Source organism: Lepidochelys olivacea (assembly GCF_965140295.1).
Source record: "Lepidochelys olivacea isolate rLepOli2 genome assembly, chromosome: 10".
NCBI classification, from domain to species: Eukaryota; Metazoa; Chordata; order Testudines; family Cheloniidae; genus Lepidochelys; species Lepidochelys olivacea.
Genome location: NC_140420.1, coordinates 913,690 through 1,057,868, shown reverse-complemented (window position 1 = coordinate 1,057,868; position 144,179 = coordinate 913,690).

Sequence of the window (144,179 nt, the reverse complement as noted above, 5' to 3'; positions counted from 1 at the left end):
ATGTGCATGATAATCAAGGTGGGCCATTTCCAGCACAAAGCCAGGTTTTCTCACCCCCCACCCCTACCCCCATACACACACAAACTCACTCTCCTGCTGGTAATAGCTTATCTAAAGTGATCATCAAGTTGGGCCATTTCCAGCACAAATCCAGGTTTTCTCACCCTCCGCCCCCCCACAGACAAACTCACTCTCCTGCTGGTAATAGCCCATCCAAAGTGACCACTCTCTGCACAATGACAGGTTTCAGAGTAACAGCCGTGTTAGTCTGTATTTGAGCTGTAGCTCACGAAAGCTCATGCTCAAATAAATTGGTTAGTCTCTAAGGCGCCACTAGTCCTCCTTTTCTCTTCACAATAAGAAAAGGAGTACTTGTGGCACCTTAGAGACTAACCAATTTATTAGAGCATGAGCTTTAGTGAGCTACAGCTCACTTCCTCAGATGCATATCGTGGAAACTGCAGCAGACTTTATATATACACAGAGAATATGAACCAATACCTCCTCCCACCCCACTGTCCTGCTGGTAATAGCTTATCTAAAGTGATCATCAGGTGGGCCATTTCCAGCACAAATCCAGGTTTTCTCACCCTCCACCCCCCCACACAAATTCACTCTCCTGCTGGTGATAGCCCATCCAAAGTGACAACTCTTTACACAATGTGCATGACAATCAAGTTGGGCTATTTCCTGCACAAATCCAGGTTTTCTCACATCCCCCCACCCCCATACACACACAAACTCACTCTCCTGCTGGTAATAGCTCATCCAAACTGACCACTCTCCAAGTTTAAATCCAAGTTAAACCAGAACATCTGGGGGGGGGAGGGTAGGAAAAAACAAGAGGAAACAGGCTACCTTGCATAATGACTTAGCCACTCCCAGTCTCTATTTAAGCCTAAATTAATAGTATCCAATTTGCAAATGAATTCCAATTCAGCAGTTTCTCGCTGGAGTCTGGATTTGAAGTTTTTTTGTTGTAAGATAGCGACCTTCATGTCTGTGATTGCGTGACCAGAGAGATTGAAGTGTTCTCCGACTGGTTTATGAATGTTATAATTCTTGACATCTGATTTGTGTCCATTTATTCTTTTACGCAGAGACTGTCCAGTTTGCCCATTGTACATGGCAGAGGGGCATTGCTGGCACATGATGGCATATATCACATTGGTGGATGTGCAGGTGAACGAGCCTCTGATAGTGTGGCTGATGTGATTAGGCCCTGTGATGGTGTCCCCTGAATAGATATGTGGACACAGTTGGCAATGGGCTTTGTTGCAAGGATAGGTTCCTGGGTTAGTGGTTCTGTTGTGTGGTATGTGGTTGTTGGTGAGTATTTGCTTCAGGTTGCGGGGCTGTCTGTAGGCAAGGACTGGCCTGTCTCCCAAGATTTGTGAGAGTGTTGGGTCATCCTTCAGGATAGGTTGTAGATCCTTAATAATACGTTGGAGGGGTTTTAGTTGGGGGTTGAAGGTGACGGCTAGTAGCGTTCTGTTATTTTCTTTGTTAGGCCTGTCCTGTAGTAGGTGACTTCTGGGAACTCTTCTGGCTCTATCAATCTGTTTCTTCACTTCTGCAGGTGGGTATTGTAGTTGTAAGAAAGCTTGACAGAGATCTTGTAGGTGTTTGTCTCTGTCTGAGGGGTTGGAAATGGCCCAACTTGATGATCACTTTAGATAAGCTATTACCAGCAGGACCCTGGGGTAGGAGGAGGTATTGTTTCATGGTCTCTGTGTGTATATAATGTCTTCTGCAGTTTCCACGATATGCATCCGATGAAGTGAGCTGTAGCTCACGAAAGCTCATGCTCAAATAAATTGGTTAGTCTCTAAGGTGCCACAAGTCCTCCTTTTCTTTATACTCCATACATTCTTTGACTGTACATAAGCATTTCACATTATTTAGGCCTTACATTAGGAGATTACAAAAGTTTTTGTTAGTTTTCCTTGTACATAATCGTTGTATTCTAGAAATAATAGGCATTGTCTGACAGACGGAAGAAGCAATGCTGAAAGATATAAACAAGGGTATAATTCTGGAATATTAAGAGAAATTGCTTATAAGGGGGGATCCCAACTGATAGTAGGGGCTAATAATGAAACGTAATCCTTGAAATTAATCAAATATACAAAGCTTATGCTTATCAGAGTAAGAAAAGGATTGAAGAAACCTCTTAAATAAAAACATTATCTATTGGGTACCGATAGAGAAACAGAGGGTTTGTCTACATTGCAATTAAAAACCCGCAGCTGGCCTGTGCCAGTGTAGACATTTGGGCTGTAGGATCCGCAAGATGGGAGGGTCCCAGAGCTCAGGCTGCAACCCAAGCCCAAACATCTATACCACAATTAAACAGCCCCACAAGCCCAAGTCAACTGGCACGGGCCAGCTGCAGGTATACATATCCAGAGAGAGCTGACATCTGAGCATTCACTTGGCATGTGTCCAGTAGAAATCAGAGGGTGGCCCCTTCCAACTATCCCTAAAATTAGGATATATAAAATGGAAGTCAGCATGTGGAAGTAAAGAGTTGACTGAACCCAACAAGAAGGTGCAGAATCCTAAGTGTGACCAATGCCCAGACCAGCTGTGTGGAAAGGACTTTCCCCCATCCCAGGGTTAAAAGGATTAGAAGAAGTGGTGAGATTGCAATTCAAAGACTGCATTGCTTCTTCCATTCTCTAACATCAATAACAGCAGGCTACCTTGGTACATCTATGCTCTCTAGTGAGATATCAAGAAACCATATTTTGGATTTTAACTCCTTTATAAATCCAAGCAAATTAGCCTACAGGAGAGACTGAAAATAAGATGTAGCTTTTGACATTCTAAACTAGTCCCTTTTGGACTAATCCATTCAAACCACAGTAACCACACTCGTCAAGTGCCGTAAAGTCCGGGGTATCCTTGGAGGTGAGAGAAATGCGCTAGGTACTTCAGAATTCAGAGCTGGCAATCACAGGCCAACGTAATAAGAAATCTTGGTCATTTGCATCATTCCTTGGTACAACTGTGGAGCTTCAGCTCTTGCATGTGTCCACGACTGCGTTGTGTGCAAGAAAGCAGGTGTGTAGCACACCCATGGAACACTGGTTGTGTCTACACTTGAGGGGTGGTTGTATACTGCTCCGTGTGTACTAATGTGGTTCTGGATGAATTAATAAATGGTGGTTGGTTAAGACAAGCAAGTGTCCTGATCTGAGAAGTCCTGATCTGAGAAATCCTGTTCAAGTTACAAGTTGACCTGAAAAGAACCAAGCTCTATATTAGTTCACTAATGCTCCCTGGACTCACTATTAGGTTCCATTCTTTAGTGGCTAGAACACTTATCCACTGGCAAACCTAGTTTGCTGGATTTCAACTTTAAAATCTAACTGGCCTCTTGGCAAATTCATAAAGATGGACCCTCTTCCAGGCTTGCAGCACGGCCGGCAGCCTGGCCCCGACGTGCAATCTCCCCATCCCACAGGCTGGACAAGCAGAACTGATCAGCCAGCCACTCTCTGGCTGTAGCCACACTGATCCTGCCTGGAGAGCCACAGCACACCACAGCCAGTCCGAGCTGTGAGGGGTTAACCTGGCTCAGGACTATCTCCATAGTCCATTTTTTTTTTTTTTTTGATTAGGCTTTATCATCCCTAGCTAGCAGGGCCAATTTGTACTGAAAATGGTGCTTCCCAGGATAGTGCGCGTGAATGTATCTGTGCTGATGGCAGGTGATACCTGGCTACCCCCATCCTGCTTCAAGGAGCCAAAATGTATTCACAGGGCCTGAACAAAAGAGCCTTTTCCTTTGTACATAGAGAAGCTGGCTATGGGCTTGCAGCAGAATCAGATGGCGGGGACACAAAAGCTATAGAGAGCTGCCCATTTACTGGCCCTATTTGTGAGCTAAGTGGGAGTGGAAGGTTTTCCTTCTTCACTTGGCCCCCTTCCTCACGAGCCACACAGATACGGTAGCACATCATCTGGCTGGGCAATTACACACTAGTGACTGGGGACCATGTCCTGAAAACAGCATTGCTGGCTCTCAGGTTTCCTAGGCTTTAATCTCACTACAGCCATGTCCCATGCAGGAGCAACAGAGAACGTGATGCAGGAGACATGCAGCGTGATACAGTTTAATTGTGTACAGCGTGTCCCAGAATGCTGGCCAGAGCTAGTGTCAATACACACCCGGGGTTCCAGAGGGAGAGAGGAATGTTCCTCAGATGGAATTGGGAAAGGACTGAGGGAAGCTGATCCATATGGCAGGTGCTGGAGAGGAGGAGGTCTGGCACCAACAGCAGCCGGTTTGTGTGGGGTGACCAGCTGGCCAGCTGATCAAGCTAATGACTGATGAGCATGGAGAGCGGGATTGAGAGAGAAGCAAGGTCTCTGAGGTCAGCTGGGCCAAATCCCTGTTCAAAGCAAGGAGGCCAGTTTTGAGCTGGACCCTGAACTGAATGGGGAGTCAGGGGAGACGGCTGAGAATGGAACATTGTCTGCATTATGTGCACTCAGGCCAGGCGGGCTGGCATGTGGAGACATAGTGGGCAAGGAGGGGAAGGCCTGGGTGAGATTAGCACAGAGGTGGAGTCCTTTCCACAGGGTAGTGAGGTGGAGGTTACAAAAAGCCTTCAAGCTCCATATGTAAAATCTGGGGCAAAATCGTTCTAGGTAACTCACTGTGTGGTGAGGGAAGGGAGACCCAAGGCACCTACGAAAGTGGGGAATGATTCCTTTCCCAGTTCCTCTCCCTGCCGAGAGGGTGCCCAGTGGGATGGAGGCCAAAAATGCGGAAGGATCTTTCTGCTCAGATACGCGGCCCAGCAAAACACTGCAGCGCTGGCTGGGAAAGGTGCTCAGTGGAAACAATGGGGCAGCAGCACCTCTGGGGTCCCTAGCTCTGTCCACACAGCTTGCACCAGTGAGCCGGCTCAGCAGACTTCGGCTAGCAGGGCTCGCACTAAGTGCTCTGGCAATAGTCCTGCAGGCAGAGCTTGGAAGTGCCATGAGACCGAGTACAGTTCCCAGGGAAACCAGCAGCTGAGCTGGGATATGCCCCAGGACCCTTGGGAAGTCAGCACTTCCAGCTCCCTCTGAGAAGGCTGCTCTCACAAACGGGCCATCTCCAGTGTGCCAGCATAATCAACAGCCCACCTTTAATTCCTGGGAAACAAAAGGATGCCCAGAGAGACACTTAGCACACAGAACCACACAGCAATTAAAAGTTATGTTCATAATAGGGTCATTAGTGCCGATTCTTAGACATTTTACATAGGAGCGGCATGTAATAATTGTTTCCAATTAAATTATGCTTCTCTAGGGTGCATTAACTGGTTTTACCCATCTGATTAATTGGACACATCTCTACTGTGCGGAGCAGAGCTACACAGCTCCGGAGGGGAGGCAGACAGTTAATCAAACGTGCTATTGAGGAACCCATGCAGGGGGACTCTGCTTTCCAAACACCCCCCGCACACTCACCTACAAACACAGGCAGGCAGGCAGGTGTCTATACGCGAGTAGGGCTGCATGTGTTTCTATACATAAAGAAAGCCTGTGTGTGCACATGCATGCACACTTACACACATACCCACGTGCACAGAGTGACGCACACACCTGCCCACGCTCAGATGCTCTTTAGACCAAAGCATCCAAATCCACCCCCATCATCAATCTCCTCCCCACCTCTCGCACTAAACCAGCAGGTGTGCAGGTGCCTCCTTTCCCTTGCACGGCTCCAGCTTCCATGTCAGCGCAGGTAGCCCACCCCTGGGGTTTGCTGCCTGCCTGGAAGCTTGGCTGGAGGTGAAGTCTTCTTGGCAGGAAATTGCAGTGGCCCCAATTTGTGCAGAAAGGAGTGAGCTGCTGCCGGGACCTGGGGGCAATGTTTTATTTCCTTGAAAAGGAAAGAACCTTCCCCTGCAAATTCCACAGATTCCTCCAACTCTTTTATTCTCCCCAAATAAGCAGTCGTGTCTCATTTGGGCTGGACGTGAGGGCAGTGCTGGACGCTCCCAGAGCCAGTGAAGAAAAGGAGCAACTGCAGGGCTGGTTATATGTAAAATACACTAATCCCCCAGACCTCAGAAAGAAAGGAAGGGGCAGGATGTGTGATCCGCTGCACACAGGCAGGGGACAGCAAGGTGCACATTGGGCAGGGGAAATGCACACACAGACACAGCACTGGAGTGTGCAAGCTGTACAGCTGGATAGGGTTTTCCAGGGTTGCATTCCCAGCCAGAAATAAACAGAGACCTCGAAACTGGCTGCTGACATCAAGGTGCTGTAAATATGCCTACGTGGGCTGCATGAGCCCTATAATTTTGCCACTAATCAAATTACTTTGGGCACTAAAATAAAATGCAAGTCTTTAGACAAGGCTGACCTGACACCTCTTGGAGACTGGGTTCACCCCCAAGGGTAGGGTAACAGTAATGCACGCGCAGACACTGCCCAGGTGCACCAAGCAGACGGCAAACCAAACCAGTGTCTCAAGAAACAGTAACACTCTAATGATAAAAAGAAAAGGAGGACTTGTGGCACCTTAGAGACTAACCAATTTATTTGAGCATAAGCTTTCGTGAGCTACAGCTCACTTCATCGGATGCCTTTTCTTTTTGCAAATACAGACTAACACGGCTGTCACTCTGAACTCTAATGATACTTTGCAATTCTACAGCACCCTCTGGCCACAGAGCTCCATGCACTTGTGAAGCATGAATGATTTCAGCCTCCCAAGCTCCTGTCAGGTAACCTCTGTGCAGAAAAGGAAACCAGTGCACAGAGGTTAGGTCAGGCAGTGAGTCCGTGTCAGAGCTGCAAACAGACTCCACGCCCCCGGACTCCAAGTCCTGCACTTTAATCACAAACCCATCATCCTGCCTCCCTGCATGCCCAGAACCCACACAGGCAGAGACCCGTTGTCAGGGACTATAATGCTACAAGGCTCATTGCTATCATCTTCTAGTCTGACCTCCTACTTAGCACAGGCCACAGGACTTCCCTGAGGTAAATCCTGGCTGATCCAGAGCAGATCTTTTCCAAAAACCTCCAATTCTGATTTAAAGATTTCAAGTGATGGAGAAAGCACCACCCTTGGCAAGTTGTTCCAATGATTAATCATCATCACTGGGAAACATTTGCTCTTTATTTAGTCCAAATTTGTTGAGCTTCAGCTATTGTCTAGAGCAATTATGTTTAAATAGTCAAGTACTTAAGTTAAACGACCTCTGTTGCTGGGATTTCAGTCTGACATGGAGGCAAACGGACAAAAGAGAAGGCAAAGGGACTGCACATTCAAAATGGAGTTTGCAGCTTGGTAAAGCTACATACAGAGAATTCATAAATTGTACAGACAGATTCCCCAACTCAGACCTGTCCTCTTCATTATTTACCACTTCCGCCGTCCTTGTGTTGCCTGCACACGTTATCAGCAAGGACTTATATTTTCTTCCTTTTCATTGGTAAAAACTTTACATAGTGTAGGGCCAAGACCCATTCCCTGCGAGACCCAATTAGAAACACACCCGCGCAATGATGACCCTCCAGTTGCAATTACAGTCCTATCAATTAGCCATGGCAGGAATGCATACACGGATCACACCCAGACAGACAGGCAGCAGAGTGCATGAACATCCACGCTGCAGGAAGTGAAGAGGGCAATGGAAGGCCGGTGAGTTGGGGAGGCAGAGAGTCCATGCACATGTCCAATGGAGCCTTTGCAGCTGCAGAGAAGCAGCCACTGTACGTTGGGGCCCAGTAGGATGACCAGACAGCAAGTGTGAAAAATTGGGACAGGAGGTGTGCGGTAATAGGTGCCTATATAATAAAAAGCCCCCAAATTTGGGACTCTCCCTATAAAATCGGGACATCTGGTCACCCTAGAGCCCAGTAATCTAACAGTACTGTGTGTGGAAGTTTCATGGGAACACACGAGAGCGGTTCATTCATAGACACCAGCAAGGGAGTCCTGAAGGCCCTCAGTGTGTGAAGGAGGCTATGCAGCTGAAATTAGCAGAAGATTCATTAGCAGGAAAGGCAAGGTGCTGGACCAACAGGCAGCCATGGGCCCACTGTAAAGAAAGACGAGCTGAACAAATAATTTACCCCCAGTATTTCATCCTGAGAAATGGCAGGATTCCTGTGAGCAGGACCCAGTCCCTGCACATGTTCTAGTGATTGCAATTTGGTTAACACTATTCACAGACAACAAATATGCCACCAGTCAGGATAAGACTGTAACCTCTCATTTGAATCAGCTTCTGCACCAGAGGACTGGAGAATAGCTAATGTGACGCCAATTGTTAAAAAGGGCTCCAGAGGTGATCCTGGCAATTAGAGGCCGGTAAGCCTGACTTCAGTACAGGGCAAAATGGTTGAAACTATAATAAAGAACAATATCGTCAGACATATAGATGAACATAATCTGCTGAGGAAGAGTCAACATGGTTTTAGTAAAGGGAAGTCATGCCTCACGAAAATACTAGAATTCTTTGAGGGGGTCAACAAGCATGTGGACCAAGGGGATCCAGTGGATACAGTGTACTTAGATTTTCAGAAAGCCTTTGACAAGGTCCCTCACCAAGGCTCTTACGCAAAGTAAGCTGTCTTGGGATAAGAGGGAAGGTCCTCTCATGGATTGGTAACTGGTTAAAAGATAGGAAACAAAGGGTAGATATAAATGGTCAGTTTTCAGAATGGAGAGAGGTAAATAGAGAGTGGTGTCCCCCACAGGTCTGTTCTGGGACCAATCCTATTCAACATATTCATAAATGATCTGGAAAAAGGCGTAAACAGTGAGGTGGCAAAATTTGCAGATGATACAAAATTACTCAAGATAGTTAAGACTCAGGCAGACTGCGAAGAGTTACAAAAGGATCTCTCAAAACTGGGTGACTGGGCAACAAAATGGCAGATGAAATTTAATGTTGATAAATGCAAAGTAATGCACATTGGAAAGCATAATCCTAACTATACATATAAAATGATGGGGTCTAAATTGGCTGTTAGCACTCAAGAGAGAGATCTTGGAGTCACTGTGGATAGTTCCACTCAATTTGCAGCAGCAGTCAAAAAAGCAAACAGAATGCTGGGAATCATTAAGAAAGGGATCAATAATAGGACAGAAAATATCATGTTGCCTATATAAATCCATAGTACTCCTACATCTTGAATACTGTGTGCAGATGTGGTCACCCCATCTCAAAAAAGATACATTGGAATTCGAAAAGGTTCAGAAAAGGGCAACAAAAATTATAAGGGGTATGGAACAGCTTCCGTATGAGGAGAGATTAATAAGACTGGGACTTTTCAGCTTGGAAAAGAGATGGCTAAGGGGAGATATGATTGAGGTCTATAAAATCATGACCGGTGTAGAGAAAGAAGATAAGGAAGTGTTATTTACTACTTCTCATAACACAAGAACTAGGGGTCACCAAATGAAATTAATAGGCAGCATGTTTAACACAAACAAAAGGAAATATTTCTTCACACAACGCACTGTCAGTCTGTGGAACTCTTTGCTAGAGGATGTTGTGAAGGCCAAGACCAAGGGTTTAAAAAAGAACTAGATATATTCATGGAGGATAGGTCCATCAATGGCTATTAGCCAGGATGGGCAGGAATGGTGTCCCTAGCCTCTGTTTGTCAGAAGCTGGGAATGGGCGACAGGGGAGGGATCACTGGATGATTCCCTGTTCTGTTCATTCCCTCTGGGGCACCTGGCACTGGTCACTGTCGGCAGACAGGACACTGGGCTGGATGGACCTTTGCTCTGACCCAGTAGGGCCGTTCCTATCTTCATCTCAGGGCCCTGTCCAGCCCAGTACCCAGCTGGCCAGTACCAGTGCCGCCGCCCGCCACCCCCCGTTTCATACCCAAGCCGGGCTCCAGCTTGCTCTATGTGTTCGCGGCTGGGCATGCAGGAAGCGAGCGTTGGCCCTTGAAGACAGGTGTGCAGTGCTGTGTGTGTGTGCAAGAGTCACACAACCCCTCCGTTGAGCTGTCAATCAGCCGGCGGCTTCTTTGAGTCAACAGGCCGTGGCTGGAGCTCCTCTGCCTTGCTCGCACACACTGCTCTGCGTGGGACACTCCATGCCAGGCCTTTCCCGGCCAAAGCCTTGGGCTTGCATTACCCCAGGCTGGTACTTCACGAAACTTTCCTGGGGTTGTGGGGAGGGCAGGATTGCTGATCCCTGGATCCTGCAGCTTCTTCATCCTCCAGGCTGCGAATTGCAACCTTCCCTTCATCCCCAAAAGGGTTTGATCTAATGCTCCCAGACTCCTCTCTGCCCATTGGATCTGTCAGCGTGGGTGAGTTCATCATATTGCTGAGCAGTTTTCTAACCTTTCACAGTTGCGGTATATTTTGCTGTCTGCCACGCAGTCACTAGCCACCGGCGCTTCCCCTGACGCGATGCAGCACTATGGCTAGAATGCCTAGGACAGTGGCCTAAGGAATGGAAAGGAAAACACTCAGTGAGGGTAAATGATGCTCAGCAGCCAGACAGTGGGGTAGTTCTGAATTATCCGGGGGGGCTCTTTTCAGAGTTCCTCTGCTTGTAGGGTCAGCTCGTGTTCCAGCAGCAAGAGCTGCCTCCAGAAGCCCCTTCAGTAGGGGATGGTGCTAACTTGGGGTGTACATGTTTAAGGCTCTAGCCCCCGGTTCCACTTTATATCTAGGTACCTACCCCATTGTAAAATGGCTTGCTGTCCCCCCGCCCCAGTGAAAGGGTTCTGTGGTGGATGAGCTCCATACAGATGGACCTTTTACCATAGTTAATTCGTGGTAATTGGTCCTACACAAAGGGCTACTGGAAGGCAATGCTTGTTCCAGTCTCTACAGAAGTTTTACAAAGAAACCTCATCAAGTAAGTTCTGGGAACTAGGCACATTTTAAAACCTATGGTAAGTTGTGCGAAATGAATTCTTCGGTATAGTGAACTGCTTCAGGACGGGTTTTACCAGAGAATTTACCAGAGTCCATAGCTACCTATAGAACAGTTCCCAACAGACATTGCAACTAACAAACACAAAGGGCAAATTCTGCTCTCCTTAGCACAGCTGGAAAGCTGGAGTGAGCACATGGGTTTCAAGCAGTATTCTGCCGCCTGCCCCCCTCTGAGCTGGCACCTGCCCAGCCGTGATGCCCCATCTGCCCGGGATCCTGTCCATTAGCTCTCCTGGGTCACTCTCACTTCCTGCTACAAACCTTCTGTTTCCCTCTGGTCCCAGCTGGTTCCCCTGGTGAACAATTTGCTGTGCGCTGGGAAGGCTACATAAGGACACAAGCCGTGCTGAGTGAGGGGCTGGCTTAGCCTCACTGGAGATGGGAACCAATCACAACTGGTCACAGCTCTGTGGACATCGGTGCTGGAACTAGGGGTGCTGGGGGGGGCTGCACCCCCTGGCTCGACCTGGTTTCCATTATAAATAGTGTTTACAGTTTGGATTCGACATGCACAACGTGGCAGGTTTCTGAGTTTTCTATCGCTCAGAATGACTCTTATAAAAGCAGCCAGCCCATCTCTCATTTTTCTCAGGTACGGGCTCTCTCCTGGAGCCAACACCGGAAGCTCTCTGGGCATTCTTCTGATGTAGATTTTTGGTTGTTGTGGATAAGAAATCTTTGGCTGCTCAAGAAAACCCTTATGAACAACACCACAGACTTAGCAATAGATGCAGGGGAAGGGGGCCATATTCTGGGCCTCCAATGCTCAACAGGCTTTTCAGCCTCTCGTTTGGTAAAATTGCAGAGATTTAGGTACAAAAAAAGAAAAGAAAAAGAAAATGAATCTAAGCAGGGGGTGGAAAATCCAGAGCACCCGCCATGGAGGGAAATGGCTCATGCTGGGGACTGTGTGAATGGAGAGAATGGCTGGGGGTGGGTGCTGCGGAGGGGAGAGCATGTGCAGCTCTGGGTTTGTATGTCTACGTTTGTGTGTGTGTGTGTGTACTCACGTGGTAGGGTGAGAAATGCATCTCTCTCTCTCCTGTCTCTGGGTATGCCCATGACTGATGTACCCTCAGGAAAATACAGTTATCAATTCTTATAAATTGCTACCCGTATCATGCAGTAATTTGCTAGTACATTACAGCAGAGGTTCTGTGACGTGACATTAGGGGAACACATGTGAGAAACGACGCTTTCCCGAATCCCTCTCGACCGTCGGGGCTGAGATGCTCGTTCCTTTTGTCAGATCCTCCTGTTCAATTAACAATTGATCATTTCCCACAAGAGCGCTGCGGTTCACCAGGCGGCATTCTATGTCCCTGATTCCCTTCTTGGAAACATTGACTGCTTGGGGTGTAATTCCCGAACCCTTACTAGAGTAAACTGCTGCTAATGACTCAGTTTCCCTAACCAGGGGACTGTGCTCACTCTTCATTGCTACTCCTTTCTGCCTTAATTATGGCATATTTTAAGGCTTCCCAACATGCGGGCAGAGCCAAACAGGTCTTCACTGATTCATTGCAATCAAAAGTTGCATTCCAGGAATTCTGCAACCTAGGAAATAATCCTCTTTGCAGTCTGTAATTTTTGTAATGATAATGTTGTAATGATAATGCTGAACATTGTAGCAGTTTTGCAGACACTAACCGTGAGTTCTGCTTTAATGTGTCTAATTGTGATAATGACTCTAATGCCAGGTATTCCTGCAGCCTGGCACATTTACTGTAATAAGCGGGTGTTACTCTTCATGGCAGGATAAGTCATTACGGTTCCACAGGGGTCGAAGAACTGGTTCACGCCGTGTTGTACCTGCAGTAGAGTGGTGAATCTTGGTCTGGTTGCAAGCCCTGTAGTGAGCCAGTGTCTGCGGTGTCCTGCTGTACGTTTCCAGGGAGAAGGGGAGGTTTAACTCAGTGCAGATGGACAGCCCCAGCCTTAGTTGCCACATAAACTTTTGTCCATGTCAGTTTGTTAGAAGCTCAGGATTTGCCCGTTTACTAAATGGAGCGGCTGGAAGTGCACTGTCTGGGAGCCTTCGCCCCTCACACTCAGGTCCTCCGATGGGACCCGAACCCACCTGCTCCTTCAGCCTGGGCTGGGCCAAGCAATATTTTGTCCTCATCCCTAGTGAGAGACCCACCAACCTGGGCGCAGAAGCTCTGGCATCTGCCATACAGGTGACGTGACACACACCTATAGGAAGGGCCCAGTTTCTGCCCATTTCCCAATGCTAGATACAAGCCGTTCCCTGTGGGAGCTGGAACTGTCTGAACTTTGGGAAACACCTGTTGAACCATACGTGGGTTCAAACTAGCCCTCAGCCGGAGGCAGCCACAAAATAGCCGGTTTGTGGGGGACCAGCACAGGAGACCCGGCACTCTGGTTTATGGGACTACTGTGTGTAGTTCCCAGGCCATTGGATCTGAGTTTTCGTTGAAGGCCCTTTCTCATGGATGACTGTAGTGGGGCTGCGGCATAGCACGCAATGAGAACAGGCACTGCAGGCTGCAGTTAGAACACCACTTGCCCTGCAGGGTTGGGGGTTCTCTCAGGGGTACTGGTTTAACCCAAACTGACACCAAGTCAGCAAATGTCTCCAGTTGCATGTTTCTGCCAGGCAGCAAACAGGAAAACACAACTCCCCGGCCACCTCCTCGGCTCCCCTCACGTTCCCTGCCCCAGCGGGCAGTCAGCACCGCCCACTGCCTTGCCCCCTGCTTTCAGGATAGTGCGTCTAGACTCGGCTACACTTGCTGAGCTCCCAGCTGGCGGTGCCTCCCAGGGCTGCCTCGCACCCGCAGCTGGGAATTAGCCCCAGGCCCTGGGTTGTTGTCTGACTTGGCTCAGTACATCTGGATCCCCTGCCATGGTTGATAAAACCTGCAGCCTCAGACACACAGACCAGCCTCTTTTGTTTCATTAAGGCAGGTTCTCCTGCCCGTGGGCCTCAGCGAAAGCCATGGCACATAGCCATGAGATCCAGCCAGTGGAACTGTTAGCAGCCTAGTACTTTCTGGCAGTTTAGGGGAGGAGGCAGATCCATGTCTGCTCAGCTCATGCCTGGAGAATTATAGCTGTTATGTTGTTTTTGTGGGAAGCAAAGGGATAGTTCTCCTAACATATGTTTAATTTCTGCAAATAAATCCCCCTGCACCGAAACCTCCCACTTCCTTTACGTGCTCAGATATTTCCTCATGATTTGCAGGTAGAACCTATACCCTGGCTTGCACACAAAAGCACATGCTGAAGCAACGTGCCCTGGTAATATAAACATTTTCCCTGGAGCCATGGCCTTTCCTGCAGGGAAGACAGCAGGATGCAGTGTCTCACACACATCAGGTATGGATGTCTTTTCAAATGTATATTTCAGGACACAAATAAACACAGAACCATCTGAGGTGCTATTCCCTGGGATTTCTGTCCAGCAGCTGCTATGGCAAGCACAGTTCCCAGAAAACAATCCAAACTCGCATGCAACTATATTTACAAACAGCTTATTAAAAAGTGCTTAAAATAGTAAGTACTTGGGGACTAGCTAGCTCCCTGGAGACTTGTGTGCTGTCAGTCACAAGAGGAACTATACTCTCTGGTCTCATTCTCATTTGGACATGGAAAGTCATCTAGCTACAAGGGCAGGGGGTGCTGCAGTGCAAAGAGGCTGAGCTGTGCGGAGAGGTGGAGGACTGGAATTATGGGGCTGCCCTACATCAAGAGAATTGAGGTGCACTGGCAGAGATGGGAAGAGAAGCCCACATTCACTATCCCTTGCTCTGCCCTGGGTCTTTGGGATCTCTCAGACTGTCTCAAATACTTTAACAATGAGATTCCTTCTGTTGTCTGACAAAGTGGGCAGGTTCTCTGCAGAGGGCCAGGGCTCTCCAGGTTCACCAGTCAGCACTCAATTTGCCATAAAACCCACTGTCAGGGAGCTCTGTGGGATCATGGATATGAATTGCTTTGACCCTCACTTATGTTGATAAGGTGGAGTATTAAATCTCTATTTTGGAAGCATTAAGTCTGTGTAATAGAGTGATGCCATGAGCAGTTTGCAATAAGCTGGAGGAATATTACTGTCCTGGGAGACAGACAATCCAACCACAGCCTCAAATTGATAACAGACATGGTAGCTGCAGCTCAGCCTGCCTATTAATTAGGATTATATTGTACATGTAAGAAGATGCTCAGTTACACCGGCAGCTACTTGTTGCTTTCCTCTCCCCATTGTAAACAACGTGCCTGGAGCCAGAGCACAGACAGGTACGCAGCTTTAACTCACTAAGCCTCGACCACATGGTTATATGCTTGAATCTTTGCTATAGAAAATTAATTTTGGTAGTCCTTAGTACAGCAGATGCAGGGCCTTTATTCTGCTCTTACATAAACAAGCAGGAATTGCTGGGGTCACCTGCATGCATGGACCAGGGATTGCTGGGGTCACCTGCATGCGTGGACCCACGAGGGATGAAGGCGTGAACCTTCCTCTCTCCCAGGCAAGGCATTCAGAGACCGTGCCGCTGCCATTGCTCTGAATGGCCACGGCCGAAGCGCGAAGAGCTAATGTGTCAGTATCCCGAACGAGCAGCGAAATAGCCGATCCCTGTGTGAGGCTCAGCACCTGCCTGGCGCACTGATGTCACCAGCTCCTTCTCCAGCTGGTTCCATCTCGCAGGACAAGAAACTTGAAAATGCAGTTTTAGCTTCAATTTATGTTTCCTCCTCCCTCTGCTCAGCGTCTGAGAGCAGCCACTGGCCAGGTGCGGGATCCGTCTTGCTCTGCCGCCACCGCCCGGCCCTCGCACACAGCCGCTTTCACACCTTGCAGCAGGCGTGGTGCTCACTCCGACTCGTGGGCACTCACTGATTTAGTCTGACTGCAGAGCCTCACTTGGTATCTAAATTACGGGTGTCAGTACTCTAATTTAGCACCTTTTGTTCCTCTCCCTGGGATTTATTGGCAAGTCTGCAACAGGCCAGGGAGGCCAAACTCCATGCGGATGCTAAGGGCTCATCAAGGCCTCTGCATTGCTCAGAAAACAGCTGATTTCTTTCAGGTTTCATGACAAAGTCCCTGCTGGAGAGGACCTGCCGTTTCATAGCACAAACAGCACTCGTCCCCCGGGAAAGCTCCGGGACACGCACAATCCTGAGCCCTGCGAAACTTCACAAATGGCAAAACAAGCGTCTGGCTTGTGTCAAGCTGCGACATTTCTTCCTGCAGCAATGCTAACATTCTGCCTTTCGCTGGAGTCTTTCATCCCAGCGGCGCCCACGGGGCCTTCCAAACTGTACTGAGCACTGGCAGTAACAGCCTCAAATGCACTACAGTGTTAAATAATACGGGTCAGCAGACAGAACAGGGTATAAATGACAGAGAGAAAGGCATAAAAGTATTGTATGATAAATAAATTAAAGCATCCGCTCCTGAAGACAGGAGCCAATGGAGAAGAACTCAGGCAGAGATAAATCAATGGGACAAGCTGGGGAAAGAGAGAGATTTTTTCCAGTTGAAATCTGAAAACAGATGGGGAGTCGATGTGGTTGGGAGAAAGAAGGAGGCTGCTCCAGATGGCAGGAGGTGCAGCAAAGGCAGCTTCTGGCTCCGTCCAGAGGGAGCAGCACAGAGGCCAGCGCAAGATGGACAGAGGGAGCGGGAAGCGATGCAGGAGAGAGAAGGCCGAGGAAGAGGAGGGAGCAGTTCCCAGGGCGACCCTTGAACAGGATGTGCTGATGAATGGGCAGCAAGTGGAGATGGGTGAGGCTGACGTGTTCACGTTCCCCGCCATGTGCGTGAAAGGGGCAGGGCCTGTCTGCCCGGGCTGGAGTCTGGAGAGCAGGCATGCGAGGAGGCCCCAGAGGAGGGAATTGGGATAGTCAGGGTGTGTGATGGGCTCAGCTGGGGCATACTGATTAGACTGCCCCTGCCATCAGCCCCAGGCCCTGCTTTGACGGTTTCAGCCTACATAGCCGCCAGTCCAAAAGCAAGATGACAAGCCCCTTCCACAAAATATATGGAAGGAACCAGCTGAGACACAAGCCCCTCTCTGCAGCTCTCAATGGTCCTCACAATCCATGGGGACCGGTCTGGGTACAACCGATGCACTGGGATGTCGAACGCACTAACTCACACCCTCAGTGTGTTGCAAACCCGCTCCGGGCAGACCAGGGCCTGTCATGTGTCCCTCAAGCCTGTCGGGGAGAAGCTGCAGAACAAACCAAGGAAGGGTTCACGTTTACTGACTGTCCCAGGCAGGACAATGAGTATGCTAAGGAGGTGTGGAAGTAAAAAAAGGGATAAAGGGAATTTGGACGCAGACATCTTTGTTTTCTTAGGAATAGAGCAAGAGTCAGGCTAACCCTAACTCTAATAATGCGAGACTTTAAGGCAGGGCCTGGGCGAGTGGGAAGAGAGTGAGAAAAACTGTAAGAGCTGCTGTTTTGACCTTTCGTTAGACAAGAATGGAACACAGACTGTAGCAGGAACTGCTGAGAAAAGTGAGATATCAGGAAGGAACACGTATAAACAAGGCACAGCTGTTGATCATTATTGTATGCAACAAAAGGTATAAATGCTGGCCCTAATTGTTTATCTGGCGAAGATCTGCCTAAGGACGGGGGACTCCCTGTCTGACCGCAGTCTTCCCTTGCAATTGCTCATAATAAAGCGCCTCTGATTTGTTGTTGACAAACGCGGAGTGAGGACTTGTTTTCTCCCACAGAGGGCACCTGAGCAGGAAGAATCCAGTTATTCCAGGTTATCTGCAGGGGAGAAGGGGGAGAAGTGGAAACCCCCCCGAAAGGGAACAAACACCCCCAGGTGTTAAAAACTGAGCTGCTGAGAGGAAGAGAAACACCCAAGGGGGCTGCTCCCTGCGTGAGAGGGAACCGTTTGGCTGATGGACCAGCCAAAGCAGAAGGGACTGGCTGCAGGAGTCAGAGGGAGTCTCCATGATCTGGAGGAAAAGCCTGAGCTGGAGGAGTCTGGGCCCAAGGAATCAGCCTGGCAGCCAAAGAAAGCAGCAGCACCTGGAGCCCACTCAGACCCAGGGGCGCTTAAAGCACCTGGGCCTGGCATGTGGGTCCAAGCACAGAGCCTGGTACGTGTCCCAGGGGAGCTCGGCCGTGGCTGTGACAATGGCCTTGCAGTGTGCTCTGCACACCTGTACCCGGGGGCCCCTTCTGCGCTGAGGGCCCCCTTGGGGAACACCTGGCCCCAGCCCTGCTCTGCTGTTTGCTCAAGCCATTTGCTGGTCACAACTGCAGCAACATGCTCAGGTCTCCCAAAAAGGCCTGTCCCCAGTCACTGTGGGCTTTTTAGATCAAACCAAACTGCTAATGCCTGCCTGGAGATTAAGAGGCAGCCAGGACAAGCGACAGAGCGCGAGGGTAACATGCAGTCAGCATCGAGCATGATTTACTCAGGGCCAGCCATGCCCCAGGCTCAGCGAGAGGAGGAAGGAGAGGGTTCAGGGTCAAGGGGAATGCAAAGCACTCCAGGAGGGACCTGGTGGCACAGGGATGGAGGAAGCTCCCTGTAGCCACAGTGGAGCAGTTGTGTCTTTGAAACATGTAGTTGGAGGAATTCAGGCAGACACGTGGGAGTGAGCCGAGAAAACCACAGCCAGGGGATGGCAGCAGAGAGCTGGGGAGTTCAGAACAAGTGGAGTTGCTGACAATCATAGAATATCAGGGTTGGAAGGAACCTCAGGAGGTCATCTAGTCCAACCCCCTGCTTGAAGCAGGACCAATCCCCAGCTAAATCATCCCAGCCAGGGCTTTGTCAAGCCTGACCTTAAAAACTTCTAAGGAAGGAGATTCCACCACCTCCCTAGGTAACGCATTCCAGTGTTTCACCACCCTCCTAGTGAAAAAGTTTTTCCTAATATCCAACCTAAACCTCCCCCACTGCAACTTGAGACCATTACTCCTTGTCCTGTCATCTGCTACCACAGAGAACAGTCTAGATCCATCCTCTTTGGAACCCCCCTTCTGGTAGTTGAAAGCAGCTATCAAATCCCCCTTCATTCTTCTTCAATGGTCCTGATCCAATAAAGCATACCTAAGCGGGAGCTTTGCTGAACAGGGATGGACTCCAGCACATGCTGCAAAGCTGAGCAGAGGTCTGTGTGGGGGTCAGGACTAAGGGGGGTCTGAAGGAGCCAGGAGCTGTCAAGGGTGGCAAGGGGATGGGAGAGAAGGACAGGAAAGCAGGTGAGTGTCGAGGTGGAAGAAAGAAGGGGAGGGGCAAATCCGGGTGGAGGGGACAATAAGGCCGAACAGGGCAAACCAAGACTGAACTCACCGTCCCATTTGCGCGCTATAGCTACAGCACTTCCATCTCTGTATTGAAATCCCACGGCCGCTCATTGAAGTCAAGATCCATACAGTTCCCTGGCACAGAGTGGATTCAGCATTTCAGCCTGTCTGCTGCAGCTCCACTGTGTGTGTGATCTTGGATGAGGAATTTCTCTTTATACCAAACTGTCTATTCAAGTAATAAAAATAGGCTTTTTTCCTCCTGTAAGTGCAACACTTTTCATATTTTTACTTCCAGCTGTCTAGATAGTATTTCACTTTTTTCATTTCTAGTGCTCACTTGCTGCTATCTAATGTGAATTCCTAGGGCATGGTGCCCTTAGCAGACATCAGAGCAATATAACACAAGAAATCAGATCTATACAATTTTAGGAGAAGGCAGGAACAAAAAGACAAACTAGGCTCTTAATACATATGGTGCTTTTGATTCATGGAATATAGAAAATTGTATTTGATTATATCTGTAATGGATCCTCATAACTTTAGATTAGGGTTATGCTGATGGCCCAGCTAATGGGCAGTTTATTGCAGGAATAGATTTCATCCTATCATATTTTTTTCCTGGTATCAATTACTTTGAATGTTTAAATGTCTCATTTCTCTGGATGTTTATTGCTCAATTTTCTTTACAAAAAACACATGAAAGCCCTGGTATTCCTCAGCTAACGTTGTAAGGAGCTAAAGTTTGTATATTCCTGGAATTCAGAAGCAGCTGTCATCTAGTGGGTGCATAGGTTAGAATAAGATTCATATTTGTGGCTTACAAATACTGAAATCCTTCCAAGATACATGTCGTGGGGGTATTAGAGTCTAAGCTCCCTTAGCAGACATTTGGATGCAACTGGGGAAAAAATAGTTTAAAAGACATGTTTAATTAACCTGTGTAAAAGGAAAAAGAGAAATCATGGGATTGCTGCGTGTGAGATTAACTGCAAATCTAATGATACAAGAGATGGAAGGAAGGATGGTTTGCGGGGGAAGGGGAAGCATCTCCTTTTCAGTCAACTTAGATTAGTAAATCTCCAAAGAATAAAGTTGTTAAATTATTACTCTGTTGCACTGCAGAAAGCACTTGAGGGAGGTGTCCTTATGGCGCTAGAGCGTAAGGAGGTGCCAGATCTGTTGCTTACTGGTTGGAGGAGTATGCTACCTCCAAGTTATTCAGGCTGGTTTTCACGATATCTGAAGAAACAAGATACCTGGAGGTAAGAATGCTGCCATTTTAATTCCCTAAGTCAGGGGTTGTCAATTATTTTTTGTCAAGGTCCAAATTTCTTGGTCCAGGTAGAGTCAAGGGCCACTCTCCAGAGAAAATAATAAATAATAATAACAACAATAATGATAATAAGTAAGTAAAAAGATTTCAGGGTCCATTCAAAAGCATCTGGCAGTCTAGATTTGGCCTGTGGTCCACCTATTGACTACCACTGCCCTAAGTACTAGCCAAGTAGCTCCACAGGATTGACTTCAGAATGATCTCTGCTGTTTACATTATACAAAGATGCTTTGCCTGGCTCCAGAACTGACACCTGTCAGTTAAGAAATGTCATAGTGCAGATTTCCCTGAAGAGCTACAGTCCCCAATTAGGTGAAGATGCCTGCCTGTCCAGGGGCATTTGTAAAGGGCCCACTGGCTGACGGGCGTCAGTGCAGGAGCAGTCCAGGCAGAGCATTTAGAATGCAAGTGAGGGGAAATATTGCTACGAGATCGATTTAGAAGGGGTGCCTGGACCCTTTTGGGACTACAGAACCAAACAATATGGAGTGGTAGCATTTCATAGAATCATAGAATCATAGAATATCAGGGTTGGAAGGGACCTCAGGAGGTCATCTAGTCCAACCCCCTGCTTGAAGCAGGACCAATCCCCAACTAAATCATCCCAGCCAGGGCTTTGTCAAGCCGGACCTTAAAAACTTCTAAGGAAGGAGATTCCACCACCTCCCTAGGTAACGCATTCCAGTGTTTCACCACCCTCCTAATGAAAAAGTTTTTCCTAATATCCAACCTAAACCTCCCCCACTGCAACTTGAGACCATTACTCCTCGTTCTGTCATCTGCTACCACAGAGAACAGTCTAGATCCATCCTCTTTGGAACCCCCTTTCAGGTAGTTGAAAGCAGCTATCAAATCCCCCCTCATTCTTCTCTTCTGCAGACTAAACAATCCCAGTTCCCTCAGCCTCTCCTCATAAATCATGTGTTCCAGTCCCCTAATCATTTTTGTTGCCCTCCGCTGGACGTTTTCCAATTTTTTCACATCCTTCTTGTTGTGTGGGGTCCAACACTGGACACAGTACTCCAGATGAGGCCACACCAATGTCGAATAGAGGGTAATGATCACGCCCCTCGATCTGCTGGCTATGCCCCTACTTATACATCCCAAAATGCCATTGGCCTTCTTCGCAACAATGGCACACTGTTGACTCATATCCAGCTTCTCATCCACTGTCACCCCGAGGTCCTTTTCTGCAGAACTGCTGCCTAGTCATTCTGTCCCTAGTCTGTAGAGGTGCATGGGATTCTTCCATCCTAAGTGCAGGACCCTGCACTTGTCCTTCTTGAACCTCATCAGATTTCTTTTGGCCCAATCCTCTAATTTGTCTAGGGCCCTCTCTATCCTAGCCCTACCCTCCAGCGTATCTACCTCTCCTCCCAGTTTAGTGTCATCTGCAAACTTGCTGAGGGTGCAGTCCACGCCATCCCCCAGATCATTAATGAAGATATTGAACAAAACCGGCCCGAGGACCAACCCTTGGGGCACTCCACTTGATACCGGCTGCCAACTAGACATGGAGCCATTGATCACTACCCATTGAGCCCGACAATCTAGCCAGCTTTCTATCCACCTTATAGTACATTCATCCAGCCCATACTTCCTTAACTTGCTGACAAGAATACTGTGGGAGACCGTGTCAAAAGCTTTGCTAAAGTCAAGGAACAACACGTCCACTGCTTTCCCCTCATCCACAGAACCAGTTATCTCGTCACAGAAGGCAATTAGATTAGTCAGGCATGACTTGCCCTTGGTGAATCCATGCTGATTGTTCCTGATCACTTTCCTCTCCTCTAAGTGCTTCAGAATTGATTCCTTGAGGACCTGCTCTATGATATTTCCAGGGACTGAGGTGAGGCTGACTGGCCCATAGTTCCCTGGATCCTCCTTCTTCCCTTTTTTAAAGATGTTCACTACATTAGCCTTTTTCCAGTCATCCGGGACTTCCCCGGATCACCATGAGTTTTCAGAGATAATGGCCAATGGCTCTGCAATCACATCCGCCAACTTCTTTAGCACTCTCGGATGCAGCGCATCCAGCCCCATGGACTTGTGCTCGTCCAGCTTTTCTACATAGTCCCGAACCACTTCTTTCTTCACAGAGGGCTGGTCACCTCCTCTCCATGCTGTGCTGCCCAGTGCAGCAGTCTGGGAGCTGACCTTGTTCGTGAAGACAGGGGCAAAAAAAGCATTGAGTACAGTAGCTTTTTCCACATCCTCTGTCACTAGGTTGCCTCCCTCATTCAGTAAGGGGCCCACACTTTCCTGGACTTTCTTCTTGTTGCTAACATACCTGAAGAAACCCTTCTTGTTACTCTTAACATCTCTTGCTAGCTGCAACTCCAGGTGTGATTTAGCCTTCCTGATTTCACTCCTGTATGCCCGAGCAATATTATTATACTCTTCCCTGATCATTTGTCCAATCTTCCACTTCTTGTAAGCTTCTTTTTTGTGTTTAAGATCAGCAAGGATTTCACTGTTAAGCCAAGCTGGTCGCCTGCCATATTTACTATTCTTTCTACACATCGGGATGGTTTGTCCCTGTAACCTCAATAAGGATTCTTTAAAATACAGCCAGCTCTCCTGGACTCCTTTCCCCCTCATGTTATTCTCCCAAGGGATCCTGCCCATCAGTTCCCTGAGGGAGTCAAAGTCTGCTTTTCTGAAGTCCAGGGTCCGTATTCTGCTGCTCTCCTTTCTTCCCTGTGTCAGGATCCTGAACTCGACCATCTCATGGTCTCTGCCTCCCAGGTTCCCATCCACTTTAGCTTCCCCTACTAATTCTTCCCGGTTTGTGAGCAGCAGGTCAAGAAGAGCTCTGCCCCTAGTCGGTTCCTCCAGCACTTGCACCAGGAAATTGTCCCCTACCCTTTCCAAAAACTTCCTGGATTGTCTGTGCACCGCTGTATTGCTCTCCCAGCAGATATTTCCCGGCAGTGAGGCGGTTGGATGGACTCCTCTGTACCAGCTTCACAATACAAGAGCCAGAAAAGTCCTGCTTCTTCACAATAGACTTGTTAGTACTGATTTTCCCCCAGCAGTAGCAATCATTACATTCTCAGCATCAATTTCCAAGTCTCCAATCCATCAGTATTGTTGAAAATAAACAGTTTTTTGCACAGAGCTGGTGCTGCTGCATTTCTTCTCATCAGGTGGTGACTATGTGGACACAGAGAGGGGGATTCTGGAGAATGGAACAATGACTGTAACATTCATATTCCCTGAGTAGCAAAGCAGGGCAGGTTTCTCAGGTGCTCACTCTCTGAGGTGTGGCATAATTAGTCAGCGTGGATACGATGCATTCTCTGTGGGACCAACAACAACTAACGCAAAGGAAAAGAGCGGTTGTAACAGGATTGGTGCAGTTACACTGGAGAACTTCTGATGCAATGGCGTAGAGTCGAGGGAATGCTGAGCAGGTCTGCAGCTCAGGTGACTTCTCTCCTCATTTTATTTCAATCGCTCTCCAATCCAAACTTTGAATGGTGAGACTTGATTGACACACAAACAGCAGTCGCTGTTGGCAAGGGACGCTGTGACAGGATCCCTCTCCGGGAACACACAAGGAGAGAAACCGTGCTGAGCAGCACACTGGGGCACTTCCATGTCCCCTTCTTCACCGGGCTGGTCTCTGATAAGAGAAGTCTGGGAGCTGAGAGTGTCCCATGGCTGGAATCTGCCATCTGTCCCCTTGAAATGCTGCCACTGTGATCCTGGGCCAGTTTGGATGTAAAGGGCAACCAAGTGCTGGGGTAGGTGTGAGCTGCAGAGCGGCAGTGGTTTGGCACATTGTAATCAGCCACTAACATTATCATCAGGCACATGCCAGCACATGGTTGGTGCTTTACAAAACGTGACCTAGACAGCAACAGGGACTCCCAGCCTGGATCCGTAAGACTGTTGTGCCAAACCTGTGCCAGGCCCCGTGCTGTCCCTGGGAGACCTGAAGGCAGAGCGGCCTGAAAGAGCAGTCAGACAGCATTCTGCAATGTGAGCCAAAGCAGAAGGAAATGGTCATTGATATCAAAAGCTGTGGAAAGGCGAAGGGTGTAAGGACAGGGCCTAGCAATGGAGAGCTAGCTAGAGACTGTGGTGAGAGCAACTCCAGCAGAGCACTCAGGGTGGAAGCCTGCCTGGAAATAGACAATAAGAGGCAAGGCCATCACTGCAAATGGCCTGTTTAAAGAGTTGGACGCAGAAGGAGGAGGCAGTTGGCATGGGAGCTGGTGACATCGCTGCTGGAATGGGACTCTGGCAGGGACTGATTTACCTTTTCCAGCGTTGTGCAGGTGAAAGGCCCCATTCTGGGTTGTTCTCAGGATTGTGCGAATGACAAATCAACCCCCAGCTCAGCTCAGGATGCCATGCAGAGGTGACTCCATCTGAGATGCCAGGAGACCGCAGCGTCGCCGACGCTGGAGGGGGCAGGGCCTTTGAGGGTCCAGCCACTCCCTATCTGAACAAAGAACAACCTTCTTTGAGACACTCATGTGCAAATACCTTCTGGGTGCTGCTCGGGGCAGCGGCCCCACAGTGGAGCAGGAGGGTGTGGACAGAGTCCGTGTGTGCGGAAGCAGAGCAAGGGGCCGCTGTGCCTGGCTGTGCGCCAGTGGGCGGGGCTTTGTAGCATAATGTCGAATTGTCGTTGTTTTGGTGCACTTGCAGGCTCCTCGCCCAAAGGGGTGTGGTGCATTGCAGCCCTTGTCTGTGGGCTGCTAATGGTTCCTGCTCTCTCCTGCTTTCTCCTAGGCTCCCAAGCCCAACCCCAAGGGTAAAGTCCTTGGCTGTTGATGCTTTGAGGTGGCCTGATCACTCTGCTGTGTGACGTCCCTGCATGCACCTCGTTCCCGCGCCCGCAGATTGAGGAGAGAGCACAGAAGTGAGACCAGAACAGGGCCGGTGGGGTCCCCCAGCTCACGCTCTCTCACTGCGCTCGGAAAGCACTACACGTAGCCCTTCCCCCAGGACACAAACTCCCAGAGCTCATGGAGCCCAGCGCTGGCTCGCTCACTGCCCAGCCGCATCCGTTCACACAGGGGCTGCGTGATACTGGCTCACCAGGAAGGGAAGTGGATCTACTTCTCATTTTCATTAAAATGCAAATTAATTTAATAAAAAGTAGAACTGTAAATTAAAGAACCACTTACAAATTCTATATAGTACAAGTCTAATACTTACACTCCAGAATTTCCTCTAGTTAATAACACGACTAACTCTCAGGAGTGGGGCTGGCCTGACAGGTCCACCAGGCTAAATAAATCCGTTTGCTCGGGGATGAGTCGCTGTTGTTGCATGAGAACATTTTCTTTTTACTGCTGGCTGATTGTGGGGTGGTCAGAGAGTCGTTCTTCTCCCTAGAGGGGCCACATGTCAGCCACTTTGCAAGGTGGGCTAACACCTGTAAGTGTTTGCGTACCCCCCTGCTGGTGCACTAAGGAACATGGTCTGTGATACGGACAGGCCATGGGCCAGCTCCTGCCAGGGTCCCCAAGTCTCAGTTGGACACTGACAGCTACACAGCTGGAATCAGGCTGACTCATGTGTGTTAATATTGTTAAAACAGATGTTAGGATTATATAAGGACGAGTTTAGTGCTTAGACCTTATTGAATGCCTGTGAGTTGCTGTCGGCATTAATTTCACATGCAGCATTTGTATCCCACACTGTAAGGTTATATTTAAGCATTCATACTGTGACCCTCTGTGACTGTAAATCACCAGACCGGAGAGAGACATTAGCTAGTATAAACTGCTGGTCTCCAGGCGCAGGTGTTACGTCCTGGCCAACAAGGGCGGCCCATCGACTCAGATAGACTATTGTGGAACATTAAAGAGAACAAAAGACTTTGTAGTTCTGCTTCCATCCCACCCACATGAAGAGGAGTCTTGCAAGTGGATTCCTCCCTTCAGCTGAGTTCGCAGCTCAGGGCACATGGGGGGAAGGGAATAAAAACTCCTGATGAGAAGGATCTGTATCTCTGTGCTGTCTGGGCTCTGCAGGGCAAGGTTTCTAGGCATAAACAAGGGATCTCCAGCTGCCTCGGCTAGGTTAGCCCTAAAGGACATTTAGAGCTTGCTTATTATGAAGCGTCTATTACCTTTTGAAACTTAAGACTATAACTCGTTTGTGTGTATCTATGTTTACCTTTTTAACCTTCTAAATAACTCTCTTGTTTCCTTTTCCTATACAATAAATCTGTAGATAGTTTATTATAGGATTGGCTACAAGTGCTGTCTTTGGTGTGGCATCTAAAGTGCAACTGACCTGGGGTAAGTGACTGTTCCTTTGGGACTGGCAGGAACCTGAATATTGCTGTGATTCTTAGTGTAAGGACCCAGCTATCACAAAGCTAGGCTTACCTGGGTGGTGTGACAGACTGGAGTGCCCAAGGGGACTGTCTGTGACTCCGTGTTAAGGCCATTTAGTGCCTGAGGGGTTTACACTTGGTAGTTGGTTGGTGAAATCTAAGTATAGAACTCACAGCCAGTTTGGGGTTGATGCCCCGGTTTGTAACAGTCTGCCCTGAGGTTGGTATTCTCGCTCCTAAGCCACACAGGACAGCTTGACCCTGTCATTTTCTCTTCCCCTAAAATAGTCCTGGAGCCCTATATTCTATTTCACAGTACTCGTTCACACCTAGGGGAGACAGGACTGGTGCCCTGAACTGGGAGCTTCAGGGATGGGGAAACCTCCCACGAGTGTTACCGGTAATAACACTAGTAAGAGGTGTCAAAGACTCATCTAGTCTTTGGACATACCAGAGTTCAGAGATTTTGGCCCATGGAGAACATTTCAGCCACGAAAAATCAAGACGTTTCCTCTCTCTTGTGACATGGGGAAGCCGGTCCCACTGGGCGGCCAGCCACAACCCTCCATCAGCAATCGGTTCTCTGATGGACGCAGCTATCCACTTGCAGTGCCCCTGTCCTGTGCTCACGCAGCTGAGCCCCCACCACCGTATGACATCACTGGAGGGAATGGCAGAGTAGATGGTGGCAGTGAGGTGGAGGAACCAGCCCTGCTGCCCGCTCCCACGGGTTGTTGGGTTTTCTCCCACCTGGCTGTGTAGCAGGGATACAGTTTGCGACACTGGGGCCTGCTGTTCATTCCAACCTTAATCACCCACACAGCCAATTATTGTCTCCATTGCCTGGAACATTCTCCCTTGAATAATGCTGTTAGGATATCAATATTTAGGCCTGTTTGTAAAGGTGAATTGGGATTCAAAAATAAGGAAAAAGGAACTTGAATTTAAGCTTGCTGGAAGGTCACCCCAATAAACATTGAATTGTTTGCACGTTTGAACTTCGGGTATTGTTGCTCTCTGTTCATGCGAGAAGGACCAGGGAAATGAGAGGGTGAAGGAATAAGCCCCTTAACAAGTGCCTGCCCAGCTCCTCCTGTGTGGTGGCAGTCATTCTTTGCTGTGTGGTCTCAGGTGAAGAGAGCAAGGAATGGCTGTGACAGTGGGCGATTGCCGTTTACTTGTTAACTCCACTGGGCAGAGCACCTGTGACTGGAATATTCTCTGTAGCCCCGTTAGCAGCAAGAACAAACTGAGGCTAAATTCAAAGGCTGAAATCTATAGAGAGAAAACAAAAACCCATCAGGTTTTTAAGGCCCTGCTTGACAAAGCTCTGGCTGGGATTATTTAGTTGGGGATTGGTCCTGCTTTGAGCAGGGGGTTGGACTGGATGACCTCCTGAGGTCCCTTCCAACCGTGATATTCTATGATTCAATGATTCTATGATCACTAAAGTTCTCTTCAGTGGCTAGTGTGCATAATTCAGCCAAGCCCCATCCCATGTAACCGCCTTGCGGTGGGCCGATCCACGCAGCCACGGCAAGCCCTAATTTGCTACGAGAGAGAGAGAGAAGCTGCAGAGGAGCCTCTCACCACTTGAATGAAATCCCACGTCAGAACCCTTCCAGGCAGGGTCCCAGCAGGACAGCCTAGGTCCACTGAACCAAGTGTAGGTAATTCCAGCCCCCCTGCATCCTCTCCCCTCCACACACTGCTCAGGGTCGTTGTCACTGCCCCAGCAACCAGCCCTCCTCATCCCTGGGCCCTGAATTAACTGCAGCGTTTGAAAGTCTCTGGGCTGAGGTTTACTGGTCTGTGTCTTTTGCATTCGCACAGAAAAGACGAAAAGTTGTTTTTAAAGCCCAATCAATATTTACACACAATGGACAAAATTAGTCCAGATGCATCGTAAAGGAGACTTGCTAGAGATTGTCTTTACCCCAGAAAGGCTGAATTACCGGCTCACCATAACGTGACAATAACAAGACTGTGTCAGTTCGATGCTTCATAGCAGGACGTGATTTCTGAGTTCACTGCTAACAAAGCGAATGGCAGCTGCTGGGCAGAGTGGCAGGACCCAGGCTCGATTATTAGGGACTGGCTGAGCTGTGTGACTTGTGTAACACATGCTCTGGGGTGTTCACTGGCTCTCATGGGCAAGGGAAGCTGCTTAAGCTGCTTAGGGGTCAAGAGCGGGATAGAGGACCGGGGTTACCGGGCACTTTAATGGCTCCCCTCTGGGCAGTAGCTAAGAGCTGCATAGAGGAATTCAGACTTGCCCACCTCTACTAGCTGTGCAGGCTCTGGAGATGCTCACTGCTCCTTGGAGGACTACAGGGCACCCCCTGGGTTGAAAAGCGTGCTCCCTCTCTGAGCCAGCGTCTGTCTCACCCTGTGCGGGGTGGGTGGGCGTGCAGTGCAATGCAGTGGGGCCAGGCGCTGTGGGAAGCCTCCTTCCCTTGTACAGTCAAGCCCAGGCAAAACAGCAGCTCCTGCGCTCTAGGAGCAGAGCGGTTATCACTCCCTTCCCCACAGCATGCTCCAGAGGGGCCAGGGAAGCAGGACTCCAGCTTTGCCCACACCCCTGCTAGGCATCAGCAGGGAGTAACCTGCGCCCCTGTGAAGGGACCTGCAGGACGCTCCAGGAGCCATCTCCAGAGGCAGATTGCCTCCCGTGCCCATCTGGGTTGGTGCAGCGCCATGCTGCAGCGGAGATTGGTCCTGACAGAGCTGATGCTAGGGGCACAGAAAGTGCAGTCATTGACTCTGACGGTCTGCGAAAGGAGCAGCCAAGGAATCTGTGAACATTATCATAAACCGCAGACGGGCCACTCGGCATGAGAACAACCAGAGAGAAGCACAGCACAGCCCTGGTGCCCTCGCAGGGGCCGCTGGGCAAGGAGACACGCCGAATCAGCACTGCTGGGGCTGGTTGGGGTGACCAGGGCAGCAGAGCTGGGCCTGGAGTGGTTGGGGCAGCCATCCCAGGAGAGGGGTGTCTGGGGCAGCAGACATAATGAGATGACAGGCTATTCCACCCGCCACTCCCTTTTTGGGGTCCTTAAAAAGAGACTTTAGTAGAAAAATTGGCGACTGGAGCAAGTTTCATGGTTCCCCTCCGCCCTCCCGCCCATCTCCTGGGACCCCGGGCTGTCCTCATCCTGATCCTGAGAGATGTCCTGACCAGACCTGGCAGGACAGAGGGACCCAGATGACATCACCACCTCCAATGGCTCCAGCTAAATCCGAAACACCACCTGGGATTTTTGTCACACACACAAACACACACACCTCAGTGTCCTTTTCTCTTCCCACATTATTTCTTCTCGTTCCTCTCTCTCTCCTTTCTATCTCTGTCTCATAAAAGACCAGCAGGCCTGTATGTTTTTGACAGTGCTATGAGCCTGTGACCAAAAAGTAGCAGCTGAGCGCTGTTCCCTAAGCAGCCCGACACTGCACAGGTGTACTGCTAACACACACACGGCGCACACTGCACAGACATGCTAGCATGGGGCCTTTAATTATTAACAATGAGGCCTGTGCATAAGAGATTAGCAAAGCAAACCCTGCCCATTATAACAGCGTGCCGTGTTGTCGTAGCTGCGAGAGAGGAGAAAACCGCAAGAAGATCTGTGTGTAGTTCAAAAGCTTGTCTCTCTCACCAGCAGCCGTTGGTCCAGTAAAAGCTATCACCTCCCCCTCCGTCTCTCTCCCTATAACGGTGGCAGCACAGGGGGAGTGCTCCGCATGGCGCTACCCTCCCGCTGCAAATCTCCAGGGTGCATCCAGCTGAGAATTACGGTAGCAGCTAAATTCAGCGGTGGGAACTTCAGCATCCGCCCTAATGAATTACCCTCTCGACCAGCTTCTGTCTCACGTGCCATCTTAGAATTCAGAATCCGTACGATTGGCTTTGACACTCTTACATTAATCACCAGGAGCTGTGATGAGGGACTGAATTCCCTAATTCTCTTAGTATCTGCACCCGACAGTGAAGCTGTCTGCTGCAGCACTACGCAATTCACTGTGCTCCTTCCGCGGTTTAAAAGCACGTGTCTAGATGACAATATATAAATTCTTTATTGCCCTCTGCTAGTGTCTGAACTTTGATTAGGGGCTGAATGACCTCAATTTCACAAGCATCAGTCATGTACTAGCAAACAGCCCTTGTTCAACACAAACAGATGTTAATCTGCAGTGGGTTCACAGAGGCTTGCAACAAGTTTTCTATAAAGGTGGCTGTGGGTTTTTTTTAAACACAAGAGTTAGTAAATAAAATGCAGACAAGCTATTTTGCAGCAGGCGCCTTTGAATCATTAGAAATTATTATGAATGCCAATTTTTCTTCCCACCTTATGGCAGGATGAAGATACCCACTCAATTTTCATCAAAAGCACATAAAAGCAATCAAGGTTCCTGTAGTTTCTATGGAAATAAGGGATGCAAATTGGGATTGTGTGGTATCTTTTTTCTTGAATTTATCCATAAAAATGCAAATTCCCTTCAAACCGATACTAAAATATTTTTCTTGTACAAAGTGAGGCAACATATTTAGGTAAGAAGCTTTTGTCCATTGACATTTGTGGCAAGCAGACCCGACAGCTCACACAGAATGAGCCTGTCACAGCTCAAAGATGTCATGCTGGAATATAGAGTCCAAGGGATTGTGACTCGCTCCGTTGAGCCCCCACATTCTTGGGTGCCCCTTCAAAGCGCCCACTGTGAGGCAGTGGCCTAAGGGGCACATGCAGTCCTGGGAGGCACGAACAGGGGAATCTCAAGTAGGATACCTCTGTATCTGACACTGGTGCAACCGCTGCTGGAGTCCTGTGTCTAGTTCTGGTGCCCACAGATCACGAAGGATGTTGATAAATTGGAGAGGGCTCAGAGAAGAGCCACGAGAATGATTAAAGGATTAGAAAACCTGCCTCGTAGTGACAGACTCATGGAGCTCAATCAACTTAGCTTCACAAAGTAAAATTAAGGGGTGACTTGATCCCAGTCTGTAAGTACCTACATGGGAATTTATTGAATATTTAATAATAGGCTCTTCACTCTAGCAGAGAAAGGAATAGCATGAGCTAATGGCCACAAGTTGAAGCTAGACAAATTCTGACTGGAAATAAGGTGTTAATTATTGACTTGAGGGTGTTAAGCCTTGGAACAATATACCAAGGGTTGTGGTGGATTCTCCATCACTGATGATTTTTCGATCAAGATTAGAATTCTTCTAACAGATCTGCTCTAGGAGTTACGGTGGGGAAGTTCTATGGCCTGTGTTGTATAGGAGGTCCACGTGGTGGCACCTTTCTCTGCAAACAGTCACCCTGAATCTACTGCAGCCAGTGTGGCTGTACGCTCTGTGCAATGTGAGCTCAGGCAGCAGAACTGGCTCCGAGTGGATTTGGGTCCAGTCTGAAATGCCATTTCTCTGGGCCCTGCAAAAGCTCTACTCTTTCTAAGTCCCTGGTCCTGGGGTTGCACCCTTCATCGCTGGCCTGTCCTAGGTCATTTGCTCTGTTTATTGAGCTGAGGGGAGGAGGCAGTGCTTGGTGTGGGCATCTCCTCTCTGTCTGTCTGAATGTGTCATGGGATATTGGGACACACTCCCCAAACCAGCTTAGAAACAAGCCTGTGATCAATTCTGGTCCAGCTGGGGACATGCTCTAGGAGAAAGGCCTCTTAGCTCCTGTGCCAGGACTCCACCCACAATTAACCCAATTACTCTCCCCTCTAGCCTCAGTGGGAGCTAGCCCCTTATTTTATTACTAAGGAAGCCTCCGTGTTCTCCTCTTTCCACCTCACTTTGCCCCATCAGCCCTCCAAAGACAGAGCATGTACTAGTTCTTTGTCTCCGGACACTAGGAAGTTCCTTCCTTCCATGGTTACTGGTCTGTTCACATCATTGGCAGTTAATTCCCATAGCTCCTTGTCATTTCCTGCATGGTGGCCTGTCTCTTCCCATGTACTGCCCCATCCCCTCCCTCACCAGTCACCTTGCTCACTCATCCTGTCATGGGCTGGATCTCGACTGAAGACTTTACTTTTCATGCAGTAAATTCCTCTTGCCTCCAGGCCACTTTACACACTAAACTGTGGAACTTCGGAGCTTTTTTGTAAAACTTGCTGAAATCGACAAGCTGCAGAGTCAGAACCAGTGTGGGCGCCTGATAGAGTGGCCAGTGCCAGATGGTTCGGAGGAAGGTGTATAGACCCTGCAGCAGCAGATGTGGGATAATCTTCCTCCCACACTGGGTCTTGTCCTGCTCACCAAGAGCTAGAGATCAGCTCAGGCCCTGACACAGGAGGTTTAGTGGCCCTTCCATAATCATTAACTATTCTAACTCAGGATAGTCCTAGTTCTGGCTGTTCTTGGCTTTTCCACCAAGCATTCTCCCAAAGCAACCTCTCATCTCTGTGTCTGTCTTTCACTGTGAGCTTTACCATGTGCCTGGTACAGCACAGAGCGTAGAGTTGGCACTTAAGAAATTCATGATAGAATAGCTCTGGGAAATACTGATCCACAGCTGGCTCTGCTACCCCCCATTGGGGCGCCTGGTGTCTCAGCAGAGCCGCACATCTGTCATTGGGAACCCCGGCAGGAAGCTGTGACTAGTCACTAGGCTGTGCCATGGGCTCATGGGGCAACTGCTCTGTCAAGTGCATGGGGATGGGATTCCTGGTAGTTATTATTGACTGGTATTAACCACGCACCCTTGGAACTGTGAAGAGAGTAAAATTCCAGGAGTGAAACAGAGAAAGCTATGGCTGCATGATTATAAACTAGCAATTAATGGATGGAGCTGTCACTGCATCCACCTGAGAACAACAGCGAGATCAAAGAACTGAACTGAGATCAAACTGATTAGTAGATCACTTTACTTTCAGTTGAAAGTGCCAATTAGACACAGCAGAGAAATAGTCAGGATTAGTTACTTCCATTAACAGCTCAGGAAGGGAAAACTCTCACTCAGTGAGCGTAGAAATGGTGCATAAACCCCCACTGCTGACTCCCTGGGTGGAAACAGAGGTCACCAGTGCCTATGCAGGGGTTTCCCCCTTTCAGCAACCACATGCTGAATATTACATATTAATCACATAAAGATGCATTTGGGAAACTTGAAGCTTGCACATGTGTGATTTCCCAGGAGGAAAGGCCTCCTGAAACGGTGACTGCAAGTCACATGATGACCCAGGATCAGAGCTCTCCTGAAGACACACAACATACTTTTCAGATTTAAGCAAGTGTAATCAATTGCATGTATGTGAGTGCATCTGCACAAGTTATGTGTACAGCTACCTAGTGAGCATCCATGAACAGTGTATTTGTGCATGCAGCTAGCCAATTAGACTCCTGATGTGCCATGTGTGCATTCAAGTACCCAAGTCACCCACAAATGTGTAACTGAGGTGTGTGCCAAGACCTGCACCTGCATTTTAAAAATTGAGCCCTACCACCATTTGTTAACCCTTTCACAAACACCATGTCACTCCACTTTTTTTGCACAGAATAACTTCTAACGTATTTTGGCATATTTTGCAAACTGCTCTGAGGAAGCTCATAGTAGGAAGGTGATATGGAAGGGGGGGGTTCAGCTGTTGTGACCTGCACTGGATGTGCCATGTTTGTCTTTCTTCCACAGGACAGAAGCGACTTTGTCTGTACAAAGTGCAAGCTGGTCTCCATATTGGAAGAGAAGATTGAAGGTCTGGAGCAACAGATAACGACCCTGCGTTGCATACGAGAAACTGAGGATTTTCTGGACAAAACTCAGGATAGGCTTCTAGGGGCACAAAGCTCTACAGATATAGAGCAGGTTGCACAGAGGAGCCAAGAGGCCAGTGAAGAAGCTTGGCAACATGTTACGTCCAGAAGAGGTAAGCGGAATGTCCGGGTTCCAGTAACACAGACACAGGTAACTAACCGCTTTCATGTTCTCTCCACAGGTACCATTGCGGAGAGTGGACCAGATGATATGTCTGGGGCGAGAAAGCAGAAGGAGACTCCGCTGGTTGGAAGGCATGAGATGCGATGTCCTGAGGTTGGGGGTTCCACGACCACCACTCCCAAGAGGAGAAGGCGGGTGGTGGTGGTCGGGGACTCTCTCCTCCGGGGGACTGAGTCATCTATCTGCCGCCCTGACCGGGAAAACCGAGAAGTCTGCTGCTTGCCGGGGGCTAAGATTCGCGATGTGACGGAGAGACTGCCGAGACTCATCAAGCCCTCGGATCGCTACCCCTTCCTGCTTCTCCACGTGGGCACCAATGATACTGCCAAGAATGACCTTGAGCGGATCACTGCGGACTATGTGGCTCTAGGAAGAAGGATAAAGGAGTTGGAGGCGCAAGTGGTGTTCTCGTCCATCCTCCCCGTGGAAGGAAAAGGCCTAGGTAGGGAGCGTCGAATCGTGGAAGTCAACGAATGGCTACGCAGGTGGTGTCGGAGAGAAGGCTTTGGTTTCTTTGACCATGGGATGGTGTTCCATGAAGGAGGAGTGCTGGGCAGAGACGGGCTCCATCTTACGAAGAGAGGGAAGAGCATCTTTGCCAGCAGGCTGGCTAACCTAGTGAGGAGGGCTTTAAACTAGGTTCACCGGGGGAAGGAGACCAAAGCCCTGAGGTAAGTGGGAAAGCGGGATACCGGGAGGAAGCACAGGCAGGAATGTCTGTGAGGGGAGGGCTCCTGCCTCATACTGGGAATGAGGGGCGATCAACAGGTTATCTCAAGTGCTTATATACAAATGCACAAAGCCTTGGAAACAAGCAGGGAGAACTGGAGGTCCTGGTGATGTCAAGGAACTATGACGTGATTGGAATAACAGAAACTTGGTGGGATAACTCACATGACTGGAGTACTGTCATGGATGGTTATAAACTGTTCAGGAAGGACAGGCAGGGCAGAAAAGGTGGAGGAGTAGCACTGTATGTAAGGGAGAAGTATGACTGCTCAGAGCTCCGGTACGAAACTGTAGAAAAACCTGAGTGTCTCTGGATTAAGTTTAGAAGTGTGTGCAACAAGAGTGATGTAGTGGTGGGAGTCTGCTATAGACCACCGGACCAGGGGGATGAGGTAGATGAGGCTTTCTTCCGGCAGCTCACGGAAGCTACTAGATCGCATGCCCTGATTCTCATGGGTGACTTTAATTTTCCTGATATCTGCTGGGAGAGCAATACAGAGGTGCATAGACAATCCAGGAAGTTTTTGGAAAGCGTAGGGGACAATTTCCTGGTGCAAGTGCTAGAGGAGCCAACTAGGGCGCGCGCTTTTCTTGACCTGCTGCTCACAAACTGGGAAGAATTAGTGGGGGAAGCAAAAGTGGACGGGAATCTGGGAGGCAGTGACCATGAGTTGGTTGAGTTCAGGATCCTGACGCAGGGAAGAAAGGTAAGCAGCAGGATACGGACCCTGGACTTCAGGAAAGCAGACTTCGACTCCCTCAGGGAACGGATGGCCAGGATCCCCTGGGGGACCAGGAGAGCTGGCTGTATTTCAAGGAATCCCTGTTGAGGTTACAGGGACAAACCGTCCCAATGAGTCGAAAGAATAGTAAATATGGCAGGCGACCAGCTTGGCTTAATGGTGAAATCCTAGCGGATCTTAAACATAAAAAAGAAGCTTACAAGAAGTGTAAGTTTGGACATATGACCAGGGAAGAGTATAAAAATATTGCTCAGGCATGTAGGAATCATATCAGGAGGGCCAAATCGCACCTGGAGCTGCAGCTAGCCAGAGATGTCAAGAGTAACAAGAAGGGTTTCTTCAGGTATGTTGGCAACAAGAAGAAAGCCAAGGAAAGTGTGGGCCCCTTACTGAATGAGGGAGGCAACCTAGTGACAGAGGATGTGGAAAAAGCTAATGTACTCAATGCTTTTTTTGCCTCTGTTTTCACTAACAAGGTCAGCTCCCAGACTGCTGCGCTGGGCATCACAAAATGGGGACGAGATGGCCAGCCCTCTGTGGAGATAGAGGTGGTTAGGGACTATTTAGAAAAGCTGGACGTGCACAAGTCCATGGGGCCGGACGAGTTGCATCCGAGAGTGCTGAAGGAATTGGCGGCTGTGATTGCAGAGCCATTGGCCATTATCTTTGAAAACTCGTGGCGAACCGGGGAAGTCCCGGATGACTGGAAAAAGGCTAATGTAGTGCCAATCTTTAAAAAAGGGAAGAAGGAGGATCCTGGGAACTACAGGCCAGTCAGCCTCACCTCAGTCCCTGGAAAAATCATGGAGCAGGTCCTCAAAGAATCAATCCTGAAGCACTTGCATGAGAGGAAAGTGATCAGGAACAGCCAGCATGGATTCACCAAGGGAAGGTCATGCCTGACTAATCTAATCGCCTTTTATGATGAGATTACTGGTTCTGTGGATGAAGGGAAAGCAGTGGATGTATTGTTTCTTGACTTTAGCAAAGCTTTTGACACGGTCTCCCACAGTATTCTTGTCAGCAAGTTAAGGAAGTATGGGCTGGATGAATGCACTATAAGGTGGGTAGAAAGCTGGCTAGATTGTCGGGCTCAACGGGTAGTGATCAATGGCTCCATGTCTAGTTGGCAGCCGGTATCAAGTGGAGTGCCCCAAGGGTCGGTCCTGGGGCCGGTTTTGTTCAATATCTTCATAAATGATCTGGAGGATGGTGTGGATTGCACTCTCAGCAAATTTGCGGATGATACTAAACTGGGAGGAGTGGTAGATACGCTGGAGGGGAGGGATAGGATACAGAAGGACCTAGACAAATTGGAGGATTGGGCCAAAAGAAATCTGATGAGGTTCAATAAGGATAAGTGCAGGGTCCTGCACTTAGGATGGAAGAATCCAATGCACCGCTACAGACTAGGGACCGAATGGCTAGGCAGCAGTTCTGCGGAAAAGGACCTAGGAGTGACAGTGGACGAGAAGCTGGATATGAGTCAGCAGTGTGCCATTGTTGCCAAGAAGGCCAATGGCATTTTGGGATGTATAAGTAGGGGCATAGCGAGCAGATCGAGGGATGTGATCGTTCCCCTCTATTCGACATTGGTGAGGCCTCATCTGGAGTACTGTGTCCAGTTTTGGGCCCCACACTACAAGAAGGATGTGGATAAATTGGAGAGAGTCCAGCGAAGGGCAACAAAAATGATTAGGGGTCTAGAACACATGATTTATGAGGAGAGGCTGAGGGAGCTGGGATTGTTTAGCCTGCAGAAGAGAAGAATGAGGGGGGATTTGATAGCTGCTTTCAACTACCTGAAAGGGGGTTCCAAAGAGGATGGCTCTAGACTGTTCTCAATGGTAGCAGATGACAGAACGAGGAGTAATGGTCTCAAGTTGCAGTGGGGGAGGTTTAGATTGGATATTAGGAAAAACTTTTTCACTAAAAGGGTGGTGAAACACTGGAATGCGTTACCTAGGGAGGTGGTAGAATCTCCTTCCTTAGAGGTTTTTAAGGTCAGGCTTGACAAAGCCCTGGCTGGGATGATTTAACTGGGAATTGGTCCTGCTTCGAGCAGGGGGTTGGACTAGATGACCTTCTGGGGTCCCTTCCAACCCTGATATTCTATGATTCTATGATTCTATGATATTACGGGAGTGTCTGCATCAACTGCACTGTGGGACTTTATATGCTCTTCAAAGTTCACCTCAGACACTTAGAAGAAAAGATCACAAATGTGGACAAAACCATTTCAAGTCCACTCCACCTGTGGTTCTCAACCTTTTCCATTCCCAGACTGCCCTCCTGCCCAGTGCGGATCGCTCTCCCACTTGGCAGCATTGGAAGAGCAGGAAGGGATGGTGTGGATTCTCTACCACTTGAAGTCAGTATTAGCCATCTTTCCAAGAGATCTGCTCTAACTCAGCCACAAATCATGGCTGGACACTGGAACCACTTGGTGAAATTCTCTGGCCTGTGCTATGCAGGAGGCCAGACTAGAGGATCATAACGGGCCCTTCTGGCCTTAAAATCCATGAAGGGCAGCCATGATGCTCTAGTCTCTCAAGCTTCTTCAGCTAATCTCTCCGGAGTCCAGACTGTTCACCAAGGGTAAGTCCCTCTCTGAGATTCCAGTAGGCAGACCATTGTCTGTGGTCACATGGCAGCCAGGTGCTGTTTGACCATAGCACAAGCACAAGAACAGCCGCTATGGGGCAGGGCAAAGGTCTCTCAAAGAATGATGTGTTCTGAGTAATTTAGTAGCCATCAGTCTCAGTGCTAAGATTATGCACATAGTCCATGGTCTTGGATCAAGCCTGGTGGTTGGTCAGTAGATGCCAGCTGCTATTCATGTAGTCGGTTACCTTCTTAGAGATGTAAGTCAGCATCCAACTTTGCCTTGTTCGTCTGCTGTCTGCCAGACTTTGGGATTTTTCTCTGTTGGGGTGGCTCAGACAGAGGAGCTGCTGGCAATAAGAACAAAAGAACAGCCATACTGGGTCAGGCCAAAGGTCCATCCAGCCCAATATCCTGTCTGCCAACAGTGGCCAATGCCAGGTGCCACAGAGGGAGTGAACCTAACAGGTAATGATCTAGTGATCTCTCTCCTGCCATCCATCTCCACCCTCTGACAAACAGAAGCTAGGGACACCATTCCTTACCCATCCTGGATAATAGCTATTAATGGACTCAACCTCCATGAATTTATCCAGTTCTCTTTTAAACCCTGTTATAGTCCTAGCCTTCACAACCTCCTCAGGCAAGGAGTTCCACAGGTTGACTGTGCGCTGAGTGAAGAAGAACTTCCTTTTATTTGTTTTAAACCTGCTACCCATTAATTTCATTTGGTGGCCCACAGTTCTTATATTATGGGAACAAGTAAATAACTTTTCCTTATTCACTTTCTCCACACCACTCATGATTTTATAGACCTCTAACCTATCCCCCCTTAATCGCCTCTTTTCCCAGCTGAAAAGTCCTAGCATCTTTAATCTCTCCTCAGATGGGACCCGTTCCAAACCCCTAATCATTTTAGTTGCCTTTTTCTGAACCTTTTCTAATGCCAGTATATCTTTTCTGAGATGAGGGGACCACATCTGTATGCAGTATTCAAAATGTGGGCGTACCATGGATTTATATAAGGGCAATAAGATATTCTCCATCTTATTCTCTATCCCTTTTTTAATGATTCCTAACATCCCCTTTGCTTTTTTGACTGTGGCTGTCTTCAGAGATCTATCCACGATGACTCCAAGATCTTTCTCCTGATTAGTTGTAGCTAAATTAGCCCCCATCATATTGTATGTATAGTTGGGGTTATTTTTTCCAATGTGCATTACTTTACATTTATCCACATTAAATTTCATTTGCCATTTTGTTGCCCAATCACTTAGTTTTGTGAGATCTTTTTAAAGTTCTTCACAGTCTGCTTTGGTCTTAACTATACTGAGCAGTTTAGTATCATCTGCAAACTTTGCCACCTCACTGTTTACCCCTTTCTCCAGATCATTTATGAATAAGTTGAATAGGATTGGTCATAGGACTGACCCTTGGGGAACACCACTTTTACCCCTCTCCATTCTGAAAATTTACCATTTATTCCTACCCTTTGTTCCCTGTCTTTTAATCAGTTATCAATCCATGAAAGGATCTTACCTCTTATCCTATGACAACTTAATTTACATAAGAGCCTTTGGTGAGGGACCTTACCAAAGGCTTTCTGGAAATCTAAGTATACTATGTCCACATGTTTGTTGACCCCCTCAAAGATCTCTAATAGATTAGTAAGACATGATCTCCCTATACAGAAACCATGTTGACTTTTGCGCAACAATTTATGTTCTTCTATGTGTCTGACAATTTTATTCTTTACTATTGTTTCAACTAATTTGCCCGGTACTGATGTTAGACTTACCTGTCTGTAATTGCCGGGATCACCTCTAGAGCCCTTCTTAAATATTGGCCTTACATTAGCTATCTTCCAGTCATTGGGTGCAGTAGCTCATTTAAAGGACAGGTTACAAACCATAGTTAATAGTTCTGCAATTTCATATTTGAGTTCTTTCAGAACTCTTGGGTGAATGCCATCTGGTCCTGGTGACTTGTTCCTGTTAAGTTTCTCAATTAATTCCAAAACCTCCTCTAGTGACACTTCAATCTGTGACAATTCCTCAGATTTGTCACCTACAAAAGACGGCTCATGTTTGGGAATCTCCCTAACATCTTCAGCTGTGAAGACTGAAGCAAAGAATTCATTAAGTTTCTCTGCAATGACTTTATCGTCTTTAAGTGCTCCTTTTGTATCTCGATTGTCCAGGGGCGCCACTGGTTGTTTAGCAGGCTTCCTGCTTCTGATGTACTTAAAAAACATTTTGTTATTACCTTTTGAGTTTTTGGCTAGCTGTTCTTCAAACTCCTTTTTGGCTTTTCTTATTACATTTTTACATTTAATTTGTCAGTGTTTATGCTCCTTTCTATTTACCTCACTAGGATTTGACTTCCACTTTTTAAGAGATGCCTTTTTATCTCTCACTGCTTCTTTTACATGGTTGTTAAGCCACGGTGTCTCTTTTTTAGTTCTTTTACTCTGTTTTTTAATTTGGGGTATACATTTAAGTTGAGCCTCTATTACAGTGTCTTTGAAAAGGGTCCATGCAGCTTGCAGGGATTTCACTCTAGTCACTGTACCTTTTAATTTCTGTTTAACTAACCTCCTCATTTTTGCATAGTTCCCCTTTCTGAAATTAAATGCCACAGTGTTGGGCTGTTGAGGTGTTCTTCCCACCACAGGAATGTTAAATATTGTTATATTATGGTCACCATTTCCACGCGGTCCTGTTATAGTTACCTCTTGAACCAGTTTCTGCGCCCCACTCAGGACTAGATCGAGAGTTGCCTCTCCCCTGGTGGGTTCCTGTACCAGCTGCTCCAAGAAGCCGTCATTTAAAGTATCCAGAGATTTTGTCTCTGCATTTCATCCTGAAGTGACATGTACCCAGTCAATATGGGGATAATTGAAATCCCCCACTATTATTGAGTTCTTTATTTTGATAGCCTCTCTAATTTCCCTGAGCATTTCATCATCACTATCACTGTCCTGGTCAGGTGGCCGATAATAGATCCCTACTGTTATATTCTTATTAGAGCTTGGAATTACTATCCATAGAGACTCTATGGAGCATATGGATTCATTTAAGACTTTTATTTCATTTGATTCTACATTTTCTTTCACATATAGTGCCCCCCACCCCCCCACCCCCCGCCCACACGACCTGTTCTGTCCTTCCGATATATTTTGTACCCCGGAATGATTGTGTCCCATTGATTGTCCTCAGTCCACCAGGTTTCTGAGATGCCTATTATATCAATATCTTCCTTTAACACGAGGCACTCCAGTTCACCCATCTTATTATTTAGACTTCTAGCATTTGTGTACAAGCACTTTAAAAACTTGTCACTGTTTATGTGTCTGCCCTTTTCTGATGTGTCAGATTCTTTTTTATATGAATGTTTCTTGTCTGACCTGGCCCATACTTTATCCTCTTCCATCCTCTCCTCCTGACTAAAACCTAGAAAATTTCTAACAATGGACTCTCCTCTAAAAGAAGTCTCTGTCCAATCCACATGCACCTTTGCAGCAATTGCCCCATCTCTTAGTTTAAATACTGCTGTGCAACATTTTTAATGTTAAGTGCCAGCAGTCTGGATCTGCTTTGGTTTAGGTGGAGATTTGGTTTAGGTCACAACATCTCGGAAATGCCACAGGCAGGGGAGTGTATTAGTCATTGCATGCAGCTCTTACAGTTCTAGGCTGCATCACAAACGGAGAGGTAGAAAACAAACAGTAGAAACAACTGATCCATTTTTAACATGACAAAAGGTTATTAGTGAGGTTGCCACAAGTCTCTCTGTGGGAACAGCTGTTGTTTAATATACACATGGATGATCAGGAAAAGCTGGGAGAACGGGCTAGTGGCAAAAAGTGCAGATCACACAAAATTATTTACATTAGTCAAGACAAGAGAAGACTGCGGAAGTTCAGAAGCTCCTAATGAAGCCAGGTGAAAGGTCTGCTCCCGGTGAAATTCAGAGCAGTCAAGAGGAAGGTAAAATGCCTCAGAAGAATAAATTACTAACAGTGCTGGGTTCTCTTGAAGGAAGATGTGTCATTTCCCATATGCATTATCCGAGAGCAGCCAATACAAGATCTATTAATGATGCATCTTCACAGTCCCCTTCCTGATAACAATATAATTGACATGTTGAGAGATTTTTGTTGTTTTAGTGCTCTGAGATGTCTTGAGATGCATGTTACTCTTTCCAGTTCTGTGTGCTGCATCAGAAGAATATGCTTGTTGCTGAATGGTCAGCACTCGCTGTTGGCTGCAGTGGGTTACCCGTATATAGCAAGCAGTTAGAACAGCAGATGAGGTATCGTACATGTATAGGCAAAAGAGTTCACAACCCCACACTGCCACCAACACACCTCTTCCCAATGGACAGCATCTGCCTCCGGTGTCCAATTGGTTTTGACTTGAAAGGGCTGCTACATGATGCTGATCAGCATAACTTGGCATCCAGAGAGTCTCAAGTCAACTGCAAATTATTACTCTTTTTTATTTACTATTTGTGTTACCACAGTGCCTAGGAGCCCTGTCATGGACCAAGACCCTATGGTGCCAGGCACTGTGCAAACACAGAACAAAAAGATGATCCCTGTCCCAAAAAGACAGCAGATGGATACAGACTGAGAGTACAAGGAAACAAGGAGACAATACAACGTAGTGGGGTGTTCATCGGGACTGGACTGGATGGCTTCAGATGGCTCAGAATGTGCTTCTGTCCACACAAACGTCTTGTTATATTTTATAGGTGCTTAAATTGGAGTCACTAGAGAGGGGAAATACATGTTGAAACAAGAGCAGGAAAGACTGTGGCTGTATCTATCTGGACAGTTATAAATGTCGGGAGATCTGCAGCTTTGCTCACTCAAGGCATTTGGTTAACAGCTTTGACCTTTATGGATTTGTGCAGACTCCCTTGGTATGAAAATATGTGCAAACAATTTCAGGTGAGGTTTCAAAATAATGCACCTGTCCTCATGTAATCTGGTTTGCCTGCAGACATCCTAGAACATTCTTGAATGGTCTTAGAATATTGTTTCAAAGACCGGAATGTCATCACCAGCTGCTACAGGCATGTAATTGAACATAACCAAGAAAGATAAATAATTGCTCATAAGAATGCAACAGTGATTTGCTATTGGAAATAGTCTAGTAAATAAATTATTCAACAAAATGTGGAAAAAATAATCAGATAATGCATATGATAAATAGAATTCAAATAACTCTAGTTGCTATAAATGTGGTCAACCATATTCTCTCCAAAGAGAACACCCTGCCTAACAGAAATTCTCTGGATTTATGGATAGAAATACCACTTTCTCCCTGTATGTCCAAGCAAGAAGCCAAAAGACATATATGTAATCAGATCATAAATTTTCATACTCCAGAACTTCATCCTAGACAAATTCCAAAAGATTCCCTGTGCAGAGACTGACTCAGGGTCTGGTTAGGATACATCTGAAGAAGCAGCTGAAACTTTTATGGACACAATCTGGTAAGTTTGAAGACCTTCCATTCCCAAAATGACTGTGTAATATTAAGCAGACACCAATACGTAGTTTCTCATTGATGTTGTGCACTCTGCAAAAGTTAAGGTACTTCCCAACATCGGGTATCCAGGACTTCACAAGCTGGAGAGATATGTAGCACCATGCATGTTAAGTAGGGAGTTGCGACTGGCATTCCCATCCTGGTACCCAAGTCTGGTTACAAAATACCCCAGGCAAACCAGATGTGAGCTTGGTTTGATTTTTTCGTAACATACATAAAAGTGTGTGTGTGTGTGTATGTATTACCAGAACAGGCCTGTTTTGGCCTGTGTACATTGTATCTCATCAGTATTCAGCACAGGACCACAATGTGAAGGCAAAAATAGTTCCTGAAAAATAAGAGAAAAAGAGGTGGGAGCAGACAGGAGCCATGAAAAGAGAAACCAGCGCCTTGCCTGTATTCCAGCTGCTCTGCGCCTCTATCACGCCCACTCCCTCACAGCTGATGTGCTTTTGTACTCATCTACCTGCAGAAACGTTCATACAAGCTACTCTTGGTGCTGTGAGTATTCCCTGTGTATCAATGTAAAGCAGGCAGGGAGGGGGAGGGGCAAATTTTTGGTGATTTTTTCTCTCTCCGCATTTAAACACATAGAACAATCTACAATAAGAAATGCTCACTTCCAAGTGCTTAAATGTCAGTATTATACTGTTTTAACAGCCTGGCCTTTAGGGGTATAAAGGGCACCATATTCCACTCAACAAGGCAATGAAGAACCCTGGAGATACAACTTTTCCCTTACCCTTTTAAGACTGCCAGAGGTCTAGTCCATCTGTCCTGTCCCCACCACAGAGGGTCACAGAGGAGAGTGTCTCTTCATGAAGACACAGCTCCTCCCTGATGACACAGGAAGTGCCACGCTATTATATATGGAATAGTCTCCCCTTCTGGAAGCTCTATCGCTTGGGACTTTCAGAGTTAGACTGGCCAGAACACCAGTAACCCCCAGTAGAGGCAGTTCTGCCCTTGTCCCCTGGGAGAAGGACGGGTGATGTAATGGGTACCTCCTGCCTTTGAGTCTAGAATTATGTTAGGAAATGGATGTGTTTTGGTAACTCCCTCTGCCCCGAGGACTGGCTGGGAAATGGGCAAGGAACAGACAGCGCAGCAATGCTGGAACAAACTGCTGCTTGAATATTTTAGCCTTGCCTTCTCTGTAACATTGTTGGGCCCAGCTGTCTAGGGGCAAGAGGTGAAGGTCACCTACCCTCGTGGTCCTGCTTCACTGCAGTCCAGGCCCAGTCCAACCAAGGATCTTCTCCTCGCTGTCTGGGCCTGCAGAGGCAGTTCTCCATTCTCCATCTCCTCTCCAGCCAGCTCCCAGAGCCATGTCAATCCACAACAGGAGGATGGGGCTGTGAGTCCTGTGCCCCAGGACAAGGTGGTCAGTTAGAGGGGAGGGCGGGGCTCCTGCCACATGGGGAGGAGTCCGTTAAAGGGGAAGGTGGGGCTCCTGCTGCAGGGGGAGAGATCAGCAAGCTGGTGGCATCTGGGGAAACTTGTGACTAAAATCTAATAAAACGGATAAACAAATGCAGGGTGCAGCTAATTTGTGACTGTTTGTGCAAGACTCCGAAGATGCAGGGCCTGATCCAGAGCCCTTTGAAGTGAATGGAAATCTTTCCCTGGACTCGGGGGCTTTGACCCAGGGCCAGAGAGTGCAGTAGGAGCACTAGGGTGTATTTATTATTATTATTTCACCCCCCTGCCTTCTTTATCTGGAGCCATTCTCTGTGCTCTTGGAACCCTTCTCGGGCTGGGAGTGTGTGCGCGTAGCAGCCCTTGGCAAGGAAGAACGTTAATACCTCATTGACATTTTTTCGGAGGAAGCTCCCTATGAAATCACACAAGTGCAATTTTCCTGCAGTCTCCAAATCCTCAGCCTCTTCCAGCGGATGCAAATACAACCTTATTATTCTGTTTATAATTATAAGCCTGCCCTGGGAGAGGGGATAATCTGCAGCCGGGAGGGGAAACTGGCGGGTTAAACGTCTCTTCACATCCAACAATTTCACAGTTTGATTTTTATCAAGAAGTTTTAATTTCAGACACAAACAGTAACATCTCCAATAACATCAATGGGACCATCCCCGCTAGTCACTCAGCAGGAGAAGCAGAACTCGCTGGTCGCTCAGCAGAAGAACTCACTGGGACATGGTAGCTAGTCCTTCCCTTGGAGGAGTCTGTGCACCATTGAGTCCCATGTCAGCCACATTTTGGGGTTAAGTGGGCAGCCTCAGCCTTGGTCTGGCCCTGTGCACAGGGGGGAATTTCACCCAAGGTCAGTGTCTAACACCACTGCAGTGGCACAAGGGTGTATGTGTTTCCTGGCTGCATTGGAGCTATGTCAGGCTTTGTCCAGGAGACTCGTGATCGCTATGGATGGGAATCCTTGTGTCTGTGGTGAATATTTCCTGCCGTGCTGACCCTTTCTTTAAATGACATTTGGCTGCAGTGCTAAAAGCACAGTATTGAAAATCAATAAGTGGAAAGCATTTGAAAGCCAAATGAAATCAAACATCACAATATGGTGGAGTCAATCATCTGCAATTAACCTTATAACTGCTTGTACCTCTCTAATCGATAGAGACAATCAACACAGGCAAATCAAACCCCACCCAAACCTGCGGCCTGCACTGACTGCCCAGACAAATGGGAAAATCACCACTGAACACACGTGGCTCCTGGTCACATGTTGGCACTGCTAGGTACTGGCAAGATTTCCAGTGGGAAGTTTGCTATGTGATACAGATGAGGAATTCCAGCCATGCACATGCCAAGAAAGGCCCCAGCAAGCAATCACCAAGTCCTGTCCCTCCAGATTCCTGCAGACAGCAAATCACTTTACAAACCTGGCCTGCCCCTGCCCAGCCCGGCACCCAGCACCAGGAGTAACTAACAGCCTATTTCATGGGGCGGATCAAACACCTCAGGCGAGAAACAGCTCCAAGCACATGGCACCCTCTCCTACATCCCAAAACTCAGCCCATTCACGCAACCCAAGTCCAGGAACCCCAAACAGAAATCCAGGCTGCCACAGGCTCCATCCTCTCCCTTGTCCTAGTCAGCATTCACAGCGAGCCAGCAGGGACAATCATGGGGCAATAAGTGGATGACACCCAGCTCTGCATCTCAAACAGCCCCATCACCCAGCAGCACCTGGATGAAATACAGCTGGCTGCTGATGAACTTGGGCAAAACCTTGCTGATAGGGTCGGGGAGGTGCCAGGGTGACCTTGCCATCTCCATAACCTCATACCCTGTAGTGCTCAGCAGCGGTCTCGGTGTTTTAAATACCAAGGCCAGTTCTGGGACTCGGCGGCACAGCTGCCCTCGGAAGTCAGTGGGAGCCGCAGGGGACCAACACCAGGCACCTGAGTTAGGTATTTTGGCCTAGCCTCCAAAGGGAACCGGAAGAAACATCTTTCCATGTCATCCCAGCAGATATGAGCAGTTAGTCATTGCCAGCGTAATCACTGCCATGCTAATTAATTCCCTCAAACTGACTGAATTAATTATTGTCTTCATTTTAGTCTGGTGGTCAGTAACTATGAAAATCAAAGTGCAATAATAACCCACCCCAGAAGTAGCTGCAGTTTGGTGGTCAGTGACGTATAGTGATTTCCGTTTCTATCTAGCTTCTGGGGCAAAGTATCAGCCCTGCGACACTTCCATCATATCTGTCACTCTGTGTAAAGTCCAGTCAGGCATGCAGGTACTACAGTGAGGGGGAGCCAATAAGCATCTTGATGGGTGAATAAAAATCTATAAATAACAACAGCCTCTTCCAAAAGCTCATTTAGAGTAATGAAGGCATTTCCTGAAGCAACAAGTAGTTCAGACACTGTTATTAGAAGTGGGGGTGTCTTTCTGAGGTCTCAGTATCAGAGTCACGGGAGAAGTAAATCAATGACAAACTAAAAAAGTCCTTGATGCCCAAATAGTTTGGGAAGTCCTGAAACAGATGCTAAAGCAAACTCCGGTCCATACTCGTGGCTGCAGATCCAAGTCACATGTTCCAAACTGAATTCAAACCTGAGTTCATGAACAGATACAGCCCTCCAGGGAGTGTGGCAACTGCAAACAAGTTTGGTCTGAGTTCAGAATCCAATGCCCAATGCATGCATCCAAATTCAGCTCATTGGTAGCCCTGCCATTATATGCTAGCTCCCTTGGGAGTTGAATAATATTCTGCATTACAATGGAGGAAGGAAAGAGCGCCAGTTTTCCAGGCTGCCAATCTGGCATGGTTTAGCAAGGCTGCAGTACTCTCACATTCATGTCTATTAAACACTCACTGTTCCTATTTCTGGCAGTCTGATTCCTCATCCAGGCCAGTCAATTGATGTATAAACACAGCAGAAAGCCCTGCTGAGGTTGACATGATTTCACTGAAGCTCAGGAGTCCCCCATCCCCTCCCCGTGATGGCAGGTGAAATTCCACAGGACTCCTGCTCAGGGGAAGCTACAAGCATCCATCCCGGGTAAACCTCTTGCTCCACAAGTGTTCACAGCTTTGTTACAATTGCACTAACACTTCAGGCTGTTCTCTTTCGTTCTGGGTAGGAAGCAATCCAAAGGCAGCTGCAATATCTAATGTCACAGCCTGTAGGCTTGGTTCACCTTCTTGGGTTAAATTTTCCTTTGATGGGTTTTCTCTTTTAATCTCCTAATGCTAATTACAGCAGCTCCAGAAATGTGATTCAGGTTCTCCTGGAAGTCACAGTTGCCTCCAAAAATCCCCCTTTGCCATCGTCTCTTCCTGGCCACGTGCAGGAGGAATGGAGTGAAACTACATGGCTTGGGCCAGGATTTCAATCACCCCAAAGCTCAGGAACTTCTGGTTGGGATTAGGTTGTGCTTCCCCTGGAACGAGTCTCACACTCAAGTGGGACAGGGTTTGTAGGCCAAGGCAGAATCCCACAGCAACAGAGAGAGAGACAGCTGGACAGAGCAGCCACGTGTCCAAGCCAGCCTTCTCCCACAGTGCTGTGTGCAGGGTCCCAGCTCCAGCTGGGACAAAGGCAGGAGCAGTGGTGATGCCCTGCTGCTCACTGTAATGTCACTGTTATCGTGGGCCTGGAAAAGAAGAAACTTTCCAATAAATGGATCCATTTCAGAGTTCCTATTGCCTACAATTGGTGGAGGGCTGGTTTATAGTCACGTCTGGAGAGCATCCAGGGGTCTGGTGGGGAATTATGGGCTTTTCCTGAAGCCCACCTTCCCCGTGTCTTGGGTCATAGGCACATTGCTTTAGAAATGCGGGTAATACACGGATACAAAAGCACATGCACTCTCGTGGGTTTGGGGCTCCAGCTGGGAGCCCATCTCTGAGCTCTAGCATGTGCAGGTTGTGACGGGGCAAGGCCAGATGGCTATAGAAAAGAAGTGGGAGATAGACATATTAGCTCCAGGCTAAACAAATCCCTGGTACCAGGTTAAGTGAAATGGAAGCTGCTCCAGGTCAATTAAGACACCTGGGGCCAATTAAGAACTTTCCAGAAGGCAGGGAGAAGGCTAGGTTGATTGGGACTGAAGCCAATCAGGGGCTGGCTGAAACTAGTTAAAAGCCTCCTAGTCAGTCAGGTGGGTGTGCATGTCAGAAGCGGTGGGAGGAAGTTGTGCTGTTGGAGAGGCTGAGTAGTACACACCATGTCAGGCACAAGGAAGGAGGCCCTGAGGTAACGGTGAAGTGGAGCTTGAGGAAGTGAGGGCTGCTGTGGAGGAAGTAGCCCAGGGAATTGTACATGTCATGTTTCTAAAAGGTCAGCTACCATAGCTGATACTGTTAGGGTCTCTGGGCTGTAGCCCGGAGTAGAGGGTTGGCCCGGGCTCCCCACCACTACCTTTGCCCCCTGATTAATCACTGAGACTGGGAGACAACAGAGACTGTGCAAGGAAGAATAACTTCTCCTCACCTCCCTCACTGGCTTATGATGAAAAGGCTCAGTAGACTGTGACCCTTGTCTCTAGAGAGAGAAGGGTTACGTGCAGGGTCACGGTGAGCCTCTGAGACTAGTGAAATCCGCCAGGAAACACGGGACCCATGGAGGCAAGGACAGAGCTTTGTCACAAGGTACACAAGGATTTTTGAGCTAGTGGACAGACTCACCAGCCAGGCAAGGAGAAGGGACCTTGAGGGGTCATATAGTGCATTCCCTCACGCCCAGGCAGGATTAGGAAACAAGCTCCCAGCTACTGGTCACTTCCCATCCCTTTGTCTAGGGCTGGCTTCATCTCTAAAAACACCAACTCCAAACCAGAACAAATTAACTCAAACTACCCAGCCCAGCAGCCCTGTACAGACACAGCTGTCTCCTATCACACCCTCCTCGATGCCAGCTTTCCCTTTCCTTGTCTAGCTCCTTGCAGATGAGCCAGGGGATAGCGCCCCTTTACATTTTGTCACAGGACTGCTGGTTTGTGCAGGATCACGTTACATTTGATCTCGTCTCCACACAGGGTGAGATTCAGGTGACACTATCTCTGGCTTCTGCACCTGGGGAGCCCCAAATCTACTGCTTCTAACAGGGGCACAGAGGCGAGTACCATTGACTGATCTCGGCTCGGCTGGCGAGATCTAAGTCCCATTTATCATTCCAAATGGGCAAAGAGGAGAGTTAGTTAAAGGCATATAAACATCCAAGCACCAATGGTTTGTACTGAAAATTGGAACTGACAGTTCAGGAGTCTGATCCGCAAATCATACAGCTGTTCTACTCCAGCCAGCGTGTGTAACAGCAGCACCCAGACCCCTGCCCCAGCTCTGTTTCACTGATAAATAGCCTGTTAATGAACATCAAGGTCTGACGTTGTTTTTTTAAATCAGGATGTAAATGATACAGTGCCCAAGGAGAAAGGAGTGGGAAGGCTGCCCTCCCAGGAGCAAAGGGAGCTGCTGAGATAGCTGGAGAAGCTGTTTGAAGCAGCAGGTTGCCACAGAGTGATTAAGAATGGCCCTTTGATATTGGAAATATGTTTTAATGAGTTTCCTGCATTATAAATACTCTAGTTTGCTGAGAAAGATCCTTTGCATAATCCTTCTTGCCAAGGCCCAGAGAGACACCAGGATGCACAAAGATGTGAATTTTTTTTTCAAATGCACCATGGAGTGCGATTCAAACTGAAATGGTTTTAAAGAGTTGGGAACTTTCCCAGCCATTGGGAGTCTCTTTATTTCTTTAATATACAAAGCAAAAATGCAGTTTCAAAATCAATACTCAGAATATCCAAACACCCTTTTAAGGTAAGGAGCTGTAACTAGCTGATCTTAGTTATTGAGAGAGAGAGATGCATTCTGTCCAGTAAGGCTTCAGTGTACAGAGACTGTCAGATGTGACTCAGGCTGGGCCAGGCCACCTGCATCACCTCACAGCTACCAGAGTTTGTTATGTTGTATTATGAGTGATTTTGGGCTCTGAGTTCTTTGGGGAGGGAATTCAGTGTGCTCTGTGTTTGTATAGTGCCTGGGGCCCTGGCCTGGTACAAACCCTGTACAAAGGAAAAACACATAAATAGCCGTAGTAATAGTAGTAAATTATGCTATTACAGGAGCAGCTGCCATGTGCTTCACACAAGGAATGGGGCGCCAAAGGCTGTTATGTAGGGGAGACGGGGTTGTGGGGAAGGCAGAGGGGTCTGCACTACGGAGCTCAGCTGACCTGGATATCGGTGCTGGGGCAGGGCAGGGGGAGAGACAGGAGGCTGCCCTGCTTTGCCTCTTGCTGCTGTAGACACCTTCTTATCTAAATCTTGATCTGGGTGCTTGGCTCCTCAGACCAGATTCTGCTGCCCATCACAGAGATGCAGGTCTCAGTGACTGCCCACATCCCTGGCTGTAGGCTGGATTCATTAGAGACACCTGCGCTGACTCAGAAATACAAACTCCCAGGAAAGATGCCAGGTCTCTAGCGGTAACGTTGGTCAATGGCACACCTTGTGCTGAAGTTTAATGTCTCTTGTTCACCTGGACAAACCCCTTAGTCTCTGGCCAGTCTCTCTTGGGTTTCCTACCCCTCAGAAGTCCCACGGGGTAGAGTGGTACATGGAGGCTGGTATGTTGAGGAAATGAGGTAAAATCCCGGAGTGTCAAGAATTACACTGGTGTGAACTGAATGCAGATTTTGAACCAGTGTCAGTAAAGTCATATGCAGACTTTTGGAGGGGACTGTTGTCCCATTAGGACACTGACACTCTCACACTTCTCAGCCTCAGGGCTTGAAAGCAAGAAGCACTTACTACCTAATTAATTGTTAATATACTGGCAGAGTACAGCTCCGGAGGGCTGACCGGGCAGCAAAAGAATGGCTGCAATCCCCCTGCAGCCCGTGGTGTCTGCTACCTGTTCTCATGAGCCCAAGGCACTGCTTCGCATTGTGTTGAGTGCAACCGCTCCTATCATGCCATCACAACAGCTCCACACACCCTCTTTGTTTCTGCACTAGACATGTTGTCTTGGGAGCTTATGTCCCTCCCCAACTGAAAACAAAGAGAACATGAGTGCTGTGACATTGGGGAATGAAGAACGTCTCTCTCTTGCAGGCTAGATGCTCCCAGAGCAGATCCCCGGGGCAGAGGAGATGAAAGCCAGAGTCTCCACTGGGATTGGCTCATGCCAAAGGCTCTTCCCAGTGCACACAGTAATTTTCCATTTGAGTCTGTTACTCTCCATTGCTTGTTAATAGCCATTTAGCTTCAGAAATAGCATTGCTTCTCCTCGGAGCTTTGCCCTTTCCCATCTGCCAACTGCTGATCCTTCTACGTGTTCCTTGCAGGGCAAGCTGCTCCCGCTGTGACTCGGCCTCATTCCAGAGAGGTGAGAAATCTTTGCACCCATGGTACAGTCAGTTTTTTACACCCAAGACGAACTTGGCAGAAAGTTTTAGAGAAAATTTTAGAGGGACAAAAGCTACTTCCTCTGACAGCAAGAAGCCTATCCTGGCCCCTGGCAGTCAATCAACCATAGCCTCAGATCTTACGGGTCCCAGCCCCAGGGAGGCAGGAGGGATTTTAAATAAAACACCCACATCGGGCCCCTGACGGGCGCTCACAGCCAGGCCCAGTCCCACATCGGGCCCCTGACGGGCGCTCGCAGGAAACCCCAGTCCCACAGCGGGCCCCTGACAGGCGCTCGCAGACAGGCCCAGTCCCACAGTGGGCCCCTGACGGGCGCTCGCAGAGAGGCCCAGTCCCTCATTGGGCCCCTGACAGGCGCTCACAGACAGGCCCAGTCCCACAGCAGGCCCCTGACAGGCGCTCGCAGACAGGCCCAGTCCCTCATTGGGCCCCTGACAGGCGCTCGCAGACAGGCCCAGTCCCACAGCGGGCCCATGACGGGTGCTCACAGACAGGCCCAGTCCCACAGCAGGCCCCTGACAGGCGCTCGCAGACAGGCCCAGTCCCACAGCGGGCCCATGACGGGTGCTCACAGACAGGCCCAGTCCCTCATTGGGCCCCTGACGGGTGCTCGCAGACAGGCCCAGTCCCACAGCAGGCCCCTGACAGGCGCTCGCAGACAGGCCCAGTCCCTCATTGGGCCCCTGACAGGCGCTCGCAGACAGGCCCAGTCCCACAGCGGGCCCATGACGGGTGCTCACAGACAGGCCCAGTCCCACAGCAGGCCCCTGACAGGCGCTCGCAGACAGGCCCAGTCCCACAGCGGGCCCATGACGGGTGCTCACAGACAGGCCCAGTCCCTCATTGGGCCCCTGACGGGCGCTCGCAGACAGGCCCAGTCCCACATCGGGCCCCTGACAGGCCCTCGCAGAGAGGCCCAGTCCCACAGCGGGCCCTGACGGGCGCTCGCAGAGAGGCCCAGTCCCACAGCGGGCCCTGACAGGCGCTCGCAGACAGGCCCAGTCCCACAGCGGGCCCTGACGGGCGCTCGCAGACAGGCCCAGTCCCACAGCGGGCCCCTGACAGGCCCTCGCAGACAGGCCCAGTCCCACATTGGGCCCATGACAGGCGCTCGCAGACAGGCCCAGTCCCACAGCGGCCCCTGACGGGTGCTCACAGACAGGCCCAGTCCCTCATTGGGCCCCTGACAGGCGCTCGCAGACAGGCCCAGTCCCACAGTGGGCTCCTGACGGGCGCTCGCAGACAGGCCCAGTCCCACATTGGGCCCCTGACAGGCGCTCGCAGACAGGCCCAGTCCCACAGCGGGCCCATGACGGGTGCTCACAGACAGGCCCAGTCCCACAGCAGGCCCCTGACAGGCGCTCGCAGACAGGCCCAGTCCCACATTGGGCCCCTGACAGGCGCTCGCAGACAGGCCCAGTCCCACAGCGGCCCCTGACGGGTGCTCACAGACAGGCCCAGTCCCTCATTGGGCCCCTGACAGGCGCTCGCAGACAGGCCCAGTCCCACAGCGGGCCCTGACGGGCGCTCGCAGACAGGCCCAGTCCCACAGCGGGCCCCTGACAGGCCCTCGCAGAGAGGCCCAGTCCCACAGCGGGCCCTGACGGGCGCTCGCAGACAGGCCCAGTCCCACAGCGGGCCCCTGACAGGCGCTCGCAGAAAGGCCCAGTCCCACAGCGGGCCCATGACGGGCGCTTGCAGACAGGCCCAGTCCCACAGCGGGCCCTGACGGGCGCTCGCAGAGAGGCCCAGTCCCACAGCGGGCCCCTGACAGGCGCTCGCAGACAGGCCCAGTCCCACAGCGGGCCCTGACGGGCGCTCGCAGAGAGGCCCAGTCCCACAGCGGGCCCCTGACAGGCCCTCGCAGAGAGGCCCAGTCCCACAGCGGGCCCTGACGGGCACTCGCAGACAGGCCCAGTCCCACAGCGGCCCCTGAGGGGCGCTCGCAGAGAGGCCCAGTCCCACAGCGGGCCCCTGACGGGCGCTCGCAGACAGGCCCAGTCCCACAGCGGGCCCCTGACAGGCGCTCGCAGAGAGGCCCAGTCCCACAGCGGGCCCATGACGGGCGCTCGCAGACAGGCCCAGTCCCACAGCGGGCCCTGACGGGCGCTCGCAGAGAGGCCCAGTCCCTCATTGGGCCCCTGACAGGCGCTCGCAGACAGGCCCAGTCCCACATCGGGCCCCTGACAGGCCCTCGCAGAGAGGCCCAGTCCCACAGCGGGCCCCTGAGGGGCGCTCGCAGAGAGGCCCAGTCCCACAGCGGGCCCCTGACGGGCGCTCACAGACAGGCCCAGTCCCACAGCGGGCCCCTGACGGGCGCTCGCAGACAGACCCAGTCCCACAGCGGGCCCCTGACGGGCGCTCGCAGCCAGGCCCAGTCCCACAGCGGGCCCCTGACGGGCACTCGCAGAGAGGCCCAGTCCCACATCGGGCCCCTGACAGGCGCTCGCAGACAGGCCCAGTCCCACAGTGGGCTCCTGACAGGCGCTCGCAGACAGGCCCAGTCCCACATCGGGCCCCTGACAGGCGCTCGCAGACAGGCCCAGTCCCACATCGGGCCCATGACGGGCCCTCGCAGACAGGCCCAGTCCCACATCGGGCCCCTGACAGGCGCTCACAGACAGGCCCAGTCCCACAGTGGGCTCCTGACGGGCGCTCGCAGAGAGGCCCAGTCCCACAGCGGGCCCCTGACAGGCGCTCGCAGACAGGCCCAGTCCCACATTGGGCCCCTGACAGGCGCTCGCAGACAGGCCCAGTCCCACAGCGGCCCCTGACGGGTGCTCACAGACAGGCCCAGTCCCTCATTGGGCCCCTGACAGGCGCTCGCAGACAGGCCCAGTCCCACAGCGGGCCCTGACGGGCGCTCGCAGACAGGCCCAGTCCCACAGCGGGCCCCTGACAGGCCCTCGCAGAGAGGCCCAGTCCCACAGCGGGCCCTGACGGGCGCTCGCAGACAGGCCCAGTCCCACAGCGGGCCCCTGACAGGCGCTCGCAGAAAGGCCCAGTCCCACAGCGGGCCCATGACGGGCGCTTGCAGACAGGCCCAGTCCCACAGCGGGCCCTGACGGGCGCTCGCAGAGAGGCCCAGTCCCACAGCGGGCCCCTGACAGGCGCTCGCAGACAGGCCCAGTCCCACAGCGGGCCCTGACGGGCGCTCGCAGAGAGGCCCAGTCCCACAGCGGGCCCCTGACAGGCCCTCGCAGAGAGGCCCAGTCCCACAGCGGGCCCTGACGGGCACTCGCAGACAGGCCCAGTCCCACAGCGGCCCCTGAGGGGCGCTCGCAGAGAGGCCCAGTCCCACAGCGGGCCCCTGACGGGCGCTCGCAGACAGGCCCAGTCCCACAGCGGGCCCCTGACAGGCGCTCGCAGAGAGGCCCAGTCCCACAGCGGGCCCATGACGGGCGCTCGCAGACAGGCCCAGTCCCACAGCGGGCCCTGACGGGCGCTCGCAGAGAGGCCCAGTCCCTCATTGGGCCCCTGACAGGCGCTCGCAGACAGGCCCAGTCCCACATCGGGCCCCTGACAGGCCCTCGCAGAGAGGCCCAGTCCCACAGCGGGCCCCTGAGGGGCGCTCGCAGAGAGGCCCAGTCCCACAGCGGGCCCCTGACGGGCGCTCACAGACAGGCCCAGTCCCACAGCGGGCCCCTGACGGGCGCTCGCAGACAGACCCAGTCCCACAGCGGGCCCCTGACGGGCGCTCGCAGCCAGGCCCAGTCCCACAGCGGGCCCCTGACGGGCACTCGCAGAGAGGCCCAGTCCCACATCGGGCCCCTGACAGGCGCTCGCAGACAGGCCCAGTCCCACAGTGGGCTCCTGACAGGCGCTCGCAGACAGGCCCAGTCCCACATCGGGCCCCTGACAGGCGCTCGCAGACAGGCCCAGTCCCACATCGGGCCCATGACGGGCCCTCGCAGACAGGCCCAGTCCCACATCGGGCCCCTGACAGGCGCTCACAGACAGGCCCAGTCCCACAGTGGGCTCCTGACGGGCGCTCGCAGAGAGGCCCAGTCCCACAGCGGGCCCCTGACAGGCGCTCGCAGACAGGCCCAGTCCCACAGCGGTCCCCAGAGGAGCCCTCACAGAGTGGCCCCATCCCACATCGGGCCCCTGAGGGGCCCTCACAGAGTGGCCCAGTTCCACATCGGGCCCCTGACGGGCACTCGCAGACAGGCCTCGTCCTACAGCGGGCCCCTGACAGGCGCTCACAGAGTGGCCCCGTCCCACAGCGGGCCCCTGACGAGCCCTCGCAGACAGGCCCAGTCCCACAGCGGGCCCCTGACGGGTGCTCACAGACAGGCCCAGTCCCACATCGGGCCCCTGACAGGCGCTCACAGACAGGCCCAGTCCCACAGCGGGCCCCTGACGGGCGCTCGCAGACAGGCCCAGTCCCACAGCGGGCCCCTGATTTGCGCTCACAGACAGGCCCAATCCCACAGCGGGCCCCTGACAGGCGCTCACAGACAGGCCCAGTCCCACAGCGGGCCCCTGACGGGCGCTTGCAGAGAGGCCCCGTCCCACAGCGGGCCCCTGACGGGCGCTCACAGAGAGACCCAGTCCCACAGCGGGTCCCTGACGGGCGCTCACAGAGTGGCCCAGTCCCACAGCGGGCCCCTGACGGGCGCTCACAGAGAGACCCAGTCCCACAGCCTGCTCCCTCCCACAATGGGGATGTGAAGAGCTGCTCAGACCAGTGAGATCCATCTTCCAGTGGTGCCAGCATGTGTATTATTAACCAGACACCCGCCGAAAGCAGGACACGGAAAAGGAAAACGCGGTGTTGTTCTGTACTCCCCTCAGAACGCCAGCCACCTGGCACTGCATCCGTCTCCTGTGAGCAGAGCGCGGTGTCTTGAGAAACGGAGAGTGAGCCTGTGCTATGCTGGGTCCCGCACTGGCATTTTCTGGGGGGACCTGGCGAAGGGAGTGAATGGGAAACGGTCCAGACCCTTACCCATGTGAATATTGCCAGCTTAGTGGGAAAGGGCCATTCCTCGGACAGACACCCTCCCTGCCCCCCTGCTGGTGCCTAAGCACCATGGTGAGGGGACCACAGAAATGTTTGCTTCAGTAACTGCAGCTGCTGCTGGAGCATGTCAGGCCTGCAGAGAGCTGCAGATGAGAACAGAGGGTCAAGACCTAAAGGACAGGCTCCCATCACCCCTCAGACCAGGCTTGGAGAAGCTGGGCTGCTTTGTCACTGGTCTTCTACTGAATCCCCCAGACAGATTTGAAGGGGATGAGCACCAAAGCATGCCAATAAGTGGCCCAGGGATAGAGGAAGGAGCAGGTCATATGGGCTACAAGAAGGTAGATGTATGTTAAATAGAAGAATTGTATGTTTTCATTGTGTCCCAGTGTGTGGCCCTCTCCGGGTTGTCCTTGTGGTATTACTGTGGCTTTCGGAGATGGAACAGACTCTCCAAGGGTGGGAACTGACAGTGGGAGGAGGCAGCTAGTTTTAGGTTAGACTGGTGGATTGACCTAAGTTCAGATGCTCTGTCTATATGTTCATTGTGTATCAAATAAAGATGGTTGTTAAGTCACTAGAAATAAATTATTATTAAGTGGGTTACTTGAATATAAAATCACACCTGGTGCCAGGAGTGGGGGAAGTGACAAAAAGAACTGGAAGAAGATAAAAAAATAAAAAACTGAGGTAAAAGTTACTCAGACTTGAAAAATGAGCTTCAATGAAATAAGATGGATCAAGTAAGAGTTCCCACAGTTCTAAAAACGTTGAGAAATGCTGCAGAAAATTGGGAAAGGATTAAACAAGTATTTGATTTATTTTTGAGGGAATTGGGAGCGACTCCTAAGGAAGAGGAACAAAAGATTGCCACTATTTTGAATATTGCAGGTACTGAATCAATTTCATTATATAATTCCTTTGAGCTTAAATGTGAGAGGGCCGGCTGATTATGAGTTTGTCCTAAAAAATTTGAGGAATACAGTTTATCAAAAAGAAATGAAACATTTGAAAGATTTTGGTTTCACTCAAAACATCAAATGGGTGGAAAGACTCTTGAATAATTTTTAACAGATCTAAAGATAAGAAGTCAGACATGTAATTTCCAGACTCTATCTGAGTCAATGATAAGAGATCAAATCGTGATGGGTATAAAAGATATCTGTATAAGAAAAAGGCTGTTAGAAAAGCCAGATCTAAATCTGGAAAAAGCAGTGAGAATTTGCCAAACTGCTGAATTTAATCAACAACAATTGCACATTTTAGAAAAAAAAAATGATGTGAAAATAGACTTAACAAGGAGAAGTAAAAAAACAGAACAACCCTCCCCTGCCCCGCTCTCCACCAAGTCTATGGAGAACAGAGTGAAAGTGTTAAAGGTAAATCATATGAGCGTATGAAAGAATGCTCTAGATGTGGAAGGAAGCACTAACCTAGACAATGTCCAGTGTATGAACATAGCTGTCATAGCTGCAAGAAACAGAAACATTTCACAAGTTGGTAAATAGAGAAGTCTGGAAAAATTTAGAAATATACATTTAGTTCAAAATTCAGAGGTCTCCAGGAAGATACTGAATAAGGAATACAAGAGCTGACATTGTAGATGGAGAAAATTTGTTTCTGGGTATTTTGAAGCAGAGTCACTCTGTGAACATAAAGGAGGACTTGACAGTTCCACTATCTATTAATGGAATATTTACAGTGGCACAAGAAGAAATTATAAAATGTCTAAAAGTAAAACCTGTAGTAAGAGAACAAATACATATTAATTTACAATTTTATAGTGGTGAAAAAAATCCTGTTATCGGTGTTTGTGAATTGCAAGTCATAGTTGAAGATAATTTAGAAAACATAAGGTTTGTAGTATTTAAGGGACAAGGTATTTCTATTTTAAATTTAAAAACATGTTTAGCACTAAATCTAATTAGTAGAATTTAGACTAGTCAGGATCCTGAAACACTGGAAATAGTCAAATAATTTACAGAGTTATTCCCTGGCATTGGTAAATTGGATACAATGTATAAAATAGAGTTAAATGAAATAAAGAAACCAACTATACATGCAACTACAAAAATACCATTCATTTTAAGAAATAGGGTACAAAAGGAATTGGAAAGATAAGTTAATTTAGATATAATTTTAAAAGTGGAAGACCCAACTGAGTAGGTCAATTAATCAGTAATAGCAGAGAAGAAAGATGGATCCTTCATTTATGTTTAGATCCAATAGATTTAAATAAGTATGTTAAAAGAGAATATTTTAAAATACCTGCCAAGGAAGAAATATTTGGGCAAATGTCAGGTGCAAAATATTTGTCTTCTTCAGATGCGTCAAATGGATTCTGTCAAATACCATTCATTGGAGCAAGAAAGTCAATTGCTATGCACATTTAACACACCTGTGAGACATTGCTATTTTAAAAGATTACCTTTTGGATTATGTTCAGCTCCAGAGGTATTTCATAGAACAATACAATTTTTTTGAAACTACAGATGGAACACAAGTGTAGATACATGATATAATAATATGAGAAAGAACTTTACAGGAACATGATAGAAGATTAACTAAAGCGTTATCCATAGCAAAAGAAGCAGGATTGAAACTTAACAAAAATAAATGTAAATTTAGAGTGCAAGAATTAACATTTCTAGGAGAAAAACTGACCAGTCAGGGATTAAAGATTGATCCACAATGAATACAAACCATTGATAATACTGCCTACCCAAAAGATAAGGAGTCATTACAGAAATGTTTGAGTAGGGTTAATTTTACAGGAAAATACATATATTACTTAGCAGTACAAGTACTGGAGAGTTTGTGCTGTTCAGGAAAGACAGAAATAAAAGACAAGGTGGTGGAGTAGAATTGTAGATTAACAATGAGGTAAACTGTAAAGAAATTAGAAGTGATTGAATGGAAAACACAGAATCTTTTGGGGTCAAAATCACAGTGGGGAAGAAAGCTAATGGAGCTTGGAATAGTGCTTGATCCTATTTGGACATGAATGGAGATTTCTTTAACATTTTAAATGAAATAAACACTACTGGGAATTGTGTGATTATGGGAGACTTTGGTTTCCCAGCTATAGATTGGAGGACAAAGGCTGTTAATAATGATAGGGACCAGGTATTCCTGGATGTGGTAGCTGACATATTTGTTCACCAAATAGTCATTGAACCAACATTTTAAATTCAGTGTTGGTGAGTAGTGAGGACCTCACAGAAGAACTGGTTGTAGAGGACAACATAGGTTCAAGAGATCATGAGTTAATTCAGTTTAAACTGAATGGAAGGAGAAAGAAAAATAGGTTGGCAACTAGGGTCCTTAATTTCAAAAGGGCAAACATTTAAAAATTAAAGGAGTTAGGGAGGTAGACTTGACTGAAGAACTCAAGGATCTGAATGTGGAGGAGGCTTGGAATTACTTTAAGTGAAAGTCGAAGAAACTTTGCCTGCATCCCAAGCAAGGGGGAAATATTCATAGGGAAGGGTTGCAGACCAACCTGAATGAGCAAGCATCTCAAACAAGTGATTAAGAGAAAGCAGAAAGCCCACAAAGAATGGAAGATGGGAAGTATTGGCATGGAAAGCTACCTCTTGGAGGTCAGAAAGTGTAGGGATAAAGTGAGAACTGCCAAAAGCCAAGCGGAATTGGACCTTGCAAAGGAAAAGGTTCTTTAGCCATATCAATAAAAAGAAAACAAGGAAAGAAGAAGTGGGACTGTTAAGCACCAAGGATGGGATGGAGATAAAAAATACTCTAGGCCTGTCCCAACACCCAAATGAATACTTTTCGGTAATGAGGGGATAAGGGTAGTGGCAGGGTGGCTAATTGAAATGAGGATATGGAAGTAGAAATTACCACACCTGAGGTGGAAGTCAAACTCAAACAGCTCAATGGGACTAAATTGGAGGCCCCAGATAATCTCCATCCTATAATATTAAAGGAACAGGCACATGCAATTGCAAGCCCAATAGCAAGGATTTTTAATTAATCCATAAATTCAGAGGTCAGATCCTATGACCAGACAATTGCTAATATAGTTCCTATATTTAAGAAAGGGGAAAAAAGTGATCAGGAATCAACAGGCTCATTAGTTTGACCTAAATTGTACGCAAGGTCTTGGAACAAATTTTGAAAGCGAAAGTAATTAAGTACATAGAGGTAAACAGTAATTGGGATAAACTACAAAATGTTTTTACAAAAGGTACATCATGCCAGATGAACTTGATCTCTTTCTTTGAGAAGATAATGGATTTTAGACAAAGGAAATGCAGTAGATCTAATCTACCTGGATTTCACTAAAGCATTTGGTACAGTTCCACATGGGAAATTATTAGTTAATCGAAAGATAGATAAGGAACTGGAGAGTACAGCGGGTCATATTGAAAGGTGAACTGTCAGACTGGAGGGAGGTTACTAGTGGAGTACCTCAAGGATCGGTCTTGAGGCCAATCTTATTTAACATTTTTATTAATGACCTTGGTACAAAAAGTGGGAGTGTACTAATAAAATTTGCAGATGACACAAAGTTGGGAGGTATTGCCAACAAGGAGGAGGACCAGAATGCAAGAAGATCTGGGTGTCCTTGAAAACTGGAGTAAAAGAAATGGGAGAATGGGAGAAATGGAGTAATAGAAATGGGATAAAATGTAATAGTGCAAAATGCAAGGTCATGCATTTAGGGACTAACAGCAAGAATTTTTGCTATAAACTGTGGCCTATCTATTGGAAGCAACAGAGAAGGAGAACGACCTGGGTGTATTGGCTGATCACAGGATGACTGTGAGCTGCCAATGTGATGCAGCAGTGAAAAAAGGCTAATACAATCTTAGGATGCATCAGGTGAGGTATTTCCAATAGAGATAGGTAAGTGTTAATACCATTATACAAGGCATTGATAAGACCTCATCTGAAATACTGTCTGCAATTCTGGTCTCCCATGTTTAAGAACAATTAATTCAAACTGGAAAAGGTGCAGAGAAGGGCTCCGAGGATGATTAGAGGAATGGAGAAAGGAGGCACAAGGAGCTTGGCTTGTTTAGCCCAAACAAACAAAGGCTGAGAGGAGATATGATTGCTCTCTATAAATACATCAGAGAGATAAATACCAGGTAGGTAGATGAGTTATTAAATTAAGCACCAAAGTAGACACAAGAACAAATGGCTATAAACTAACCATCAGTAAGTTTAGGCTTGAAATTAGATGAATGTTTCTAACCATCAGAGGTGTGAAGTTCTGGAACACCACCCAAAGGGAGCAGTGGGGGCAAAAAACCTCCCTAACATGTTGCAACACAGGGCTTGCTAAGTTTATGAAGGGGACACTGTGATGAGGTTGCCTACAATGGCATGTGGCCCATCTGCAACTGCTGCTAGCAAATATCATAGAATCATAAGACTTTAAGGTCAGAAGGGACCATTATGATCATCTAGTCTGACCTTCTGTACAACGCAGGCCACAGAATCTCACCCACCCACTCCTGTAACAAACCCCTAATTTATGTCTCAGCTACTGAAGTCCTCAAATTGTGGTTTAAAGACTCCAAGGTGCAGAGAATCCTCAGCAAGTGACCCGTGCCCCACGCTGCAGAGGAAGGCGAAAAACCCCCGGGGCCCTTGCCAATCTGCCCTGGAGGAAAATTCCTTCCCGACCCCAAATATGGTGATAAGCTAAACCCTGAGCATGTGGGCAAGACTCACCAGCCAGACATCAAGGAAAGAATTCTCTGTAGTAACTCAGATCCCACCCCATCTAACATCCCATCACAAGCCATTGGGCATATCTACCACTAATAGTCGAAGATCAATTAATTGCCAAAATTAGGCTATCCCATCATATCATCTCCTCCATAAATTTATCAAGCTTAGTCTTGAAGCCAGATATGTCTTTTGCCCCCACTGCTTCCCTTGGAAGGCTGTTCCAGAACTTCATTCCTCTGATGGTTAGAAACCTTCGTCTAATTTCAAGTCTAAACTTCCTGATGGCCAGTTTATATCCATTTGTTCTTGTGTCCACATTTGTACTGAGTTTAAATAATTCTTCTCCCTCTGTGGTATTTATCCCTCTGATATATTTATAGAGAGCAATCATATCTCCCCTCATTCTTCTTTTGGTTATGCTAAACAAGCCAAGCTCTTTGAGCCTCCTTTCATAAGACAGGTTTTCCATTCCTCGGATCATCCTTGTAGCCCTTCTCTGTACCTGTACCAGTTTGAATTCATCCTTCTTAAACATGGGAGACCAGAACTGCACAAGTATTCCAGATGAGGTCTCACCAGTGCCTTGTATAACGGTACTAACACCTCCTTATCTCTACTGGAAATACCTCGCCTGATGCATCCCAAGACCGCATTAGCTTTTTTCACAGCCATATCACATTGGCGGCTCATAGTCATCCTGTGATCAACCAATACTCCAAGGTCCTTCTCCTCCTCTGTTACTTTCAAGTGTCCCCAGTTTAAAACAGAAATTCTTGTTATTAATCCCTAACGTCCACAGAGGGGACCATAGATGGGAAGAGCTCTGAATTACTGCAGTGAATTCTTTCCCAGGTGTCTGCCTGGTGGGTCTTGCTCACATGCTCAGGGTCTAACTAATCACCATATTTGGGGTTGGGAAGGAATTTTCCCCCGGATCAGATTGGCAGAGACCCTGGGGGGGAGGGGAGCGGCTTGCCATCCTCTGCAGAGTGGGATCACTTGCAGGTTTAAACTAGTGTAAATGGCAGATTCTCTGTAACTTTGAGTCTTTAAACCATGATTTGAGGATATCAGTAACTCAGCCAGAGGTTTGGGGTCTGTTACAGGAGTGGGTGGGTGAGGTTCTGTGGCCTGTGAGGTGCAGGAGCTCAGTCTAGATGATCATGATGGTCCCTTCTGGCCTTAAAATCTATAAGTCTATGAGAAAAAACAACAAATTTAAGGGCTTTACTTTGTAAAAATAATCAGTGGAAATGGGACTGTCAACACCAACAAGACTTTAAGCAGCTTAAGCCACAAATAAAAACAGCTCCAATAATTATCTGATAGTTACAAAATTGTCTTCAGATGCATCCAAACAAGGCCTCAGAGCAGTTCTGTTACAGAAGTGTGGTGCTCTCTGGAAAGCAGTTATTTATGCCGCTACAGCCATGTCAAAAACAGAATGCCAGTGTGCTCTAATAGGAAAAGGGGCTTTGGCATTAGTTTTTGCAAGCAAAAAACTTTACATATTTCTGTACGGTAGATCTGTACTGTCAGAAACAGCTCATAAACCATTAGTGACTATTTCAAAAAGGAACATGACAGATACACCCCCTCAGCTACAAAGATTTTTTTTTCAATTGCATTTATATGATTTCAAATTAGAGAATCAGCCAGGACAATCATTAATGGCTGATGATACTCTTTCTACAGCTTAGTATGTAACCACTGTAATTGAAAAAGAAGATAATATGGTACACACAGATATGCTTTAAAATTGTTTCCTATATCAGAAAATATGGGAAGAAATTGTACTAGCAACTAGACAGGATGAGAATTTACAAAGGGCTATTACAGTTATTGAAAAAGGATATAATAAAAAAATGATAGTGAAGCCATGTAATCAATTTATTCAAGACATCAGTAATGTAAGGAATTCTGTTTAAAGGTAATAGAGTAATAATTGAGGGACATTTGGGCATAGAGAAAAGAAAACCCAGAGCAAGAAAGGTTCTGTATTGGCCACAAATGAACCAAAAATGAGAGGACTATATAAAAGAATCTGACAGATGTCAAAAATATAAAAATCTAAACAACCCAGGACTTTTATTCAAGAAAACTTAAGACCTTAGTCTAAATCAGGTTTATATCTATTTGAATACGAAGGACATGGATATGTTATAGTTTTTCATTATTTTTTGCATTTTCCTGAAATCTCTATCCTAGAAAATACACCTGTCAAACAAGTCATTAATAGAATTATATCAATTTTTGCAAGACATGGCATTCCCAATACAGTAATAATTGATAATGGACCTCAATTTCACAGAAAAGAGTTTTAAAGTTTTGCCACAACATATGATTTCAAACATATTACATCAAATCCAGGTTACCCACAATCTAATGAGCTAGCCAAAAATGGTGTTAAAATAGTAAAAAGATTACTAAGAAAAGCTGAAGAAACAAATACTGATTTGTATTTGGGATTAAATTATTAAATATCACTATTACAACAAGGTTTATTGTTAGGATATAGATATTCAGGCCTGTCTGTAAAGGCCTGTACTCTAAGAATTTAGGTGTATTCTTATCACTTAGCTAGTTATAGAGGTATAAAAGAGAGAATCAAAATCACTGTGTGACTATATAATGCCTTTTCTCACTGTGACGGTCTGAGGCCCTGTTCTTAGGCCAATGCCTTTGGCTAAGCAGCAGAGGCAGCCATAAGCTGGGAAGCGAACGGTCACCTCCTCACATTGCAAACTAGTCACATTGAAAGAAGGTGCTGTTGGGCTGTTCGGAATACAATCCTGTCCTGATAGTGCCTATCGCCTCCAGAGAAAGGGAAGAGCCTAGAGGATGTAAAAGGAAGTTTAGTTTGATAGTTTTCTGTTTGGTAAGAACTCACTTATCAATAGACACAGCTGGGAAACCCTTATGTCTTTATAGAGGTAGTTGTGAAATCCTCACTTCTGAATTGTTTTGTCATTAGAGTTCCCACTTTGTTATTGTTTATTTGCATGGTCTCTGTCTGGTTCTGTGATTGTTTCTGTCTGCTGTATAATTAATTTTGCTGGGTGTAAACTAATTAAGGTGGTGGGGTATAATTGGTTGAATAATCATGTTACAATATGTTAGGATTGGTTAGTTAAATTTCAGTAAAATGACTGGTTAAGGAATAGCTAAGCAGAACTCAAGTTTTACTGTATAGTCTGCAGTCAATCAGGAAGTAAGGGGGGGAAATGGGAACAGGGAATGGGGGTGGGGAAATTGGAATCATGTTTTGCTAAGGGGGGGAATGGGAACAGGGACACAGGTAAGGCTCTGTGGTGTCAGAGCTGAAAAGGGGGACACTAAGGAAGGAAATTGGAATCATGCTTGCTGGAAGTTCACCCCAATAAACACTGAATTGTTTGCACCTTTGGACTTTGGGTATTATTGCTCTCTGTTTATGCGAGAAGGACCAGGGAAGTAAGTGGATGAAGGAATAAGCCCCCTAACATTTATCTTCTTCACAGTTGTTATTTAACAGACATCTTTGACACAAATTAGCTAGGTTTTTTCAAGAAGGACACAAGGAAAAGGATAAGTATAAATATCTGTCGAGTTTGTATCAAAAGAACTAGTATGAAAAGAGGATTGCATAAACTGCCTTATGTGAAACTGAATGATAGAGCATGTATCTATCATGGAGAAGTTGGGCTCAGAAAGCCAGTGTAACAGAAGAGATAGCACCTCAGTCTTATGATGTAATGACGACTAACAGTCAAGTGTTTGAATGAAATCAGAGACATCTGCAATTGCTACCTGCAAGGCCAGACTCATTTGAAAGAAGAAATGCGATAGTACAACAAGAGCAGCAAGACAATGAAAATTATATCGTTTCTCTGAAGAATAAGAGCAATTTCAATGAAGTTAGATGGTCATTTCATCAAAGGAGACCCATTAAAAGACTTATATCGGAAACTGTTAAGATAATTCCAATACATCTATAGCTATACAAGAATAAGTTTGTTCTAAAATAGTAAAAAGAAAGGAGACGTGGTGTTACTATGGCTTTGAGAATGATACAATCTCCAAGGGTGGGAGCTGACAGCGGGAGGAGGCAGCTAGTTTTAGGTTAGACTGAGAGATTCACCAGAGCTAAGATGCTTTGTCTATATGTTAACTATGTATCTAACAAAGACTGTTGTTCGGTTACAAGCAATGAACTATTATTAAGAGTAGTGGGACACCTGACTATAAAACAACCCAATCCTTGCACGGGAACTGTTTATGGTAGTTTCCCATAGCAATGTTTTGTCAAAGCAAAGTGTGTTTGTGCTGCTGTCACCAGGAGCTGTCATTATTATTGTCTCATTCTTTTTAATAAAGAGATGAGTGAGTCTCTGCAATTACGCCAGTAACTCAATCCAAGGCTGTGCTGAGAAGCCAGAGAGAATCAGGCGAGAGTCAAGGCCCAAGGCTGGAATAACCACTAGACAGAGACAAAGAACTAGTGGGGTTGGAAATGCACTTGCAACTTTCTAAACCCTTAAGTAAATAGGCAGGAATATTCTCACCAGGATCTCAGATTCAAACATCCCAGAATCTGGGGGATGTCTAGATCCAAACACTGCAGCTGCCACTTACCTCTATAACACAAAATCTGAAGCCTAGGTCTAAGGATAGCCTTTCCCCCACAAGCACTGGGAAAGCTGGGACCCAAATCCACACTCATCTCCTACCTTCTCCGCAGCCCCCAGCTCCCTGGGGCAGCCCAGACCCAGCCTGTGCCATTCTAGCCCTTCTGTACATGACAGCAAGTCAAGGTAATTTTCCTGGGTGTAGGGGTAACATCTGCTTCCCATTCAGGGAACAGCCGACCATTTAATTCAGAGAAAATAACCCCAGGAAAACATCTGTGTTAGAGCCACTGGAAGGCGAGGCAGGGGCTCCAGCCGCCACTCCTGCACCTCGCTGAGCCACCTGCATGCAGTACAAAAAGCTGAACAATCGACTCACTTCAGCCCAGCCAAGGAACCGGCAGCTTTGAATCAATATTTTCCACAACAGGGCACCTCGAAATGATAACTGCACTTGTGGGGAAGAGGAAGAGATTAAACTTTTGGTGCAGATGGCAGCCGGTGACTGGGGAAAAGACGGCTCAATTCAGCAGGGAAAGAAGGCAGGGGCCAGTAGCAGACATTCCGTGGAATCTGAGAGTATATTTCAGTGCCTGAGAATCATTAATGGAAATCAGACTCTCGCCTTCCCCCGAGATACCCACCCCCACCGCATCCAACAAGAGAGAGGAGAGAAGAGCAGGCACCATCTCAGCCAGGGTCATCACTGTTTGTCTAGAGAAAAAGCAGCAGACAGAGAGTCCTTCGTGCAGGAAGCAGGAGCTGCTGAACCAGTAGGAAGATAATATATATACTTGGGGCTGCTGATGGATGAAGACCAGGGAGGAATCATGCTGCAACAGAGAGCATGTGGGAAGATAAAAGGCACCTAAACGAGAACTTTCCCAACATAAATCCTTCTACTAGTGACAAATAGCTCAGAGACAAGGTAATTCGCCAGCAGGCAGGATCAGAGATTACATCAGAGATTTCTTACCCACAAGGCAATGAAGAGAAATCCAACTGGATGCAAATGGCAATAAGCTAAGATGTGCCAAGAGCATAAGCGTGAAAGGCAGTGTGTTTCCGACCAGCCAGTGGTGCAAGAGCTACCAGGCAAATCAGTATCAAGGACCAAAGGCTTGAGTCATCAGAGAAAAGAAAAGGAGGTAGTAAGGCAGCACCTGGGCCCAGGATTTACACAGAATAATAACTCCTTCGCACAAGCCTCCGGCCACCAGCAGTGCTGGGCCTGTGGAGGAGGTCAGTTAATTGGGAAGGGGGTCTGGAGACTTCACAGCACTTTGACATGGAGAGATGAGGAGATTAAACACACAGCAGGATTTTGAAGACGTCTGGCCTTTCCTTTTGGACACATACATGCAGGGCTTAAATTCAGCCAGAGCTGTCCAGAGCAGAGCTCAAACCCATGGGGCAAAAGCCTCGAGCCTTGGCGGTGCCCCATGGGGGCTAAAGCCCCAAGACCCCCCACCCCACAGCTGAAGCCCGGAGCCCTGAATGGAAAGGCATGGCGGGCTCCGGGAAATACTCTATGAAAATTTAAGCCTTGCATACATCTGTCTAGAAACAGGGCTAGTGTTGTCACTCTGTTCCCAGGTGTAAACACCAATGGAATTAAGTTCTTATTTCAGCACAGATTGTGGATTTGCATTTGTTGATACTGGGAAATAAGCTGGTGCTGCAACAATGCTGGTCACAAGAGAGCAGCTAATGGTCCCCTATACCTGACCCTGCTCAAAAGCTCTACAGAGACCCTGTCGACTCTCTCCACCCAGCACCACTCCTTATAGGGCTGCCAGCTTAACCAGCTTTTGACTCTGTGTATCCTAGAACTTGAGGATCCAAAATATGGGAACCCCGGAGGCCAGACTGCGTGCTATACCTCACTGTAGTCAGTTGAGTTTCCTGTGTATAAATGTGTCTAGATTGTAAATTGCACATGGAATGTGATATCCACTAGTAATGTCCCATTGAGTCTCACCTGCTGTTAACACATGTGGCAGTGGCTGGGGACTAAGGACTCCCCTGAGAAAGTGGGACAAGGAGAAATAACTAGCAATATGTCCATTGTGAAGAGAACCCTGGAAAGCAAGATGAGCGAGCAAAGCGTGTAGTTCAGCACACAATGGAACCGCAGCTCTACAGAGCACGGGCGGACCGAGCGTCTGACTCATTGTGAGCTCTGCTGGGGCGCCAGCCTTAAGCTTAACAAAATTGGGTTACACTTCCTTGCTGCTCTCAAGTGCTAGATCGTATCCTATTAAACTATACGTGTTCCACACCGCAGCCGCCCAGGGCTCCAAGCTGCCCTGCTCTCCCGCTGTGAGCACTGGCATGGAGTGGTTTGAGCAGACAGTGCTTCCAAGTGCACCAGAGGTCCCTAGGGACTGCAATAATGGAGCAAGCCATTAGTTTATCTAGCCTGTCTCCTGTCTCCAGCTGTGGCCTATAGGTGATGTTTGAGTGGACCCACAATACATATGACCTACATGGGCAATCCCTGGGTGATGAGAGAGGTTAGAGCCCATGAGATGCCACAAGACATGGCCTAGGCAAAAGCTATGCCGCTCTGCTATTTGCAGACTTCCTGTCATATATGAGCCCGCACTGATTTTAACAGGGCCTCTGAGCATCAGTGCGGGAGCCCATAGCTAGCTTTACTCCTGTTGACAGTATAGTGAGCTAATCTGAACCCTAAATAGTCAATGAGGCCTCACAGAAAGGAACTCTTCAAAACCATTCTCTTTGCAAACAATTCAGCTGTCAAATGAGACTGGGGTGGCCGTTCTAATGCACACTGCTGCTTCCTCACCCTGGGATGGCGAGAGAGCTGGAGTCCCCCAGCCCTGGTTCCTTATTCCCACCTGACTTCACAACAACCTGCTTGTGACAGTACAAGCCATTGCCATGGAAATGACTGTGACATCACATATAGATTATTACAGAAGGAGAGACTCATGACATAAAAGTCCTAATCAAATATCCCCCATGTTAAAAGTCTAGCAAGGGAAATAGAGAAAACATGTGATCTAGCAGCAGGATGATCTGGAAATGGAACAAATTTCAGAAGTTCTCCCTGAGGAAGCTGCAAGTCCGTTCATTTCCTGGTTTTCATAAGATTGCAGGAACAAATACTCAGGATCTGATTTTACTGGAAATGCATTAATTTCCCACATTTTCCCAGTAAGTTACTTTATCAAAGAGCAACTTTATTAAATAGCACTGACAACAAAGTTGAAAATTGATTAAACATTGATGCAAGTGTATATTGATTTGCACATTCCTGTGTCTTTGTGTGTGACACATCAATACAATTAAATAATATCTTAATAAAATAGTGTGGTAATTAGGCCTGCTGTTCTAAGTCGGCGTTGCCTTCAGCAATGTCATTAAAAGCAAGATATACATTAACCCCTTAATAACCATTTAACAATGGATGAAAAGAAAGAGCCCAGAGGGCTCCCAAATCCATGGACTCCCAGATAGGTTGTTTTCAAGATACTGGACACAATTCTCCTCTCACACATACCACTTCATAGAATCATAGAATATCAGGGTTGGAAGGGACCTCAGGAGGTCATCTAGTCCAACCCCCTGCTCAAAGCAGGACCAATACCAACTAAATCATCTGGCCCGTTGAATGTGCTGTTCCTTTTCCATCTGCAGCTGGTGCCAAGGTCCTGTTCGCAGAATGCCTCAGACCCACACTGCTCCTCCTTGGATGCACAATGCTGAGACATCGCCTCAAAGAAGTGGCAGCTTCTTGGATCAGATCTGGGGCATTTTAAAGAGCAAACTCTGGGCTGATGTTGGGATGGAGCTGACACCGTGGACCCAGGCACTCTCTGTTTGTTCCAGGAAAGTCTCCAAAGCTCTGGAGTCTGAGATCTCAGGAGGAGACGGCAGCTTTCTGAGGGAGCCTTAGGATAGATCTGACGTGGATGGGGACCAAGAAGCATTGTGCTTGTGAACCTGCAGGGGATTCCCCTGTTCAGTGGGTGAGTTCTGCCAAGCCCTTAGCAGATCAGACCACGGTGCTGGCTGTGCAGCAGCTGCCTGGAAAAGTAACCAAGACACTTAGTTACCCTCTGGAAATGCTGGAAGCCATGTCAGCAATTCCATCACTAACCTCCTGGGGCACCAGTGTCCCTAGTCACATCCCATTTGGCTGCGATGAGCGGCAGGTTTCCTTGCAGAGAGAGACACTGAAAATACAACCTTCCGGGCATTACTGAGCAATCCATTTGCCCAGACTCCGCTGTGTCACGCTGTCAGCTCATCACCAAGCCTTGGCACTTACGTAACCTATTAGTTGTCCTATTTGTCTCTCTGTTGGGGCCCTTGAGATTCTGTCCTGTGACTCGGTGCATTTTTAATACTCTGGTTAGTTAATACGAATAATACCTTGGACATTTTAGGTGGCAAAGTAAACTCAGTTGCAGCAAATCTTGTTAGCATCCAGCACTCTCTGTCCCTCCCTTCACCTCCATGTTCTGCCCAGGGCACACAGGAGGAGAAGCCATGGCACCAGATGACGAGATCAGTGAGGGGGTCTGCTGCTGCTCTGTGTCTAATGGAGCCTCTCCCTCCTCAGTAAAACACCGGAAGGGAGTCAAGGTCAGCAGCCAGATCCCAGGGAACGGGATTTCCTGTGGCCAGTAGAGAAGACAGATCCAGCATGTGAGGCGGCATTTTTCCCACAGTCAGACTCTGGTGATGGGAAAGGGCTGGAGTGAGACAGATACCAGTAATCCCCATTGCTATCCAAGTTCTTCTCAACTCTCTACTGTGTCTCTACTGTGTCTGCTCGGCTTGGGCACATCCACTGCTGGGTGGGCCCGAAGAAAGAGGAGCACAGTCCTCGAGGTATAGCAGCTGCCAAAGAGGTTCTTGGAGCCTCAAAACCCATTCATATTGAGTCTTACTTCATGAGAACTGGGAGCTGCTGATTAAGCCCTGGAATGCCGAATAGGCTATGTTTGTGTGTGCAGGGGACACCCCATGTAGAGATCACTCGGCTCATTCACAGATGAGATTCAGCAAGGGTCTCTTTCTACTCTTTACTAACCATTGCAAACCACACAGTTTCTGAATCTGTAATACGAGTCTTCATTGCCTGGCACAATGGGGTCCTGGCACCCTTAACTGGCGCCTCTGGGTGTTCTGACAGTAAAAACAATAAATAATAATGCATGGGTGCACTTCACAGTGTTTGGTAGATTGCTTTTGTGCAAAAGAGAGCTTGATGGCCTTTCTACACGAGTAATATTGAGCTGCATATATTACTGGAGCCTCTGGAGGCTCGGCACTGACTGCATTGTGCAGATCAGCGGCTCTGGATGCATTTACATCAGCTATGCTGCAGTGACAGATCAGCACCACACACCAACCAGCCCTACAGTTTTGAGATAAACCACCATTTAGAACCCAAAAAGCAGGTGTCCGTCTGCTCTATGGATGATCCCAGCAGAGGAAGCGGGACAATGGAGCTGGTGACAAAAAATAAAGCCAGACCTCCGAGGAACACTATCAGTTAGAAAGGCAGGAGGGAAGCAGACCATATGTGGCTCCACCAGCATTTCTCCCCTGAGAAGTCCACTGGTGACACGTCTCTTACAGAGCATGCGATCTAATATTGAAAAGAAATTCTCCAGTTTATTATTATTATGATTTAACATTTACGTTGGGGTAGTGCCTAGGGGCCCCATTGTGCTGGGTGCTGTGCAAATATATGGAATATGACCATCCTTGCCCCAAGCTGATAGTCTAAAAGCCAAAGCCCTGACAAACAAGTGGGCCTGGGTGGGGAGGGACAGGAGAGGTGGGGAACAAGAATAACTGGGAGTGTGTAGCTCTTTGCCAGGCAGGAGCAGTAAGTTTAGCCCTTTTCCCTGAGTCAGAGCTGATCACCATTTGCTGCGGATCTCTGCAAGAAGATTTGTGATTCAGAAGTTCATGTGACTAATTTCCAGCCTATGGGGTGTTAGCGAACTACAGGCAAGTTGTTACTGGTGGTGCTGGCTCCTGCTCCCTCACGGATAACTGACAGCTCCTGAGCAGGAGAGTAACAAAGGATGGGTATTGTTTAGCGACTGGCAAGTGCTCTTGTTCAGTTTGTATGTGAATCAGGTGTTCTTATCAAACATGGCAATGCCCCAGCACAGGTGTGGACAAGGTCCCAGGCTTACAGATGCGCATAATCAGCAAACGGAAAGGGGAATGCGGGGCTGGAAGCGAGCACCTGCTCCGGACGGTAACGCAGGCTGACGTACGTGCTCTGCATGGTTTGCAGTGGTTCAGAGATACAGGCACAGAGCCAGGAACCACAGCCACAGATTGGGCAGGGTGAGGGCTCGGCTCAGGCTCAGCTGTAGCAAGAATCTAAGCGAGAGAGAAATGGCCAGTGCTCAGTGTCACGCAGGGGAGAACGAGGTCAGTGGAGGGGAGGAAAGGAAGCTACTGACAGGGAATAGAGAAGCAGCAGGAGACTCCACCAAGGAGTGTTCTTTGTATTCCTAGACTATTTGTGCTGGCCTCTTCCTGGGTCTGGAGGCTCAGGCTGCTCCAGAAGAGGAAAACTTTCTACATCCCGCTTCCTGAGTTTTCTGTGCCATGCGAGGTCCTTGACCCACCATGTCCAGGGTGTCGGTGCATCACCATCAGATACAGATACTCATTACTTTGAAGACTGAAGAGCCTTGAAGCCTTGGCCCACCTCCCTGAAAACAATAAACCCAGCTCCAGACCTGCCATATATCCATCCGGCAATGGCTGCATCACCCACTTTGCCTTGAGAGAAGGCAACATGACCTGCACTTTGCACTTCTCTGGTTCTTGTCAGCTGAGGGTCTGCAGTGCTTTGCAGCCATTAATCAGCAAGAAACACCAAATACCATCAACAAATGAGAAAAGGGAGGCAGCTGAAAAGGCTGTTCCTGGACATCTGGATCCAGCCTGAAAAGAGGCTGGTTTGGCTTGTGCTGGATGGACCCCAAACACAATCTGGTAACAGTTAAGCTGCTTTGCATTCTGTGACAGGGTCGGGCCAGAGGGCTACAGGAGAGTAACCCTATTGGGATCCAGGAAGTGGGCGGGCGAAGCCTACCAACTGATAAAGGATACCCCCCCCAGCCTAAGAGGGGCATCCACAGGACCTGGACACCAAATAAATACGGGGGACAACTAATGAAATAACAGGAACAGGAGTGTGGTCAAAGGGTCAAATGAAGGGAACCAGACGAGGACACCAAGCAGAGAACCCCGGACAGCGCCCACTGCTTCTCAAAGGTGTCAAGGGAGTCAGTGGACGCCACCCAGAGGAACTCTGCCCGGATACGTGAACGGACCGAGGATCGTAAATAGGCCCCACAGTAACAGGAGACTCCATCGACCAACCTCCTCACTCTGGTTTCATAGATGGCCATTTTAGCTAGGGCCAGGAGGAGGTTGACCAGGAGATCCCGTGACTTTGTGGGGCCACGGATAGGGAGTGTATAAATAAGAAGATGAGGGGAAAAGTGCAACCAAAAGTGTAATAAAGTATTGGTGAGGAGCCGGAATAGGGGCTGCAGCCTGGCACACTCCAAATATATGCATGCCAGGGTTTCCCTCACGCCGCAAAAGGGGCAGGTGTCTGGGATAGGTAGACCGCGCCAAGTACACGCCCATGCTCACAGCTCCATGAAGGAGTCGCCAACTGATATCCCTGGCCAGCGTTGGGACCAAGGTGGAATATAGGCTAGCCCACCAGCGTTCCTCACCCTCCAAAGGTGGCAGGAGGTCCCACCATTTTGTATTGGGGCAGGACGCGATGGTGAGGGCATAAAGGGTATGGAGCACGAGCGGGTATAGATGTTTCCTTGGCACGGTCTGGAAGCAGACTGGCTGCAGCTTGTGCAGCTGGCTCACGGTGAAGAGGTGGGGGTGTCGGTTGGGTCCATGGGGCAGGGGCCCGATGAAAAGGTCTGGAGGGCCTAGGGTGGGCGGGGCGCGCCCTTATGCAGGACCCGGTCGAGGTAAACCCAAGCAGCGGGTGGCAAAGTGGCCCTCACCTCCTGAAGTACGCGTCGGGGAGTACGAGGTCTGGAGAGCCCCATGCGCTGAGTGAGCGTCAGGGGATCCAGCCAGTCTCCCCGGTCGTAGTCCAGGAGGTCTCCGACTCTTGTGAATTCTGCCAGGACCAACCTCTGGTGCACCAAGGGGGACTCCGCCACCTGCATGCGAAGCTGGGGTTGTGCAGCAGGGGCTCCATGAGGAGATCTGCCCCCTCGGTGGCCGCCACGGACCTGGTCATTGAAAGCAGTTTCCAGGTCCGGAGGAGGTCCTGGTAGAAGACTGGCAGCCCGGAGAGGTCTCGTGGAAGACCTCTCGGATGGAGATAAAGGAGCTGCCGGTTGTATCGGAGCCCTCGGAAACGGCGCGGGAAGGCGTGCGCCAGTATGCTCCACGCCAGACTACCTGCACCATAAAGGAGCCTCTGCAGGGCCTGGAGGCGGAAGACATGGACCTGAGTGTGCAGACACTTCAGGCCCTGCCCTCCCTCCTCCAGGGGTAGATGGAGAGCCCCTGTAGAGACCCAGTGCAGTCCTGACCAGAAGAACTCCAGAATCGATGTCCGGAGGTTGGCCAGGAAACCCGGGGCCGGGACCAGGGTGTTAAGCTGGTAGCAGAGCATGGACAGGACTGGTTGATTAAGCACCAGCGATCTCCCTCTAAGGGAGAGGCACCGGAGTAGTCCTGTCCATTTCTGGAGCCGCTCTATCACCCTGCCCTCTAAACTGTGCCAGTTCTCCGGCGGAGAGGGATGCGTGGCAGAAAGGTAAACACCAAGATAGAGCAGTGGACCCGCGCTCCACCGGATGGCCTGAAGCGCGGGTGGGAGGGAGCTCATCTGCCAGCCATCCCCGACCACCAGGCCAGAGCTCTTGACCCAGTTGAGCCGGGCGGAGGAGGCTGCCGAATAGATGGCCTGGCAAGCCTCCACCGCGCCAAGTCACCCTGGACCATGAGGAGCACGTCATCAGCGTACGCCAGTAGGACCAGCCGCAGCTCCGGCTCCTGCAGCACCAACCCTGTCAACCTCCTGCGGAGGAGACAGAGGAAGGGCTCAATCGCCAGAGCATACAGCTGGCTCGAGAGGGGGCACCCATGCCGTACTCCTCGCCTGAAACTGACCGGTTTGGTCAGGGTCCAGTTGATCCTGACCAGACACTCTGTGGAGGCGTACAGCACCTGGAGAAAACCCACAAACTGGGGTCCGAAGTCAAATGCTTGCAGAGTGCTCAGGAGATACCCATGATCCACCCTGTTGAACGCCTTCTCCTGATCCAAGGACAGGAGGGCGAACGACAGACCATCCCTACACCCGAGTTCCAAAAGGTCCCGGACCAAATATAGGTTGTTAAAGATGCTGCAGCCCAGGACGGTGTAGGTCTGGTCTGGATGGACCATGTCCACCAGCACGGACCCTAGCCGCAGCGAGATGGCTTTTGCTACGACTTTGTAGTCCATGCTGAGGAGCGAGACGGGACACCAATTTCGTAAATTGCAGAGGTCCCCCTTCTTTGGAAATAAGGTGAGCATGGCTCACCTGCACGAAAGAGGGAGGACGCCGCTCTGCAAAGACTCAGCCCAGACAATGACTAGGTCTGGGCCGAGGACATCCCAGAACACGCAGTAGAACTCTATAGTCAGCCTGTCCATGCCCGGAGATTTATTGGTGGGCATGCGATGGAGGGCTTCCGAGAACTCGGCCAGAGTGAGAGGCAGCTCTAGCCGGTCTCGGTCACCCGCGCTAACCATAGGGAGCTCCTCCAAGAGCACTCTGCAAGCGTTAGGATCGGTCGGATCCGGGGAGAAAAGGCTTGTGTAGAAGGCTCTCGCCCTCCCGCACATCTCCACCGGATCCATGAGGGGGGTGCTGTCTTCTGCCAGAAGGCAGATGACGTGTTTCTTGGCTCCCCTCTTTTTCTCCAGGGCATAGAAGAAGCGGGAGCCGTGATCCATCTCCCGAAGGAGGCAGATGCAGTTACAGGAGAGTAATAGAAGGCAGATATATTAGCCCCAGGCTAAGTAGGTCCCTTTTCCCTGGGTAAGGTAACAGGGAAGGTTTTTTTTTTTTTTTTTTTTTTGAAACAGAAAGGAAGTTTATTTGTAACAGTTACAAAGAATACAAAAGGATAAAAAAAAACTTAGCAACAAAACAACGCAATCAAAAGGTATAACACAACAGCTTTCAGGAGGGAGAGGTGTTCAGGTTAGCCCAGGCCCAGAGCGGGGGGGCTTCCTCGACACTCGTGGTCTTCCACCCTCCTGAGTTACCTGGTGGCCTAGAGCGGGGGGGCTTCCTCGACACTCGTGGTCTTCCACCCTCTCGAGTTACCTAGTGCCGCGCCCAGGGTCACCGACCCTCCCTCTCCTGAGAGTGCCCGACAAGATGGGCACGGCTGCGGGGTGGGTGGTTGGGAGGGAGGGGGGTACACCCATGTATTATAGGACCCCTCCTAGAAGACAGTAATGATGGTATTCACAGCAACTAACGGCTGTGACTGGCGGCTCTCGCTCTTTCCCTCAATCAGAGGGTCAGACGGAGGGAACCGGACGGGGTCACCGAGCAGAGAACCCCGGACAGCGCCCACCGCTCCTCGAAGGTGTCAAGGGAGTCGGTGGACGCTGCCCAGAGGAACTCCGCCCGGATACGTGAATGTACTGAGAGTCGGAAAACGGCCTCACAATCGCAGGACGCCTCATGAGCCAACCTCCGCTCTCTGGTCTTATAAATGGCTGTTTTAGCCAAGGCTAGGAGGAGGCTAACCAGGAGATCCCGCGACTTGGTGGGGCCACGGATGGGGAGTGTATAGATAAAGAGGTGGGGAGAAAAATGAAGCCAAAAGCGCAAAAGAATATTTGTGAGGAGCCGAAAAAGAGGCTGCAATCTGGCACACTCTAAATAGACGTGCGCCAGGGTTTCCCTCACGTTGCAAAAAGGGCAAGTCTCCGGAAGGGAGGTAAAACGTGTCAAAAACACGCCCGTGCTCACAGCCCCGTGAAGGAGCCGCCAACTGATGTCCCCGACGGGCCTCGGGACCAAGGTGGAGTACAGGCTGGCCCACCGAGGTTGCTCACCCTCCAAAGGTGGTAAGAGATCTCGCCACTTTGTATCGGGGCGGGACACCAGGGTGCGGGCATGAAGGGTATGGAGCGTGAGTGTATATAAATATTTCCGTGATGCAACTTGAAAACCGACCGGTTGCAGTTCATGCAGCCGGCTCGCAGTGAAAGGATGAGGGGTGTGTTGGGATCGGCAGGGTAGGGGCCCGATGGAAAGGTCCGGCGGGCCTGGGGTAAGGGATGGGCGGGGCGCGCCCTCGCACAAGGCTCGGCTAACATAAGCCCGAGCGGCGGGGGTCAAAGCGGCCCCCACCTCCTGAAGCACGCGCCGGGGGGTGCGAAGGCTGGAGAGCCCCATGCGTCGAGCGAGCGTCAGGGGATCCAGCCAGTCCCCCCGGTCGTAGTCCAGGAGGTCCCCGACCCTCGTAACTCCCGCCAGGACCAACCTCTGGCGCACCGTGCGGGACTCCGCCGCCTGCACACAAAGTTGGGGGTTGTGTAGCAGGGGCTCCGTGAGGAGATCTGCCCCCACGATGGCCGCCACGGACCTGGTCGTTGAGAACAGTTTCCAGGCCCGGAGGAGGTCCTGGTAGAAATCCGGTAGCCCAGAGAGGTCTCGCGGAAAACCTCTCGGACAAAGATAAAAGAGCTGTCGGTCATATCGGAGCCCATGGAAGCGGCGTAAAAAGGCATGCGCCAATATGCTCCACGTCGAACTACCTGCACTATAAAGGAGCCTCTGCAGGGCCTGGAGGCGGAAAACGCGGACCTGAGTGTACAGACACTTCAGGCCCTGCCCTCCTTCCTTCAGGGGCAAGTGGAGAACTCCAACAGGGGCCCAGTGCAATCCTGACCAAAAGAACTCCAGAATCAATCTCCGGAGGTGGGACAGGAAACCCGGGGCCGGGGCTAGGGTGTTGAGCCGGTACCAGAGCGTGGACAGGACTAGTTGGTTAAGCACCAGTGCTCTCCCCCGAAGGGAGAGACATCGGAGTAGCCTCGTCCATTTCCTGATCCGCTCAATCACACCGCCTTCCAAATTTTGCCAGTTCTCCGGCGGAGAAGGGTGCGTGGCAGAAAGGTAAACGCCGAGATAGAGCAGAGGGCCGGCACTCCACCGGATGGTCTGAAGCGCGGGTGGGAGGGGGCTTACCTGCCGCCAGCCCCCCACCGCCAAGCCAGAGCTCTTGACCCAGTTGACTCGGGCGGAGGAGGCTGCCGAAAAGATGGCTTGGCATGCCTCCACTCGCGCCAAGTCGCCCGGGTCCTGGACCACGAGGAGGACGTCATCGGCGTACGCCGACAGGACCAGTCGCAGCTCCGGCTCCCGCAGCACCAACCCCGTCAACCTCCTGCGGAGGAGACAGAGGAAAGGCTCGATCGCCAGAGCGTACAGCTGGCCTGAGAGGGGACACCCCTGCCGCACCCCTCGCCCGAAGCTGACCGGTTCGGTCAGGGTCCAGTTGAGCCTAACCAGACACTCCGCGGAGGCGTACAGCACCCGGAGAAAACTCACAAACTGAGGTCCGAATCCAAACGCTCGCAGGGTACTCAGGAGGTACCCATGATCCACCCTATCGAACGCCTTCTCTTGATCGAGAGACAGGAGGGCGAACGACAGACCGTCTCTCCGCCCGAGTTCCAAAAGGTCTCGGACTAAAAAGAGGTTGTCAAAAATGCTGCGACCCGGGACAGTATAGGTCTGGTCTGGGTGAATCACGTCCGCCATCACGGACCCTAGCCGCAGCGAGATTGCTTTCGCTACGATTTTGTAATCCGTGCTAAGGAGTGAGAGGGGACGCCAGTTTCGTAAATCGCGGAGGTCCCCCTTCTTCGGCAGCAAGGCGAGCACCGCTCGTCTGCACGAGAGAGGGAGGGCCCCGCTCTGCAAGGACTCAGCCCAGACAGTGACTAGGTCTGGGCCAAGGATGTCCCAGAACGCGCGGTAAAACTCCACGGTCAGCCCGTCCATGCCCGGAGATTTATTGGTGGGCATGCGACGGAGGGCGTCCGAGAACTCGGCCAGGGTGAGAGGCAGCTCTAGCCGGTCTCGGTCGCCCACGCTGACCGTGGGGAGTTCCTCCCAGAGCACCCCGCAAGCGCCAGGATCGGTCGGATCCGGGGAGAAAAGATTTGCATAGAAGTCACGGGCCCTCCCACACATCTCCTCCGGATCCGTGAGGGGGGTGCCGTCTTCCGCTAGAAGGCAGGTGACGTGTTTTTTGGCCCCCCTCGTTTTCTCCAGGGCGTAGAAGAAGCGGGAGCCGCGATCCATCTCCTGAAGGAGGCGGATGCGGGACCGGACAAAGGCACCTCGGGCCCGGTGGTCCTCGAGGGCTCGAAGTTCCTCCCGCTTCTCCCGGCACGCTCCGCAGAGGGACGGGTCCCCGGGGCTGGCGGCCAGGCGCCTCTCTAGCTCTAAGACCTCCCGTTCCAACTGCTCTATCGCCGCATTTCTCCGTCGGCTGGTGCCCCGAGTGTAGTTGCGGCAGAAGAGCTTGGCGCGCACCTTCCCTAAATCCCACCAGCGCCGCACCGAGGGAAAGGCACGCCACTGCTCCCGCCAGGCCAGCCAAAACTCCCGGAAGGACATCACAAAGCTCTCATCCTCCAACAGGCTGTTGTTAAAATGCCAGTAGGCCGGCCCCGGTCCCTCTGCACGGAGGGAGACCGTGACGGCAACCAAATGATGGTCGGAAAAAGGGGCCGGCCGAATGGTGGAGGAGTGGGCCTGTGAAAGATGGAGACGGGATAGATAAATACGGTCTAACCGAGAGCGGTGCGACCGACGGGCCTCCACCCGAACGAAGGTAAACGTGGAAGTATCATCTGGGTGATGGTCACGCCAGACGTCCACTAGGGAGTGATAGTCGACTATGTCTCGAAGAATGGTCGCGGCGGCCGGGCTCGGCTCGGCCCCCGAGCGGTCCCGTTCCTCGAGGGTGGTGTTAAAGTCCCCTCCCAGGATCAGGCACTCGTGTGAATCCAGGGTGTCGAGAAATTCGGACACCTGCTGGTAAAATTGCGGCCGCTGTGAGCTCACTTGCGGGGCATAGATATTAACAAAATTGACCACAAGCCCCTCCAAACGAACTCGGAGGTGCAACAAGTGGCCCGGCACGGCCTCAGTGACTCCGAGCACCTCGGGCCGCAGGGTGGGGGAGAACAGGGTCGCCACTCCAGCTTGCCAAGCCGTGCAGTGGCTAAAGTATACCCCGTCCCCCCATTCCAGCCGCCACCTATCCTCGGCGGTTGGGTCCGTGTGGGTCTCCTGCAGGAAAACCACAGAGTACCTCCCCTCCCGAAGGTAGGAGAGCACCTGGGACCTGCGGAGAGCCATCTTACAGCCCCTGGTGTTCAGGGTTACAATGATGAGAGGTGTCATGCGGAGGGCTGGGGGGGTGGGGAGTTCTCAGGGGTGGGGGTACTCATGGCCCCCGGCGGGTCGCGTAGCAACCCGTGTCCCATCCCGTGAGTAAGTAACTCTTTCCGGAAGCTGCGGGCCCGCTCGTAGGCCGCGGCACCGCCCTTCCCTTGCCCTCTACCCTCCCTCATAAGGGCTCTCGCGGCCCGAAGGAGTCGATCAAAGTCCCCCCATTGCTGGAGAGCCAGCTGTGCCCTATCGCGGGCACCACGGCATCGTTTCAAGAACTCCCGTAATGCATGCTGCAGCTCATGGGGGGGTAGGGTTACAACTCCCAGAGCAGTCCCTGGTGGGGCTTTTGATGCAGCTTCGTGGTCCGCTAAGGCGGGTAGGCAGGGTGCGGACCGCCGACGGGGTGTCTGACAGGCTGGGGTTACTAACTCCATCTCGTGCCTTGGGGCGGACGGGGATGGCAGGGGGAAAGGTGCAACTCCTGGGGAGTCGCAACTAGAAAACATAAAGACTGCTCCCTGGGGGGAATCTGCAAAAGGCGGAAAAGAAATAACCCCAGGGGCGGCGGTAGCCTTGCAGGAGGAGGGAAACTGAACCGGAATAGGGGTGGGGGCAGGGGCAGAGGTAAGGCCCTGGGCTTCAGGAGGCGCACAGCGAAAAGAAGGCGCCTCCCGAGCAGGGTCGGGGGTGAAGGGGCAAGGGAGGGGGCTCCGAGGAATGCTAGGTACTGGCTCCGGGGTGGTCGTGGCAGCCATGGCCCCAGGCGGTAAACCACTTTCCGTGGGGTGCTCACCCGGAAAGGCAGTCAGGGGGAAAGGGCATGGGGAGAGGGGGCCTGGGGTGAGATTGCCCAAATCGAGGCCGGCCGGCAGTAAATCATCCCCTCCCTGGGTGACCGGGGTCAAATCCAGGGCTTCAATCTCTGCGTACACAGAGGAGAGGCCGACTCCCACCACCCCAGGGGCCTCTCCGCTAGGGCCCGCCTCGGCGGTCACGTCGGGGTTCGTTGGGAGTTCAGGTGGTATCTGGTTAGAAGGGGCTTCCCCCGGGGCTTCGGAGGGGAGGGTCCCCCGCGGAGGGGGGATTCCACCCTCCAATGCTGGTCTATCTTCACCTCCCGACACCAGCGAATGGATCTCACTCGTGGCCGAGGCGGGAGGCTCAGGGTCGGTACCTCCCTTCCTGGTCTTCCGGGGGGCTTCCGCGTCAGATGAATGCAGCGGAGCTCGAGCCCTCCGCTTGCCTCGCTTCCCCTGGACTACAGTCCAGCCCTCCATGGCGTCGTCCGGGGGTGGAGTAGCAGGGGACGGAGCGGGGCGCGGAGGCAGAGGTTCAGGGGTTTGGGGGGGTAGCGGTAAGGCAGCATTAGGGGCGGGGGGTTCTCCTTGGGGCGAGCCCTCTCCTGCACCCGGTAAAAGCTCTGCCACACCCCCCTCCATAGGCTCTGCCGAGGTGGTTACGGCAAGAGTGGGACTCCCGTGGTCGCCCGGGCGTTGTTGGAGGGGTGCCTCTTGGGCCCGGACGGGGGCAGCGGTGGATCGGGTGGGAGGGGGGGTGGTGTCGGGTGCCGGGTGGCCAGGGGTGTCGGCAACAACAGGGCCGATATCCCGCCGGGTCTCGGGGGTCTCAGGTGCCCCTCTCCCCCGGGCCAAAGGGCAGTCCCTGCGGACATGCCCTGCCGAGCGGCAGAGGTAGCACCGGGCCTCTCCGGTGGAATAAAAGACCCTATAGCGGGCTCCCTGGTAGGGAACTAGGAAGGACCCCTCGAGCGCCTCTCCGTCACGCACCCCCGCCGGCAGTAAAATCTGCACTTGCCGGCGGAACGATAGGACGTGACGGAGGGCGGGGTCCTTGCAGCCTAACGGGAGTGGGCTAATAACAGAAACAAGCTTCCCCAGGGCAGAAAGAGCAGGTAACAGGGCAACATTAGGTAAAAAGGGAGGAACGGAGGTGAGGACGAAGCGAACGCCCAGATCTTCTAGCGGTTCCAGGGGGAGAAACACCCCCCCCACCACTAGGCCCTTCTCCACCGCCTCCTGGGCGGCAGTCTCCGAGGCCAGAAAGAGAACGACCTTCCCATACATCTTGGAGGCCGCCACAATGGCCATGGGTCCTACCACTTTCGCCAACGCCTGCACGTATGCCTCCACGTGGGGCGAGGCGGGTACTAGGAGGCAACGAACACCGTGCTTCCTGGTCAGGGCGGGAAGAGGGCCCCGACTACTAGTAATGGCAGCGGAGGCAGTGGGAGGGCGAGATGAGGAGGCGGCAGGTGAGGGGGGGCCTGTCGCCACCCGGGCATACGTCCTGGGGGCCGGGGGAGGGATGGTCGCAGAGCTGGTGGAGGGAACAGCTGGGAGGGGTGCCGCGATCGATGACGAGGCCACTGTGGTGGGGGCGGCCTCTGCCACGGAGGGTCCAGCGGCATTAGCGGGGCCCTTCCCTTTTGGCCCGCTTCGATTTTTCCGTCTAACTGGGGGGGGGGGGTTCCTAGAATCTAGTGGGGCAGGAACCAGAGCAGCAGTAGTAATCGCCCCGGTGCCTCCCACTGCCGATGCCCCAGCGGGGGCGGTGGCAGGGGTTCTAACAATGGAGGCGGTGGGGAAATCTTGAGGGGTGGGCAGGAGGGTAGATGGGGAAGGGGCAACCAATTTCGGTGGAGGGGCCTTGCGTCCCTCCTTCTCTGCCATTGTAAGCAGGGAGAGACAGGGAAACACTGGGGGGGGGGGGCAAAAATCGGGGTCCGGTAGTAGGGGTAGGCTATGGGGTAAACAATCCGGGGGGGGGGGGTGGGGGGAGGACAACCCACCACAAGTGTCCAAAGAGTCTCGCTTGGTTGGGTGTTATGCCTGGTCCAAAAGGCAAAGTCCAAAGCAAACAGCTGGATCCGAAGGCAGATGGCAGATTGCCAGCAGGGACGAAGCAGCGGGGGCCGTGATAGTTGTAATAGTGGTGGGGGGGGTTGGGGGCACCGATGGATCTGGGGGTAGCTCCCTGCTACACCCCTGTGCCGCCGCAGGCGCAGCTGAAATGCAGTCAACTCCCCCCCCCGAGGGTAGAAATTCAAAAGAAATCCCTCAGTCTTACGGCCTCTCTCCACGATGATTCATAGCTGCCCGGGAGTTCTCCGGCCTCTGGCGTCTGCTACAGCTGTTGGCTCTGTCCCAAGGCTCTCGGAAAAAGTCCAGGCAAAAAGCAAAACAGCTGGGTCTGGGGGGGTCCACTCCCCTCTCCGGACAGCAGGTTGGCAGTCCTCCCCCCCTCCTCCGGGGGTTTCAAGTAAGCAAGGAGCAAAGTCCAAAAGCAGGCATCGGGGGGCGGGGGGTGCTGGCGACCGGCCAGCACACTGACGCAGCTCAAAAGAACGAAAAAAAACGAAACCAAAAAAACAAAGCGTCCGGCCCAAACGCGGGGGGGGAAACTAAGCAAAAGGAAAAGTGTGAAAAATCCGGGCCGGGGGGCTTTAGGAAAGAAAGGAAAGCAAATAGCTCAGGAGCGAGTGAAGAACGATTCCGGCTCCTTAACAGGGAAGGGTCCAGAACAATCAGGAACCTTCTGGAGACAATTAAGACAGACAGGCTGATTAGAACACCTGCAGCCAATCAAGAAGCTGCTAGAATCAATTAAGGCAGGCTAATCAGGACACCTGGGTTTAAAAAGGAGCTGACTTCAGTTTGTGGTGTGCATGTGAGGAGCTGGAAGCAAGAGGCACTAGGAACTGAGGGTGAGAACACGGACTGTTGGAGGACTGAGGTGTACAAGCATTATCAGACATCAGGAGAAAGGTCCTATGGTGAGGATAAAGAAGGTGTTGGGAGGAGGCCATGGGGAAGTAGCCCAGGGAGTCGTAGCTGTCGCACAGCTGTTCCAGGAGTCACTCTAGACAGCTGCATTCCACGGGGCCCTGGGCTGGAACCCGGAGTAGAGGGCGGGCCCGGGTTCCCCCCAAACCTCCCAATTCCTGGTCAGACACAGGAGGAGTTGACTTGGACTGTGGATTCACGAAAATGGCCAAACTGAGGGCTGCCGTGAAGCTCCAAGGTGAGCATATCTGCCAATAAGTGCAATACCCACCAAAGTAGAGGAGGAACTTTGTCACAATACCTAATAAAGGGATCGTGGTTTGTTTGGACACAATCAGAATGAATGTTTGAATTGTAGAGAGCAGGGTCTGGAGTCTCTGTGTATTTAACTTTCCACTGAAACCCTTATAATATCCTGTGCGGTACTTTTTACAACTCACATTTCTCTGAACCTGCAGTAAAGGGCAATGGAAACCCATTGGGATTGAGTAGGCTCAGGACAGTAGCAGAGCAACCTTACAGTTCTGGGTAAGCTAGTACAGACCATTTGCTGAAGATGTCCTTCTGACGATAAGAGAGCACTTCAAAGCCTTCTAAATTCCCTCCTAAGCTCCAGAGGCTCAGAATGCTTGCACTGGGTTGTACCAAGTGACCTTGATTCATGATGAAATGTTACGATTCAGAGACTAAAGATTTCTAATAAAAATACTTTAGCACCTCCTGTCCACTGCCAGGAAATAAAGCAAATGAAGTATTTTGCCCAAATTTGCAAAGCTATTTTGTCGATGGTCTTGTGGCGAAAGCATTGAGCACTGGGAGATCTGGTTGTCTATTTCTACACAACGTGGGTCAATTCACTTCACTACCCTGGTCTTCACATTCCACCCCGTGAAAGGGAGTGGATTATGAGGCTTAATTGACCCAGGTTTGCAAAGCCCTTTGGGACCCACAGAGAGAAGGTGCCATAGACTGTAAGAGCAAAGTATTATAGTAATCTTCGTCAATTAAATTCTCTCCCCATACGATCAAATGGGCAGCGGTAACAACATAGACATGCTGGCCCTTACACATGTTAAACATAGAATCCATCCATGGGACACGAACCCCCCTGTCCGATCACTCTGTTAGGAGAGGACTGGGGGGAAAGAGCACTCTCAGGTTCCACTGGGGATAGTGATGAATGGTACATCTGCCTACCGACAAACATGGTGACCCAGCTCCCCAGCTCCTTCCCTTCCCTTAGCTTGCCAAGAGGAGTGGCATATGAGAATTCCTGCACTGGTGTAACCTGGGTTGGGGACAGGGAGAGTCCACCAGGGACTGGATGGATAGACTGGAGAGGAGAGAAGATGGGAAGAGAAGCACGGGTTCCACCAGATATGGATGACAACTACCATTAAAGTGACAGTTTGCTGGGGATCTTCAGTCAGAGACTTACCTTGCGAATTAATCTGTCACTTGGCAAGATGTGGGGGGAAAGGGGCCCAGAGTGTGAGGACTTGAACTTGAGAAACCAATTAACAAGCCAGTTACTCCATTCACTTCCATTTTTAATGGGAAATCACATTTTATTCTTGTACTGAAAGAGATTGCAAACAGACAGAAACAACCCGCTCTCAGCCTAGTGAGTGACAAGGTTTTCCAAGAAAAAAATATCAAGGTTGCAAATCCAGAACAACTGTTGATCTGTCACCAGGCCTGCAAAATTAATTTCTTCTTGTGAGAATTCTCTGTGTTTGCTAAAGGACCTTGACTTTTTCACTTGTCATAGTCCTAAGAAATCGAGAGCTGCCCCCTTTTGCTGTGCACAGCAAGAATGTTGTGAGCCTTGCATGCAAAAATGAGAATGGTAGGAGCACCTTTAACGTGTCAAAGGATTATGCAGGGAAAGATTCTGCTTCTCTATCATTTGTATCATTCTGTTTGTAATAATACAAAGAACTCTGAAGTCTAAGAAAACACAGTGTGATGACTGAATGATGTATATTAGCAGATTTTAATTCCTCAGAATTATCTGTAGACGTGATGTTTTGAGGACATTATTGTTCAGAAAAGTGATATGCTCAACATTCATCCTGCTTTGAAAGAGGGTAGTAGAGATGGCTCCTTTCCTTCCCAACTCTCATGGGAGCAGACAGTGATGTGTATTAATACTCTGCTAATTGAAAAGTAACTATGGACACGGTAGTTATGCATCCGATGAAGTGAGCTGTAGCTCACGAAAGCTCATGCTCAAATAAATTGGTTAGTCTCTAAGGTGCCACAAGTCCTCCTTTTCTTTTTGCGAATACAGACTAACACGGCTGTTACTCTGAAACCTGATAAAACCTTGGACATCTTGGATGTCTGTGCACACATGCGAAGAGTATGGGGAATAAATCAGGAACAACTGGAAGTATTAGTACAAAAGCTAAATTATGCCTGAATTGGCATCACAAAGACTTGGTGCCCTAAAACAGACAAGGAAAATAGGGAGAAGGTGTTGCATTGTACATCAAGAATATATACACGTTGTGATGAAGCGGGACTGTTCTTAATGTTTCCTCTGAATATTGTGGGGGTGCCTCAGTTTCCCCTATGCAGTTCTTAAGTATCTGGGTGGGGGGATAAGGGTGTATGTTGCAGACCCCTAGAGGGCAGGTGTGTGCAGGGGTCTGGACACAGAGGATGGCCAACACCCTGTTTTCTGGCAACTGATGGCCTGGGCCCTTCCCCCCCTGCAAGGTGAGAGCTAAAGGGTTGCAAAACAAAGGAATCCGGTGCTCTCCGGGAAAGGGACAAAGCCCAGAGGAGGAGGGGCTGGAGAGGGTTTCAGTTTGGGGCTGGCTGGGGACATGGAGTGAAGGGCAGACATGGTTGTCTGGCTCACTGCCCCCCAAAATGAACCCAGCTGAGGGGTCTTGTTCTCTGTACCTACAAGCTCTGTGTTAGACCATGTTCCTGTCATCTAATAAACCTTCTGTGTTACTGGCTGGCTGAGAGTCACATCTGACTGCAAAGTTGGGGTGCAGGACCCTCTGGCTTCCCCAGGACCCCACCTGGGCGGACTCGCTGTGGGAAGCGCAGGGAGGGGCAGAGGATGCTGAAGGCTCCGAGGTCAGACCCAGGAAGGTGGAAGCCGGGGGAGCTGTGGGTCCTGAAGACAGTCTGCTCCCAGAGAAGAGACTGCCCCAGAGTCCTGACTGGCTTCGTGGGGAGCAGTCCCAGAGCATCACCCAGAGACTTCATGACACACGTGTTCTGAGGTCCAGAACTAGGTGGGAGGCAGACCTGTTGAAAGCTTGAGTGGCAAACATCATAGGCCAGGGGAGGCTGTGCCTCCCCAGACACCGTGGCATAGCCTCACCCGCGCTCTGCCTCCAGGCCACCTCCTGCCTGCTTCCAGTTCTCTTCCCACTCTTCTGTGGCATAGAGGCTGGGGCAGGCAGGCTGGGGCCGGTGCTCACAAGGCCTGGAGCTGGGGGGGCGGGGGTTGGGGCCACTTTGCACTGCCCACCCAGCACTCCAGGGCTGGAGTTGGGGGTGCTGGGGGCTGTGTCACCCACCCAGCGCTCTGGGGATGGGGGTGTGAGGGAGGGCCAGCAGCCATGGGGGGGTACTTTGGGCTCCAGTGAGGTAGGGGGGTGGGGAGGGGCAGGGCCTCGGGCAGAGGAGGAGGGGCCTGGGGCTAACTTCCCCCAGTAACTTGTTCACCTGACACCCATGGTTGAAAGTCTCTGAGTGAAGATAAAAGGAGAAAAAACAGGGGTGATGTCACGGTAGAGATCCACTATAGACCACAAAATGAGGAAGAGAAGGTAGATGTGGCATTTCTCGAACACAGAACAGAAAGTCCAAAACAGAAGACCTGGTAGTAATTGGGGACTTGAACTGCCCAGACATCTGTCGAAAAAGTGACCTGGCTCAACAGAAAATGTCCAACAAGTTCTTGGAATGAGCTGGGGACAGGATTTTGTTGCAGAAGGTGGAGGAAGTAACCAGGGGGACAGCCATATTAGACTGGATTCTGACAAATAGGGAGGAATTGGTTGCAAACCCAAATGTTGAAGGCAATTTGGGACCATGATCGTGAAATGAGAGATGTTGTAATTCTACAGAAAGAAGGAGGGAGAGCACCAGAATAAGGAAAATAGATTTTAAAAAAGCCTACTGTAACAAACTGAGAGTACTGGTAAGGTCCCATGGGAAGAAAATCTAAGGGCAAAATTTGTTCAGGAGAGCTGGCAGTTCTCTAGGAGACAATGTTAAAGGCATAATAGCAAACTATCCTGATGCAAGAGGCCAACAAAGCTCCACCAGGACCTGAAAATCCTACAAGGGATCCTACAAAAAGTGGAAACATGGGCAAATTGCTTAGGGTGAGCACAAAAGAATAGCACAAGCATGTATGGACAAAATCAGAAAGACTAAGGCACAAAATAAGCTACCCCAGCAAGGGACATAAAAGGCAACAAGAAGATGTTCTTTAAATACTTTAGGAGCAGGAGAAAGATGAAGGAAGTGTAGGCCCTCCAACTTAGACAGAAAGGAGAGCTAATAACTGATGGCATCAAGAAGTCTGAGATGTTTAATGCCTATTACACTTCAGTCTTCACTAAAAGATAAATTGTGACTAGATACTTTTTAATATGTACACAATTCATATTAACAACAAGAAAGAAGGAACGCAAGCCAAAATAGGGAAAGACCAGGTTAAAGAATATTTGGAAAATCTGGATATATTCAGGTCGGCAGGGTATGATGAACTTCACCTTAGGTTACTCAATGAACAGCTGAAGCAATCTTGGAACTATGAGCAATTATCTCTGAGAACTCGTAAAGGACAGTTTGGGTCCCATAGGGCTGGAGAAGGGCATACACAGTACCTATCTTTAAAAAGAGGAGCAAAGAGGACCCAGGGAATTATAGAGCAGTCAGCCTAACTTTGATACCTGGAAAGATATTGGAACAAATGTATTAATAATTTATTTAAATTAATAATTAATTGTAATTAGTTTCTAAGCACCCACAGGATAAGAGGTTATAAGCGTAGCCAACATGGATTTGTCAAGAACAAATCATGCCAAACCAACCTAATTTCCTTCTTAGACAGGGTTTCTGGCCTAGAGGATGGGGGGAAGCAGTAGATGTGATATATCTTGATTTTAGTAAGGCTTTTGATGCAGGCCCACATGGTATTCTGATAAGTAAACTAGGGAAATGGGGGTCAAGATGAAATTACTATAAGGTGGATGCAAAACACGTTGAAAGATCATACTCAGAGAGTAGTTATCAATGGTTTGCTATCAAACTGGGGCGGGGGTTTGTAGTGGGGTCCCACAGGGATCTGGTCTGGGTCAGTTACTACTCAATATTTTCATTAATTACTTGGATAATGGAGTGGAGCATATACTTATAAAATTTGCTGATGATGCCAAGCTGGGAGGGGTTGCAAGCATTTTGGAAGACAGGATTCGAATTCAAAAGGCTCTGACAAAATGGCCTTGACAAATTGGAGAATTGGTCTGAAATCAACAAAATGAAATTCAATAAAAAGAAGTGCAAAATACCACACTTAGGAAGGAAAAATCAAATGCAACAAAAAGGGGACTAACTGGCTAGGTGGTTGTACTGCTGAACAGGATCTGGGGGTTACAGCAGATCACACACACTGAATATGAGTTATCAATGTGATGATGTCGTGAACAAGGCTAATTACATTCTGTGGTGCATTAACAGGGATGTCATATGTAAGACACCGGAGGTGATTATCCTGCTCTACTCAGCATTGGTGAGGCACCTGCTGGAGTCCCATGTCCAGTTCCGGGTGCTACACTCTAGGAAAGATGTGGACAAATTAGGGAGAGTCCAAAGGAGAGCAACAAAAATGACCAGAGGTTTAGAAAACTTGACTTAAGAGGAAAGGTTAAAAAGAATAGGCATGTTTAGTCTTGAGAAAGAAGACTCCTTGGGAACCTGGTAACAGTCTTCAAATATATTCAGGGCTGTTACAAAGAAGATGATGATCAATTGTTCTCCATGTCCACTGCCTATAGGACAAGAAATAATCAGCTTAATCTGCAGCAAGGGAGATTTAGGTTAGATATTAGGGAAAAGTTTCTTAACTATAAGGCTAGTGAAGCACTTGTGACTCGGCTTCCAAGGGAGGTTGTGGAATCCCCATCATTGGAGGTTTTAAAGAACAGGTTAGACAAAGACCTGCCGAGGATGGTCTAGTCAATGCAAGGGTGTGGCCTAGAAGATGACCTTTCAGGGTCCCTTCCAGCCCTAGGTTTCAATGATTCTGTGGATATTCGTTTTCAGATCTTCATAAATGGTGTCGGCTAGTTTGAAAATATGCTGCATCTATCACTTTGGAGTTTGCTGATTGTTGGTTTAGGGTTTTCCTGTTCCCTCTACCATTGTTCATTGCCCTTCTCATTAATGGAAGGATAACCCAAAATACCCTAGATAAGGTGCAATTTGAATATTCAGTAATGGAAAAAATAATCCCAAACATATCTCCCTATTTCCTAAAATTCCAGGAATGGTTGCACTTTCCATATTACTGAAATAACTAATCTTTGGCTATAAATTTGGAGGGACAATGCTCCCTGTCACACCCAGACACACACAAAAATGCAACACTTAACTTCAGAGATCCCCACTGGAGTTAATGGGTGACAGCAAGGATAATTTGCCCCGTTGTCTCCAAATGCATCAACCGGCCACTGGATAAACAGGACAGCCCAAAATCAGAGAGGCAGAAATCAGACCAATAATGCAGAGGCTGATGGCCTGAGTCATAGGACTGGCATCCTATTGTTTTGTTTTATTTTCAGGACAGAGAACGGCATAGAATGCAATGAGCTTCCAGGACCCAGCAGCCTCTTTCAGCCACAAGCTCATAGAAAGACATCGATCTAACACGAGTTTGTTTCATGTCAGCTCTGGTGATGCTATATAGGAAATTGATTTCCCCTTTCATACAGTCTCCTCCTATGGAAGCTGAGCTCTCTTTGTGGTGATGGGATGTGCTGATCAGTTTAGCAAAATGCCAATAGGATTATGCAGAGTCATTTCAATTGGTTTTCAGTAGCAGTGTGAATTGGCAATTGGGGGAACAAGAGGTTGTGTTGTTCCTGAATGGAAAGACAATGAGAGCTCAGTTCCCAAGTAATTCAACTACAGAAAAAATACAATGGAATTGATCTCTGAATAAGAAAAATATTCTGAATATTTAAACTTGGGACAGGCCAGCCTCCAACGAAGGGTTAGCATCATGAGTCCCTGAACACAGTGTGTGATGTAAAGACAGGAGGCTGCAGTGACGGGTCACCGTCCGAGCATTCAGTGACAACCCGGACCGGTGCTGACTCTGCATAGCAGGGGTTACAGAGCAACCAGGTGCGCAGGGAGACAGCCAGGAAGCTTATTGAAAGCTATCAGGGCTGGGAGCCTCCTGCTTCTAGGCTTGACTCAGCAAGGGCAAAGAGGCTATTACAACATCCATGCCAGCAGGGTGAGTGGCCATCAGACTCCCATTCACATGGGCATGGGGCCAGCAGCTGCAGGGGTTCCTGCAAGGAATGTGTGAGTGAAAGGCCTGCCCTTTCTCATTGCAGCATTCATTAACCCATACCCCCAGTGACTCTTTCAAGAGAGCTGGGGTCACTCAGTGTTATGGGACTAATCCTGCTCCTATTGACGGCCCTAGGGGGCAGGAACAGAGCCTGTCATTGAGCACAGATGAGGGCTACTGGGGCTGGTGCCCAGGGGCTGGGGAGTTTAAGCAGGTTGCTGAATAGACTGGATGCATTTAATGCATCTCAGCATGTGCTAGCACAGGGTCGTGTTGTTGTCCCAGCTCAGAGGGGAAGTCTTTGGCTGCAGCGTTGGGCAGGGTTTGCAGCAACTGCCTGTAGCCCAAACCCACAGTGCTGGTTTTACTGCCCTGGGAATTTCCCCTCCAGCTTCATCAGGCTTTCTAACCAACCAAAGAAATTGCCTCAAGGTTTCCACTGGATCTAGTGCATGCTGTGTCGGCCCTCAGAGAGCAGTCAGCCTAGACCTGCTAAAACCCTAGGGGCACATCCTGCTCTCAGGCACTCCCAGTCCTCAGAAGTCACATGCCAGCTGAGAGCAGAGCTGGCTCTTTGTGCTCAGAGAATATCGTGAAAAGCACCCTCTAAATGCCCAGAAATGATTTCAGTGCCCTAATGCATACAGCTGCCTAGTGTCCTAACAGGGAGCCCTAGCTGTTTGCTCATCGCCACCTGCAACTGCCCCCTAAGCTGGGGGAAATGGGCCAATTTCAAGGGGCTCCTGACTCAACCCTCTCCACCAGTCACAGCCTTCACACTCCAGGCTCCTCCTCTCTGGGGAAAACAATCAAAGCCTTTCCCAGCTGCTTCCCATCAGGCTCACATAGACCGCACCTGCGCCAGAGAGAAAGGGCAGCTCCTGTGATGTGACCATTTCAGAGGCTGTTCCCTCCCACCCCCCCTAGCAGCATGGTGCCTCCTCAAACACTCCATGCCAGCAGCCACACCTGCAGAGATACCCAGGGCCTCCCTGTAATACAGTGAGGGAGAGTTAACTAAAAACAAAACAGCCAGAGCCCTGGCTGGTAGGAGAGGCCAGGTGGAGAAAGCACTTATCACCTAGTTATAGCCCAAACCATGTTCTCAGAGCTGGGAGTTCACCTGCTCCCCAGTGATGGATGTGCCCCATCACAAGCACAGGGTGGGGTGCAGCTGCAAGAAGGATGTGTAGTAGGCAGACCTAAGAAGTGGGCGTATTCCTTTCCCAGTTGGCTGCAAAAAGCCCAGTACCATCCAGTCTGCTGGCCTCATTCTATCTAGCTCAGAATTGCTCTGGGGTATTGGTGTGTGGGCACCTGCTTGGCGCAGTAGGGCACGAGCCCAGAGGCAGAAACTTAGAAGTGGAGGGAACTTTTAGAGCAGAAATTGAGGTACTGAGTGAGATGAGGTGCTTACAGGATTAGTCAGCAGCTGAGCAGGGTTTTGTGGATCTGGATTTAGGTCCATAAGTCCCTTGTGGATCTGGGCCAAGGTGCCTAATCCCCTTGGCATCTCCTGTGCTTTTCCATACCTGCATCTAGCACTGAGTCTAGTATGTCCTAGAGCTGGTTCTCTCTAAGCCCAGATTGCAGATTGGGAGGGGTGTTGATGCTCTGAAGTGTCACTGATGGAGTAAGGCTTTGTCGTGCACTCCAGTCTGGACAGTGAGGCCTGGACTCAGTCTGAGCTCTTCTGGGACCCACTGTCCTGCTGCACTGTCATGAGGCCCAGAAGAAGTGGAGGGTGCCGTGTTACTGGAGCAGCAGCTCAGCGTTTCAGACTCAGCTGCCTCACCGAGAGATGGACTCCTCTCAAGACGGCATAGAAAGGCATGCTGGTGCTGTGCCCGCCGAGGGGTGAAGGGCAAGTGTCACGATTCTCTGCCTGCCTGCAGATCCCAAGCCACTGTTTGGCCTCTGTAAGTGTCAGGACCCCTAATGGGATATTGGTTTCGCTCAATGAGAGGAGAATGCCTCATTAACTTAATTAACAAGTAACACCAGTAGCTATTTCAGAATTACAGGCCAGGCTCCAAGATGGATGAGAGGAATCAGGCAAGCTGGGAATATCAGAACATTTCCGGGTCTGCTCCTGGCTGCAGTATTCAATCCTTTAAAATGTTTCCTGGTGCCTGAGGCCAGCGGGGGGGTTGCAGAAATCCTGAGCCTGTGGCATAGCATGGACCATTTTCACTCCTCGGCTGCTAAGCCGCATTTCCCAGTCCTCCCGCACAGGGAGCGTAATGCTGCGTGGCTGCAGTGCAGTGTCAGAGGGATGATCGCTCTAGACTAGCACAGGTTGCCGGGTGACTAAATGGTAGGAAGACCGTCTAATTCCTGCTATGCTCTGGGACAGAGACATTTTGGCAGCAATTACACCCTGTGCAAAAATGGGAAATCATTTAATAAAGATGTCCTCGGTTTACCCTAAAAGAGTCAGCTCCCTTCAGGACTGAGGTCCCCAGCACGCCAGTGTGGGGCAAGCTCTGTGGATGGGGCTCCCTCGCCTGTCCCTGGAAAGAGGAGGAGCTAAGTGCACGGGGCGGCCCAGCCTGCCAAGCTGGGGGCGAAGGGACCACCACTCTCATGAGCAGCACCTGGCTCTCCACTTGAACTAGGCAACATTCTACCCGAGCTCCTGGCTCCTTATTCCCAATGCCCCACACAAGCCAGACCTCCCATGCATGCAGATCAGAGGTGTAGGCAAAACCCACCACCACCCGTGACAGCAGGGAGCAGTCCTGGGCCAGGAAGTTCCTTGTCCAGGCACTGCCTCAGGGGAAATCACTGCTCAACCCCGGCCTGGTAACGAGCAGCAATTAACAAGCCTCTCAGAGGTTTTATACACTGGTTTGTATGAGTTTATGACTCTCTGAGGGAATTTTGCTGATTGCACTGGGGAAAGGCCCAGGGCGGAGCGTGCCTAGCAGGAGAGGCTGGCAGCGTGGCCAAGGAACAGAGCTTTGAAAACGTTTTCTGTTTTCCTTGTGTATATCTCTGATTGTCTCCTCTCTAAGCAGGGCAGAGTTGACTCACTGTGCAAACACCATCTCCTGGACCAGGCGCTGTGTGCTCCTGGGCTGGAGAAGATGCTTATCAGCCAGGGCTTTGCAAAGGGAGGTTTTACAGGTGGAATTGATTGTGTGTGTTTGTCCTGCGAGCGACCTTGGTTTTGCCTATTGAGGCAATGCAGAGACCATGGCTAGCAGATGAACAAGTTGATAGTGGTGTGGGAGCGGGTTTGTAAACATTAAAAAACAAACCCCCCCCACTGATCCCACCGTTCAAACCGAGCTGCCCAACGCCTGTCACGCCCGGGCTCAAGGGCAGCCCAGCACAGGGGCCAACCCCACTGGCTTGCCCCCCTCTGGGGCACTCGGGAAGGGAGAAGAACAGAGTCCCTGCGGCTACTTGAGCACAAGGCCTGCGAGAGGAGGGCCCTGCAGCTGTCCCCTGTAGCGCAGCGCTGCCGGACTCCACAAGCCTCTAGGCCAGGATGGGCTGTGGGGCAGCACGAGCACCTCTGGGGTGTGGGCAAGGCCCCAGCGCAGGAGTGTCTCTCTGAACTTTCCCTTCACAGCAGTCAAGGCCTAGGGTCCCCTCTGGGGCCTGGAGCTGGGGCTGGTCCCTGCTCAAAGGCACAGGAGAGGATGGGGCTGGGGCTGGGGGTCAAACTGCACCATTTTCATGCTAACAAAATTCTATGAAAAATTCCTACCACACACTGGAGTGAGGGGCACGGTGGCTAGCGGGAGGGGCACTGTGGCTAGCGGGAGCCAGTGGGGATTTGGAAGAAAGGATCCTGCAGGGGACCCTATGGCTGTGGCAGGAGGCGGGGGGAGGGGGGGCTGAGGTTGTGTAGGAGCCTGTGAAGTATCTGTAATTTAGCAAACTTCTTGCAGTTAGAAAAACCCTTTGTGCTTCATGGTTTGCTTCAACTGGTAGCACAACCCTTAGGAGAGTGGGTAGAAGATGCAGGTGGCAGGGCACCTCACAGCTGTTTCCTATTGCACCCAGCACTCCCCTTCCACATTGTTCTGGCCAGTGCATTAGCTGGAGAATCTCTGAGCTGAGGGCACTTCCCTCCAGCCAGGTTCAGCAACACCTGGGCTAAAGGGCTGTGTCTGTGTGTGCAGCCAGCTCCAAGGGGAACACTCACTCCCACCTCTCTGCCAACCCTGCTCAGCTGAGAGACCCTCCTGGGGTTGGAAATTCCTCTCTGTGCAGATATTCGGGTTCCCTGCGCCATCTTGTCAGTCTAGCCAAGTCCTGCACCGCCCACCTCCCCCTCCCCACACACACTCACTCACTCACTCTGCCTTGTCACAGGCTGTTACAACAGGAAAAGGTTTTATACACAGAGCATCCAAAAGCCAGGAGGAGACAGACTCACACTGGAGGCTGCCTCCATAGTGCCACCAAATGCAAGGTGAGAGCAGCATGACAGTGGGTCTGCACCCATTGGATCCCTGAGATTAGACCTATTGGATCCCCTGCCAGGGCATGGCCAAGATTCCTGGTAGAGGGTCACCAAGGTGCTAACTGGCCCTGTGTTTCTCAGGCAAGGAGGGCTGCTGGGTGTCTGTTCTATGGTGCGTGGGGTGCAAGAGCAGAAACTGGGCTCCACCTCCCGGGATTGCAGCTGCTCGGAAGGTCTCAGGGGATCAGGGCAGGACTGTGTCCTGCAGCCTACGTTGTCCAGCCTCCTGTCACATGTTCTCTACGTGTTGGTGCCCATCTGCTGCTGGGCTACAAGCTCTTCTGCTCTGACTCAGAGTCTGAGATGCCTGCGAACCGCTGAGGGTTGCATTTGCCATATACCTTTGGGGAATCTCCACCTGTCTCTTACTCCCAGCTGCACAGCAGCAGCGGACACATTACTGCAGCCCCAGAGAGCCATACGCTGAGTATGCAGCGTCCCGCTGAAACCTCATTTGCTCTGCCCCCAGGGTGAGCTGCCTGCAGTCTGTGCCGTGAGTGGTACATGAGACACACACAATCTGCTACCTCCAAAGAGCAAACAGTGCAGTTGCACTGGCCTGCCAGCTTTCAGGGCTCTCCTCAGGCACTGCCTTGGTTTGCTCAGAGCCAAGGGGCTGAATTATACAGGCTGGAGCTGGGTCCTTTTCGTGGAGCTGAGCCATAGGCAGCGAGCTCTAGTGGCTGGAGCAGGACTCAGAATTGGAAATCAAGCCCATGGTCAGATACCAGTGCCAATGGCCTCAATTTGATGGGGATGTGGCCTACATTGTGCTACGGAAAAATGGCCTAACCTGCTCTGTTGATGGCAATGGGAGCTGGCCCTGGCAGCAGAGGCCCGAGTGAAACGACATTCAGAGTCTGCCACGAGGAGTGGGGGTCAGCAGCCCCGGCGTGCCATCAGGAGGAACTCGGCCCCTGCCTGGTATGTGAAGGGCTTTAGGGACTCCCACGCATGTAAAGCAATGTTTATGAACCATTTGATCTCCCCACAAAATGCATATAGTCTGTGATGGGCCCGTCAGCCAGCTAATATAGAAAGGCACCCAAAGGTGTCCTCCCAGCAGGCCCCCCTACCCCCAAAAACCCAGTCCAATTAACAATGATTTTGGTTGGCCCATTGCTAGTGAGCCCCATATATTTGCGAGTCTGCGTTCAGAGATGTAGTGGGGCCACTCAGTCTGGCTTTGGCTGCTGTTGAAAATATTTAATAAACCCTGGGACATGAATCACTATCAAGGACCCTGAACATTAATTTTAGTCACAGTTGGCCACTCTGTATCACCCTATAAACACCTCTCCGGTTTCAATTAACATTTCTCTATCTCCTGTCTCACTGAATATTATATTTAACTAATTTAAGAGGATTGGTAACGATAGTTTTCACACTTCACAGGAAAGCATAATGAAATAATTATACCTGTGCCCATGGAAAGCATGAGGATATTGCATAAGGAGCTTTAAAGTCATTTGAAGTAGAAACTTCTCCAGAAGACCTTTGTAGGAGCCCTGACTCTTGGGTCTTCTACACAGATGTCTCCTCTTGTCTGCCCTGTGTCTGTCTGAGGGCTTCCCATTGTGCCCATCCCTAGTGCGCCCAGACAATCTGGGTAAACTGAAGTTGTCCGCCCTGCCGGAGGCACTCCACACCAGCAGCATGTAATCCACCCTGGGCGCTCAGATGAGCGAGTCTCTGCCATCCAGCCTGAAGGTGCTGAGCACATGGGTTGCTGTGGCCAGGAAAGGCTGGGAGGAAGGAGCAACGTTCCTAGTGAACAGAGGGTAGACAGCAGAATTTTTCATGGCTCAGGCCTCCGTTCTGTGTAGGCTCAGTAAGGAGCCTGTCAGGGCCTCGCACCAGTCAAGGGACAGGCACCTTTGGGGAAGGGGCAGTGGCTCAGCTATTACTCAGGGCTTTCTCCAGGCTTCGGGGGTGTAGAGGGGCCATTCCTGGCCAGGAGAGGTGGGTGGCTGATGCAGTCTGAGTCAGCATCCGGTTCACTGTTTCTGTGCATTCTGTGCATTATACTCGGTTCATCTTTCCTGCAAGTATGATGAGAGCTCTTGGCCATGGTGAGCGCATGGGGCCGACATCCGGACAGTGCAATTGGGTGTGACTAGCAGGTGCAATATGAAGCAGAGCTTTGGGGGTGATGGCAGGAGAGCACAAGGTGGCCTGTAAGAAGTCTCTGCTGTTGGTGGCTGGACTTAGGGTGAGTGCTCAAGCCCTGTGCTGTGAGCTGGAGTTTGACCGTGAACCATGATAGCCCTCTCAGTCACAGTGGAAGGGAGAAGTGGCTTGGGCCAAAGCATGGCGGTAGCAGCATCAGGTCATTCGAATGCTCTGCAGCCTCTTGTCCATGTGGTTGGTGATTTGCTTCCCAGGCAGGCTGAAAACAAAGGACTTAAGGGTTTTTGTGGGCAAACCAGAAAGTGCCTGGGAGAGCAGGGGGTCAAACTATGCAAAGGGAATCTTTGATGTTCCTAGCATCCACTCCTGGAGATCAAATCTATAGGGTCTGTGCGACACCTGGGGGCAGAGGGAGGCAGAGGGTATCCCTGTATCACGTACGTGGAGGGGGCAGTCTCTGGGAGAGCTGACCACTCTGTGGTCAGCAGGTCCATTAATGGCACTAGGAAAGCAGCAGGCTCCTTGTCCGGAGAATTGCAAGCTAGCAGAATTCCTTGGCTGTTCTACCCCGGGCTTTGCAGACCACGTGTGGATGGACATTCAGAGGTGCAAACAACTGAGGTTGCAGGGGAACAGGACAGATGCTCTGCCTCCTCTTCTATCCTTTCTGCCTTCTTCTGGGATCTGGCTTCTGTTGACACAGCTTATCACCTCTTCCCCAACCATTTCCACGCTGCCTGACATGGGGGCATAACCCCCTGGGATCACTTACCAGCCATGAGCCCTTTGCTAGTACATTGAATCCTGCTGCCCTCTCTTCATTATCCTGTTAGTGTGACTGGAGATCTCCAGGGCAAGGGCTGTGCTGTCCTCTGGTGCCGTGCAGCACCTGGCACAGTGGGACCCTTGTACGTGACTGGGGCCTCTGGCTGTTCTCAAAGGCAAATACCAGCAACTGCAGCCACGCTCATCCAGGGCCCCTGAAGGCTCTGTGCCTGCGTGGGACACTATGGCTCCAGGATCTCCAGCTGGGCAGCACAGGGCTCTGCCTGACCGACTCAACATAGTCCAAAAGCACTAACAGTCAAAGCGGATCATAGTCAGTGTCTCAGAAGCAGGAAAACCATTGGAAAGACAGTGGGCCCAGTAGGACACCAGACACAAGGGGAACAGGCGAAGAGCGCTAAGTCCATGGTTCGTTTGGATTGCTGCTCTGGGGTTACTCTCCATGTGCAGGGAAGGTGGAGCATCTTCCTGACCCAGCGGTGTCAAACAAAAACAAATAGGTGATGGAACAAATCTCTCAGTGGAACTGCACAAAAGCTTCATGAGCAGATGGCATCGCCCAGGAGTTCTGGAGGAACGAACGATGAAAATAACTGAGCTGCTAACGAGCAAACATAATTCATTGTCAAAGCATCTTCTGTTCTGGAGGGCGGCCAACATTGTACCCAGCTACAGAAAGGGTGCAAAGGGGGGTCCTGGTAATTACAGGTTGGGGAGGGCTTCTGCTGGGTGATCGCTTCAGGGCTTCCTCCTGCTGCAAATGGCCATCTGAGAGTGACCTGGACCAGGAGACCAGCCCAGCCATGCCCAGGCTTAGAAGTATGTAAAAACACCTGCGCATGCACATAGGCACACAGCCACCTGTGTGCTTGCCCCTGCATCCCATGCCAAGCAATAACCCCCCTTATCGGGTGGCCCTGGCATGTGACAATATTTGATCCAAGCCCCAACAGCCACTCTTCAGCTCCTTGCTCTGGGTGTCAGGCACATGTTACCATGGAGCCTGGGCACTTTGGTGGCATCCATGATGTCTAGCACCTTAAAAAGAGCCCCAATCCCTCAGCCTGCACCTCAGATTTCCACCGGGGCAAAGCCAGTGCAACGTGCATAATGCTTCCTGACCACCCTGGTGTGTGCCTGCCACCCAGTTTGCAGCGGTGTGCATGGTTAGACAAGGTGCTGGAGGGGGGCAAAACAGGCCCAGTGTGGTTTAGTTCTGACTGGAATGAAGTGCCCAGGGAGGTTGCAGAATCTCCGTCACTGGAGGTTTTTAAGAGCAGGTTGGACAAACTCCTGTCAGGGATGGTCTGGATAATATTTAGTCCTGCCACGAGTGCAGAGGACTGGACTAGATGACCTCTCGAGGTCATCCCTTCCAGTCCTACGATTCTATGATTGACCTGACAGACCCAGGGGAGTCCAGAGTTGTTCTCACAACCCTTATCTCTGCTCCTTCTAAGCTACATTTCTCTGTGTAAAGGTGGAAGCAAGCACACCTCAAATGCATCATCACTACGGCTATTTTTAATTCACAGAAATTAGCCCAGCAGGAGTTGAATTCTACTAAATTACCTTGTCTGGAAAAAGAGAGCAAGACTGGGGGGCCTTGTCTGATCAGTGCAGTCTGCTCAGCGGAAAAGGAAACAGCCATGTGGGGAAAGGCTGGGATGGCGCATGGAGCCGAGTCGTCTCCTGGGCGGCAGGCCCTTGGCAGTCTATGGGCCCGCCATCTGTGTCTGTGATAGTGACTGACCCCCAGGGAGGACGGCTCCATTGGTGGGGAGTGGCTGGAGATTCGCTGTAAACGCTCCCTTCTGTTCCTGCTCTGAAGAGCAGTTGGCCTGGGCTGTCAGTCTTTTTAAATGACTGGAAGGTAATTTGAGGAGCAGCGGGTGTTAATCAGACTGTAATGGGATCCCAGTGGCTGGAGAGAGTCCATGTGGGCGGAAGCTTTTCTGATCAGGGGAGAAGCCTGCAGAACCCCACCAGCATGGGAAAGGGAAGGAGAAGGAATTCAATGTGGGTCTGATCCTGTATTGCTCAGCCACTGGGGACACAGTGCTGGTTCTGCCCAGCCTAGCACCTGCTGTGGGAGCTTCACACACACTGTATCCAGGGCTAGGCAGGATGGAGGCCAAGTCGGTAAGGGTTGCCGGAGCACAAGGGCCAGGCCACTCCAAGTGTTTCCTTGGGTACGATCTGGCTCCGATACCTGCCTCACGCAGATGCAGGCATCAGCCCCTCACCCCCAGCACTGTCTCCTCGTCTCCCCAGGGGCCTGGGGAGGGGCGAGCCAGGGCTGGGATTCACACTGGAAATAAGGCAAAAAAAGTAAGCGTGGGAGTAATTCATCATTGGGCCAACTGACCCAGGGTCCTGGTGGATTCTCCATCACTTGCAATTTTTCAGTCAAGCCTGGATGTTTGTCTAGGAATTGTGGGGCCATTCTCTGGCCTGTGCTGTGCCGGAGGTCAGACTACATGATCATAATGGTCCCCACTGGCCCTGGGGCCTGTGAATCGGTGATGCCCAGCATCCCCTTGGCCCCCAGCTGACAGAGCAGAGCAGAGAGCTGCTGTCACTGGCCTGCAGAGCAGAGTCCCACAGGGCCAGCGAGCTAGGAAGACCCAGTGCAGAGGCACCAGGACTCCATGTGCATGGCAACTTCCCCAACAGATTTCAGGGGAAGCCCAAGGGTTATGGGCTGGACGCCCAGTTCCTCCACATGACGATGAACTCCAGCCCACATCCTGCGGGAAGGAGCTGTGCTGCAAGGGGAGCCTCGCGGCCATTCCTGGTCCCTGCCTTGGCATTTCCGGATCTGACCCAGAGCCAGGGCTCAGTGGCCTCTCCATACTCTTCTGACCGATGGCTCTGCCAGCTTTGGGCTGGTTCTGGGCTGCAGAAGGCAGGCGTGGGCAGTGTCTGAGAGGAGTGCACTTCTCACAGGGAAAGCCCCTCACACACCAGGGCTCGAGTCCAGCACCTGACAGCATTGCCCACCCTTATGAGCACTTACAGCCACTCTTCAGGGTGGCTGCTAGGAGCCACGGAGCAAAGAGACAAGGACTGGTGCAAACAGGAACCAAGGACAATGTGCTGGGTCTCTGTAATCTCCACAGGGAGGGGGCAGGTCCAGGCCCAGGGCCTGCAAGGCGAGGCAGGATGGGGGTTTTAGGCCCAGCCCCTGTGAGGGGAGGAGAGATGGGGGTTCTAGGCCCAGCCCCTGTGAGAGGAGGGGTGCCTATGTGCGGGAGTTCTAGGCTTAGCACCCCACAGGGAAGGGGAAGAATGCATGGGGGGAGATCTAGACCCAGCCACCTGTGGGGTTTATATAACATTTTGTCTCCTGAACTTCCCCAGATACAGAGGTATTTGGATCTGTGCTTTTGCCCAGGCCCTCTCTAGGTAGCAATAATCTAGCTATTGCCACACCTTGTCTTGGCCCCTCATCCCCCTGCCCAGAGGCCAGGCAGCACTGAGATGAACTCACCCAGGAATGCTGATCTGAGATATTCTGCACACACTCACTTGTGAAGGTTTCTTTCATCTTGTTATGCCAAAAGAGACTGCAGTTCCTTTAAGGCTTCAGAGCTGCCTGCATAGCGCACAGAGCAGGGACCCTTCACAAGCGGCATTTCCTGCTCTGATCTCAGCTTGGGTCAAGGTTGCAGCCCTGTGATCTATAGAACCTTGTTTAGTAAATCACAAGCTACTGAAAAATACCCAGATTTGCTCCCTCTGGCTCCCGGCAACATCTCACTAATATTAATAAATTGGGCCTGCACATAGGCAGGACAAAGTCATCGGAAGGAGAAATAGCACCATATATCTTGATGTGTGGTAGCGTTTTATTGTGTGGTAGCATTTTATTGTGTCTAGTGCACTGTATTTATGCTCAGATCTGTCTTCCCTCTCGACCACCTGCACACCCTTGTAAGGACGAGAAGGAGAAAACTCACCCTGATTTTAGCATCTGCTCATGCAACAGGGTGGCAACTCCTCCAGGTCTCTTGGTCATTGAAATGGAGCGCTGCTTCTCAGTCTCCTATTTCGTGCTGACTTCCACCACCCGGTCCTGCTTCTCTGGTGCCAATTCACCCGCCCGAAGTAATGCCTGGGCTAAAGGCCACCGAAAAGGGAAGGAAGATTATTTGAGAGAGAGTCTAAAAGACAGACTTGTGGAATAAAGGAGGGACATTTATCTGCATTCCCAATGGGCAAAATTGCTTCATTGCAGCACCCATGTAAACTCACTGCATCTATGGATTGCATGGCATTTGTTTACAAACCACCCTTTTCCCTTAACATCAGGCCTGGATTTATCTGACTTGATGTAACGAGTCAAATCATGAATGTGAATTAGTACCCGAGTATCCAGTGTAAAATACCTGCTCCCTGCGGGGGGGCTGGACTTTCACTCTCCACCCTCTGGCATGTTGCAATATTGCACTACTATGCATTTTTAAAACTCTTCTATGTGCTGCATAATGAGCAATGACCATATTTAGTCCCCTAAAAGATTGGGATTAGGAGATGTCATTTTCCAAAGCTATTGCCAGAAACTGTGGGCAGCCTCAATTACTTTTAAAAAACCAGACAAGCCTACTGTTGTTTGGGGAGTATATTGTAAATGCTGGAGAGATGCCTGGCTGAGGAGAGCATGCAGAAGGACTTTTGTGACGTGGGTCCCAATGAAGGGCAGATTGGCAAAGGACTATAACGTGTAACTCCTGCACTGCGTGCAGAGACCCTTGCGCTGCCTCTTGGCACATAAGAGCAGAAGGAAAGACCTCCTCTGGCTCCTGGCTGGCAGCAGACACCCGGCACTGCAGGCAGGAAGCTGCTAGTACGGGGTGGCCAAACTTACTGGCCCACTGAACCGCATACAACAGTCTTCAGAAGTTCGAGAGCTGGAGTACACCTGCTGGGCATCAGGGCTCGGGGCTTCAGCCCCACTCCTGCTGGAGCCCCGAGCCCCGGCAGGTGAGCACCACAGGGCTGAAGCCCTGAGACCCTCCTCCCCGCTGGACAGACGCTCCTATTCCATCACCCCACTGCAAGGCAAAGGTCCATCTCCAATGGGCACGTTTCGATGTCTGACTGTCCCACCCATCTGTGGGACTGACCTGAGCCCCATCACCATAATGTCTCAGCACTCAGTCTTTAATGCATTCACCCCACAATGCCCCACAGGAAACACGCATATGCTGTAGGGCTGTTTCAGCTGGAAATTCTTTTAGTAATTTTCCGTTCTACGCTATGGTGTAGGTTAGCCAGGCCCTGTGAGAAGGTTGCTGCACTTCACCCCCACACTGACTGTCTCTCAGTAGCAAAGGAGGTGATAATGTACTGTATAGGGAACATTTAGGAAGGGCTTTGATGATCTCACTGTTGCATTATCCTCCCTCAGGAATGAACCGCTTGGGTTCAGCTTTCGCACAGACTGGTCTGCAGCGTAGAATGTGCCGAATTGCCCAGACCTGGGTAACTGGCCTCTCACACTTGTATAACGAAACGGACAATAGGAGACAAGTGTCCTAAGAGAAGAACTGCTTTGTGCATCAAAGGGTACCGGCGTTAATAACAGCTTGGCTGAAAGTGTAATTTACTATTTAGGGTTAGACTCTACTATAAGGGGTGTATATTTTTGATTAGGGATTTGAAATTAACAGAGTTACACTATGACAGAGTGTTTGTTTCCATACATTACACAGAATACCTGTACACAAGGGAAGAGGTTTCTGAAATTGGCAAGTGATTGTAGACAGAGATACATTATATCTTGCATCCCATAACATCATCAGTGAATCCATCTTGCTGGTGACACTTCCATCCTTACAGATTCTTGCTGATTAGAACCTGAAGCAAGCTGCAGTTGCTGCACCAATGGTCGAGTGTGTATTACAGCATCCTGGTATCAAAGGCATCACTGCATCTTCATGACTCAGACCAAGTTGGAATACATGTATCACTGTCCGTTCCATGGTGCAGAATGGCAAACACCTGCAAGCGGCAGGGAAGATCTATCACTTGGAGGCCCCAAATGTCTCAGAGCACATATGTTAAAGAGATAAAATAATTTTTTTCTGATTAGATACCAGCACTTTATTGAATAAAGTTTAAAATTCTCACCCTGCCTCAATCCATCTTTGCAACCACTGCTGTACTTTTTCATTTTTACTTTGGAGAGGATGAAAATGCAGGAAGAGTAGATAAAGCATTTACCTTATTTGAATTTCACTTATGCCCCATAATTCTTTGCAGAGGTCAAGGAGAAAATGACAGGTGAAAAATGTGCTTTTGAATCAGCAACCTGAAGGCTTAGGAAAATACATTTCCACACCATTAATATATAGGTTGAGAGGAAAAAAGCAGGCCTAGCCTGCTGAAGCGATAGTGCGGGATGCTGAACAGCATGGCCTGGACAGTCAGCAAGAATACAAGAGGCACAGAGATTTAATTGGTACATTGTAAACAGTCCATTTTAAACCCAGTTTATGTTTTCATGGAAGGAGTTTAAACCCTTTCCCCCCAAACAAATAACCCAAATGAGCAATACCAGAGCCACGCAGAACTATTTGCCTCCTTTCTGCAGTTCCCAGCAGTTTTGATTTAAAGTCAGTCACGCTGGAATTTAAGGTCTTGTCCAAGTGGAGAAAATGACCAGAAGAGCTATTGTGGAATAAGCTGCTCTGCAGTAGTGATTCTGAAAAACCATGTGGGCCTCTATTCAGGAACAAAAGTCAATTTCTTCTGGAATATTTAGTGCACTTCCAAAGCAGAGTAAATATTCTGGAACAGAGTGTCCACAGGGGGAGCTAGTCCAGAATAGCTATTTTGGGCAATCTCCCTGTGCAGGTTAGCTCTGAGAGCCACAAAACCTGGGCCAACAATCTTGTATGGTGAAGTGACACAAAAGTACAATTATTAATTATTATTTAGTTCTTGTGTTACCATAGCACCTAGGAGAGCTTAAATTTGGGCCAGCAGGGGAGGTCAGATTTGGTGCCATCCCGTCTTTTGCGTGCACTCGATCAGCTGTATTTATGTCACTGAGGGCCTTTTCTCTAATGTGGCTGCCGCAGACTCACCCCACCTGGATCCATTTATTCGTATTTATTAGTTGTTTGATTTTCTACTGAATCTCAGCGCTGCCTGTTGTGACACTGTTAAACTGCATCTGCAGTGTCCTGAGGCCAGCTCCTGCTGGGTCAATTGCAGGCTCAGTGTCTACAATTAGCACAAGTTAGGGAGTCTCGTTAATTAGTGGCTGAACAGCCCGAGGTGCCATTTATTTTCTTTATGAACAGAGCATATTGCAGTTTAAGACTGTGGGAGCTATAAATAAGCTCAGGATTCACTTGGAGTCTATCACAGAGATTTACTGAGTTCCAAAGTTTTAATTTGACTAATGAGATCCAACTTTCTTGCTGCACCAGACTGTGGGCTGTGTATATTAATATCACTTACTGAAAACTCCGGAGAGGCATCAGAAAGCATCTTGAACGGAGAGTGGCAACAGGCACGCATTCCCACCCTACGCCCCAAAAACAAAACAACAACTCAAACCAGCTTTAGGATTTAATTACGCAGATATTTTGTTGTTCTCTAGAATCAAGATCTCATATAATCAGGTGGCCCATGTGCAAAATAAACACGAGAAGTGAACATGCACCAGATCCCAGGAACTTTGCCATCATGTATCAGTCCTCTGATTGTTTCAGGGAATACACTGAGAGGCTGACCTCCCATGCCGCTCTGCAGAAGTGAATCTCCAGGGACTATGAAAGCAGCTGAGCCCAGAGGGTCCCAGCATGTACAGTAGATTCCTTCAATACAGGAAAGACACCTGAAAGGAATTAACTCCCCCACGACTTCAAAGCCCCGCAATATGCCAACATTTTTATGGCTGACTTAGAACAACGCTTCCTCAGCTCTCGTCCCCTAAAGCCCCAACTCTACTTGCGCTACATTGATGACATCTTCATCATCTGGACCCATGGAAAAGAAGCCCTTGAGGAATTCCAACAGAATTTCAACAATTTCCATCCCACCATCAACCTCAGCCTGGTCCAGTCCACACAAGAGATCCACTTCCTGGGCACTACGGTGCTAATAAGCGATGGTCACATAAACACCACCCTATACCGGAAACCTGCTGACCGCTATTCCTACCTACATGCCTCCAGCTTTCATCCTGACCACACCACACGATCCATCGTCTACAGCCAAGCTCTACGATACAACCGCATTTGCTTCAACCCCTCAGACAGAGACAAATGCCTACAAGATCTCTACCAAGCATTCTTACAACTACAATACCCACCTGCTGAAGTGAAGAAACAGATTGACAGAGCCGGAAGAGTACCCAGAAGTCACCTACTACAGGACAGGCCCAACAAAGATAATAACAGAACGCCACTAGCCGTCACCTTCAGCCCCCAACTCAAATCTCTCCAACGCATCATCAAGGCTCTACAACCTATCCTGAAGGACGGCCCATCACTCTCACAGATCTTGGGAGACAGGCCAGTCCTTGCTTACAGACAGCCCCCCAACCTGAAGCAAATACTCACCAGCAACCACACACCACACAACAGAACCACTAACCCAGGAACCTATCCTTGCAACAAAGCCCCTTGCCAACTGTGTCCACATATCTATTCAGGGGACACCATCATAGGGCCTAATCACATCAGCCACACTGTCAGAGGCTCGTTCAGCTGCACATCTACCAATGTGATATATGCCATCATGTGCCAGCAATGACCCTCTGCCATGTACATTGGCAAAAACGGACAGTCTCTATGCAAAAGAATAAATGGACACAAATCAGACGTCAAGAATTATAACATTCAAAAACCAGTGGGAGAACACTTCAATGTCTCTGGTCACTCGATTACAGACCTAAAAGTGGCAATTCTTCAACAAAAAAACTTCAAAACCAGACTCCAACGAGAGACTGCTGAATTGGAATGAATTTGCAAACTGGATACAATTAACTTAGGCTTGAATAGAGACTGGGAGTGGATGGGTCATTACACAAAATAAAACTATTTCCGCGTGTTTATTCCCTCCCTCCACCCCCCACTGCTCCTCAGACGTTCTTGTCAACTGCTGGAAATGGCCCACCTTGATTATCACTACAACAGGTTCCCCCCACCTCCCCCGCTCTCCTGCTGGTAATAGCTCACCTTAAGTGATCACTCTCGTTACAGTGTGTATGGTAACACCCGTTGTTTCATGTTCTCTATGTATATAAATCTCCTCACTGTATTTTCCACTGAATGCATCCGATGAAGTGAGCTGTAGCTCAGGAAAGCTCATGCTCAAATACATTTGTTAGTCTCTAAGGTGCCACAAGTCCTCCTTTTCTTTTTATTTATGTACAGTATCATGCCCCTATTCCAACCCCCCTTTGCAAACCTTAAGAGGGCAGTTGTTAGACAGAACCCTAATCTCCAGTGGGTTGGACCTCTTCAGAAAATATGACCCTACACTACCCCCGCTACTGTGAGTTTTTGCCCTGGTTTTACCTCCGCGCATCCAGGGCAGGGGGAAACTGATCTTCAGCACCCCAATTTCCTGCTGATTCAGACTCTTTCATTTCAACACAGCAACAAAATTCTTCATCGAGTTGGGAAAGAATATTTTGTATCTTCACCTTTGCTGCTCCAAAAATGTTTGCTCTCAATTTATTTCTGTGCCTCTTGTCTTCTCAGCAATTGCATCTCTTGCTCCAAGTCCTGCTCATTTTCTGTTCCTTATTGTGATTTTTCTTTAATTTCATCGCATCCCCCGCACTCCCCAATCACACATTTCATCTCTTCTGCTTCCCTGTTTCCTATAATATGTGATTTCTTTATCTTAATTGTATCAGCCAGTCATCTGGTTCCAGGATGGCATCTCTTTACCTCACACTAAAGTCCCTTTAATCATTACTGCTTCTGGCATGTATAATAATAGCAGACACAAGTTGTTAGCTTTCACCTTCCAGTTACATTCACACATTTTTAATGTAAGGATTAATGACAACACATACACTGAAAACCCTCCCAGATGACAACGCCAGGCAGACTGGGAGAAGAAACCTACCGCTCCAGCATTCTTCTCCTCTTGGGTGACCAGAAACAGGCGATCAAGGCAACAATATGGAAATCCAACACATGCCAAGTGGGGTGGGGGATTTCCTCCTCCAGGAACAGGGACCTCAGGTGGGGCCCTGCAACTTGCAGGGTGGCAGGTAGGCGGGTAGTGCTCCTGAGGAGGCAGAGCGCTCCTGGGCTGGCTGTAGCCAGAGAAGCCCACTAGCTGTGTAGCCCAGGTCCTTTGGATGACAGAGTGCTCGCCAACGCATAAAAATCTACGTTTGCTCCACCCCACATTCCCACCATGGCCTCTCCCTCAGCCCTGCTGCTTCACACAGAACCCTGCAGCTCCCACTCGAACCCTGAATGAAGAAGTTCTGTCCTCCCCAGCCACCCCCAGATTCTGAGGTGGCTGTTTGTGCACACATTGTCCTCGCACACGGGAGGCTCTTCTCCTGCAGCTCCACCAACCGGGCCCCTCTGAAATTCCCTCGTCTGCAGAAAAAGAAAGTTCCGGGAGTTTTGCAAATTACAGAGGAAATGAAAAGAGAAACTTCCCTGCCTCCCCGCACCGCCCTGAACTGGGCTGCACCATCTCTGCACAGCGCTCACGCTCAGGGTGTGTGGAATACTCACTGCCACCGCCCCAGTGACAGAACAGCAGAAGCCAGACAGGCGAGAAGGTGGGTGTTGGCGCTGTCAAAAGTATTTACAAAGCCAGGGAAGCAGGATTTGATGATAGTCAAGAGGGAAGCAGTGAGAAACTCTGGGTAACGATACATGATATGAATCTCAAAGGAGCAAGTGCACTGAATATGTGTGCTCAGTCCCCCATGCTGGGAGACAAGCAGGACAAACACCTCCTGGACCAGCTACCAAGAGGTTTGAAGCCACCACACTCGAGTGGGACATTAGCTATCCAGACACCAGCTAAAGTGACAAACACGGCTCATCATGTGTTGCCCCAAAGTCCCAGAGAGCACAGCTCCATGGAGCAGAGAGTAGATGCCCGGGGAGCAGAAATCATCCTGGATCTATGCCTGTCCTGGAAGGGAGAAGCTGACCGAGGATGAGAATGCACTGGGGGGCGGGGGGGGTGGGCACAGTTGCCAGGAGCTGAATGGAGGGTCACAGAGCACAGTAGGACTAGGGGATCAGCTTCCAGAGAGTCAGTGGGTAGAATAAGAAGTGTAAGGCCCCATTGTGCAAACAGTTGTTAGCACTTCTGCCCTCCCTCCCATGTGGGGTCACATGGGGGAGACAGACAGCAGGAAACGTTTGCAGGACTGGGCTGTCAGTGAGTAAGGTGTCGCACAAGGCAAGGCAATCCATCAGTGAAACCGTGCTGTGTGCAAATGAATTTCTGGGCCAGAGAATCTGGTTTGCTGAAAATGCACTCTGCTCCCTGTGGGGTTAGAATGAAACACTGCTTTCCCTCTCTGACGAAGAGTCTCTGAGGACACCAGCTAGTACCAGAATACTGGGCTCTCAGGGGTCATGGCCAGTAGGTCTGATCCACTGGTAATGAAAGCACCCACTGAGCCTCCGTGTTCAAAAATCTCCACGGCTTGGGGCTGCTCTAAGGTACTGAAAGAACTGAACAGTGACAATGCTCGTCTCACGCCTCCTGATTCACACACATGAAATGCATACGCTGGTGTGGTTTAAATTCTGTGTATCCAAGACATGCTGATGTATTCAAATATTTCTTACATGCAAATTGAACTCCATGTAATCCATTCCCAGCAGCCATAACTTCAACTGACAGCTACTCAAAATGGGGGGAAACAGCTGTGGGCATGACAAACACAGGGAAACAGACTGCTAGCCACCGTGGAAAGAGAGGAGGCAAGTGCTGGGTGAAACGTCGACAGACCAGGAAAGGCCGGGTCTGACTGTAAAGAGCTAGGGCTGTGACCCTGAGCCCCAGGGATCAGCATTTCTAGTCTCCCCTCTTTAAAACAAGGGCAAGGGGCTCAGCAGGGGCAACACGGGCCCCATTCTGGAGCATTGCGGGCAGCAACGAGGAGTCTTCTGGGATGTGTCCAGCATTACAGGGCCACGTTCCCTCCATTCTGTCTCCCCCATTACAGGGCCACATTCCCTCTATTCTCTGACCCCATTACAGGGCCGCGTTCCCTCCTAGAAAGACACTGCCTCTCTGCCAGATACATTCCCAACAGTGGAGCACCATGGGCCCAGCACTGTCCCGCTCAGCCTGGTTCCTTTGGGGCGTGATGCTTCTGTGCAGTGGTCACAGTGTCCTGGTGCTGTCAGCCTGGTTCTCCAACACGTGTATGTTCAGGATGCCTAAACCACAGCAAGCTGCACATCCCCTGAAGTTCGTCCTTGTCACCACCTAAGCCTATTTCTCTTCCCTGCCTGGGGTTCTTGGCATCTACTTTTCCCTCCCCATTGTCCCTTTCCATTGCAGATTTCCCAGGAGCCCTCTCCACCCAATGTCCTTGCTCTGCCTTCTCCTGGCGAACCTGCCACCAGTGCTGGGCTCCCTGACCACATTTACCCTGGGATCCTCCTTTCCCAGCTGCCAATCTGGAGGCCAGTGACACCGAGCTGTGCAAAGAGCTGGGAGCAGGCACACCAGCCAGGAACGGCCCAATAAAACCCAAACTGCAGTTCAGCCCAAGGCCCTTTCCTCCAGCCACATTATTAACAGGGATGAAGAGGGTCAAAGTAACAAAGGACACTGGCGACAGTCCAGTCTGGCCTTTTCAGGTACAGTAAACTCCCCTAGGCAGGGCCCCATGAAAGGGCTTCCCTCAAAGTCTAACTCAAACCTCATCTGCCCCCATACTGAGCTCAGCCTAGCCCCTATGTAGGTCCCAAAGGTGGTCACCTGATTCCCTGGGCACATGACCTCTGGCCTCTCAGTCTTTTGGGCGAACGACAGTTCCCAGAGTATCTGCTCTTAAAGATCCCAAGAGTTGCCACATGTTTGTATCATTTCTGTTCACCTGTATCCTTCCTAGTCCCTTATCACTCAGAAGAGAAGTACGCAGAGATCTTCTCACCTCTGTTCACCAGCTCTACCTGGCAGAGCACAGTACCAGCAGCCACTAGGGTCAATGGCACATGTAGGTATTCATAGCCAAAGCCCTCTTCAGATTCACATCTACTGACCGAAGATAACTGTAGGCTTTGGGTCCCAGGGAGAGATGTTGAGAACCCCCCCCTAAGCAAACTATCATGCAAATGACTGTCTCCGCCAGTCTCATAATTAACTTTGTCCCTCATAAAATGCAAATGACCAAAAGGTTTCTCTTCAGAAGGGCCCGTGTGATTTGTACATCTGCTGCTGCCAGTGATTGATCTTCTCCTAATCTTGGACACTGTTTTATTGCCTCTGTTCACTAAAAATGATTCCATCTTCTCTGAAGCATCTTCCCTTACAAATTGCTGCAATCAGACCAGCTCTCACTCAGTCCATCAGTTTGAATTTCCCTGCTCTCAGAGCTCTTCCCCGAGATTCCCAGCACATCCTCAGCCTGAAACCGACTGAGTTCTTAATGCTTATTGTTTATTATTATTTTATTTGTATTACCATAGCACCTGCATGTGATCACAAGGTTGAAATGTGATGACCAGTATCACTACCCACCTGGTAGTCTGGCTTTTACTGTTCGGTGCTTCTGCACCCGATGAGAGGGGCTCTAAGAACACTGTCCCACACAGAGCTTTGGTAACACATTGTGGCTGATGCTCAAAGGTCCGGCAATAATTTATGTTTCTTGGTGAGGGAAATTCACAAAAGAAATGTAGAAAGAGCCACATCCCAGCTAAATGTGTATGCAGCGGAGACCAGCATATGTAGAAGGAGGATGAACTAGCTCCTGCAGAAAGGAACAATGATGCAGATCAGAAGTTGATCACTCTACTTAATAGGCATCCCCAGGGGTTTTGCCATACCAAGCTTGGAAGGCTGTGGGGGGGTAAGTCCCAGAAGCAATTTGGAGTCATGTGGCTCTTCCCTAATGGACCTTGAAGAGTGGAGCATGAGCACAGCACCAGAAGTTGATACCTGGAAAGCAAGCATTGCTGACAGCAAGCCAAACGGTGGTCAGAGGAGAGGGTGGCTTTCATGAGATGTATGTGATTCACTTTCCTGCTTTCTCTCACAGGAAGCTGAGCCTCTGTCTCCCATTTCCCTCATTCAGAGTGTCGGTCTAGACATGGTAAGCAAATCATGTGTTTTGCTTTAACTCTGTTTTCTCTCTGTTCTTAATAAATCCTGGTTTTGTTAAGATCCTTGTAACCTGGGTAATGCCATGCCGGTGCAGCCATCCCAGGGGAGGAAGAGCCTGAGGGAGCACCAAGGAGGAGTGCTGAGAAGAAGAGAGTTTCCAGAACGTGCACTCTCCCTGTCTCAGTCCTGGGGAGAAGAGAGGCCTGGCGGGGTGCTGGACACATGCATGCGCCATAAGAAAGGAAGGTTCCAGATCTAGGTCAGGCCAGCGAGAAGGAGGTCAGAGCTAACTTACTGTACAGTGCAATCCCCCGCCTCTCATGGGACTTGCTCCCAGGGGCTGAGGGAAGAGTTGAATGGCAGAAGACGATGCAGGCAAAGTTGTGATCAATCCTAGTGCCGACGCCTGGGGAACATGCTGGTCAGGTACATGCTGCAGAATTCAGTCCATTCGCTCAGTTTTGATTTTGGTGTCTGAAAAGGAGAAAAAACAAATTTTCAAGCTCCTTGTTGGCAGCTAGCAGCAGTGTTCAGTGCTGGGAACAAGACAGGCCTGGAGCACGGCGGGAAGCACAGAAAGAGGATGAGCCTTTGGGCTCGTTTATGAGGAACAAAATACTTCCTGGTCCATGTGCTGACACGGAGGCAGCTGTTTCCCCACACAAACCAAGGCCAATCATCGTTCTGTCAGCTGGGCTGTTCCTGCCTTAGACAGGGGTTTGAAACATTCTTAAATATCCACTACGCTGCTAAGTTACTTGTGGCTGCTAAACTGTACTCTCTGTTGGAATGGACAATGAACATCAGTGCTTGGCAGAGGACAGCCTTGATGGAGCAGAGGGAGAGAGAGACGGGAGGGAGTTGTATGCCAGCATCACCGTTCAGCTTTCTTTACGTATCACAGGGGCCATGCCATTACCGAAGCTCTAAACATTTTCCTCTCACCAGCCGTTTGTCTTGGATTTAAGTTGCTAGTCGGCTTCTCTTAGGCAAAGCTTTCCTGTGAGGAACAGATATTATGTCTACACTGCAGAGAGCCCTCGGGACATGGTGCACTAAGGGTTTACACAGGAAGAGAGGGGTGACTTTGCACACAGGGCTGGATGCCCTGCACCCGCTCCAGCGGAGGTGTCTGCACCAAACACCACAGGAGCAACAAAGCCAATTCATTTGCAACACCAGGGGCCAGTCAGTGCTTGTGCCCGTTAATGACACTATGTGTTCCCAAAAACACCCCCTCGACAAGCAACCCCTGTGGCAGAGAGATCGCGTGGCAGGGGCTGGGTAAGCAGCATACTTCCCCAGACCTCCCCAATGGCCTTCTCCCTCATCCAGATGTCTCCTCACCACTCTCGTCTTCCCCAAAGCCTTTAAACAGCAACCCAGCCCCCCCAGGCCCAGGAGGTGCATGCAGCAGGGCGCTGCCAAGTACCTCGGGCTTAGACTGCAGGCTCCTTGTGATGAAGACTTTGTTGTTCTTTGTCATTCTCTCCGTAGCCCAGCGCTTCAGCTCCAAACCTCCCCATCTTGCTCAGCTCTTTTCCCTGTGCCCATCTCTTCACGGTCTGTAATAAGCAACAGCCACCGCAGCCATTGTGCTGGAGGAAGAGCAGTAAGTTTAAAGACAGGGCGTTGCACTCCGGGCACAAAGGGCCTGACTCTCAGAGGCAGCACCCCCTGGCTTCAGCTGACATCACCACCATTCAGCACCTCTGAAAATCATGCCCACAGTGTCTCAGGTTGGTCTCCCAGGAACCCAGGATATCCAAAGCACTGAGCAGACCCCATTATTTTTATAACCTTCCCCATCCAGACTGTCTGAGACTGTGCGTTCCTTGTGCCATAGACTGTCCTTTTCCATCTTTGTCCAGCTCCCAGCACAATGGGACCCTGCTTTTGACTGGGGCATCGATATACTAATGTCATGTCGATGTTTATTACTTTTAATAATAACGTTACTTTGCTTCCTGACTCTGGATTCTGGCCGTTCCCACCCAGGGGATTCAGGCTTTCTCTCCGAGTATTTAGGTTTGTTAAAAGGCTTGAATGAAATAGGGACAAATAAAGGGTTAATCAATCCTGAGACCCCACATAATGTTGGCTTCTCATTGTGCTCGGTGAGATTGGCTCTTGCTTGCACTTGGCTCTCGCCATGAAGCTGTCAGCTCTGCTGGTTTATGTGAGCCACGGATCAAGAATCATTTAGTCACACAAGAACTTTCTGAAACTGTCCCTTGCAGCTAATTAGCATCATGCACTGGATCACTAAGAACACGGCCAATAATTAAAGATCAGAGCCAGACTTGCAAACACGTGGCCATCTCCTGTACAGCCGGATGTAGGGGGTGGGGTCTCCTCTGGCTGGAGCTTATAGATGAAGTTAGTTGTCTTCCAGTTTGGGGTCTAGCTCCGTGGTGCCTTCCCAACTGCTCTTCCCCAGTCCTTGCTCTGCGGCTGGCAGGGAGCAGGGCGAGAGCTCTCAGGGGGGCTGGTGCTGGCGCTTCTCCAGAACCAAGTGGCTGTCTTGCCTGGAGACCAAGGCACGTCCCCTTTCTGTTAGACTGTTAGTAAGAGCAATATTTCCCCAGGCTATGTCTGGAAACGTTACAAATGCGGGCAGTGCAGCAGGCGGCGCCAATCTCACCAGCTTGTGGGGAGACTGAGGATGCTTGAGGGGCTGGGAGGAAATGAGGGAACCATCCATGGGTGCTGGAGGTGGCTGCCTCATAAAACTACAAGAGTTGGTGCACCTCCAACCTTCAACCTCCTTGGTGGGAGGAGCGGTGGATACGCTGGGGGGCAGGGACAGGATACAGGGGGACCGAGACCAATTGGAGGATTGGGCCAAAAGGAATCTGATGAGGTTCAATAAGGATAAGTGCAGGGTCCTGCACTTAGGATGGAAGAACCCAATGCACAGCTACAGACTAGGGACCGAATGGCTAGGCAGCAGTTCTGCGGAAAAGGACCTAGGGGTGACAGTGGACGAGAAGCTGGATATGAGTCAACAGTGTGCCCTTGTTGCCAAGAAGGCCAATGGCATTTTGGGATGTATAAGTAGGGGCATAGCGAGCAGATCGAGGGACGTGATCGTTCCCCTCTATTCGACATTGGTGAGGCCTCATCTGGAGTACTGTGTCCAGTTTTGGGCCCCACACTACAAGAAGGATGTGGAATAATTGGAGAGAGTCCAGCGAAGGGCAACAAAAATTATTAGGGGACTAGAACACATGAGTTATGAGGAGAGGCTGAGGGAGCTGGGATTGTTTAGCCTGCAGAAGAGAAGAATGAGGGGGGATTTGATAGCTGCTTTCAACTACCTGAAAGGGGGTTCCAAAGAGGCTGGATCTAGACTGTTCTCAATGGTAGCAGATGACAGAACGAGGAGTAATGGTCTCAAGTTGCAGTGGGGGAGGTTTAGATTGGATATTAGGAAAAACTTTTTCACTAAGAGGGTGGTGAAACACTGGAATGCGTTACCTAGGGAGGTGGTAGAATCTCCTTCCTTAGAGGTTTTTAAGGTCAGGCTTGACAAAGCCCTGGCTGGGATGATTTAACTGGGAATTGGTCCTGCTTCGAGCAGGGGGTTGGACTAGATGACCTTCTGGGGTCCCTTCCAACCCTGATATTCTATGATTCTATGATTCCCCCATGAGGTCTCTGCACCCTGGCCTCTCCCATTAGCCACAGGATCAAAAATGCATTGACAGAACCCTCGGAGGATTGTCAGCCAAAGCCACCACATGGTCTTACTGCTGTAACCCTCATCCTCCCTCCCACTAGCCCTGTGCTTGTTGCCAAGCATCATCACCTCACATCTGAGCTCAGGTGCTCAGCAATCTGGGACAGGGGCCTTGCCATGTACATGTCTGTGGGTTGAAGCTAGGCATGTTCACGGTGCTGCAAAATAACAGCAAATAGTTCCTGGAAAAGGGACTTTTCAGAGGTTGAAGAGCAACAGCTCTGCTGGCTGCTGTCGTGCCTGATGTTGCCAAGTGCAGATCAGCTGTTGCGAAAACAGCCAGTTTTTAAATCTCTCTCTCGCTGTTACCCTGAGCCCTGTAGTAACTATAGTAACAGAGCCCTGGATTTCCACATTCAGGTGGCTCTGCAGCTGCTCGCCTAGCTCTGGTGAGTGCGAGGCCATGGCATGCGTCCTCATGCAGCATCAACCTCTGCCATTTAACGTGCCCAGGGCTTTTTAATGTCAACCCTAGACTTGACAAAGGGGTACTGGCAGATTCCCCTAGCCAAAGATGCAAAGGAAAAGACGGCGTTTTCTACACCAGAGGGTCTCTTCCAATATATGGTCCTCCCTTTTGGAATACATGGGGCCCCAGCTACCTCATGGACAAGTTATTACGCCCCATGCCAGTTATGCTGCGGCCTACTTGGATGACGTGGTGATTCATACCTCAGACTGGGAGACCCACTTGGAAAAAGTGGGGGCGGTCCTTGATACCTTCAGGTGAGCTGGCCTTATGGCGAACCCTGTTAAGTGCGCCGTAGGGTTCACAGAGGCCAAATATCTTGGCTACGTGGTAGGAAAAGGTCTGGTAAAACCCCAACTGAATAAGTTAGAGGCCATCAAAAATTGGCCACAGCCGAGTCGTAAGAAGCAGGTCCGAGCATTCCTATAGGTGGTGGGGTATTACTGGCGTTTCATCCCCCACAAGGGCAAGTCCCCTAATGGACTTAGTGAAGGCCCGTGGTCCTGATCCAGTCAGATGGTCCGATGCAGCAGAGAGGGCATTCGCGGCTCTACGGACTGCCCTCCGCAGGAACCCCGTATTGATAGCCCCGGATATCACCCAGGAATTCATCCTACAGACAGATGCATCCGAGGTGGGGTTAAGGACCGTCCTGTCGCAGATGGTCGGGGAAGAGGAACATGCAATTCTCTACCTCAGTAGGAAACTCCTTCCGAGGGAACACAAATACGCAGTGGTAGAGGGAGAGTGCCTCGCTGTAAAATGGGCCATGGAAACATTGCATTATTACCTGCTGGGGCGCAGATTTATCCTTGTGACCGGCCATGCCCCTCTTCTACGGGTGCAATGGAACAAGGAAAAGGACACGAGGGTAACCACGTGGTTCTTATCCCTCCAACCTTTCCAGTTCCGCACACAACGCAGAGCAGGGAGTCGCCATGGCAATGCCGATGGCTTGTCACGCGTACGCTGCCTGGCGTCCCAAGCTGCCCAACCCCTTGGTGTTGAGCTGGGGGGATGTGATAGACCCGGGCCAGTTGGGTACAGCAGAGTAGCAGAAGGCAGATCTACCGGCCACTGGATTACCAGTTTTCTGTTCCCTGACTGACCAGAGCAGGGGCTGCTCCAGGCTAATGAGAACACCTGACTCCAATTAACTTGCAAAGAGTCAGGTGAGGCCATTAAGCTAATGTGACCACCTGACTCTAATTAAGGCCCCTCTGATAATATAAAAGGGCTCACTCCAGTCAGGCAGAGAGGAGAGGAAGTACAGCTGAAGGGCTGGTTAATGAAGACACCCTCCAGTCACTGGTAAGGGAGCCCTAAGGTAAGGGTGAAGCAGGAGAGCTGTGGGGAAGTGGCCCAGGGAAATGTAGCAACTCTGGCAGTGAAAGGTTGCCTGCCAACAGCTGCTACCATTAGGGTCCCTGGGCCAGAACCCGGAGTAGAGGGTGGGCCCGGGTTCCCCCCAACCCACCACTACAGAAACATCTCCTGGGAGGGGAAAACAGGCCCCTGTCAGGACAGGAGGCTAAACTGTTTTGGCATGAGGCCGTAGGAGCAACAGAGACTGTGGGAGTTCTCTCACCAACCTCCATTGCTGGCTTATGATGAAAAGGGCTCAGTAGACTGTATCCCTGGCCCTAGAGAGAGAAGGGCTACGTGGAGGGTTGCAGTGAGCCTCTGAAGCTAGCATAAACCGCCTGGAAGTGCGGGACCCACGGGGACAAGGTTGGAGCTCTACCACACTCACCCAGGCCCTACACTCCCGCAGTGCTGTGTATTGCCCATCGAGTCAACGTGGCAATCTATTCCTTGGACCGCAGAGTCCTCTGGCATGCAGTAGCCTCACTGGGGGCTGGTCTTGTCTCTCCTCAGCCAGCACCCTTGTCACAGGAGGAAGCATTCCCACAGGATGAGCCACTGAGCTGCCCTGTCGGGACAGATCATGGCTACCGAGTTAGAGCTCGATCCAACGTGGGGCTGAGCCCTTTCAGTTCCCATTGGCACCCATGGATCCCCTCCCCCATCACACACCCCCCCACACACAGTATCCAGAAGGGCTGCACTTGCTAAGGTCAGTGAAAGCTCAGGGAGTCAGCACATCTCAGGCGTGTGCCCTGGGAGAAGCTCAGGCCAGGCAGTGAGCCTCTTGGGCTACACTCCAGCACTGCAGACTGCCCATCCCATCCTGCAGTCTGGCAGCCTGACCCGGGCAGGGAACCTGACCACTCTCGGCCAACGCCCTGGCCCTGGCAGGAAAGTGAGGTCGAGATTCCCAAATACAGCCTCAGGATGCTGTGCCCACTCATCCTGCAGCAGAGCCAGAGTCCCCCACTCCCTCCTCTGGGCCTCATATGAGCAGGGAAGGACCCACTCCCAGTCAGGACGCTCCCGACTTGGCTTTACACAGACCTGACTGTTCAGCGAGAGGGGAGCTGGGCCAGCTGTGCTTAGGGACTCTCCACTCCAGCTCTTCCCAGGACTTCACCCTCTCTGGTCAGGTTGTGCCCTGACGTGCAGCAGGGTCAGCCCATTGGCACCCCATAGGCCTGTGACTTTACCCTGGGGTGAGTGAGATCTGGGTATCCTGGGGACCTTGCTGTGAGCACACTCTGGATGGAATGTCGTTTGATCCTTAGTTCTGCACCAACCCAAAGGCCCAAGAGTTCACGTTTCATGGAAATCTCCCTTCCCCTGGGAAGGGGCCATCGTAGATGTCTGTGTCACCTGGCATAGAGGTTACCATGGTAATCACTCCTCAACCACTGGTGAATACTACCCAGTGAGATCCCTCATTAACCATCAGTGAACCATTAGAATGGCCCCTGGTCATCTGCAGTTTGGAACAGTTTCCTGCTGAAGGCTTTGGCCAAGTGTCCAGTGATGTCCCAGGCCGAAGCATGCAGCAATGAGCCTGGGGGCATTTGCAGCTTTTACAGACTCCTGGAGAGGGTGGCTGAATTGTATCATATTTTGAGAGTGGCTCAGCATGGCATGAGGTTGGATTTAACTCCGCACAGCCAGGGGAGGGTGGCTGGGCCTCATCCCAGGGAGGAGGGCGGATTCAGACCAGTGTATAAACAGGCACTATTTGCAAAAATGTGTATCTTGACCTGCAGTTTGAATGTCCCCTGCCCCAAGCTGGGGGACGTTAGGATCAGAGGCATCATCTCAGGGTCAGGCATTTGCTGACAAATTACTCAGAGCAGTTTGCAGTGCTTGTCCCTGGGGGAAAGGGATGCACAGCAGATAAGGGGCGTGGTGGGTTTAGTCAACCACCGTTCTGAAAGCATCTGATCAGCCTGAGTCAAGCTGGGAAGCTGCCAGCCCTAGCAGGGGTCCGAGGCCTCCACAGGCAGGATAACTCAGTGCACTGCGTGAGCATCAGCTTCTATTACCAGTCACACAGGTGGTGGCTGGTTTCTTTCTCCTGCAGACACATCTGCCTAATCCAGCCGGGCTCCTGCGGCTGCCCCGAGCTCTGCACGCTGCTGCCACTGATAGTGGTTTCATCTACTTTATTGAAAAAGCCCACGCTGAGGTTTAAACTGCATAAAAGCCCTGCTGCTTGGTGACATCCTGCTTTCCTGCCTGCAAATGAGTCCAACCGGAAAACCACAGGTTGCAAGAGACTGTCTAGCAGGTGGGCGCTACACATTCCCTGCCACCAACTTTCCAGCGAAGCCCCCTAACGGAGGGTGGGCAGGTTCCCATTGCACCATGCTGCTCCCATGCTCCACCAGCCCAGGGCCTTTGCTGAGCAAGAGAGAATCCCTGTTGTCTGCGCCTCCAAAGACACTGACACACAGCGAGCAACACAAGCGAGGGGCAAAGCAGCAGCCTGTGAGGCACAAACCAAACAGAGCCAGGAAGATGCATCTGTGCAGCGAGGATGAAAGTCACCCCAGCCTCAGCCAGGCACAAGGCCGTTGTCTGCCCCCTCTGAGCCATTCCTTATAGGCATTAACCCTGGGGTGAGTCCATCCTGCCCCTGGATTCCCTGCTGGCCATGGCTGTGTCTTTACTCCCTGGCCAGGGCGGAAGTGGGGCAGCCCTCTGCCTGGGGTGCATTTTACTCTAAGAAAATCAACGTCAGAGGCAGGCATCATCTGAGGGCAAAGGCCTGAGGGAGCGTGATGTGGACAGGCTCCAGCCGACCCCAGACCACGAGGGGTTATCGTCATCGGCCCGGCTTCTGCTCACATGGCACAAGTGGCTCTGGAGAAGGGCTCAGGGAGGCTGCCAGAGAGACTGAGGGGGTGGCTGGCCCCTGCTCGCAGCTGCAGTGGTTGGGCAGAGCCCGCACAGGGGACTGTTTAGTTTTCTTTTCTGCTCGCTGTCCCTGTAAGCAGAACGTCAGTACAAACAGCAAATAAGAGGGCACCCTGGCAGACTCGGGTCCAGACTCAATGCTGTAGGAGATCACCACATTCCTCACAATATTTTTACAATCACACCTTCAGAGATTTGTGGGCAGAAGCACAGAAACCTCAATACCAACATCCAAAAAGCTTCTGGAGCCAAAAATCATTCACCCTGGAGTTGTTACAAAACAGCTACTTTCCAGGAAATTAGCACAGGAGACCGACTATGACGGGGTTGCTGAGAGTGACCCCCATTGAAAGGGGGACACTATTACACTCCCAACAGAAGGCAGCTGGCCACCTGCCAAGGTACCAGCTACCCCGTCCACTCCAAAGCCATGTGGCATAACTGCCCAGAGGGTCAGTGGGTCAGTGGGAGCAGAAGGCACCAAACAAACATTAAATGCTATCAAGCAGGACATTTGCTGTGCGTTTATTGAGGCTATTCAATGCCTGGGCACTAACACAAATAACACACACCGAATGAAGACAGCGAAGAGCAGCAAACACAGGCTCCAAGCAGCAGATCCACCACCTCTGATGAACTGGCCACAGCAGAAGGAACTAGCCTGAGAACAAGCAGCGTCTGTGTGTTCAGCAGCCCACAGAGGGTCAGAGATAGAAGTTATTGACACATGTCCAAGGCAGAATAATCCTCTAATTGGATCAGCTTCCCTGCCCCTTCCCTGGGCGGATGCTTTGTTAGGTGTCTCAGAAATTTCCCATTTGCCTTGGATTTTCCAGGCGCACAAAAGGGAAGCTGCACTCAGGGGATCCTGAGCCCAGCCAGGCAGCTGGAGTGGGAAACCTTTCAATACTCTCTTCCCCCTCCCCCCCCCACACACACACCTGTCTCATGTGCTGAAGCCAGGAATTGCAGCCAGCCTCTGAGCAGCACTGCTGTCCTCACACCTTGATTGCATGAAGAAAGAGATGCTTCTCAGAGCCTACTTTGGACTCTTCGCACCGGAAATAGAGGTCTGGGCATTCTTCACTGCAGGGCTGGGATCTCTGCCCAAAAGCCAGGTGCATGCTGACCCTACCTACCCCGGAAAGTCTGCATTAGGAAAACATCAAATCACCCACATGTTGTGACCCTGAGCTAACCTTCCGTTTGTTTCCTCGTGCTCTCTAGTGTGGAAAGGACCTGCAATGGTTCTAGCCTCTTCTCTCCAACACCCAATGAAAATGTTGTTTTAAAAACAAAACCCTAAATGTATGTGTGACCTGTAAACCTTCCCAGAGAGTCAGAGAGTAACTTGGGATCTTAAACAGCTGTAATTATTATAGGTATTTGTGTCCACCTTTAATCCCAAGTTTTGCTGTTAGATTTTGCAACGGTCTGAATGCTGAGCTGTGTTTTATTGTGGTGCCCCAGACGACTCATAGTCAGTGAGGGTGAGATTCACCCTTGTGCAGAAGATCAGCACAAGGCCTGGGCACCACGTAAGCCAACTTGAGCCATCCTGGTTTCTCCATAGGGCAAATCTTGGCAGACAGCATGATTTCCCAGGGGATTCATGAATCCAGCAATAATTCCTGCAGGATTCTGTATGGCAAGTACCCCTCTGCTTCAGCCTGCACGTCACTTTGATGTGTATACGGACAGCAGTAAAGCCAGCGAAAAATAGCTGCAATTCACTCCATTAACTTGAATAGCAAAAGAACCAAGACATTGAAAATTAAGTGTGGACTGAATGCACACAAGTAATCAAAGGTAAATAGCACAACCATGCCGCAGGGAGCCCTCTTGGACTAGGGCCAGCAGTAACAGAAGCATTACTCACCAGGCTCCCCCCAGATTTGCCCATCAATATGCAAGATGCCCTTGCTTAGGATTCTCAAGGGCTGTTCCAAGCCAGTGGCTCCCAAAGAGTCCAACAGATAAAAGCAGGAAACATCCCAGTTCCAAAACCTCGCCCATAAGAGTATTGTTACTCCTAGCAGTTGTAATGCTTTACCCCATCAGTACGGTCCCTTGTGCAAGGCTTGTCATAGCAACAGGCCCTCTCATAGAACTGGGCACTCTCAGCTCCTTTCTGAACCGCTTCCTCCTGAGTGAGCCAATAAGAGAGTCGCGCCAGCAGGGGAGGGAGTCAGGGTGCCTCACAGACAGAGCCAACGCCTTAGGGATTCCTTCATGAACCTAAGAAAGAAAGCCTTGTTCATCACCCTCCCAAGGGGCTGGGGTTAGAATTAGGGGAGGGATAATTAGGGGCATTGGGGATTCACCAAACCTTCAAAACTCCTTCCAAAGTTGCATGTTTCACCCCTCTTTTGGATGTCATGCAATATGTCCTCCCTGTGACCAGGTGCCAGGGCTGGACCACACTGAGAATGCCACACACAGGGAAGACTGCAAGAATCAGGGCAGGCAATAATTATCAATATTTGTGGTTTATTCTATAATTAGATTCACCAGGCCAGCAACAAAGGAGTTTCTGCAGCACCGCACTGGGTAACCAGAAGCCAGGCACAGCCCCCTTTAGGCATTCCAGCTCTTGGCTCCCAGCCCTACAAACAAAGCTAATATAGTGAGGGGTTACTGAAAATCAAATTCACCATATCCAAGTTCTTACTAATCCCAAAAGATCAGACACTTCCCACCAGCTCAATATGTATCTCAGATCTTACCCAAATACCACGCTGTCTGCCAATCCTTAATATGCTAACTAAAGATTTATTAAGAAAAGAACAGAGTTATAAATGGTTAATAGATCATATACATACAAGCGAATGCAATAGACGTCTGGCTTGCAAAAGTCTCTCTGGTAACTTCCGAAAGATTGGAAGGCCCTCAGACCATAGTTCAAAATGTTCCTTTTAGTTGTAAATCTACAATCCAAAGAATTGGAGCAGGAAAGAGGCAACATGGAGATGTCTCCGTTGTCTTTTATACCCTTTGCCGTATGCATGGGAATGTGCTGTCCCAAACAAAGCCCACAGTCGGTGGCCAGCCTTATTGTTTTTTATTTTATTTTTTTTAGCTGCTGGGGAGATTAATGTTAGTGGGTTTTTGCTTGTAGAAAATTTAAACATTTTTAAAGTATGCACTTTTATTAAATGTTTTATAGGTTTTTTTTAAATAAAGCACATAACAAAATATCTTTTAATATAATAGGCTAACAATTTTTGTAGTAACAGCAAAAAAACTCATAATTTTTATTTATTAGCAAAGCAACTCTAGCAAGAAACTTTCAAACAGGCCGATGGTCAGCAATCTTTGTTAGTAACACTGCAGCTGTGCAGATGTTTTTGTCTTCCTAAGTAAGGCCATATTCTTTCTCGCAATGTGGTGTCCTTGCTTCCAGCTTATGGTGGTTAAGTGCACAAGATGGCTGCAGGTTATGTCAAGTCCAGGGCTCCTGTAACATTCCCCTCCTTAAAGGTCGCATAACATTAAGACCTTCACTTAGAACGAGTTTAGTAGGTTACTAGTGGCGTGGCCCAGCATAGACTCAAGGCTCTCAACTGAGACCAAGCAAAGATCTTTTTGCTGGCACCTAGCTCTCTTGTAACACCAGCATCTCTCACCATGCCCAATGCCAGCTCCCAGGCGCAGCTCTGGTGTCTCTCACCACACCATATCTCAGCTCCTCTAGCCGGGGTGTTTCTCCACCTGGTTTTCTTCCATCATTCCCGAGCCTTCAGCCCTCTCCAGCCAGAGCTCTCTGGCTTGGGAAACTCAGTAAGTGACCTCCCGACTTGCCTTCAGCTTCTACCAGCCTGATCTGGACCCACTGCTCAGCAGGGAACGCTGACCACTCCCTCCTTCAGTTTCATCCCCTCCCTGGAGCTCTCAGCCCAGCTCTGCCCTGCCTCTGAGCTCACTTTGGACTCTCTCCAGAGTGTGGGTTCGAAACCCTCCCTTGAGATTCTGGACACTGGATTCTGAACTCTCATTCGCACTTCCCAAGGCAGCCTCACCCTCCTCATGACACCAAACTAGGGTGCACCCAGACTGGCACAGGAGAGCTGAGCCCAGTTCCATGTCAGGGGTCCCTATCCTGTTACAAGAGCCCAAGGCTGAATTCTCACTGGTTAGGATGAGCAATGCAGGGCTGTGCTGTGAAATGCCAAGCCCATGATTTGTGGGTTTCCTCGTCTTTCCGATCACTGTGGACTCCAGAGAGGTGTGCAGGGATTTTGGCGTAATTCCGAGACGGAGTTTGTCACCAGCAAAGGCATCCTCATGCTCTTCCTTGCTCTTCTCCATCCTGTTGGTTTCTCAGTCCTCTCTTTTCAACAGTGATAGTGTACTTTTGCTATAATTTACATGGCAGATTCATTGGCGCTGCAGTCAGCAGACATTTGTATAAATGGACATTGCATGGAGCAGGAATTTTTGAAGCCCACACTGTAGCCTGAGCTGGGTCTGTTCTGGTTCTTAGCCAGCAGTCGCACAAGTGTTCCATGCATTCCCACAATCACTCCAGGGGATTAATTATCAATGAGCTTCATTTACCCTGCTCTCATGTTTATGCTGCTTCCACAGAGAGGCGCAAACCCACAAAAGCATCCCCCAGGGAGCGACTCCTAACTTGCGGGAGGAGGGCAGATTGTGGGGTTGATGGGGCAGCTCCATCCTGCATTTACTGTGAAACAATGCAGGCAGCCTCATAGCTTTTAGAGGCATTGTTCTTCTTGCTGTTCATTTCATTCATCTGGAGAGAGAATATACTGTACATGTGTGCTGGAGACTTAGCCGACAGGTTTCTCATAAAGCCCATATGCCCTTTTTAAAAATAATGTCAGTCATAAATGTCACATGTTGGAGCCAAAATCTCATTATTAAGAGCAAGGAAATGTATTCCATGTAATAAATTCTTTTGTGGGAAACAACCCAGGTGACTTGAGAAGAATTTATGAACTTATTATTACTCTTTGCAGGAGCCATTCTGCTATAACTTAAGGGGATCCATCTTCCTATGAGAAACCTCCCTTGCTCGCTCTGTTTGGATGCCTGATATGAGGCTTTAAGTTACACTCCTACCTTCATAGCCAAATGACGCCATTCAGCATAATCACTTGTTATAAACAGAATGTGTAGAAAATGTGATTCACCCACAGAAACACACAGGTGTGGTGCATGACTCGAGTTCACAATCAACTTCCAGCCCTCCCACAACAAATACCTGACCCCGTGTTTCCTTCCAGGCCCCTCTCCCAGAATTTACAGCCCCCGTAAATCAAACAGTACAACCTCTGAAAAGTGACGAGACCCCTGCCCCCAGCAAGATGGCCTAGTTCCAATCCCCACCGTAGCCCCAGAATCAGCAAATGCTTAGCGGCACTGTGCGAGGACCCAGTTAGCCAAATCAAATGTGGGGCTTTTGGGACCCAGCCATTAGCGCTCGTACGGGGTTCTCCACATAGACCAAAATAGCATGAGCTCGGCTGGTTGATCTCTGAGCCACAAGAAATCACTGTTCGTGGCTGTGACAATGGGAAAGAATCATGGAACAAGCTGCTTCCTCCTAACACCAAAGGGCAGCGGTTGTAGAATAAGGCAACCTTTGCCATAGATCCCCTTCCCGTCTGGCTGGTCCCCCCTGCACTCTCTCCCGTTCAGCACTATGGGAGGGGTAGGGTAGCTGCAACCCCAACACTTGTTCATGACCCACCTGGTGGTTCTGACTCCCAGAACAAGGGAAGCAGTCTCATGCCTGTCACTCTGCTTCTTGCTAGCACCTTCCCCAGCCCTCTTCCTGCCTACCTTCCTGCTCAAGGTGTAAGGACACAGTGCACATATCTGCCACAGCTGATGTCTGCGGCCACTGGAGCGTTCATTAAGGTGCAAGCCAGAAATTTAAGGTTCTCCTTCCTGTTCTGCAGGATGGCCCCAAGTGGCCCGAGTGTTACTGACAACAAACCACCTGTTTGATAAGCATGAACCCAAGCACCAGGGCCTAGAACAGGAACCTGTGACTGTGGCCATGGGACTCACTGGGTCCGGAGCCCTGCTGTAAGCCTGGTCTGTCTCTCACCAGCACAGGTATTAGAGAGCTGAGCTTGGGGGAAAGTCCAGGAGGAATGTTCAGCCCACTCTAGAGAGGCGGCCAGTTGGCTGCTGTCTTTGGATCCGGAGGGGAACTTCCCTCAAGCCTGGGTCAGCAGAGGGCTGGGCTGTGGTTTAGGAAGCATTTCTAAGCTGAAGTACAGGAAAGCAGCATGCGGACATTACCATTCCCAGCATGCCATGTTTCATCCTGATCTCAGAAGAGCCGCTCTGCTCCGGACGAGGCACAGTGGGTCACCGCCCTGGTCTGTGCGGCCCGTGTTGGCTATGAGGAAGGTGACTGCAGCTGTCAGGCTAAACTGATGACACGGCCCTTAGTGGGGCAGAGTTTGGGTTCTAAATCCGGATCTAGGCACCACACAGCAACCGGATTTTCAAAGTTGCTGAGTACCTTCCCAGGAAGACAGCGGGCACTGTGGACACTCAGCACCTCAGAAAAGCCAGGTCCTTTGCATGTGGATTTAAGCCGCTAAATTGAGTCTCCCCGAAGTGTGAACATTTTGGCCTCTGTGTTTGTTTTCCCCTGCCAAGGGTCCCTTTACACCCTCTTCCTCGGCTGCTAGCACTTAGCTAGCCTGTTAGCTTGATGGAAAACAGGCACATGCCGTGAGATTGGAGTGAGATGGGGGCTGGTAAATGTGGAACATAAAGAAAGTAAATTGCATCAGTTCAGCTCCAGATAGCGTATTAGCGAAAGATAACACTCGCAGCAGGACGCTGCCTCAGCGCGCAGGTATGGGTGCGTGCCCACTTAACGACATGGCTGCTGTAAAATTATGCCTTGTTATCTCATTGTCAATTTTATTTTAATATACATTTGAAATACTTGGAATACAAACCTTTTCTGTAAGATTACAAAACGCTCGAGCACTTCTGTGATTTGGATGGCAGGGGATCAATTATTTGGGCATGGTTCTGCATATAATGGCTTGCAACAGATTGTAAAGTTTCTCAGTTAACTGAGCAATTATGAATACTGAATACAAAATAATGGCTGGAGAACAATGGAACGGGGCCATCTGGATTCAGATGTGTGCTTCTAACAAAGAAGGAGGGGAGTGTGGGAAGGGGATTGTTTCAGCTAAATCCTGGGGCTGCTTTAGTATGTGTTATCTGCTAGAGTCTATTAGATGCTGGAGTCCTTGGTGTAATAAACAGAGCCCAGGCAAAGGAAGAGACAGGAGCAGATTTGCCAAGGAGGGAGTTCAAACCTCACTTCCTTACGATCGTGCTCAGGGTCCCTTTAATGACTCCAAAGCAGAATATTATTTGCAATCACAACTGATCCTGAAAAGCCTGCCCAGACACACTCCCACCCAGCCAGAATCCTGCTGGTGAAGTGCTTTGTGTGGGGAAAGCTTTGTCACATCTAACTACCAGTAGTGTGTGTTATTTTTTGGGAAGGGGAACGCAAAGGAGATTTGATCACTGAAAGTTGGCAGTCATTACCCTGGAAATAACTGCAGGCCAATCAGCAGAAATGCTTCTAGCTCAAGGTCAGGCTTGACAAAGCCCTGGCTGGGATGATTTAACTGGGAATTGGTCCTGCTTCGAGCAGGGGATTGGACTAGATGACCTTCTGGGGTCCCTTCCAACCCTGATATTCTATGATTCTGTGATTCTATGATTCAAGAAAGCCGTTCTCCTGCCCGGAGCGAGTGTCTAGAGGTTTGAAGCTGAACATTCACACTCAGATGCTCGTGCCTTTTCCTGAGTTATTGCTTCACTCATTGCCCAAGCTCATCCTACTTAACTGGGTTTTCTCTGGTCCTTGATGTCTTGAGCTCCCAGTCCCTTCACTGCGGGTGCTTCCCAGAGTGTGCTGTACAAAGGTGCTGAAATGGACCCTCTCTGTTGATGTAATTTGGAACGGGGCCTCCTCTTTCTCTTCAAACAAAGTTCTAATGCTTTGTGCTACCATTTCTACTCCCGAGCCCAGGCTTTCTGCACTCCCTGCTCTGGTGCCCCATTGCAGACTGATGGAAGCCTGGAGCATATTGGAATTGCTCTGCTCCTGGGACCAGGCTGCTCTGTTCATGTTGATTGAGCTGCTTTAACTTGTGCATAATGCTGCTTGGAGCCACATATTTTATTTCTTGGGTTTTCAATCCTTTCATGAAAAATGTATGCAGGATGAAAGGTTTTACATAGCAAACAGGACTGAGATTTAGGGGCTACAAATGTCAGATTTCACAAATGTTCCGTTTCTACAATCGTTCTGAAGAAATTCACATCAGCTGATATCACAGTCCTGGAGACCTGCAGGGCGTGGGCAGGAAATGCACGCTGGTGTCACCTGGGCTTTTCGCTTTGGGCTCAAAGTGATGTGTACCATCTTTTGTGTAGTGAGCATTGAGCCCTAGGCTCAGTGTAAGCTAGTCCTGAGCAGCACACCTGAGAACAGTGCATACCTTAGCCCTGGAGGAAGGTCGCAGCCTCCCCAAGGAGGTCAGTCTCACAGCTGGTGAACCATTGTTCTGTCCTGCCTGGCTACAGAGAACAGGCTTCTCAAAGCTGCTCTGTATCAAGCCAAAGCTGGGCCATAACTGTGATACCCTTCTGCTGGGCAGCATCATAGCCTGGGCTCCGATAAGCAGCCTGGCACTCACTGGAGCGGTGGTGTAACGTCCACTCACTTTGCGTGTGTGAGCGAGAGGCGTGGCACCGCGTTCAGTCAGGGAGCTCCGTGCCATTCTTCTTTGTCATCAGGGAACCTACCAAACCTCCCAGTTTTCACACCTGAGGCCTCAGGATGGTACCAATGTTGCTCCTGCATGTTGGAGGGTGGGTTGGGATTGAGACAAGACGCCCACAGCCTCTTTTGCCTTACACAAAAGTGCTCTTCATTGCCACCAAGATTACTGCAAGAAATGTGCCAGTCTCTTTTGTTGAGCAAATCAAATGTAACCGATAAAATATAATGCAAATAGGATTTATTCGGATTCTTATTCGGACTCTAAAATCTAGCAGAAATGTCACCAGAGGAATCTACATATCTGGCCGTTCCTGTATCACCAAAGCAAAATTAGCTACACTGAACAGTTGAGTCAGATAGAATAGCATCTTCCAAGAATGTCCTACTGAGCTCAGCAGAGGAAAAAAGGCTGACACAATGTCTTTAAACATTTTTAATTGCCCTGTCAAACTGACAATTATAGAACTAATTATTGGGAAGACAATACCACATACACTGAAGAGAGCATCAACAGTGTTTTCTATGTAATTATGCAATTTAATGAATTGAAGGCTACAGTAATGAACTATAGCTGGTTAATTAGGGACCCCCTTTATGCTAATAATGCCATTTATTTTCAACTCACGATATTTATTTTATCTGTGTGTAAAATTGGGCATATTTTTTCCTGTGTCAGGTAGAGGCACTGTGAGGAGTTTTCAGAACAGGTCATATGCCACTTTAGTTATTTATAACAACCATTTTTTTATTTGTTGACTGACGAATTCCAACTGACTCTACTTTTAACATCCGTCTCTACTTCCATTGCCATGGGTTTTAATTAGTTCCTAGGCTTGGTTCATGCAGATTTGTAATCTTTTCCCACGGGAATATCTAGTCTCCATTGGACATGTGCATGACCAGCAGTATGGAGAGCAACTGGGTCTACGCAGGATTCTCTTGTGCTTCCTCCTTTCCATAGAAACATGGGAACAACTAATCTGAATCAGATGTAAGGTCTATCTAGCCCAGTACCTTGTCTCTGACAGAGCCCAGCACTGAGCCACAGAGAAGGAGTAAGTATCCCACAATAGCATTTATGAGATAATCTGCCCCTACATAGATCCCATCCGAATCCCCAACAGTTAGAGACTGGCTGACACCCTGAAGCGGGAATTTTATGATCCCTTTCAAAATATGTGTTATCGTTAACTATGACAACTCTGAATAATCTAGTTTGCCATTATAAATGTCCAGTCATTTTCTGATGTGAAAAATTCACACCCCTGAGTGCCGTAGTTAAGTCAAACTAACCCCCAGTGTAGACGCAGCTGGGTCAGCCGAAGAATTCTTCTGTCGCCGATCAGGGAGGTGGGTTGCCTACATCGATGGAAAAACTTCTTCCCGCAGTGTAGGAGGCAGAGCTGCTGCGTTACTGGCATGCCACAGTAGCACCTGTAGAGTAGAAATGGCCGGAATCTTGATCAATTCAGTGACTTCTTGGGCAAGGAGCTCCACAGCCCACAGGTTTTGGGAACAGTTCCTTTAATCAGTTTTGAATTTGTCGCCTTTTATTTCATTAAATGTTTCCTTGTTCTTGTGCTATGAGACAAGGAGAACAGAAGTTCCTGATCTCCCTTCCTAGACCATTCTTTAATTTATGTGCTTTTATCATGTCCCTCTTGTTCATCTTCATGGTAAGGCAACGATTCCAGTCTTTTCAATCTGTCTCCATAGGAGAGTTTTTCCAGATCCCTCATCATTCTTGTTGCCTTTCCCTGACCCCCTTTAGTTCTGCAATATTCCCTTTGAGATGGGCTGAGCAGCACCGCACACAGAATGCTAGAATAAATGGCTGCACCATTGAGTCATGTAATGGCATTGTAACTGTCTCCATGTTCTTCTCCATCTCATTCCTTATGCATCCTAATTAGCTTGTTTGCTTCTTTGGCCATAGCTGCACATTGAGCAGAGGTCTCCATTGAGCTGTCCGCAATGGCACCCAGGTCCCCTTGCTGAGCTGATGCAGTTAATTGAGACCCTTGTGAGGTGTATGAGTAGATTATACTTTTCCCTCCAATGTGTATTATTTTCCATTTATCAATGTCAACCTTCATTTGCCATCATGCAGCCTAGTCACCTCACTGGGTTAGATCCCTCTGAAGTTCTCCACAGTCTTCACTTGACTACCCTAAATAACTATGGATCATCTGCAGATTTTGCTACCTTATCACTCAGCCCCCCCCCTCCAGATCATGAATAAATATATTAAATGCATATTTCCTTCTGGTCATTCTTGCTTGTTGTCACACAATGACGCAGTACAGATTGCTGAAGGCTGTGGTGTCGTGCCGTTGTTAAATCAGGAGTGGAGTCCTCCTATGAGAGGGGCCCCGGTGCAGCCATTAGTAACTGGGCAGGACTCAGGAATCCCTGGGTGCGGTTCTATGACCTGTGTTAAGCCAGACTAAATTATAATAGCCCCTCTCGCTTTGAAATCAGTGAATCTGGTCAATTATTTCTAGTCCTGGAGGGAGTGTGAGCATGAATGAGTGTCCTTGCTCCACTGGTACAAGTCCAGCCTAGAGCATTCACGGGAAGAACGGAGGCACAGCCAACGTGATGATGGGACACCGCGAGGGCCAGTCTGCAGCTAGGTACATGCAGTTGCACATGCACCTAGGGGCCTGAGCCTTCTCCATTGAAGCCCGTGTGAGTCTTTCCGTTGGTTTCAATGAGAGTTGGCCCAGGCCCACAGCACACACCTGATTTGTGAATATACCTGGCCAGTTAGGCTCTGACTGGGCAGACAGACAGACACATAAATTCCTGATTTAAAGCAATGAAAATAGGCCCTGGGAAGGGAGCAGGGGTCTTGGTTATTCCCAGCTGCAGAGTCCCATTCTAGTCCCTTCCCAGGTGCATCCAGGAGACCCTTCTTCCAGACAGCACCTGAGCTGTCAGAGTTGTTTAGATGAGGTTTTGACCTCACATTTCCAAGCATCGCAAGCCAGCCATTGCAGCCCTTCTTTCCTGTGCATTTCATCCACTATAATGCATGTTAATCAATGTTAATTTGCAAGTTTTCCCAGAGAGATGCACCCTCCATATATCTCAATTATCATGAACTTCATCAGCCTGGCAGCATCATTTCAAATGTGCCAGCTAATCCAACAGGGCCCATAGATCCTGGCTGTGAAACCTGGCCAGAAGTTCATAGTGGACATTAACATAACACTACCCCCTTCCGCTGCTTAGGAAAAAGGAGACCTGCACAGTCAAGAGTGCTCTCTCCCCACAGGTTAAGCACAGGCAGGATCACCCTTTCTGCTGGGAGCTCTGTGTTTCTCTGCCACTCTCCCCTTGGCTACTAACCTGACCATGCCCAGGCACTGGAATGAAAGCCAGGAATGGAAGAACATAGGATCTTACACTCTATTACAAAAAGCACAGCACCCGGACATCAGTGGCTCGGGAATGTCAACCCATCTCTGCCAGGCTCGGAGACACCAGCATGAGACTGTGCTGAGCATTTAGGCCCAGGGATTGAAGAGAGCCCCATCCCATTCCTGTGAGTTGGAAAGATATTCCTGCCAGATTCTGCTGACAGTTCAGGAGTGAAGGACATGCCAAAAGGACTGGGACTAGCTGCTTACCACCGGCCATAGTGTTCTAGTCACCATCTGCCTACTACCCCTCTCCATAGGAGTACTAAACCCATCCGGACATAGGAATAGCCAGACTGGATCAGAGCAGGATCCTGTGGCCTGAGCCAGTTGAGTACAGAATAAGAAGTGGGCAGTTATGGGATTATCTACCCCCGGGGAAGTTTCCTCCTTGGAAGCAGTCTCATGACCAGAAGCAGAAGGGTTTATTTGCCTTCCAAAGCTCTTGTTTATTCGTTTGAACATTAATGTGCTAATGGCTTGCACACTAGGTGTCATTCATGTAGAGGCACCATGAGTGAATGCCCCCACAGAAGAGCTGAAGATGCCATGCTGTGACCACACCCAGAAAGCTGGTGAGGGTATTTTGTGGGTTAAAGTACACTCACAAAAAGGGGACCACAGCCAAGCTTGGCTGAAAAACACAGGAACACTTTGGGGTGAGCTTTGCTTTATAAGGGATAAGACATGAAACGATCTAGTTAAACAAGTCTAGGTTCTAGAATGTGTGTTACGATTTTATTTGATTTGTTTCCATTTATTTCCAGTGCTTCCTCTGGCTACCATTTGAATCTCTTCTCTTGGTTAAATGAACATTTGCTTGTTTTCACTATAAACACAGCTAAATGCAGGGAGTTAAGCAGAGCAGTGATCCTGAGGTGTGAATGGGAAGCTGAGGTGAGCTGGTTCCTTGTGAGTTGTGAATCAGTGAATTCTGTGAATGTCCAGCAAATCAGGGGCTGGACACTCCGGGGTGACAAGCGCAGGGCTTGAGAGTTGGCACATGCCTGTTGCTAACCTGCAGAGGAACAGCGGCACCTGCATAGGCTGGGGGGAGTGGGGGGCTTGTGCTGCTGGTGGAGTCGGGGAGCTGACCCACTGTGGCACACAGACACGGCTTCCCCACTCTAAGAGCAGGTGGTAATGAGGCGCGTGACAGCCCTGGGTAGCCCTGGGAACTGTCACAACTTGCCAGGCCCCAAATTCTGCTACTGTCCAGCAAAGGGTCAACAATGTTTGGTATGATACATTTGGCTATTCTTGCCCTCCTCATTAATGTTAAATCCTTCTTGAGTCCTGCTAAACCATTGGCCTCAATGATATCTTGTGGCAAGGAGTTCCACAGACAAATTTTGCATTGCATGGAAAAGTGTTGACTCCTATCAGTTTGGAATTGGCCACCTTTCAGTGTCAGTGTCTGGGAAGCACGGATTTCTATGGATATTGTGAAATAGAGGCCCACAAAGTTAGCCTGGCTCTCGTGGGAGCCAAGGGATAGACTCAGGTTTACCCACATCCAACAAGGGCATCGGCTCATCCTGCTGCTCCCATTTCAGACTCCCTGCCTGGTGCATTGTCATTGCCCCAGCTAAAGAGGAGGGGGTGCCCACTCCCCAAGCCGGGACAGGGAGAGGAGCAGAGGCCCTGGGGGACTCCAGGCCTGATTGCTGCGCTCTGCTGTCCCGCTCTGTTCGTTTGCTGCCGGGGCTTGGCAGCCTGGGGGAGCAGAGTGCTGAGACAGAACAGTAACGGGGACAGGCACAGCCCCTGCCCAGGGTCCCTTCCCCGCCCCTGCAGACACAGGCCAGCAGGCGGATACCCTAGAGGGAAGAGCCACATGAACAAGCCCTGGGCAACAGTGGCTGGAAGGCAAAGGCACCAGCACCAGGCCTGGCACACGCCATAGGAAGGGAAATAAATAATTGAAACTCTTCTTCCCTGAAGATAATATTTTGGAGGGTCTGGAGCCTCCTAAGTCCTTCTTGCTAAATGGAAATTGGCTTATAAATTATTGAGTGTATTTTAGATTTACCCACTGAAGCAGTTTTAATTTTTCTTTGCTCTTTTTGGAAATAATACTTAACCTCTTTAAATTTTTAAATCACTTGAAAACATTTCCTATTAATTGTTAAATGGGGAAAAAAGCAGAGGGGAACGAGGGGGGTGAGGCCCCCTGGCAGTGTCCCAAAGCTGGCAAACACCCACTGCACTCCAGCAGAAGAGGCCAGCACCTCTCTCGTAAGAACAGCCAGCTCCCCAGATGCTGGTCAGTAAGGACTGGCTTTGTGGAAACCCAGAGCAGCCGGGCATCCCCTGGCCAGCACCCTGCTGCCCTGGCTGCACCGAAGGCTGGCTGTTCAGGGAGCTCTCTCTGCAATGAGATCTCCCATACGGTGCTCCGACCCAGACAGCAGCTGAGAGGTGGCTCCTGGAGACAGAGTGGGTCCACTGTGCAGGGTTCTGCTGACACACACTGCGCTAAGGCCCCGATCCTGCCATCGGACCATGCACACAGCTCCATGGGGCTGGTGGAGGAATTCCAGGCTCCTGGAGCGGTGCAGCAGCTTCTGGGAAAGCGGAAATGGGTGAATTTGCAGATGTCAGGTCTGGACACCTCAGTGCATGCTCTGCGGGGACCCTGCTGCAGTGCGCGGTTAACCCCTTCACTCCTGAATGAACTGGCCCTGAGCCTAGGGTGACCAGACAGCAAGTGTGAAAAATCGGGACAGGGGTGGGGAGTAATAGGCGCCTGTAAAAGACAAAGCCCTAACTATCGGGACTGTCCCTATAAAATCGGGACATCTGGTCTCCACAGCTGAGGCGGAACCTACTTCAGCCTCTGGAACGGTACCGATGGGAAAGAGGCGAGGGGTGGCACTGGGAAGGGGCGAGGGGTCTGGCGAAGGGAGAGTGGGAGGAAATGGGCAGCCAAGGGAGGTGAGAACTTCTGCTGCCACACCCTGAGCAGCAGCTCATCTGCTCCCACTGTCACACCATGCAGCTTCCACGTGCTGGTAAAAACAACCCCTGTGCGCTGTCCTCCAGTATGGCTGGTTCCCACCGGCGCTTTCCTACCTCCAGCCCTGACCTCTGCACACGTCCCTCCTGCACACTCCAAGGTGGCTCAGAGCGATTCCCTGCATCGGGCACACCTCGGAGCTGGCAGGAACAGGCTCTGGGGCGAGATCCAGGGACTCGCTGCTTCTGAGCCAGATTGAAACATTGCACGAACAGCGCGGCCTGGCCTGCCGCAGCCAAACAGTGCTGTGGAGTCCAGAGAGGGCAGGAACCAAAGGCTCCTCAGAGTCAGATGCAGAGTCCATTTGAACGTGGGCCCATCCCTGTTGTTTCCAGCTCAGTTCCACCTATTCCCAGTGCTCTGCTGGGTGGTAACGTGGAGCGTGGAGAGCTGGATGCATTGCTGAGCACAGGGTGCATGGCGAATGCAAAGCAGATGCACCCTGGCTACCCAGAGGTACCAACGAGCTGCCCGGGGATCTTTGTATTTTTTCATACGATAACCCTTATGCAGCACAATGCAGCAGGCTCCACGAGGGAAGCATAACCGGCAGTAAAAGAAAATACAAGAGGAAAATAACGCTAAAAGAGGCTGTAACATTTAACAAGGGAAAACACAAGGAGGTTATAAACCTCATCCCTCTCCAGCTTCTCACCACCACGCTGCCACGACAGAACCCCAGTGGGCCACACGGCTCTAGTCTGAGACCTGCAGTGACCTGCACCAGCCCGTGGGAATAAGGGATCGCTGCAAAGTGCACTCCATATACACCTGCCTAGGGCCAGCAAGCAGCATTCCTATGGAGTCCAGTGTTTATTGTCTGGTTATTGACTCACAGACATTTGCAGCAGTCTGGCTCCGGGGCGGGAGTGTGCCTGGTCAGGCCAGCACGGCCCCGCTCGTGGGGCAGGAGTGCGCAGGGTCAGGCCAGCACCCCCCCGCTCGTGGGGCAGGAGTGCGCCTGGTCAGGCCAGCACCCCCCCGCTCGTGGGGCAGGAGTGCGCCTGGTCAGGCCAGCACCGCCCCGCTCGTGGGGCAGGAGTGCGCAGGGTCAGGCCAGCACGGCCCCGCTCGTGGGGCAGGAGTGCGCCTGGTCAGGCCAGCACGGCCCCGCTCGTGGGGCAGGAGTGCGCAGGGTCAGGCCAGCACGGCCCCGCTCGTGGGGCAGGAGTGCGCAGGGTCAGGCCAGCACGGCCCCGCTCGTGGGGCAGGAGTGCGCAGGGTCAGGCTAGGATGGCCCCGCTCGTGGGGCAGGAGTGCGCAGGGTCAGGCCAGGACGGCCCCGCTCGTGGGGCAGGAGTGCGCAGGGTCAGGCCAGCACGGCCCCGCTCGTGGGGCAGGAGTGCGCAGGGTCAGGCCAGCACGGCCCCGCTCGTGGGGCAGGAGTGCGCAGGGTCAGGCTAGGATGGCCCCGCTCGTGGGGCAGGAGTGCGCCTGGTCAAGCCAGGACGGCCCCGCTCGTGGGGCAGGAGTGCGCCTGGTCAAGCCAGGACGGCCCCGCTCGTGGGGCAGGAGTGCGCAGGGTCAGGCCAGGACGGCCCCGCTCGTGGGGCAGGAGTGCGCAGGGTCAGGCCAGGACGGCCCCACTCGTGGGGCAGGAGTGCGCAGGGTCAGGCCAGCACGGCCCCGCTCGTGGGGCAGGAGTGCGCAGGGTCAGGCCAGGACGGCCCAGGATCAAAGCTTCAAGCTGCCAGTGCAACAACTATGTCAATTGCACTAACAAGCCATTGTAAGGCAGGCCTGGGCACCCACCAGCCAGAGAGTGTGTCCCTGGGGCACAGGTGTGTCACACCAATCATGGAGCGTGTCTCTGGGGTGCAGAGCAGAGTGGAGGAGATGATGTGCACAGACAGCGAGCAGTGAGGTGAACACACCAGGCATTCCTGCAGGCTAATTCCAGGAAGACAGACCAGCCAGGGCATGGGGCGCTGGGCAGGGAGTGTCGGATGGGAAGAGGTCGCAATGGAGTCGGGTCAGGCACAAAGACGTCAGGGTCATGATCCAGGCTCCATGCAGAGAGGAATCCCTCCTCGCGCGCAGGCCGGCCTAGAAGGTGAGTTAGAACCTGGGCGAGGTTTATCCGTGGGCAGGAACCCTCCCACTCTGCAGTGTGGACGCAGGCTAAAGGAGTCCAGGGCTGATAGTCCCCCAACGCCTTCCCACAATTCTCCCGTGCACCCAAGGACAGACACGTTCTCCCACAATTCAGTGGGAAAAAATCAGAGCAGCTGACCGCATTGCAGCGCAAAGGAACCTGGGGCGTGCCCCCGAAGTCCTGTGCCTTACATGGGTGAGTGCCGTGCCCAGGTGGACACCGTCATGTCTGGTTGTGCAGCGTGGCCGCTCACACATACTAACTCTGCGCTGGCCAGACCTGCCCTCTGCCATGCATAGCCCTTCTTCGGGCACATGCCCAGTGGTGCTGGCAGGTCCCACAAGCCAGGCCTGGGAGCTGTGAGATAGTCCTGGCAGGAGGCGGCTGGCGAAAGTCCCCCAAGAGACAGGCTCAGACCGAAGGGTGGGAGCAGTTCAAACAGGTCCATTCTCTTGCCGTGTGTGTCTTGCCATGCACGATATGCCATTTCAGCTCCCTCCTGCCAGCCCCGGGAGGGGGGGATTAGCACACAGCCGGCCTCCCCCAGCACCAGCATGGGCAGCAGTGACATTGCAGGTGGGATGCAGCTCAGACAGCACGTGAGCTCCGTGCGAGGCACGCTCTGCGGCCCTGCTTGCCGTGATTGAATGCCTTGGTGCAGCAGCCCCCCCAGAGCGCTGGACCCTGCCCAGGAAGCACCAGCACTCAGAGACGCCTGACGGCTTCCCAGGCCATAGGACTCGGTGTGAGCCTCTGGCCCATACCTGCTCTAGGATCAAGGTGATCTGCAAGCAGGCGGGAAATGTCAGTGCTTCCTTGGATCAGATGTAAACGGAACTGACGGGCAGTGCTCCTCTTGCTGCACTAGGCAGCAGGCCCAGGACTGAAATAGACTCACGGCGGGGAGGAGGGTGCTCTCTCAGCCACTGCCCTGACAATGGGCTGCCTTGCTTCTCTGTCTCCGGGCAGCAGCCTGGACAGCAGGTGCCGGCTGACCCTGCTGTTGGCTTGACTTGGCCTAAGGCAGGTTTGGCTGTTACATTGGGGGCCGGTGCAATGAGTCACCAGATAGCCTGGCCCCCTGGCAGGCTGCTGCCAAAGAGGCCACGCCTGCAGCCACATCAGCTGTCACAAGCTAAGCGGCGGCAAACAGTGTCACTGCTTGGCTAGGAGACCTCCAGAAACACAGGGGCTACAGGCAGGGATGCTGGTGCCACAATCTGGGGCCGGTTTTCAAATGTAGCTTCTAGTTCGTGGGCACAAAGCGGAAGTATCTCGATAAAGAGAGCAGGGCAAAGCATGCTGAGTGCAGCGGGGTACCGTCTCTGGCAGGTCCAGCGCTGAAGTGCGTCACTCAGCCATTGCCACCACTTGGTACAACAGGGCAGCGCGTGCTGCCCAAGGTGCCATCCTCTGCAAGGTGTGAACAAGTGAAGGAGCAGTCACACTCAGTAAGAACAGGGGTATTAATCCTGGCCTCCACCCCAGATTCCAGATCAGACTGCGCCACTGTGCCAGTTTCAATTGCCCCTGCTGTTTCAGGTGGGTACAGGAGCTTACTTCAGTTCCTCAGCGGTAATGTGGGATTACTGTGCATGGCTGCAGACGGCTCTGTTCCCCCCCGGTGGTGGCAGCTCCTTGCAGAGAAGGGGTATTTGTGTCTCGGTTGGCTAGGTTTGTAGGCGGGTGGGCATCCTTGGCCATGAAGACGCTAGAATGGGGCCAGTCAGACGATATCATTGAACTGCGGAATGTGAAGTCCTGGCACTTCCACTTAAGGAAATTAGTTAGGGAAGTGGATTGGACTGAAGAATTTATGGATCTAAAGGTAGAGGCCTGGGATTATTTTAAATCAAAGCTGCAGAAGCTATCGGAAGCCTTCATCTCAAGAAAGGGGAAAAAATTCATAGGCAGGAGTTGTAGACCAAGCTGGATGAGCAAGCATCTCGGAGAGGTGATTAAGAAAAAGTAGAAAGCATACAGGGAGTGGAAGATGGGAGGGATCAGCAAGGAAAGCTACCTTATTGAGGTCAGAACATGTAGGGATGAAGTGAGAAAGACCAAAAGCCATGTAGAGTTAGACCTTGCAAAGGGAATTAAAAGCAATAGTAAAAGATTCTATAGGCAGATAAAGAAAAAGAAAACAAAAAAAGAAGAAGTGGGACCGCTAAACATTGAGGATGGAGTGGAGGTTAAGGATAATCTAGGCATGGCCCAATATCTAAACAAATACTTTGCCTCAGTCTTTAACGAGGCCAATGAGG